Genomic DNA, 115,664 nt, shown 5'->3' with positions numbered 1-115,664 from the left:
TATTGCCATAATTTAGAAAGAACCTCTCAGATTTCACTGTTATGAAAGCATACCTGGAATTCTGAGCATCACTATCTAAAATCTCAAAAAGAAAAATGCTATGTACTAGGCCACTGTACATTTCCCCCGGCGTAGACTTGTGTTAACTCAACACACATTTATTGAACACTTAACTATGTTCCAGGCCTGGATACCCTGATATGAAACACAGAGCTTCTGGTTAAGCAGCTCCCAGCCCTCAGGGCAGAGACAAACATATACACACATGAACTGCCAGGTGACATGACCAAATAAGAGCACGGTGCTCCTAGAGTCCAGCGGATGAGGCAGCTAACTTCACCTGCCCCAGACCACTGGTGCTGAAGATGGCACTTACAGTCAATGCTGATTTCGTGGGGCATCTTAAAACTAGCTCAGCTCATGGATGCCTTCCGGTTACTTCTGAAATTAGAAAAGTAGTATAATTTGAACTCGTATTCAGACACAATCCACAAAAGTCCTAAAAGTACTTCAATCCCAAAGGAGAGGAGTAGATAAGAAAGAGGTTTGCTCTGGATTGACTTGGAAATATGTGGATTTGACCCCCAGTATCCTCTAGGGCGGGAGAAAGTAGAGCTCTGCCTCGCACAACACAACACACACACACACACACACACACACACACACACATCATGGGCATATATATTAGAGTTTGGAGAAGATACCTAGAAACAGAGAGAGAGTGACACCAAGCAACACAAACATCTTCAAATTGACTACTTAACACCCTGTTCAGGCTGTAGCGTTGCTTGGGCTTGGATACCCTGCGCTGGGCAGGGCTGTGTTACTGTGCAAATGCTACCCCACGTGGCTCGGGCTCCAAGGCCACAGGCATGGCTGCCCTGATCTCGGGTCCTGTCACCTTGCTCTGGGCGGTGCTCCACCCACCTCCAGCTTGAACGTCCACTGGCTCCCACACATGGGTATTTCTGATTATACAGTGATCCTCCACCTAATTTTACATTTGGATGCCAAACAGTAATCACCAACCTCACTCCCTGAAGCATTTGAATTATGTGTTATTGTTCTCCAATCCAATGAAGTTAAAGGTCTGTCTCCTCTCTGCTTGGAGCTGATAAGAGCACAGATCAAGTTGATACAGTTATTAAATTGAAAAGAAAACAACTGCTAGTCTGCTTTTATTCCATACTTAGAGAATCGTATATTCCAAGTGTTCGGGCAACAGCCACTAATTTCCTTCCCTCTGCTCGATCAGCAGGTGAGACATTTCATATATCTGAATTCAGTATGTGTGCTTGTGTCTTGGGGACCCCTAATATTATTCTTCTAGCATCTTAAGATGGCTAAACTTTTCTTATTTAGTCTTCAGACTTCCTTCTTATTTAGCACACCTTGTTAGTGCTCTATTTTATAGAATAGAAATGTTATTATTTATTGTTAGTTATAGGATGATCACTAACTTGAAAACACTTGTGGCAAGGGCTTATGTTTCACTTTTACCTCTACTCAGCGATGAGCTAGTTCTCATTTCTGAGAATTTGAACCCACCATAAGATCTGTCTTCTGATCTTTCAAGGACTCTTTAGAAATGTAAGGTTTAGGGTTTGATTGGTGTTATTTTTGCTTTAGTTTTACTATAAACATTCTTCAGCTCTTTCTCCTATGTACTTTCCCCAAGATGTCATATCACCCCTCTGACTTCAGTTATGGCCTCTACTGGGAAGACCCTGGCTCTGCTTGTAAACCCTTGTCTCATTCCTACTGTTCCTTCTCAATATCCATATGCCTCTCTATTGGCCTGATTTCTCAGGTCCTTTTAGATCTAAGTGACCGCCCATCCAAGAGGAATTAAAGTTTCCTCCACATTCTATGCACTACACTGTGGAATCATCCTGTGGTTAACAGTTACTCTTTGTCACTGTAACTGCAATTTGTTCAAGCTGACATGACAGCAGTCACACAACCAAGGTTATTGACAGTCTCGACAGGACGTGCAGACTGCAGAGGATCGTGAAATGTAATATGGGGAAATTTTTGGTGTTCTTATACAAAAATTTTTATAATTATGATAATTAAAGAATAATAGAGATAAATGATTGGCTTTGAAAAAGAATAAAATATCCTACTAGAAGCTCATGTTTATCTCTTCTAAAAATGTTTCCAAATTTTCAACAGACTACAGTTTTGCTCTTTCATATCCACTGACCTTGTCAAAATTATAGCATAACTGAGTGTGCTTTGTGATGGCTCCACCTACCACACTCTCAGAAGTGGTCCCTTCTCTACTTTCCACTCCCACTTCCTCTTCAAGGGCCTTAGATCATTAGATTCAGAAAACTGACCCAACCTCATTCTGCTCATGGCTAAAATAAAAGGCGCCTCAGTGCCCAATTGTGTCATTAAATATATAATGTTGCTAGTATATTCATAGCTGTCCAAAATACTATAGGGAATGAGATCTAGAAACCAAGCCGATGGGGGTAGATAAGCTTGTGCTTGGCCACTCAGCTGTCACTGCTTCTAGACCCTTCCGGTGGACAGAGCCAGAAAACTTATTTTTAAATTTCATGAGTTTACACTGATAACTTTAATATTAGCTTAGGAACACAGAGTTCTTCTCCTTTCCCCATTCCATATTTGTATATCTCTTTTTCACAGTGAGAACCCTGGTTCCCTACAACATCAGAATGAATATATCTACTCAGTTCCTCTATCCTCCAACCCCAGCAAAATAGTTTCAGAATCACTACATGAGTGATACCACCAGCAACAAGTTGGTCCTACTTTACTGCTAAGTAAAGTTCAAATTTTTTTTTTGCAATTTGCAATTATTTTGTGTTTACAATATAGCCTTAGTATTAAAGTTTATAGTCAGAGAACTGAGTTCCAAAGTGGCTGGAATTAAGTCTTCTTCTTCTGTGTGGTTATATATTAGAAGTACACAGGTTAATTTTTTTGTAGTCAATTTTAGTTTGATTTTTTAAATCCTTTCATTTAATTGTTTTCTTTTGAATATGTAAAACATACATAACTCAAGTCAAAATCATATAAAGAGGAATAGCTAGAGAGGTCTCATTCCTATCCGTTTGCCTCCACCTGCTTCCCACCAACCCTACATATAACTATCATCCCTGGTTTATGACTTATCCCTTCTGTAGTTTTTTTTGCAGTATGTGTATATATATATATATAATTATTCCTTTCTTCCAGAAAGGACAGCATGCTGTACATACTCTTTTGTACTTCTTTTTCATTTAAAATATATCCTGGAAGTCACTCTGCATGAGTTCAGAGGGCTCTTCCTCATTCTTGGTACTCCAGTATATAGATGTACTATACTTTATTCACCCAGTTTCTCATGAATGAGTATCAGGTTGTTCCCAATGTTTTGCTATTATAAATAATGCCACAATTATTAAAAACCTGTTCCTATGTTGTTTTGTCCTTGTAGAGGTGTCTGTTCAGAGCAAAGTCCTAGAAGTAGAATTGCCAGATCAAAGCGTAAATGCAGACACAGTTTGTTGGCTCCTTCTAAATTCCTTTTTTGGGGTACCGCCTTGTCCTCCGCCCCACCCCACTGGTCCCAGGAGTGTATGTGAGGCCTTTCTCCCCAGAGCTGCTGTAGGAGATGCTCTAACTTCTGGCCCACATTCCCCCGCTCCCCTGAGTCCTGCAGCTCTGATAGACAGTTTCCAGGTCACTGAGAGCTGCCCACTTCCAGCACCTGTGTCTCTCTCCTCTTCTCAGGGAGAAGCAGTTTACTAAACCCAGAGGGGAGGCCCGTTTCAATGTAAAAGCACAGAGGTTGAAAGAGAATGCTTTGTTTGAGGAACAGCTTGAAATTAACTGCTATGAATGTGACTGGAGTGTGTAATTTGGAAATTCATAAAGATCCATTGTGGACAAATTGTGAAGGACACCGTATGCCATTTGCAGAGCACAGACTCAAATGAGAGTGTCTGCTCTGTGTGGGACCTGTGTTCAGAGTCACATGGTCTAAATAAACTGCTTTCAATGCATTGTTATCTCTCTGAAATTGACTTTAGCAATGACTTTCTCTTCCTAAGAATCAAGCACATTCATATACTTTTTGTGCTCACCTATTTTCATTCAGAACCTATTCAGGTCAATCAATACTTATTGAAGAGTTTGTCCATATTTTCATGGATTGTTTTACTGTAGTAGCTTATACAAGATTTGACCGCAGCAGTTATTTATCCATTCAATAAATAATCATTCATTGCCTTTTTCATTTAAAACATTCTTGTCTTATTATAGTAATAATACATTTTCATATGAAATTTGTAAAATAAAGAGGTTCATGAATAAAAATATAAAATTGCCTTTAAGGCACCAACCCACATAACCACTGCCATTTACATTGTGGTATCATTTTCATTTATTTAATCTCCCAATAAAGTAATTCCCTAGTGACAGGAAAAATGGCACATTCATTAAAAAAAAAATTCCTCCTTTATCAAATGAAAGCATGCTCATATTGTAGAGAAGAAAGAAAATATCACTCCTGTTCTACCTCCTACTCTATTCTTTCTAAGCGTAAAGGAAGAAAATCAGACCCTTGCCACTGTTTTACAACCTGATGTGGCGTCTTCTTTCACCTGTTAGTATTACCTAAGCTCCTGGATGCTGCCTAGATAATTCCCCTGCTTTCCTTAAAGTTATGGGGGAAGAGGGAACTGCAATGTTTAGTATCTCCTATGCTACTTTATATCTATATCACAGTCTGTTTGAGGTGGGAAAATCACAGGCAGTGCATGAATTGTAACTATCAAAAACCCAAGTTAAATACCCTTTTTTTTCAAAATTTTTATATTATTTGTTTTTTTATACAGCAGGTTTTTATTAGTCATCAATTTTATACACATCAGTGTATACAGGTCAATCCCAATCGCCCAGTTCATCACACAACCACCACCCCCCCCCCGCTGCTTTCCCCCCTTGGTGTCCATACGTTTGTTCTATGTATCTGTGTCTCAATTTCTGCCCTGCAAACCGGTTCATCTGTACCATTTTTCTAGATTCCACATATATGCTTTAATATACGATATTTGTTTTTCTCTTTCTGACTTACTTCACTTTGTATGACAGTCCCTAGATCCATCCACGTCTCTACAAATGACCCGATTTTGTTCCTTTTTATGGCTGAGTAATATTCCATTGTATATACGTACCACATCTTCTTTATCCATTCGTCTGTCGATGGGCATTTAGGTTGCTTCCATGACCTGGCTATTGTAAATAGTGCTGCAATGAACACTGGGGTGCTTGTGTCTTTTTTTTTTTTTTTTTTTTTGCGGTACGCGGGCTTCTCACTGTTGTGGCCTCTCCCGTTGCGGAGCACAGGCTCTGGACGCGCAGGCTCAGCGGCCATGGGTCACAGGCCCAGCCGCTCCACGGCATGTGGGATCTTCCCAGACCGGGGCATGAACCTGCGTCCCCTGCATCGGCAGGCGGACTCTCAACCACTGCGCCACCAGGGAAGCCCATCTTTTTGAATTATGGTTTTCTCTGGGTAAATGCCCAGTAATGGGATTGCTAAGTCATATGGTAATTCTATTTTTAGTTTTTTAAGAAACCTCCATACTGTTCTCCATAGTGGCTGTATCAATTTACATTCCCACCAACAGTGCAAGAGGGCTCCCTTTTCTCCACACCCTCTCCAGCATTTGTTTGTAGATTTTGTGATGATGTCCATTCTAACTGGTGTGAGGTGGTACCTCATTGTAGTTTTGATTTGCATTTCTCTAATAATTAGTGATGTTGAGCAGCTTTTCATGTGCCTCTTGGCCATCTGTAGGTCTTCTTTGGAGAAATGTTTATTTAGGACTTCTGCCCATTTTTGCATTGGGTTGTTTGTTTCTTTAATATTGAGCTGCATGAGCTGTTTATATATTTTGGAAATTAATCCTTTCTCTGTTGATTCATTTCCAAATATTTTCTCCCATTCTGAGGGTTGCCTTTTCATCTTGCTTATGGTTTCCTTTGCTGTGCAAAAGCTTTTTAAGTTTCATTAGGTCCCATTTGTTTATTTTTGTTTTTATTTCCATTAGTCTAGGAGGTGGATCAAAAAAGATCTTGCTGTGATTTATGTCAAAGAGTGTCCTTCCTATGTTTTCCTCTAAGAGTTTTCTAGTGTCCAGTCTTACATTTAGGTCTCTAATCCATTGTGAGTTATTTTTGTGAATGGTGTTAGGGAGTGTTCTAACTTCATACTTTTCCATGTAGCTGTCCAGTTTTCCCAGCACTACTTCTTGAAGAGACTGTCTTTTCTCCATTGTATATCCTTGCCTCCTTTGTCATAGATTAGTTGACCATAGGTGCATGGGTTTATCTCTGGGCTTTCTATCCTGTGCCATTGATCTATATTTCTGTTTTTGTGCCAGTACCATATTGTCTTGATTACTGTAGCTTTGTAGTATAGTCTGAAGTCAGGGAGTCTGATTCCACCAGCTCTGCTTTTTTCCCTCAGGACTGCTTTGGCTATTTGGGGTCTTTTGTGTCTCCATACAAATTTTTAAGACTTTTTGTTTTAGTTCTGTAAAAAATGCCAATGGTAATTTGATAGGGATTGCATTGAATCTGTAGATTGCTTTGGATAATATATTCATTTTCACAATATTGATTCTTCCACTCATTTTGTATCATTTTTAATTTCTTTCATCAGTGTCTTATAGTTTTCTGCCTACAGGTTTTTGTCCCCCTAGGTAGGTTTATTCCTAGGTATTTTATTCTTTTTGTTGCAATGGTAAATGGCAGTGTTTCCTTAATTTCTTTTTCAGATTTTTCATCATTAGTGTATAGGAATGCAAGAGATTTCTGTTCATTAATTTGTATCCTGCAACTTTACCAAATTCATAGATTAGATCTAGGAGTTTTCTGGTGGCATCTTTAGGATTCTCTATGCATAGTAGCATGTCCTCTGCAAACAGTGACAATTTTGCTCTTCTCTTCCAAATTCTATTTCTTTTATTTCTTTTTCTTGTCTGATTGCCATGGCTAGGGCTTCCAAAACTATGTTGAATAATAGTGGTGCGAGTGGACACCCTTGTCTTGCTCCTGATCTTAGAGAAAATGCTTTCAGTTTTTCACCATTGAGAGTGATGTTTGCTGTGGGTTTGTCATATGTGACCTTTATTATGTTGAGGTAGCTTCCCTCTGTGCCCACTTTCTGGAGAGTTTTTTTTATCATAAATGGGTGTTGAGTTCTGTCAAAAGCTTTTTCTGCATCTATTGAGATGATCATATGGTTTTTCTTTCTCAATTTGTTAATATGGTGTATCACGTTGATTGATTTGCGTATATTGACGAATCCTTGCTTCCCTGGGATAAATCCCACTTGATCATGTTGTATGATCCGTTTAAGGTGCTGTTGGATTCTGTTTGCTAGTATTTTGTTGAGGATTTTTACATATATATTCATCAGTGATGTTGGTGTGTAATTTTCTTTTTTTGTAGTATCTTTTTCTGGTTTTGGTATCAGGGTGATGGTGGCCTCATGGAGTGAGTTTGGGACTGTTCCTTCCTCTGCAATTTTTTGGAAGACTTTGAGAAGGATGGGTTTTAGGTCTTCTCTAAATGTTTGATAGAATTCACCTGTGAAGTCATCTAGTCGTGGACATTTATTTGTTGGACAATTTTTAATCACAGTTTCAATTTCCTTACTTGTGATTGGTCTGTTCATGTTTTCTATTTCTTCCTGGTTCAGTCTTTGGAAGGCTATACCCTTCTAAGAATTTCTCCATTTCTTCCAGGTTGTCCATTTTATTGGCATAGAGTTGCTTGTAGTAGTCTCTTAGGATGCTTCCTATTTCTGCGGTGTCTGTTGTAACTTCTTTTTCATTTCTGATTTCATTGATTTGAGTCCTCTCCCTGTTTTTTTATGATGAGTCTGGCTAATGGTTTATCAATTTTGTTTATCTTCTCAAAGAACCAGATTTCAGTTTTATTCATCTTTGCTATTGTTTTTTTGTTTCTATTTCTTTTATTTCTGCTCTGATCTTCCTGATTTCCCTCCTTTTAGTAACTTTGGGTTTTGTTTGTTCTTCTTTCTCTGCTTCTTTTAGGTTTAAGGTTAGATTGTTTATTTGAGATGTTTGTTGTTTCTTGAGGTAGGATTGTATTGCTATAAACTTCCCTCTTAGAGCTGCTTTTGCTGCATCTGATAGGTTTTGGATTGTCGTGTTTTCATTGTCATTTGTCTCTAGGTATTTTTTGATTTCCTCTTTGATTTCTTCAGTGATCTCTTGGTTATTTAGTAACATATTGTTTATCCTCACTGTGTTTGTGTTTTTTACATTTTTTTCCCCTATAATTGATTTGTAATCTCATAGCGTTGTGGTCAGAAAAGATGCTTGATATGATTTTAATTTTCTTAAATTTACTGAGGCTTGATTTGTGACCCAAGATGTGATCTATCCTGTAGAATGTTCCGTGTGCACTTGAGAAGAAAGTGTAATCTGCTGTTTTTGGATGGAATGTCCTATAAATCTCAATGAAATCTATCTGGTCTATTGTGTCATTTAAAGCTTGTGTTTCCTTATTAATTTTCTGTTTGGATGATCTCTCCATTGGTGTAAGTGAATTGTTAAAGTCCCCCACTATTATTGTGTTACTGTCAATTTCCTCTTGTATAGCTGTTAGCAGTTGCCTTATGTATTGAGGTACTCTTATGTTGGGTGCATATATATTTATAATTGTTATATCTTCTTCTTGGATTGATCCCTTGATCGTTATGCAGTGTCCTTCCTTGTCTCTTGTAACATTCTTTATTTTAAAGTCTATTTTATCTGATATGAGTATTGCTACTCCAGCTTTCTTTTGATTTCCATTTGCATGGAACATCTTTTTCCATCCCCTCACTTTCAGTCTGTATGTGTCCCTAGGTCTGAAGTGGGTCTCTTGTAGACAGCATATATATGGGTTTTGTTTTTATATCCATTCAGCGAGCCTGTGTCTTTTGGTTGGAGCATTTAATCCATTCACATTTAAGGTAATTATCAATATGTATGTTCCTATGACCATTTTCTTAATTGTTTTGGGTTTCTTTTTGTAGGTCCTTTTCTTCTCTTGTGTTTCCCACTTAGAGAAGTTCCTTTAGCATTTGTTGTAGAGCTGGTTTGGTGATGCTGAATTCTCTTAGCTTTTGCTTGTCTGTAATGCTTTTGATTTCTGCATTGAATCTGAATGAGATCCTTGCTTGGTAGAGTAATCTTGGTTGTAGGTTATTCCCTTTCATCACTGTAAATATGTCCTGCCACTGCCTTCTGGCTTGTAGAGTTTCTGCTGAGAAATCAGCTGTTAACCTTATGGGAGTTCCCTTGTATGTTATTTGTCATTTTTCCCTTGCTGCTTTCAATAATTTCTCTTTGTCTTTAATTTTTGCCAATTTGATTAGTATGTGTCTTAGCGTGTGTCCTCTTGGGTTTATCCTGTATGGGACTCTCTGTGCTTCCTGTACTTGGGTGGCTATTTCCTTTCCCATGTTAGGAAACTTTTCAACTATAATCTCTTCAAATATTTTTCGAGTCCTTTTTCTCTCTCTCCTCCTTCTGGGACCCGTATAATGTGAATGTTGTTGCATTTAATGTTGTCCCAGAGGTCTCTTAGGCTGTCTTCATTTCTTTTCATTCTTTTTTCTTTAGTCTGTTCTGCCACAGTGAATTCCACCATTCTGTCTTCCAGGTCACTTATCCATTCTTCGGCCTCAGTTCTTCTGCTATTGATTCCTTCTAGTGTATTTTTCATTTCAGTCATTTTATTGTTCATCTCTGTTTGTTTGTTCTTCAATTCTTCTAGGTCTTTGTTAAACATTTCTTGCATCTTCTCAATCTTTCCCTCCATTCATTTTCCTAGGTCCTGGATCATCTTCACTCTCGTTATTCTGAATTCTTTTTCTGGAAGGTTGCCTGTCTCCACTTCGTTTAGTTGTTTTTCTGGGGTTTTATCTTGTTCCTTCATGTGGTACATAGCCCTCTGCCTTTTCATGTTGTCTCTCTTTCTGTGAATGTGGCTTTTGTTCCACAGGCTGCAGGATTGTAGTTTTTCATGCTTCTGCTGTCTGCCCTCTGGTGGATGAGGCTATCTAAGAGGTTTGTGCAAGCTTCCTGATGGGAGGGACTGGTGGTGGGTAGAGCTAGGTGTTTCTCTGCTGGGCAGAGCTCAGTAAAACTTTAATCCATTTGTGTGCTGATTGGTGGGGCTGGGTTCCCTCCCTGTTGGTTGTTTCTCCTGAGGCAACCCAGCACTGAAGCGTACAGACTGTTTTGGGGGCTAATGGTGGACTCTGGGAGGGCTCATGCCAAGGAGTACTTCCCAGAATTTCTGCTGCCACTGTCCTTGTCCTCACGGTGAGACACAGCCACCCCCTGCCTCTGCTGGAGACCCTCCAACACTAGCAGGTAGGTCTGGTTCTGTCTCCTATGGGGTCACTGCTCCTTCCCCTGGGTCCTAATGCATACACTACTTTGTGTGTGCCCTCCAGGAATGGAGTCTCTGTTTCCTGCAGTCCTGTCGAAGTCCTGCAATCAAATCCCGCTAGAGGGGCTTCCCTGGTGGAGCAGTGGTTGAGAGTCTGCCTGCTGATGCAAGGGACACGGGTTCGTGGCCCAGTCCAGGAAGATCCCACATGCTGCGGAACAGCTAGACCTGTGAGCCTTGGCCGCTGAGCCTGCATGTCCGGAGCCTGTGCTCTGCAACGGGAGAGGCTGCGACAGTGAGAGGCCCACGTACCGCAAAAAAAAAAAAAAAAAATCCCGCTAGCCTTCAAAGTTTTATTCTCTAGTACTTCCTCCTCCATTTTGCTGGACCCCCAGGTTGGGTAGCCTGACATGGGGCTCAGAACCTTCACTCCAGTGGGTGGACTTCTGTGGTATAAGTTTTCTCCAGTTTGTGAGTCACCCACTCAGCAGTTATGGGATTTGATTTTATTGTGATTGCACCCCTCCTGCCATCTGACTGTGACTTCTCCTTTGTCTTTGGATGTGGTGTATCTTCTTTGGTGAGTTCCAATGTCTTCCTGTTGATGATTGTTCAGCAGTTAGTTTTGATTCCAGTGCTTTTGCAAGAGGGAGTGAGAGCATGTCCTTCTACTCTGCCATCTTGAACCAATCTAATACCCTTCTTGATGACACCTAAAAGGTGAATGAGTCCCCAGTTCTGACTCTTCACAGAAGATTCCTGGCAGTGGGGCACCAAAGAACCATAAATGTTATGATATGTTATTGCCTTCTCTCTTTATTTTCATTGAAATTTCATTGAGATAATTGTAGATTCACATGCAATTGTAAGAAATAATACAGAGAGACTCCATATATTTTTACCCAGTTTCCCCCAACGGTAGCATCTTACAAAACAGAGTACAATATCACAGCCAGGGCATTGACATTGGTGCAATCCACCTACAGTATTCAGCTTTCCCCAGTTTTACTTGTACTCATTTGTGGGTGCATGTGTGTTTTAAGTTCTATTGTATTAAGCTGTATAAGATGCATAAGTATATCATGTTAATACAAGAATAATTGCATTAATTATATTAAGATCTCTACAGTGTTGTCCCCGGTGTAAATTTGCATATCTCCCACCACAGTCAAGATACAAAACAATTCCACCATCATGAGGATCCTTTGTGTTGCCTGTTATGACAAATGTTTCTTTCCCACATCACTCCCCATTTTTTAACCGCTGGCAACTTCTAATCTTTTCTAAAATTTCTAAATTTAAAAACTTTTGTCATTTCAAGAATGTTGTATAAATGGAATACATTCACTATGAAACCTTTCAGACTGGCTTTTTTTTTTTTTTTTTTTACTCAGCATGATTCCCTGCAGATTTATCCAAGTTTTTGCATGTATCAATAGTTTGATCTTTTTTATTGTTGAGTAGTATCCCATGGTAGAAATATACCAGACACCTAAGTCTTTTATTTTATTTGGAGTGATTATAAATGGTATTATGTTTTAAATTTTGGTTTCCCTATGATTATTATTAGTATATAGAAATGCATTTGAATTTGGGATGTTGATCTTGTATACTGCAAACTTATTGAACTCACTTATTAGTTCTAGAAGATTTTGTAAATTTCTTGAGTTTGCTACATAAACAATCATGACCTCTGCAGTTCGGAGTAGTTTTATGTCTTCCTTCCCGATCTGTATGCCTTTTATTTCTTTTTCTTGCTTTATTACAGTGGCTGGAACATCTAGTACTATGTTGTACAGCAATGGTTCAAGCAGACCTCCTTACTTTTTCCCCAGTCTTAAGAGGAGAGCATTCAGTCCTGGCTATGGGTTCTTTGCAGATGATCCTGATCAAGTTGAGGTAATTCCCCTCCATTTCTAACTCATGGCTTTTATTGTGAGTGGGTGTTACATTTTTTATCAAATTCTTTTTCTGTGTCAATCAATATGATCACATAATTTTTCTTCTTTAACTTGTTGATATATTGAATTACATTTATTTTTGATTCTCAAATGAGAAGTGACTTTGGACAGGTGAAGAAGGGAGTACACCATGTAAGACTTTGAAAATGAAGCCAAGGTGTTTAGATGTGAATCTATTGCACACCATTTTCCAAAGTATGTTCTGAGACTTATGCTAATAGAGGATACATATAGATGTAATTTCACAGTCAAACTAGTTTGAGAAACAGTGGTTTAAACTAAATTCAGTAGGCTTCTTCGTTCCTGATTTTCTCAGAACCTTTAATATGCTGCATTGAATGATATCTGTATTTCAAAAAAGGGAATGAAGAGTGTAAAGTTTCCAAATCCAGTTTATCCACAAAATCCACATTTTCCATAATGTCTGTGATAATTGGAAGATGCACTTTGGGAAACATTGCCATAGGAAATAATTTTTTCTAATGAAAATTTCTGACCTGGGGAGTACCATAGAAGAAAGGCAGTGTGCTGCGGTAGGTCTTACACATGGAACTTCAGGAAGGTTTCCTACCTGCTGAAAGCCCACTTCATTATCTGTTGAGTGGGGAAAAAGCCTGACTCCATGGGTGGGCAGTAGGATGTTGAGGTAAAGAGTGTGTGCTCTACAGTCAAACATCTGAGTCCAAATCCTGGTTTTGCTACCTAAAAGGTGTGGGGAACATTGGGTAAGTTACTTAATCACTCTGTGCCTGTTTACTCACATGTAATGTAAGAATAGTAACAATTCCTACTTTCTAAGATTTTTAAAAGGTTTAATGAATGAAACATGTAAAGCCTTAGAGAAGTGTCAGGCAACTGGTAACCACTTACTAGTCATTACCTGTGCTGTTTATAGTTGAAGGAGTAAGTGAGATGATCAGAAAAATGCCTATCAATTTTATTACTCTGAAAGTAGTTATTAGGAAAGTAGACCCAAGGGCAGTTGTAGGATGAGTTAGAAGCAGGTGAATCTATGCTCCCATGTTGGATGCTTTGAGGACTAGGCCAGTGAGAGTACAGATGTAGAGGTTGCTTTTTAAAATACTTTCTTTGACTGTGTAGTATTTGGTGATTGAATATGAGGGGTTGAAAAAGATGACCCAAAGGTGACAGCAGTGTTCAGCCTCGGCATTAGGGAAATGGATATTGTACCCCCCCATGAATGAAGTGTGTCCTGGATATTAACGTGTCAGCCAGATAATTTTAGCGTTCTCATTAAAAAATAATAGATATTTTAATTTCCGGTTTTAATAAATGCAGGAAAATAAAGAGTTTCAGCCTGTTTATGCTAAACTATGAAATTTGATCCATGTTGGTAAAGGAACAATTTGATTACATAGCTATACTACAAGGAAAATTATGCCTGTGATGCAACTTTGAACTTTGAGGACATCTCAGCTTTTTATTTAGGGCACTGAATTGGTGGAATGGTTCCTCAGAGTAAATTAAGAGAGAGAAAGGCATGCTGGTGCTCAGAATAGCAGAGAAAGAAGATTGAAATAAATGGGAAACGTGGTAAAATGACTGAAAATAAGCCAAATATATAAGATAAAGTTAGATCATAGTTATTGTTTATTGAACACCTGCTACATACTGGCCATCACTTTTGGATTGGGAATAGAGTTAGTTACAACTGCCGAGGTCTACCTGGGACTGTCCTGGTTTTAGCACTGAAATTCCATGTCCTGGGAAACTGCTTGGCCTCAGGCAAACCAGGACGGTGGGTCACACTCAGCACAGCAGTGAACAAGGCAGTCTTTGCACTCAAGGAACTCACATTCAAGTTGGGGGATCCAGAGACAGATGCAAAGCAGATAAAAATAAGACAAAAGGCACAGTTTTATATATAGTGCAGCGTCAGGTTAGAAGGAATGTAAACTATTGATATATTGGTTCATCTATTCATTTTGAAAAAGGAGCTGGCTCCTATATCTAGTGTGGGAAAGAGAAGGTCACCGCAGGTCATAATTTGACTTTCAGAAGGATCACTGCTTACCCCCTCAGAGTGGATACACATGAAGTGGGTAGGCTCCCATTGCCCTGAGGGAAGGGAATAGAAGGACTGTTTTTCTGTCTGACCCAGCTTGCCCTTCACAGGACCTGGTGGAAACTTTTCAAAAAGGCCACATGCACTGGGGAGAGGAGGATGGAGACTCTGGCCCTGCCTCCTTGAGAGCCAGCAGTGTTAGAAGCTTTATGATGGATAAGGGTAATCCTGATTGAGGGCTGGGTAGAAAAGACACCATAACCTCCCAAGGTGACCAGGAGCTGACCAGGAATGAAGATGGGCTGCACCCAGCACCAGGGCCCAGGCAGTCTTTGTTACTGCTGTATAAGTGGAGACCAGCTATCCTGATTTGTCCAGGACTGAAGGGTTTCAATGCTCATGGGATTTCAAACCCACAGCTAACTGAGGTGGCTTTTAAGATGACCTATTATCCAAACCAGGACACTTTTGAGAATGAAATGGGAGGCTATTAATAAACACATCAGTTCAACCAGGTGTATGTTGGAGCCATTCTGGGGGGCTCCAGAGAGAGATGGGACCCTATCTACATTAGACTACACTTATTCTGGATTCAAATTACAGGAAGATGTGGGGCCTTGTGTAGCTGAGGCAGCAAACCTTCCCTTATCTAGTTACCCTGCCATGGTGACAGGCTATGGGGACAATGACCTTGGTGTAATTGTTAACCAAACAGCTCAAATATAAGCTCCATTACTCGACTGCAGACAAAACTGTCCTCAGGGCACCAGCAAAGCAGAGGAACAACCATGACAACAAAAATAAAAGTTCAGAAATTTGTAATAACAGTATCTATCAAGGATCTAATTTAAGTATATATATGTTTTTTTAATTGAGGTGTAGGTGATGTACAATTTTACATAAGTTTCAGGTGTACAAGATAGTAATCCACAATTTTTAAAGACTATATTCCATTTACAGTTATTATAAAATATTGGCTATATTACCCATGTTGTGCAATGTATCGTTGTAGCTTATTTATTTTATACATACTAGTTTGTAACTCTTAATCCCCTACCCCTATCTTGCCCCTTCCTCCTTTCCTCTCCCCACTGATAGTCATTAGTTTGTTCTCTGTATCTGTGATTCTGTTTCTTTTTTGTTACATTCACTAGTTTGTTTTATTTTTTACATTCCACATATAAGTGATAATCATACAGTATTTGTCTTTCTCTGGCTTATTTCACTTAACATAATATCCTCCAAGTCCATCCATGTTGTTGCAAATGGAAATATTTCATTCCTTTTTATGGCTGAGTAGTATTCTAGTGTATTTATTTATACTACATCTTCTTTATCCATTCATCTTTTGATGGACACTTAGGTTGCTTCCATATGTTGGCAATTGTAAATAATGCTGCCATGAACACTGGAGTGCATGTATCTTTTTGAATGAAGGTTTGGGGTTTTTTTTTTTTTTTTTTTGAATACCAAGGAGTGGAATTGCTGGGTCATATAACAATTCTATTTTTAGTTTTTTGAGAAACCTCCATGCTGTTTTCCACAGTGGCTGCACCAATCTACATTCCCACCAACAGCATGCAAGGGTTCCCTTTTATCCACATTCTTGCCAACCTTTGTTATTTATGTCCTTTTGATGATTGCCATTCTGACAGGTGTGAGGTAATATCTCATTGTGGTTTTGATTTGCATTTCCCTGATGATTAGCAATGTTGAGCATCTTTTTATGTGCCTGTTGTCCATCTGTATATATTCTTTGGAAAAACATCTATTCAAGTCTTCTGCCCATTTTTAAAAATTCAGGTTGTTTTCTTGAGTTATATAAACTGTTTATATATGCTGGATATTAATCCCTTATTGGTCATATTATTAGCAAATATTTTCTCCTAGTCTGTAGATTGTCTTTTCTTTTTGTGGATGGTTTCCTTTGCTGTACAAAAGCTTTTAAGTCTAATTAGGTCCCATTTGTTTATTTTTGCTTTTATTTCCTGTGCTTTAGGAGACAGATCCCCAAAAATATTGCTACAATTTATATCAGAGAGTGTTCTACATATGTTTTCCTTTAGGAGTTCTATGGTTTCTGGTCTTATATTTAGGTCTTTAATCCATTTTGAGTTTATTTTTGTATATGGTGTTCTAATTTCATTCTTTTACATGTAGCTGTCCAGATTTCCCAGCACCACTTATTGAAGAGACTGTCTCTTCTTCATTGAATATTCTTGTCTCCTTTGTCATAGATTAAGTGACCATAAGTGCATGGGTTTATTTCTGGGCTCTCTATTCTGGTCCATTGAGCTATGTGTCTGTTTTTGTGCCAGTATCATACTGTTTTGATTACTGTAGCTTTAGTAGTATACTGTAGTATAGTCTGAAGTCAGGGAGTGTAATACCTCCAGCTCTATTCTTCTTTCTCAAGATTGTTTTGGCTATTTGGGGTCTTTTGTGTTTCTATACAAATTGTAAGATTATTTCTTCTTGTTCTGTGAAAAATATGCTTGGTGTTTTGATATGGATTGGATTGAATCTGTAGATTGCCTTGAATAGTATGGTCATTTTAACAATATTATTATTCCAATCCACAAACACGGTATACCTTTCTATCTGTTTGTGACATCTTCAGTTTCTTTCATCAGGGTCTTATCATTTTCTGAGTACAGATATTTTACCTCCTTAGGTAGGTTTATTCCTAGGTACTTTATTCTTTTCGATGTGATTGTAAATGGGTTTGTTTTCTTAATTTCTCTTTCTGATAGTTCATTATTAGTGTATAGAAATGCAACCTATTTCTGTATATTAATTTTGTATCTTAGCACATGTATATTTTGTGCTGTTTTGGAAAGTAAAAAAAATTCTTTAAAGTACCTGGGATGCAGCAGTATTGAGAGTATAAGAGGCCGAATAAAATATTCAGAGCTTTGTGTCTGAAATTCCCCATCTGAGTGGAGGGCACTTGGCTGGGATAACATGAGGGTGGGGTTTGCCAGCCTGGGTGCTCCACTGGGGCTGGCAGGGTCTTTGCTGTCATCAAAGTCCTGGGAGCTGGAGGCCCCACGGCTAGTCCAAGATGGATCAGGATTTGAACATAAGTCTCTTTGCAAAGCCCATACTCTTTTGTTTATAGGGGAGTAACTCTCACTCTCTCTCACTGACTAACCATAATGCAGAGGGAGTGTTATCACGTAGCAGCAGCACAGAGTAACGTGGGATGCAGAGGAGAAAGGAATGAGCTCTGTCAGGGGATGGCTGTGGAGAAGAGATAGTGAATATCTGCAAGTCCCCATCCATCCATGGACAGTGGCTGTCTGCTGCTTCCTGGGGTCTTTAGAACCAATTCCCAAAGAGGAACTTAGTACTTACCCAGGCCTGATACTCAGGTCAGGAGTCCTGAAAATGTGTGTGCAAGTATTTATTTCCTTGAAACCTTGAGACCATCAGGAGAGGGGAGGTTGATAAACAGAGGAGGAAGAAGAAGACAGTGGCCAGTGGAGTCCTGAGTGCTGCCTGCTGGGCCCAGCAATGCCACACCAGGTGAGGAGAGGGTGTGGGCTCCCACTCTGGGTAGAACTTTTCAGAATGGCTCATTTGCTGCCTTAGTTTTATGAGTGGACGTGTGTTGAAAAAAGTTCTTCACTTGGTATACTACAGACATTTTGCATGTCTAAATATAGATCTGCATAACCATTAAAGAGCCGCAGAGCATCCCAGCCTATGGACCTAGCACAATTAATTGAGCCAGGCCACTAGAGAAAGGCATGCAGATTGTTTCCAGTTTTCATTAATAGAAATAATGCTGTAATAAACATTTCCATTTTTAAACACATATCTTTGCTAAATTTATTGTTCTTTAGGATAACTATCTTGTGGTGACCTTGCTGGGTCAGAGGATACAATAAGTCATATCTTAACTCTTCTGCATAGACAATGTGTACCTGTGTGCATTTGCACTCACAGCATATGGCATTTGTGTTTCCATCTGCTCTTGTTAACAATGGTCACTATCATTCTTTTCATTTGTATATTTATATATGTGACATGCAAAAATTAATTTGTCATTTTTTTCATTTTTATTTATTCATTCATTTCATTTATTACAACTGGTGAGATTAAATAGCTTTTTACATTTTTCTATCTGTAGTTCTTCTCATGTGAATTGATGTTTAGCATCCATTGCCTGTTTTCTATTGGGACATTTGTGGGATTTCTTTTTGTCATTGATATTTAAGTACTTTGGACTTAGAAAATACTATACTTCTATGTCATCCCTCTCCTGATTGTCCTGCCTTTTGCTTTATTAGTGTGTGATATTTGCCACGCCAGACTTTTAAGTTTTTATGTAGGAAAAGCTATCACATTTTCCCTGGCTTTGGCATTTTATATGTGTAGATATATATATATATATATATATATATATATATACACACACACATATATATATATACATCTTAAAATGTGTACCTTAATATATTTATATATATACATATTCTATATGTATGTAATCTCAAAACCAAAAATCCATCTCTACCCTCAAGCTTATAAAACATATTCTCCCCTTTTTTAGAATATTTTTCTTTTTCGAATTATTAATACCTTTGAAATGTGTGCTGCTGTGACAGTTGAGTGTAGTGATCAGGGTCCTTAGTTGTAACTTTCCAGAGTACTTCTGTCTAAGGTGAGAAGGAAGCAACTTGAAGGGACAGGGGACGCGGAGCAGGTCACAGAACGAATGGGTGTGAGTTGGGGGGCACTGGCTCCGTGCCACTAGGCCGGCCACAGTTCCCCCAGGGCCACCCCCGCAGCCGGCACAGGCCCTGCCGCCACTCCACGGGGACACCCAGCTCCCCTGCTGCTGGCACAGCCTGTGTGCTGCTGTCTTGGGCATTGGTAGGGCTGCAGCCCTGCCGCCCTCTGGCCAGAATGGACCCTTGGGGCCCTGTTGATACCCTGCTTTGAATCCTCAAGCTTTGGATTTGGATTCCGATGGAATAAATGTGTTAGCAAGATTCTAGTTCCCCCACCCAGGCACTAGCTGTGCGGGCCCTCTGGTGGGCGTGGGGAGGTCCTGCTTTCCCGGGGGGTGGCAGACGTCCACGGGGTGAGGGATGGATGCCGACTGCAGCTTTTCCCGATAGCCAGTCACTTTCACTAACACCCTACAGTAGACAATGAGTTCTTTCCCTGCTGTGCTGAAATGTCACTGTTGTCATATGCTGAACATCGGTAATTCTTTTTTTTAAACCCTAATTAATTCTGGGTTTATGAAAAAGAAGCTGACTTGCAGAGCCACCATTCACTGTCTACTCATTTCTGAAAAAACGTTTTCCATGAGACCTAATTACACTTTATTTGATGCAACTTAATTACGGGAAAACATTTTACACGTATGTGAAACGTCTATGCAATCCTGACCGACTAGAACATTGGGTGACACAGGGGTTTAGATGTTAGTGTTGAAAAGATGGTAAACCATTCACATAAGACAAAGAAAGCCCTTTTAGTGAAGTAAGAGAGTATTTCCTGTCCCACAGTTGCTCAAAGCATCTTTTTCTCCTCCAGGAGGCCTCTTCCCTTTGCTTAGACATATTCTTGATATTCTTCCTCAGTGAGGTTGACTGACTTCTTGGGTGAGCCGAGCTTCCGCCACAGATCTGGTTACTTCTTTCACTAACTCACTCTTTAGCCAGAGGGAACTCTGATGAAAGAGTTCTGTATTGGTTTCCTGCATGGTTTGTTGCTTATTATTATTTCAAGCCTGATTGTATCAGAATGGCAATGCCTGTGCAGATATTCTTGCTGTTACGAAGGAACGTAGCAGATCCCCATCTGGTCCCAGCAGAGGTACATTTGTTTTGAAATCTTTGAAGGGATCCTGGTTTCCATTCAGAGCTGCTCTCTGGGCTGCATGAGATCAGTAAACCACCTTCATTTTTTAGGTAAGCAGCACCTTTAAGCCCAAACTATTAGGTGGGTCTGGAGTGAAGGAAGGGAGTGAGCAAAGATGTCAGATGTAAGACAGGAAAAAACAGCAAAGTTCAAGTGCATCTGGCCTCGTAAGTCGGTAAGAAGTTGGATATTCTTTTGAGGATGGGGAGGCCTTGAAGAGAGTGACACAAGTCAGGCAGGTGTTTTAGGAAGCTTCCTCTGTCCCACAATTAAGTGCCCAGAAGATATTTGTGTGATGCAAGGCACTTCAAGGTCTTTTGCATGCTTTCAGGCATACACAGTGTGCAGAAGAGGCCAGCCCGAATGTGTGACCTGTCGTTCAGTGTTTGGGGCAGGTTAGCCCCCAGCAAGTGGCTTCTCTTCTGTCAGATGCCAGCTTTTCTCCCCAGTATTTCCACGAATTGCATGAACTCAACTTCAGCCACAGCCCTTCATGGTGGTTTAACCTCCATTCCCTAGTACATCAAAAGGAAAAGTAAAACTAACTCTCCTGTCCTCTGGAACAACCTAGAAACTATTGCATGTCTGGGACAAAGAAGCTGATAGACTTGCGGGGACAGTTCTTAGGAAACCACCAACTTGTGTGCTTTTTGTGTCAGAGACTCAGAGAGTCAGAAAACAACACTGAAAAGAGTATCTAGGAGGTAGGATTCAAACGCCCTGAGATATGGGCAGAGATAAGCTTCCTGCACTTCAGAGACTTCTGACTCTGAAGTGCTTTGATTGGCAGGAAAGCAGATGGGGAAGAAAAGGCAAAGTAACCAATTTCAAGTTTTTTGTGTGTAGTTTCAGTTCAGAGTTAGAACATTCACAGTGAAAGTATATCCTTTCAGACTGTAGAAGCTTAGGTGGGGCAAAGAGAAGGACAGACGTATATCTGAGTTGGGAATGAGTCTGAGAAGCTAAAACGGTAAAGATGCTTCCAGAAGCAGGGACACTTCTTGACTGGTTTTAATCCTCCTTAGTGAAATATTAGTGATTTACTTCAGCTCCGACCTGAGGGAGCTCTGGTGGAGAGGGCATAGGACGAACGCCCCCAGCTGCTGCCAAGATGCAAACTAGGGGATGAGCACAGCCAGGGAGATGGCCTTGACCAAAAGGGGGTGAGGCCAAGAGGCCATGGTAAACAGGAAGCCCTTAACCAAGACACACACCGGGAAAGAAGAGTCAGAGCGAGCAGAGCGCTCACATCTCAAGGTTAGTAACCTTCTAGAAAAAAGACTGGATGTGACCAAGTTCACACTTTTAAAATTATTAGTGGGCAGGGAGTTCGGGCTGTGGATACAGGAGGATGACCAGTAGGGAAAGCAGGAGGAGAGCTGTGGGGAAAAGCTTTAATTAATTCACAGAATGGTTGATCTCTATGAACCTGTACGTTTACTGATGGGCATAGTGTAGTAAAAGGGTGTTGCATAAAGTCCTTTTTCTCAATCTGTTCCTGGGAAAGTCTGGTAGTTTGGGTCTTGAGAATAAGAAAATTTAGCTCTTTTACCAGTGTCGGGCTATCAGGCTTAAACTACCTTCCTTCAAGTAAGCCTGAGCAAGGACGAACTTCAATAATAAAGATTCGCTCTCCAGGTATAAATAACCCTAAGCAAGGGCTGGTGAACTTTTTCTGCAAAGGGCCAGAAAGCTCATACTTTTGACTCTGCAGGCCACATGGTCTCTGCTGCAGCTACTCATAGTGGCATGGAAACAGCCATAGACACGTAGACAGACAGGCATGTCTGAGTTCCAGCCAAACTATTTCCAGCAATGGGACAGTGGGCTGGCTTGTTCTGGAGGATCCCCCTGAGGCTGAACTAAAGTCTTTGCTTTGAATGGAAGTACGTTTTTATGGCCCCTCAGCAGCAGTGGAACCTGTCCTGGGGGCAGGTCTGTGACTCGCCACAGGCCCTGGTTGGAAAGATTCTCTTAAGAAGATGCTGTGAGGCAGGGAATGGAAACCTGGACCACCTGCACCCCCTGGAAGCAGGAGCCTCTGAGCAGCCCAGACCTCCCAGCCATGGGCACCATCAGGTCTGCCTCTAAAAACAAGGGAGGGGACTAAGGACCACACAGCTGTGACCCTTCCGGCCCAGCAGCTTGTCTCAGGGCTTAGCCCAGGTTTTCTCTTTCACAGGCCTCGGGTCCTCAGCATGTGGACAGTTGTCCAAGCTGGGGAGGAAAGATGTGGGAGCAGGAATGGGCTCCCAGACACAGCAGGAGTCTCAGCGCAGGCTGGGAAATGCTGGCTTGGGGAACCGAGGGGAGACTAGGATCCTCCCAGTTTCAGAAAGGGCACCGGCATCCGGGAAAGCAGAACATCTCACAGAGGGCAGAGCAGTGTGGCTGAGGAGGTGGAGAAGGTCTGTAAGGACAGCCAGGAGAGGAAGCAGCAGGTCTGAAGAGGGGCACCCAGCCCAGGCCACCTAGGGGCACCCAACCCAGATGAATGTGTGAGACGAAGTCACTTCTGAGGTTTGCTGAGACATTAACAGTAGAGAAATCCAGGAATATCTTGATTAATGCCATCCTTGAGGATGAAGCTCTTTTATACAGACAGCTCTCTTAGAAAACAAACCTTGAGCCAAAATCCCTTCATAAATCATGCAAGAAATGGCTGCCTACACAACAAAAATAGCTCCGGGCCAGTCTCTGTTTGCCTTTGGTTAGACATTGATAAATAGGGCTCATCCTTAGCAAAGTTGTAACAGCTGAACTTTACCTTCAGTTCCGTGTCTTTCTGCACCTTTCGTTCACATCCGAGACCTCTAGGTCCTTTGAGTTTAGACACATCAGAACGTAAGTACCCTTCTGCTTTCTTCATCCTTGAGCTACGCTGACTTCGGTGCCTTGCAAATGAAGGGGTTACTACTAGTTATTATCAATGAGCACTTTTTTTCCAGTAATCCTCCCACATTCCTGAGTCCTTACTCCCAGTGCCGGGGCAGGCATTCACTGAGGGTCTTTCTGTCTTTCTGACGTGAAATATAATTTCCTTGACTCTGATTGGATCTACTCAGTCCACGCTTGGCTTCTCCACCTCCGGCCCCCAAATTAGTCATAGTTGTCAGTGGAATGGCTCAGATTTGTCATGATATACCAGTGGTGTGGGAGACATGGATGCCCAAACCAAAACAGGTTTTTGTTAGGAGTGAGGAGAGGGAAATAATGGGTGATGCTCAGCTCTGTTTCTAAGAATTTAAATCAGATCACGTAATTCTGGTGCCTAAAAGCCTCCAACAGCTTCCCCTTGCTCTTAGCATTGTATCAGAAAATCTTCATCCTATCTGTCTACACAATCTAATCTCTTATCATTGTCTGTCCCCATCTCCTCTCAATGGCTCCAGCTATAATGATGTTTTAAAACAAGTTCCTCCTACAACTGTTATTGTTTATGCTATAGACACATGTCCCAGGAATCGTGCTTGGCACTGGAGTGACAGATGTAAGCAAGATGTCAAGTTTGGGGGCTTCCCTGGTGGCGCAGTGGTTGAGAGTCCGCCTGCTGATGCAGGGGACACGGGTTCGTGCCCCGGTCTGGGAGGATCCCACATGCCGCGGAGCGGCTGGGCCCGTGAGCCATGGCCGCTGAGCCTGTGCGTCCGGAGCCTGTGCTCCGCAACAGGAGAGACCCCAGCAGTGAGAGGCCCGTGTACGGCAGGAAAAAAAAAAAAAAAAAAAGTCAAGTTTGAACTCCCTTATGGATGTCATTCAAGACATTTTCAAACCAGACCCAATTTCATTTTTGTCCTTTCCCACCCACTAGACGGTAATCACATCATTTCCTGAAAATGCCCTGTGTTTTTGCACCTTTATCTCCTCTTCTTATTTCTCTACTTGGAAAGTCTCATTCAGGTTGGAAGGCCCAGGATGTGGTACACTTTTTTTGTTGTTGTTTTTTACAAAATCTTCCCCGAATCTGTTAGAATGAATTGTTCCTCTCTGGGATGTTGTAAAACTTGATCAAAGAAATGATCTAGTTTTATTATAATGAATTGCTCCTTTAATCTATCTGACCCAATACGTTATGCATGACTAGAGGGCAGAGACTGTGTCTTTCTCATGCTTGTGTCTCCAGGACCTAAGCAGGGTACCTGGTAGAGCTCAGTAAAATTTTCATCAAATTGCTTCATTAAATTACTTACAAGACAGAGATGAGAGTTACTTCATCTGACTATATCACAGAGCTATTATAGGCACAGATAATATAGATGTGAAAGGTTTTGGAAAATAGAATGCCCTGTAACCATAAGGCAGCATTATATGTTATTATATGGACACATTATAATTTTGTCCTGATTATCATTACATTTTTTATTTCATATTTGATTTTATGTTTCCTGAGAAAGTTCCCACATTAGATACTGATGTTAAGGAGAAGACACCTGCTGGTGAACTTTTAGATGGAATCACATAGGCTCAGAGTCAGCATTAGGCAAAGTTGTCTTTAGTGGTGCCTGCTCCCCCTTTTCTCAATTTTCACCCCCCTTTTATTTTGAACCTCTCATCAGGGGTCAAATGCATTCTTACATTGTTGCCTCTTGTTACAGAGGCAATAATATATTTTTATGCTGACATGGTTATACGTTCCCAGCAAGTTCTTAGGAAACTGAACTGTTATTTTATTAGAGAGGGAAGGGAGCAATGACGTACCTACTAAGATTATATAAGACAAAACCATGGGGGAAATTAGGTGAAGGGTACACAGATCCTCTCTGTACTATTTCTGCAAATTCCTGTGACTGTACACTTATTTCAAAATAAAAAGTTTAAAAAAATCAATGATAATGGTGGATTTGCATATTCCCTGAGCCACGACACTTTGGAATCTGGAGGGCCATCAGCGGTCCCTTCATCACCCCCGAAGCAAATGCCTGAGGTCAGCGAAGAGGCTGAGGGGACAGGAAGGCCATGCCCCGTGGGCCGTCCATGCGGTGGAGCAGCAGGCCCCTTCCTGTGCCCTGTAGACTCTGCCCCGATCTCACATTCTCAGTGCAGACTTCCCAGCCCTCCCATCCAGGGGGAAACACTACCACGCCATCCCGGTCCTGCTTTGTGTTTCTTCATGCACTTACCACCTAACTCTACTTTGTCCTTCTTTATTTTATTTTCTGCCTCCTCCCACTAGAATGTAAGTTCCATTACGGCAAGGATTTTTTTTTTTTTAATTTATTGCTGTATCCTCATCACCTAGAGCAGAGTTGGGCCCAGAGCACGCACTCAGAGAATGTTTGTTCAAATGAATGAATCTTTGTAGAAAATGAAAGCTTTAAAAGAAGCTATTTCCCCGAGAGAGAAGTAACTCAAATCTGCCCATCTTTGTACGAGAGCAAACCTGACTTTGAAGCTAAGACCTTTTTCCTGTGTTCATACTTCAGATAAAGAAGACACTGCTGATAGGATCTGAGAGGAAGGAAACAGTGCATCGTGCTGGGGCTCTCAATGTGACATTATAAATTGTCTTTCTGTGGACTGGCCTCCCAAACAGGTTCCAGAGATGGATTGCCTTACTTTCCTCTTGGCTATTCTTTATGTATACCAAGGTAAAGATAATGTCTCCATTTAAAGAATTTACTCCTTTTTTAGTCTTATAGTGTGACATGTTCAGAATTTATAATGCCCTTAGTTGGCTTAGGTAATTTCTTACTTGTTCAGAAAAACTACAAGTTGTAAATACCAATTATCAGCAGTGGAAACCTTTTTAGACTAAGGTAGAAACTGTTAGCCTTTACCATGATCTCACTTTACTATCTTGATAGGTCTAGAGTAAGCTTCAGATGTCTGTTTGGTGTTTCAATCATCATGTCTAATTGAATTCACATGATCACATGATGGTGTGTCTTTCAGCTCAATGTGAAGAGAGATTTTGGGACACAACTGTTAAACTTGCTAAGAATATGGCCCTAGAATGTGTGTATCCATCAAAGGACACTTTAACCCAGATGGAGTGGTTCAAGATCAAGACACTGGAGAGAGAGTCCATAGCCATTTTCAACCCTACTTACCGTGTGATCATAAGAGAGCCGTACGCTGATAGGGTTTACTTTTCAAATTCAACCATGGCCTCTAACGATATGACCTTGTCCTTCCATAATGCCTCTGAGGTGGACGTTGGCTTCTATTCCTGCTTTCTTCATACTTTCCCACATGGAACCTGGGAAAAGGTGATACAGGTGGTTCCATCAGGTAAGTGAAATTTTTATTTACCTTTTTACCCATCTACAATATTTGTTTCTGTAAAGACCAAGTAGAAACTGTGAAATGTTTTATCATATTTTTGTGCCATTTTCCAATTCCATTTCTAGGTTCTATATTATTGTTTCAAAGATATAATACAATTCCATTTTTCTTAATGTGCTATCATTTCTGAGTAGAAGAAGCATCTCATGAATTCGAATGTCATGGGAGAAAGCACAGGCTTTATCTTGTCTTAATGAGAACTTGAACCTAGATGAAGCTGATGTTGGCAATGTTTGGGTTCAGGGGTCAGACACCTCCTGTGACGTAGTCCCATTTCCTTTTGCTTCCAACCCTGCTTGTTCAGAGTCCTTTCTGTAACACCAAATCTGGGTTTATTAGTGAGTCCTAGGCAGAGTTCAAGCACTGGCTCTGTTTTTAGCTTCATCCAAGTTTCACTAGAGAAGATGCTTCAGAAATTGCAAGCTGTCATTTCAGAAAGAATCGAATGATCTCTTGAAGTATTTCCTGCCATGTCTACCAGTGATTGTGGTTTGATGCTTAGTTAGTCCTACAAGTAATAGCCACATGGATTGGGTGTGGTATGTTGGAAAAACTTGGGTTTTATAGCCTTTACTTCCTTTATAACCTTATATTAGCTGCTCAGTCCCTCTGAATCTCAAGTTCCTGAACAGTAAATTGAGTTAATAATACCATCCTCTTTGTTGAATGGTTTAGGGATCATATATGTAAGGAATTTGGCCCATGGTAGTCGGGGAATGGTAGGTATTATTATTACTGTCACTGTTATTATTTCCTAGGCTTTTGATACAAAATGACTAGTGATGAAATTTTTAGTTGTCACAGATAGATAGTCTAGGGAAGGAAATAATTTGGGACTGTGTGTTTCTTGTCTTGTGTCTCTCAAATTATATCCCAAATAGACCTCCAGCAGAGTACATCATATACCACCTGATATAGTGCTTTCTTTTTAAGAAATCCGTATTATAAAAGAACAATTTAAAGTGCTATATAAGGAATATCTAATGGTCAGGAAGTAAGAAAAATTCCCATGTGTAAGTTTTCCCTTTCTGTTTAGGTGTAGCTAAGCTCAATAATAATTCTGTGTATATGGGTGAGGCTTACACAGTGTCAATTAGCAAAATCTCTTTAGTTAAATACTTACTTATTACAGACTCCATTTTGCCACTCAAGATCTCATTTGCTGTTGTGTGCAGCCACCTGTTAAATGCTGTTTGCAAGTCTGCAGTGTAGAGTCCACTCTGATTAGCCATGCAAGTGACGGAGAGGATGGGAAGGGTCTTAGGGGTGAGCTGTTTGACACGTGGCCTGAGCCACCATGGCCAGAAATAGATGCCCTTCCCCACCCTGCCTCGTGTGGTGAGCTTTTGTAGTTTGGGTCCCAAATCAGGTTATTCTGATTTCTGTAAAGAACAACCAATTGAAAACAGGTACACCTGAAACTAACACAACCTTGTAAACCAACTATACTCCAATAAAATTAAAATATTAAAAAAACAAAAATGTCCATCAACAGAGGAATGGCTAAAGAAGATATTGTACATATATACATATATACACTAATATGTATAAGATAGATAACTAATAAGAACCTGCTGTATAGCACAAGGAACTCCACTGTACAGTAGAAACTAACAAAACATTTTAAAACAACTATACCCCAATAAAAAAAAAAAGAAGGAAAAAAGAAAACAGGTAGAATGGTGGTTACCAGGGTGGGGAGGTGGGGAATGGGGGAGCTAGATGTTGGTCAGAGTACAGAGTTGAAGTTATGCAGGATGAACAAGTCTAGAGACCCAATGTACAGCATGAAGACATTAATGATAGTTAATATCATTGTCTTGAACACTGGAAATTTGCTAAGAGAGTAGATTTCAGGTGCTCTTATCACCAAAAAATGGTAACTATATGGGGAGAAGATGTGTAAATTAGCTTGACTATAGTAATCATTCCACATATCATTTTGTTGTATATGCCCTAAACATATGCAATTTTTATTAAAAGCAAAACAAAACAAAAACAGGTAGCTTGACCTCTTGTGAAGGTTTAGGATAGAGGGTAGCACTAAATTATTGAGAACTAAATTATGGTTGCCACACCAAAGTAGGATTTTTAGCATCATGTATGAATGATTTTGGCAATATTTTCTTAATTTTATCCAGATTTATTTCTCCTGTTATTATTTTGAGGACAGGAAAAGGGAGATCTCTGCCTTATGGGGCTTTTTCAAAAACAGTGGTGAGATTTTCAGTCAGTCACCAAGAAAGGGGCGGCCAACTCTCCGTCTAGTTCAGGTTAGAATCTGATGGTATTCTTAAACATATTTTGCTGTTGTTTTTGATCATTTATATTTTTAAAGAATAGATTGCATTAACCAGCCAGCGAGAGTATTTCATCCACTTTTGAGATTTGGAGAGCTTCGTATTTTTTTAAAACTAAGAAAGATAGTGAATTTATTAAAATATAGTAGCTGTATTTACATTAAATATACTTAAATATACTTAACCTTAAATATACTAAATTAACCTTAGATATACTTAAATTCTTCCATGTGTGCTTTATTAACAACATATCAGGATCTACACATCTTACATGCTTGTATAACGTAAAGGGGGAGTTGATCTATTTAACAGTGAAAGATTGGACTTGGAACCCGGAAATCTTAATCTGTATAATAGATCGTTAAGATCGTCAAAGAGGTGAAGGAATTGAGCCACATGCTCTCTAAACATACTGATTTCTTCTGTTCACTGGAAGCTGATGATGTGTGAGAAACTTGATCAGTACCTTACCTAGGTCTCTCGTTTAACGCCCCCTGCACACTTGGTTGTGGACGTAACCTTGCTTTTCGAGTGAGGACACTGAAGGGAAGTAAGGTCTAGTAATCTGTTCAAGTTCTCAGACTTCGTTTGTGTCCATTGGATAGAGTTGCAATTACAGGATGGAAAGTGCCAGCTTGGGGGGCATAGGAGCAGGCGGGGGCCCTTGAATGCGGAGACATCCGTCATTGCTTGTCCTTTTGGCCTCCCTCCCCCTTGAGTTTTCAGCCCAGAGTTGAAGAGCACATTGGATGTCTTATTCTGGATAAACGATATTGTTAATGCAAAATTATGTTAAAACGTGTTACCTTCAGAACAGGCCTTTCTTAATCAGTAACTGATTTAGAGCATTTAGTGGCAAGAATGGCTGCATTTATTTCACTGCCTCATGGAAAAATACGCTGAGGCGACTTGAGAGGTGACATTTCAAAGGCAGCCCTTTCACGGCAGAGTTTGCGGTGGAAGTGGGCTTGTGGAGAAAATTACCGTAACCCATGTGTCTCTGGCTTTACTAGTCACTTAAGGCAAATGTGGTTATATTTATGGAAATGTCCCCCCAAATGTATGATGCACCCCCAAAACTCTGCTAGCTAACTCTGATTAGGTGCCTACTGTGTGTGAAGTAAATGCTTGTCCTCTCGTTTAATGCCTGTGAAACAGCAGGCGGGAGATTAGCGTGCTCACATTAGACAGCTGAGGAAACTGAAGTTCAGGGTCATTAACCAACTGAAGGCTGCTGAGCTGCTGAGCCGCAGCACCAGGATGAAACCAGCTGGCGTTTCCAAAGAGCCAGAAATGAGAGGGAGCGGAGCTTGACACCAGCAGAGTGAACGTGAACAATTAAAAAAAAAAAAAGGAAGTAGAGTTGCTGTACAATATTATATAAGTTACAGGTGTACAATGTGGCGAGTCACAATTTTTAAAGCTTATACTCCATTTATGGTCATTATTGAATATTGGCTATATTCCCCTGTGTTGTACAATATATCCTTGTAGCTTATTTAATACATAATAGTTTGTACCAGGAATTTTTTAGCATAGAGAGACTGGTGTGAGGGAAGAAGAGAAAAGGGCATCTCCGGGGGTACTGATGGTGTGGAGAAGGGATGAGGAAGTCTGGTTCACGCAGGGGACAGAGACTGGATGGTCTGCCTGGAGCACAGAGCTCCAGGAGGAGTAGGTCTCACCCGGGCTCCAGGGCCCCTCACTGCCTGAGAGGCAGCCTTGAGGGTGAGGAAGAAACTGTGACAGTGGGACCCTCTCTCTGCTCTTACAGCAGAGGTGCTCTGGGGCCCCAGGTAAGGTTTTATACAGTAGATCCTATGTTTAAAAAAGAAGCCGAAGCCCATGAGGCAGGAGAGTGTTGGAGAAGAACTTGGAAAGATGGGACGGCCCAATGTTGCTGAGCCTAATGGGGTTGGAACTTGACCCTGCAGTGTAGACTGTGGGAAGTCTCTGAATGTTTCCAGATGGAGACACATAATGACCACTTTTTTTCACCACCTAGAAGATTAAACTAGTTGCATCCTTATAGAAGGGGAAGAGTTGAAGGGGCAGGGTGAACAACTATTATTTTATGGATTGGAACGCTTATCCACTGCTAGTAGGAGTGTAAGTTGGTGGATCTACTGTACTATTGGTATTGGTAATATTCAGAGTTCTCCAGAGAAACAGAACCAATAGGATGTGTCTGTGTATAGAAAGACATTGATCATGAGGAATTGGCTCATGTGATCATGGGGACTGCAGTGTGGGCCATCAGGCTGGAGACCCAGGAAAACCAGTGATGGTGTAGATGCAGGCGGAAAGGAGGCCAGGGAGGCCAGTCTTTTCGTTGTATTCAGACCTTCAGGTGATTGGACGAGGCCCACCCACATTATGTAGGCCAGTCTGCTTACTCAAAATTCACCAATTTAAATGTTAATCTTATCCAAAACCACCCTCCAAATTCATACCTAAAATTAGCCATCACATCTATTTTGGAAAATGATATTGTGTTAGCTAGTTAAAGAACCCCATTCCTAAGACCTAATCATTCTTTCTATTGTATATTCTGGGGATTGCCCACATGTAGGAGAAATGCCTGAGGATGTTTAAGGCAGCAGATCACCATGATAGCCAACAAATGAATGACTGATCGGGAGGTTCATCAACAGGGATGAATTTTGGGAACATTGTGTGAAAGAAAAAAGCAAGTTTCAAAAAAACACACAGGGGATGATTCCTTTCCTTTAAAGTTTAGAGACATGCAACTAAACAATATGCTACTTATAGATACAAACGTATGGTAAAACTCTAAGGAAAGCAGATCTCCAAAGCACAGTCAGGAAGGAGATAGAACCAGGAAGGAATACAAGGGTCTTCCAAGTTCACAATCAGGTGTTTTTCTTATACAGGTGTTTTATTTCCCATCTGTCTTAAAAATGTTTTATGAAACTTCTCTCAAATCTATTGAATTTCTAATAAAAACAGTGAAGAAGGATACAATTGCAATTGTGAGCAGTTCACAGGTAATTATCTAAGTTAAGGGTAAGATCTTCATTCTGATTTGGCCTGGAGGTCTGGAAGAGGGAAAACAAGGATTCCAAATTTTTATGATTCAGGGACTGAAAAATGATGGTTTCACTTAAAAAGATGGAAAATTAAGAGACCGGTTTGGCTTGGAAGAGAGTAAATAAGTTCAGTTTCAGATGCATTGAGTTATAAGGTAGCCTTTGACCAGTTCACGGCTGAAATTATGGAATGACAAACCATAATGAAGTTCAGGATTGAAAATACCAATTTTGGAGTCATCTGGATGATCCCAGCACACGTGAAGAAGATGGTTAACTAAGAAAGTACTTGTACATGGGACAGAAGCTGAGGCCGTGGCATTGAAGGATGCTCACATCGAAGTGGGGGGACCATTCGTGTTAAAGACTGGAGAGGGCATAGCGAGGGGAGGGAGGGAAGAAGCGGGGCAGACTCGAGATGCAGGACAGACGCGTAACTGGTGTAGGAGCCAGATGGGTTTCCTCTTAGCTCATGTGTACAGGAGAGGGTTAGATGGTCCCCTCCACACATTCTGGTGCTCTGTGTTACTGTATCACATAGATTTCTCACTCTGTGATCTTCCACACTCCAACCCTCGCATCTCAACTTTGACACGGGATGTTCCTCACTGTCTCCTTTTTAAGGTTTCATTCTTTCCTGGGTGGGATGGGGCTCCCTGTGTGTCATCCATGCTCGGTCTTAGATGGGTCTTATCTCTATTCCCATCAACATCAGTATTTGCTTTTCTCTTGCCAGTTACTTTTTTTTTTTTTTTTGCGGTACGTGGGCCTCTCACTGCTGTGGCCTCTCCTGTTGCGGAGCACAGGCTCTGGACGCGCAGGCTCAGCAGCCATGGCTCACAGGCCCAGTCGCTCCGCGGCATGTGGGATCTTTCCGGACCGGGGCACGAACCCGCGTCCCCTGCATCGGCAGGCAGACTCTCAACCACTGCGCCACCAGAGAAACCCTACTTTTTTTTTTTTTCTAATGTTGGGGTGATCTCAGGATTTAAATTTTATTTAAATCTGGAAATGGGGGAGTGGCCCAGATCTGGCTGTAGAAATGGGTGTGCTGATTTGTGGGACCGAATTCACTTATCCATTAATTCATTCATCAAGTCTTATTGAGAACCTACTATATTCAAGATAATGTCTGTGGTGGGGAAGCTAGAAAGACATGATCTTAGCTCTAAAGAGAATGCAGAGCATTAGGGGAGATAAAAGTTGTATATCACAAATTATAACGTAAAGCAAAGAGTAAGTGCTATTGTAGTTCAGAGGATAGAATTTACTTTCAACCAGGAAACTGAGGATAGATTCCCTGAAAGGGGGGAATTTGAAGTTTACCTTGAAGGAGGTAAGTCATAATATTTGGACATGGAGTTGGGCGGAGTAGCATTCAGGAGAATTCCTTTAAATATTATCTAAAAAATAGATAACTTTGGCTCTGCTTTAACCTACTTTGCAAGCCAACACATAGGCTTGATCAACAATGAATGCAGTTTATTCTGGTTTAAAATTCATGGCTTGGTTTATTTCAATGTGTTGACTTAATGCTTCAAAAGGCATAGGAATCCAGATGTGTTATGCAATTATGTTTTGCAGCATATCTTGAGAATATTTTCATACTCTCATTTCAGCTTGTGTGTTATCTATTCCAAATTCAGAAGGAAAGAAGAAAACTGCATTACCTTATATATTAGTGAAAGGTGCAAAATGATGGAGGGGAAGCCTTTGTCTAAAAGCCTTCTTTGCCTGTCAGTGGAAATTCCAAAAAGGGCTAAGAGGCCATGGAAAAAGAGTCTTTCTTACTCTCCTGTTACATGGGTCACCAATACATACCAGCATGTTTCGTCCCTGCTGGATTCTTTCAGCTTTGCCTGTCAGATGCTTCTTTTTTGCTTTGGGGTTGGGTTTGTTTGTTTGTTTGTTTGTTTGTTTTTAAGTGAGGTAGAAGAATAAGAAAAAAATTCTTTCATATCTACTGTTTAAAGAATTAATAAATAATTATTAATAGATAACAATAGGTAATATTAATAAATAATAAACTCTCTTAAGGTCCATTCTTACAAGCTCAGAAATAAGTCATGAAAGTTTCCCCATCTATATAACTGTGTTATATACATACATATATGAGAATAAAAAAGGGTTCTGTGAAATGTTACATTTCAGCAGTTTTTCATTTAAGGAAGAGAAAAGATATTAAGTAGTATCAATAAGAAATAGCCAACTGATGAAAACAAAAACATTTTCAAGGCTGAGAAGTCTCACTCCTTAATGAAATAAAATAGTACATAGAGAAGGCAAATGGTGAAGAGCATTTTAAGATTCGTGGAAGGCAAGGTTATGGTCACTGCACTTCTCAAGGGTGAAATTTATGGGAATCTGAAAGTGGACTAGTTACCAGAACCCAGGCCAAGGTTGTTTTTATTGACTTGCTTTCCATTTGCTAAGCCAGGGAGGAGATGCTTGAGAGCACATATCACCATGAGATTCAGCGCTCAGGCTTTGGGGTAAAGCTCTGTAATCAAAAATCAAAAAGGGAGACAAAAAAAACAACTCTGAAACAAGGCAATACTGGATTTATATACAAAATTAGATTCAACAATTGAATGGCAGGTAAAGTTTAACGTACAGGAACAAATACACATTTGGGTTTGGTGAGAATAGTTTTTTCTGTTTGTCCACCTGAGGGCACAGGCCTATGTCCACTGTGCTACCTCCATGCCCTGCGAGGCCGCCCAGGCTTTCCCAATTCTCAGCTGGGTCAACATCCAGAAGAGAACATTTTCCCCAGACTTGTTGGGAAATCCACTCAGGCAGTCCAGAGCAGGGGAGGCACCTGGCTGTGATCTTTGCCTGTGGTTGTTTTGTTTACTTCCACAAGCCCTACCCTTCCTTGAGCAGCTATCGTTATTTCCAAGATGACCATAGCGTAAGGGTGGCTTTGGCTCGAGGATGAGCTACAGCTGAAGCAGGAGCACTGGCTCCCCTATGGCCCTTGGAGATGGTCTTCGTGCAGCGGAGACACACAGTTCTTGGGTTTTCCTCCTTCAACCCTCAGCGATCGAGACAACTTGCACCTCTTCTAGCACTTGTGACCACAACGCCCCTCTCCCCAGCACTCGGGTGGCTGCGAACTGCGGGCTCTGGAACACGCTTCCTCTGCAGAGTGGGTGCTGCTGGCATGTGGTGTGAGTGCAGGGTGGGGATTGTGGCTTTGTGAGTAAGAGCCCCTCAGGGTAATCGGAACCTGCGGGGCCCACGCACACTGAGACCCTCCCCTGGACCGTCTCGGCTTCTAGATTCTTTCTAAAAAATTCCTCTCATCAAAGGTTGAGAACAGCCCCGATGGAGGTGTGTTCACCGCATCTTCTCTCAGAAACTTCTCGTAGGATTAGGGGGAGGCGTCAGGGACCTTCAAAGAGACCTTACGGGGATGTGCATCCTGACAGATCACAGTCCTGACGGAGGGTAAAATGATAAAAAATTTTGTAAGATAAAAATGCTGGATTTGGGAAATTTAAAAACGAAGAAGTGAAAGGAAAATAAATAACTGAAGAAAGAAGGAAAAGGGTCAAGCTCTCAGGACCAGAAGCTTAGGGCTGTGCAGCCCGCTTTCTCTTTGAGCCGATGCTGTCCAGGGGCAGCTGGTTTAGCGTTTATAGAAAGAAGACTTGTCTCTAAGCTCTGCTCTTGGTTGCTGGTTTTTGTTTTTGTTTGGTTTTTATAGGGAGCGGAGGTTGCAAACAGGATAGCTTTTCTGTTCCTTTGGGAACATTTCTGAAGACATTTAAGATTTTGAAACCATTAAGAATTTTAAGACTATCAAGCCCATCCTTCAGGGATCAATGAGAAATTATTCCCCTACACACCATATCTTCTACTTACTCCACAATAGTTTTAATAACTCAGCTGATGGGGCTTCTGGCACTTCCCTTGAGAGATTACTCACAATCCAATAAATCTCAATGTGAGAAAAATTCCCCTGACTTAAGCTATTTAACCAACTTACATTAAAAAAAAAAAAAAGTCTTCTGCATAATCTGCCCAGAGAGAAAGACCCATGTTCCGTAGAAGATTGATATAGAAAGCTTTCTAAGGATGGAGATGCAAGATGCAATATTCACATTTAATAGCACTGTAAATAGCTATACACGTCATACCTGCTGGGTTTAGTAGGGCCAATAAGGGTGATGTCTGGGCATGACTTCTGTGAGCACTTGTGTGCATTTATTAATGCACATTTATGTGCATTTAACTAGCAGAATACTTAAGAAACTTAATATTCTCATTTCAGCAAATTACCTCTTAAGAACATATTTGTTCCATTTCTTGGCAGGCTACGTAAAATCCTATATGCTACCAACACTGACATTTCCAGAATAGCTTACTGAAGGTGTATGCATATGTTTAGGATAATTTCCTTCTTGACATATAAAGAACCCAAAACTTCAGAAAATTTTAGGTCATCCACCTAATTCATTCCACTAATGGAGAGAGTACATTTATTTCTCTTTACAAACTGGGTGCTACAATTGAGAGTGTGTATACCATTTTTCATTTGAGAAACAGCCAGGGAATTCAATACTTGTCTCTGAGGCAGAGCTCAGTAACATTAGTGTATGTCCCCAAATGAGACCATTTTGTGTCCCATTAGCTTGTGACACCACAATTCTCAAATTATGTCCCTGTTATCTTTTTTTTTTTTTTTTTTTTTTTTTAGTTTCTGCTTTATAACAAAGTGAATCAGTCATACATATACATCTCTTCCCCCATCCCTTCCCTCCTGTGTCTCCCTCCCTCCCACCCTCCCCATCCCACCCCTCCAGGGTCACAAAGCACCGAGCTGATCTCCCTGTGCTATGCGGCTGCTTCCCACTATCTATCTACCTTATGTTTGGTACTGTATATATGTCCATGCCTCTCTTTTGCTTTGTCACAGCTTACCCTTCCCCCTCCCCATATCCTCAAGTCCATTCTCAAGTAGGTCTGTGTCTTTATTCCCGTTTTACCCCTAGGTTCTTCATGACATTTTTTTTTCTTAAATTCCATATATATGTGTTAGCATACGGTATTTGTCTTTCTCTTTCTGAGTTACTTCACTCTGCATAACAGACTCTAGGTCTATCCACCTCATTACAAATAGCTCAGTTTCATTTCTTTTTATGGCTGAGTACTATTCCGTTGTATATATGTGCCACATCTTCTTTATCCATTCATCCAATGATGGACACTTAGGTTGTTTCCATCTCCGGGCTATTGTGAATAGAGCTGCAATGAACATTTTGGTACATGTCTCTTTTTGAATTATGGTTTTCTCAGGGTATATGCACAGTAGTGGGATTGCTGGGTCATATGGTAGTTCTATTTGTAGTTTTTTAAGGAACCTCCATACTGTTCTCCATAGTGGCTGTACCAATTCACATTCCCACCAGCAGTGCAAGAGTGTTCCCTTTTCTCCACACCCTCTCCAGCGTTTATTGTTTCTAGATTTCTTGATGATGGCCATTCTGACTGGTGTGAGATGATATCTCATTGTAGTTTTGATTTGCATTTCTCTAATGATTAATGATGTTGAGCATTCTTTCATGTGTTTGTTGGCAGTCTGTATATCTTCTTTGGAGAAATGCCTATTTAAGTCTTCTGCCCATTTTTGGATTGGGTTGTTTGTTTTTTTGCTATTGAGCTGCATGAGCTGCTTATAAATTTTGGAGATTAATCCTTTGTCAGTTGCTTCATTTGCAAATATTTTCTCCCATTCTGAGGGTTGTCTTTTGGTCTTGTTTATGGTTTCCTTTGCTCTGTAGAAGCTTTGAAGTTTCATTAGGTCCCATTTGTTTATCTTTGTTTTTATTTCCATTTCTCTAGGAGGTGGGTCCAAAAGGATCTTGCTGTGATTTATGTCATAGAGTGTTCTGCCTATGTTTTTCTCTAAGAGTTTGATAGTTTCTGGCCTTACATTTAGGTCTTTAATCCATTTTGAGCTTATTTTTGTGTATGGTGTTAGGGAATGATCTAAACTCATACTTTTACATGTCCCTGTCCAGTTTTCCCAGCACCACTTATTGAAGAGGCTGTCCTTTCTCCACTGTACATTCCTGCCTCCTTTATCAATGATAAGTTGACCATATGTGTGTGGGTTTATCTCTGGGCTTTCTATCCTGTTCCATTGATCTATCTTTCTGTTTTTGTGCCAGTACCACACTGCCTTGATTACTGTAGCTTTGTAGTATAGTCTGAAGTCAGGGAGCCTGATTCCTCCAGCTCCGTTTTTCGTTCTCAAGATTGCTTTGGCTATTCGGGGTCTTTTGTTTTTCTAAACAAATTTTGAAATTTTTTGTTCTAGTTCTGTGAAAAATGCCAGTGGTAGTTTGATAGGGATTGCATTGAATCTGTAGATTGCTTTCAGTAGTAGAGTCATTTTCACAATAGTGATTCTTCCAATCCAGGACCATGGTATATCTCTCCATCTATTTGTATCATCTTTAATTTCTTTCATCAGTGTCTTATAATTTTCTGCATACAGGTCTTTTGTCTCCTTAGGTAGGTTTATTCCTAGATATTTTATTCTTTTTGTTGCAATGGTAAATGGGAGTGTTTCCTTGATTTCACTTTCAGATTTTTCATCATTAGTGTACAGGAATGCCAGAGATTTCTGTGCATTAATTTTGTATCCTGCGACTTTACCAAATGCATTGATTAGCTCTAGTAGTTTTCTGGTAGCATTTTTAGGATTCTCTATGTAGAGTATCATGTCATCTGCAAACAGTGACAGCTTTACTTCTTCTTTTCCAATTTGGATTCCTTTTATTTCCTTTTCTTCTCTGATTGCTGTGGCTAAAACTTCCAAAACTATGTTGAATAAGAGTGATGAGAGTGGGCAGCCTTGTCTTGTTCCTGATCTTAGTGGAAATGGTTTCAGTTTTTCACCATTGAGGACGATGTTGGCTGTGGGTTTGTCATATATGGCCTTTATTATGTTGAGGAAAGTTCCCTCTATGCCTACTTTCTGCAGGGTTTTTATTATAAATGGGTGTTGAATTTTGTCGAAAGCTTTCTCTGCATCTATTGAGATGATCATATGGTTTTTCTTCTTCAATTTGTTAATATGGTGTATCACGTTGATTGATTTGCATATATTGAAAAATCCTTGCATTCCTGGAATAAACCCCACTTGATCATGGTGTATGATCCTTTTAATGTGCTGTTGGATTCTGTTTGCTAGTATTTTGGTGAGGATTTTTGCATCTATGTTCATCAGTGATATTGGCCTGTAGTTTTCTTTCTTTGTGACATCCTTGTCTGGTTTTGGTATCAATGTGATGGTGGCCTCGTAGAATGAGTTTGGGAGTGTTCCTCCCTCTGCTATATTTTGGAAGAGTTTGAGAAGGATAGGTGTTAGCTCTTCTCTAAATATTTGATAGAATTCGCCTGTGAAGCCATCTGGTCCTGGGCTTTTGTTTGTTGGAAGATTTTTAATCACAGTTTCAATTTCAGTGCTTGTGATTGGTCTATTCATATTTTCTATTTCTTCCTGATTCAGTCTTGGTAGGTTGTGCATTTCTAAGAATTTGTCCATTTCTTCCAGGTTGTCCATTTTAATGGCATAGAGTTTCTTGTAGTAATCTCTCATGATCTTTTGTATTTCTGCAGTGTCAGTTGTTACTTCTCCTTTTTCATTTCTAATTCTATTGATTTGAGTCTTCTCCCTTTTTTTCTTGATGAGTCTGGCTAATGGTTTATCAATTTTGTTTATCTTCTCAAAGAACCAGCTTTTAGTTTGGTTGATCTTTGCTATCGTTTCCTTCATTTCTTTTTCATTTATTTCTGATCTGATCTTTATGATTTCTTTCCTTCTGCTAACTTTGGGGTTGTTTTGTTCTTTTTTCTCTAATTGCTTTAGGTGCAGGGTCAGGTTGTTTACTCAAGATGTTTCCTGTTTCTTAAGGTGGGATTGTATTGCTATAAACTTCCCTCTTAGAACTGCTTTTGCTGTGTCCCATAGGTTTTGGGTCGTCGTGTCTCCATTGTCATTTGTTTCTAGGTATTTTTTTATTTCCTCTTTGATTTCTTCAGTGATCACTTCGTTATTGAGTAGTGTATTGTTTAGCCTCCATGTGTTTGTATTTTTTACAGATCTTTTACTGTAATTGATGTCTAGTCTCATAGCATTGTGGTCAGAAAAGATACTTGATACAATTTCAATTTTCTTAAATTTACCAAGGCTTGATTTGTGACCCAAGATATGATCTCTCCTGGAGAATGTTCCATGAGCACTTGAGAAAAATATGTATTCTGTTGTTTGTGGATGAAATGTCCTATAACTATCAATTAAGTCCATCTTGTTTAATGTATCATTTAAAGCTTGTGTTTCCTTATTTATTTTCATTTTGGATGATCTGTCCATTGGTGAAAGTGGGGTGTTAAAGTCACCTACTATGATTGTGTTACTGTCGATTTCCCCTTTTATGGCTGTTAGTATTTGCCTTATGTATTGAGGTGCTCCTATGTTGGGTGCATAAATATTTACAATTGTTATATCTTCTTCTTGGATCGATCCCTTTATCGTTATGTAGTGTCCTTCTTTGTCTCTTCTAATATTCTTTATTTTAAAGTCTATTTTGTCTGATATCAGAATTGCTACTCCAGCTTTCTTTTGATTTCCATTTGCATGGAATATCTTTTTCCATCCCCTTACTTTCAATCTGTATGTGTCTCTAGGTCTGAAGTGGGTCTCTTGTAGACAGCATATATATGGGTCTTGTTTTTGTATCCATTCAGCCAATCTGTGTCTTTTGGTGGGAGCATTTAGTCCATTTACATGTAAGGTAATTATCGATATGTATGTTCCTATTCCCATTTTCTTAATTGTTTTGGGTTCGTTATTGTAGGTCTTTTCCTTCTGTTGTGTTTCTTGCCTAGAGAAGTTCCTTTAGCATTTGTTGTAAAGCTGGTTTGGTGGTGCTGAACTCTCTCAGCTTTTGCTTGTCTGTAAACGTTTTAATTTCTCCATCAAATCTGAATGAGATTCTTGCTGGGTAGAGTAGTCTTGGTTGCAGGTTTTTCTCCTTCATCACTTTAATTATGTCCTGCCACTCCCTTCTGGGTTGTAGAATTTCTGCTGAGAGATCAGCTGTTAACCTGGTGGGGATTCCCTTGTGTGTTATTTGTTGTTTTTCCCTTGCTGCTTTTAATATGATTTCTTTGTGTTTAATTTTTGACAGTTTGATTAATATGTGTCTTGGCGTATTTCTCCTTGGATTTATTCTGTATGGGACTCTCTGTGCCTCCTGGACTTGATTAACTATTTCCTTTCCCATATTAGGGAAGTTTTCAACTATAATCTCTTCAAATATTTTCTCAGTCCCTTTCTTTTTCTCTTCTTCTTCTGGAACCCCTATAATTTGATTGTTGGTGTGTTTAATGTTGTCCCAGAGGTCTCTGGGACTGTCCTCTGTTCTTTTCATTCTTTTTTCTTTATTTTGCTCTGCATCAGTTATTTCCACTATTTTATCTTCCACCTCACTTATCCGTTTTTCTGCCTCAGTTATTCTGCTATTGATCCCATCTAGAGTATTTTTCATTTCATTTATTGTGTTTTTAATCGATGCTTGATTCCTCTTTAGTTCTTCTAGGTCCTTGTTAACTGTTTCTTGCATTTTGTCTATTGTATTTCCAAGATTTTGGATCTTGGAAATAGAATCTTGGATCATCTTTACTATCATTATTCTGAATTCTTTTTCAGGTAGACTGCCTATTTCCTCTTCATTTGTTAGGTCTGGTGGGTTTTTATCTTGCCCCTTCTCCTGCTGTGTGTTTTTCTGTCTTCTCATTTTGCTTATGTTACTGTGTTTGGGGTCTCCTTTTTGCAGGCTGCAGGTTCGTAGTTCCCGTTGTTTTTGGCGTCTGTCCCCAGTGGCTAAGGTTGCTTTAGTGGGTTGTGTAGGCTTCCTGGTGGAGGGGACTAGTGCCTGTGTTCTGGTGGATGAGGCTGGATCTTGTCTTTCTGGTGGGCAGGTCCACGTCTGGTGGTGTATTTTGGGGTGTCTGTGGACTTTTTATGATTTTAGGCAGCCTCTCTGCTAATGGGTTGCGTTGTGTTCCTATCTTGCTAGTTGTTTGGCATAGGGTGTCCAGCACTGTAGCTTGCTGGTCGTTGATTGAAGCTGAGTGCTGGTGTTGAGATGGAGATCTCTGGAAGATTTTCGCCGTTTGATATTATGTGGAGCTGGGAGGTCTCTTGTGGACCAGTGTCCTGAAGTTGGCTCTCCCACCTCAGAGGCACAGCACTGACTCCTGGCTCCTCAATTTGGGATGATTTGTTGTCTATTCATGTATTCCACAGATGCAGGGTACATCAAGTTGATTGTGGAGCTTTAATTCGCTGCTTCTGAGGCTGCTGGGAGAGATTTCCCTTTGTCTTCTTTGTTCTCACAGCTCCCGGGTCTCAGCTTTGGATTTGGCCCCGCCTCTCCGTGTAGGTCGCCGGAGGGCGTCTGTTCTTCGCTCAGACAGGACAGGGTTAAAGGAGCTGCCGCTTCGGGGCCTCTGGCTCACTCAGGCAGGGAGGGAGGGAGGGAGGGGCACGGAGTGCGGGTGGAGCCTGCAGCAGCAGAGGCCGGCGTGACGTTGCACCAGCCCGAGGCGCGCCGTGCGCTCTCCCAGGGAAGCCGTCCCTGGTTCCCGGGACCCCGGCAGTGACGGGCTGCACAGGCTCCCCGGAAGGGGGGCGTGGACAGTGACCTGCGCTCGCACACAGGCCTCGCGGCGGCGGCAGCAGCCCCAGCATCCCACGCTCGTCTCTGGGGTCCGCGCTTACAGACGCGGCTCGCGCCCGCCTCTGGAGCTCCTCCAAACATTGCTCCTAATCCCCTCTCCTTGCGCACCAGTCCCTGTTATCTTTTAAGAAGCATAGTTGCTCATTTAAATAAGTCAGTAAATATAAATAAAGAATATTTATTGAACATAGGACTTGTTACTTCTTCCTCTTATTTTCCTTAAATCCTACCAATGGTTCCTAAAAGAATGAACATTTAATAAGATGGAAACTTTTCCAATTACTGGTATTGTGTTTCTTTGAGCTGACAGTGTTTGAATTTTTATTCTTAACACAGTCTGACTATTATGTTTTCAGTGAAAATAGCAGAACTGAACCAAAGTATTATACCTTATTGTTCAAATGACACTTTGAGATGTTCTAGTCTTTTATTGGATGAATGTTGATAACAGTAATTTAAAGAATTGTAAGCCCTTTCTAAATACATTGAATAGACATTTACATGTCTATTTACAAACTACTCACAGTTTGCTGTGAGGAGAAGAAGAAATGAGTAAGAAGGTCACTGTTTTTGAGACGTTTATAATCTAAGAGGGGAGGTACGTACTATACATTATGTAAACAGGAGGACTGAGTAACCGTGCTGTACAGTGGAACTCAATAAGTAGCATAGAACAATGTCTGGGGAGTTGAGAGTGGCAGAGGTTACTTCCGGTTTGGGGGACCTTGAAAGGTGCCTGCACCAGGCTGGAAACCTAGGTAGGATTCCAGAAAAAAAATGCATCATGGAAAAAATCCCATGAAAGGGCAATGCTGTTTGCATTTGGGGCAAATGAAAAATACATTTGGTCACAAGCTTCGAGGAAGGGCAGTGGTGGAAGGTCTAGTTTTGAACTCCCTTGGTGGTTAGTAAAGTTTTCAAACAGCGGAAGTCACATGGGTCATGTTTGCAGCCATTATTTGGAGCCATTACTCTAGCAGCTGCGTGTGGGATGATTTAGAGGTGGGGAAAAAGAAAGATGGGAGACTAGGAAACAAGGGAGAGGGAGCCTGCAACCCTGTAATGCAGCAGGGGCACTGCCTCCAGGGCATGGCCCACCAATGCAATCTTCACAAAGTCTCTGCTTACCTTGCTAAATCACAGCCAAATGAAGCTTCCCCCTCCTCAAGGTCTTCCTTCCCATCCACTCCTAGCTTTCATTCAATAAACAGTTAATGAATGCTGGCTGTGTGCCAGGGGGCTGTGTGAGGTTGCGGGTACATAGACACATCCCAGTCTCTGATCTCAAGCTGAGGACTCATTTATAATGCCAGTCGATGTATGGGACAGGTTCTGGTTGCGATAGGATGGTGGTGGCAGCAGTATGTGTGCGTGCGCACCTATACGTGTGTGTTGGAAGAATGATTGTTTGGAGCGGGGGGAGTAATTACGGAAGCTTCAGAGAACAAAAGATGCTTGAGCTTACTCATAGAGGGAGATGCCAAACCTCCTGGGTTGAAGGATGATCATGCCATTAGCGGGATGGCATGCCTGCTAGAGGGAACTCATGCTAATGCTACAGAAGCAAAGTGAGTCTGATGTGCTTAGGAGCCAGCCTGCTGGGTAAAGCCCGAATGTAAATTAGTTTAAGTGGCTAGTGGTGCCAGGTGGCGAATCTGGAGGGTGGAGAGCAGAAAAGAACTTTGTTATGCTTTCTACAGGAGCTCCAGATTTTTGCTTGGGAGGGGTGGGTTCAGTTTTCGGAATACTCGACTTGGAATTGTGTTTGCGTAGCAAGGCCTTATTCTGACTTAGATCGCATTTTCTTTGCAGTGGGGTGGGAGATAATGTTCCCTCTAGTTCCATTTTGTGTCACAACTGTACACCATTCTAAGGTGATTTTACTTTATTTTAGACAATGGGAAGCCATTAAGAATTTGGATTAGGTGAATGTTTTGCAATTTAGAAAGAGCAGCCAGACAAGACTCTACAAGGGGATTAGAGGTGAGGGACAAGTGAGCGAAGTCCAGAGGCTGTTATGGGCTGAGGTGTGTCCTTCCAAAATTCATATATTGAAGTCCTAGCCCCCAGTACCTCAGAATGTGACTGTATTTGGAAATAGTCTTTAAAGATATAACTGAGTTAAGATGAGGTCATTAGAGTGGACCTTAATCCAATATGACTGGTGTCCTTATGAGAAGAGGACATAAGGACACAGACATACACAAAGGTAAGACCATGTGAAGACACCAGGAAGAGGTGGCCATCCAGAAGCCAAGGAGAGCGGCCTCAGAAGGAATCAACCCTGCTGACACCCTGACTGCAGACTTTCTGCCTCCAGAATTGTGAGAAAATAAATTTCTGTTGTTTAAGCCACCCAGTCTATGGTACTTTGCTATGCCAGCCCTAGCAAAGTAATACAAAGGCTGTAGTAGTGGGTCAGACAAGAGAGGCAAAAGAATTATACTGAGGCAGCACAGTGGAGATAAAGTAGAGAGGGGGTATATTCAAGATAGAGTCTCTTTCTAGTGTACTTTTCATTATTTTGATTTCTTCCCCTCCCACAGATTCAGAACTTATATAAAAAACCATTACAGCTGCCAGCACGTTGGCTCAGAAATTGCTGGAGCACTGCTCCCCCTGCCTTCCTGCTTTGTTGGGACTTTGTTCACAGCCACTCCTGGTTCTCCTTGTCTCTCTATCCTAATTTATTCTTTTCAATGCACACCCTCTCCTCTCCCCAGACTAGGTACACATAGTTGTTTTATCATCTATGTCTGACATTCTAATATCAAAAGGCTCATTTCTAATATCTGTTTTCCCCCTGCTGCTGACTCTTCCTCTTACTGCTTTATTTCCTTATGTTCTTAGCTATTTTTGACTGTATGCTGCACATCACCCTTCATAAAGCATTTCTGGTTGTTCTTTGAGGCCCAGAATAAATGGGTCTTCATTCACAGAGGCGTTGCCTTGGATTACTTTAAAAGGCTTTATGGAGCACCCCTGCTCTGGGAATTTACACTGTAAATTCACATGAGAACTGACTTGTGCTTACAGCTACTCAAGGATTTTCTTTCTTTCCATGGTCTCCTAGGGATGTGAATGAGGGCAGGTTTACTTCCATTTCATCCTTACCATGAAGGTGTACCCCCAGATGTCTCAACAGGAAGAGGGTCTTTTCCTCCATTACCTATCGTGGGGAGGCCCTGGGCCTTGACATCCGTGTCACTTGTGCTGTGTGAGGCTCAGAATCAGAGTTCAAGTTTGCTGAGATTGGCCAGGCGTGCTCAGGGCAAAAATGGCTTCCTTCCATGTTCTCACCTCCCTAGTTTGTCACTTTCTCTTAGATTTCTCCTGGTGACTCCTATGTTGTCTGAAATTTGATGCTTTTAAATTGCTTTTAAGATATTTTAAATTGTTTAACATACATATTTAGTTGTTTTTTTAACATCTTTATTGGAGTATAATTGCTTTACAAAGGTGTGTTAGTTTCTGCTGTACAACAAAGTGAATCAGCTATACATATACATATATCCCCATATCCCCTCCCTCTTGCATCTCCCTCCCACCCTCCCTATCCCACCCCTCTAGGTGGTCACAAAGCACCGAGCTGATCTCCCTGTGCTATGTGGCTGCTTCCCACTAGCTATCTATTTTATGTTTGGTAGTATATATGGCCATGCCACTCTCTCACTTCATCCCAGCATATTTAGTTTTTAATAGGAGGTTTAGTGCTAATAATGGAGCCTGGTATTTTACTAGAAATGCAAATATCTACATTTCTAAACAATAAATCCACCCCCGCACACAATCTGTTCTGCGCCCAGTCTCTCTCATTTGAGTCAATATCCCTGCTTCTCAAAACCATAGAAGTCATTCTTTATACCTTATTTTCTCTCATTCTTCCCATTTAAGTGGCTAGACTTTCAAAATAAATATCTCATCCATGTTATCTCAGCCTATATTGCAAAGCACTGTTGTTTCTTACCTCTATGTATTTTTTTTTTAAGTTTATTCATACTCTAGATGCTTTTACGTGAAAGTTTGATCTGAGTAACATAGCCCATCAACCACCCAGAAAGACAACATCTGTTGCCCCAGTTTTTGGACTCTGGACCTAGTAGGACTATGTTTCTAGTTGTCTGTGTTCTACGTGCCTATAAGGGGTACCTGATTTCCTTCATTGTCGATCATCCCCTGATAAGGCAGGCAGTCTGCTCAGCTTCCACATTTCTGGGAATGGGCTCCGACCGTGATTATACAGCAGGAGAGTTGAGAGAGAAGATTTCACTTTGTATTGGGTGTTGGTTGTGACGTAGAAGGAAGATTCAAGAGTGAGATCAGGTTTGTACCTGGGATCCCGGGCAGATGGTACTGTCGTTTCCTGAACTGGGGGGTATGAGGTGAGAGGAAAGTCCAGGGTGGGGCTGAGTGGTTTAGTTCAGGACACCCACATGGAGCTCTCTTATAGGCAGGAGGATTTTCGAGTCTGAGCCCAAGAGAGAAATTGGGGTGGAGTGTAAACGTGCAGTCGTGAGTGTGCACGAGTGTGCACGCAGAGCTTGGGCTGGTGATCTTTTGCATCAATAACTATGGCTTATTGAATGTTTATTATGTGGCAGCCTCTGGGCAGGGTCTTAAAGGCTTTACATGGATTCTTTTATTTATTCCTCGGAATACCCATATGAAGTAGTCTTATTAATACAGAATTTTGAAAATGCATTCACACAAAAAGTGAAGGACGAACCATGAGAGTGGAGGGAGAAAAAGAACTTAGCACATAAGGGTGACTTGGTAAAACAGTGTTTAGTGGACATGAAAAAACCAAGATGAAAGAGATGTTACTGGACCAGGAGAAGCCTCACTATCTAAACCAGCATTTGCAGGCCGGTTCTGGCCCCTAAGAACCACTCCATTTGACCAGCACATTTTCAGAAAATTGGAGACACTCATAAACATCTGGAAGGATGGTTGATATTGACATGACTTTTCTGTTTGGCAGCCTTTTCTAGGCTGAGTAGCAGCTGCTTTCTCGTGAATGATACATTCGTAAGTTCTCCACAGTTCCCACTATCCCCTCTCGTTCTACCTTCTGGCTTCTGTAATTTCTGTTATCTTCCTGGAACCTCTGGGAATCTGACATTTCAATCCTTATCTACTCAATTAAGCCTAAATCTTGAAAAGTGCTATTCAAGGCCTTCTAAGATTTGGTCCTTGTGTACATTCCTGCTCGTCCCTTTGTACACCCTTCTTTCAGCCAAAGTGGGTTAAGTTTTAATTCCCTAAGCATCCTTTGTATTTCTGAATTTCATGTCTTTATGCCTTTTCTTTCCCTTAAATATTCTTTCACTCCATATACTACTCACCCTTCAGGGCATGGCTAAAGAAACGTTGGCCCATCCCTAAAATGGAAAACAGTGTCTCCTTCTCCACTCCCCAGATGTTGTTTGTGACTACTTTTAGATTGACTATAGGCTGGGACTTCCCTGGTGGTGCAGTGGTTAAGAATCCGCCTGCCATTTCACAGGACACGGGTTCGAGCCCTGGTCCGGGAAGATCCCACATGCCATGGAGCAACTAAGCCCATGCGTCACAACTACTGAGGCTGTGCTCTAGAACCCGCGAGGCACAACTACTGGGCCCCCGTGCCCCAATTACTGAAGCCCGCGCACCCTAGAGCCCATGCTCTGCAACAGGAGAAGCCACTGCAATGAGAAGCCCACACACCGCAACTGAAGGGTGGCCCCCACTCGCCACAACTAGAGAAAGCCCGTGCGCAGCAACAAAGACCCAACACAGCCAAAAATAAAAATAAATAATTTTTTTAAAAAAGAAAAGAAACTTAAAAAAAATTGACTACATGTCATTTTCTTTGTATTCCACCTAGCGGGTACCATGCCAGTTTCTTCACTGCCTCCCCCATCAAAACCCTCAGAACCCTCCATTGAGGGCCATACCCCCTCCCCCTCCCCATGATCCCAACACACTTGGACACTGTGCTTTGCACTTAGGAGACATGACTCAACAAAACAGCAAAAAGGTGGGGGTGAAGGGAGGGGAGTGGATCTTCCATAGAAAATCGTCAGCATCAACCCCTGATCAGTACATGGGAAAGGTGTTTATTCCAAACACAATTAAGTGGAACAGAACAGCCTCTTCTGATACCTTCCAGGAAGTGTAAAGTACTTTCCTGGGTGGTAAACCGAGATTTATAGCACATTATATATAAAATATAGTTTGAAGTCTTTTTTGGTGTAGTTTTTTCCCCTAAATAATTTAATTATTTATACCTAACTTCATTCTAAAAGATAAGTAGAGGAGTTTTTTTTATACCCTAAATATATTCTTTCCATTGGGCATTTATTAAAATGTACCTAACCACTTTTCTGCATATTTCACAGGTTGCTGAGATACCTTGGTAATCCACCCCACTGGTCTGTTATTTCACCACACAGAATGGTTTAGTGTCATTTGCAAGGTTTTTCTATGGATGTCTATTAGCACATTATTTGTGAATATATTGTGAGTTTAGTACACCAAGTTCACAGAAGCATTGTTCATAACAGCCAAAAAGATGGAAGCAATGCAGGTCTCCACTGAGGGATGAATGGGTAAACAAAATGTGGTAAAGACACAATAAATACTATTCAGCCTTAAAAAAGGAAGGAAATTCTTACACATGATATATGGATGAACCTTGAGGACATGATTCTAAGTGAAATAAGCCAGTCACAAAAGGACAAATACTGCACGATTCCTCTTATATGAGGTCCCTAGAGCAGTCAAATTCGTAGAAACAGAAAGTAAAATGTTGGTTGTCTTGGGGTGAGGCCCAAGACAATGTTGGGTTGAGGCCAGGGGATGGAGGGTGTTTAATGGGTATAGTATAGAGTTTCAATTTTGCAAGATGAAAAGTTTTGAGGATTGGTTGCACAATGATGTGGCTGTACTAAAACTACAGAGCTGTACACTTAAAAATGGTGAAGGTGGGCTTCCCTGGTGGCGCAGTGGTTGGGAGTCCGCCTGCCGATGCAGGGGACACGGGTTCGTGCCCAAGTCTGGGAAGATCCCACATGCTGCGGAGCGGCTGGGCCCGTGAGCCATGGCCGCTGAGCCTGCACGTCCGGAGCCTGTGCTCCGCAACGGGAGAGGCCACAGCAGTGAGAGGCCCGCGTACGGAAAAAAAAAAAAAAATGGTGAAGATGGTCAATTGTATGTTACATAAATTCTTCCACAATTAAATATAAATATAGAAAAAATATATATTAAATATATAATAGTGAGCTTAGTTACAGGATTAATTCATGGGAGATTTACACTGTTAACAATTTTCTTTTCAGAGAAGTTCTTGCTATCTATTGTGTTGCTTTTTGTCTTCATGACACTGAGAACAAAAATGGATTTGTTGGCAGAGAACTTTGGGTTCAGGTTCTGCCCTTGTTCCTAGTAGTCTTGTGACATTTGGAAAGTTCCTTCATTTTTATCGAGCTTCAGTTTACTCATCTATAGAATGGGAATAATAATATACACTTTATGGGCAGGCTTGAGGATTAATGAGATAATGTATTCAAGACCCTATGAGGTCATAGCAGGTGCTGGGTACATGGTGGCTGCATTGGATTCCCTTTCCATGCTCCCTAAAAAATTGGATCTTCTTGTTCTGTGTCAAGAGTATTTCCACAGACACCAAGTAAGCAGTTACTAGTTGCCAGGCAGTCCTTCAGGAACCTGAGATATTATGATGAGTGAGAAGATAGAGCTCCTGCCCTCATCCCTGTTACATACTAGTAGGGGAGAGAAATAGGTGGTACTATATCACAGTATGATAGGTGCTCTGATGGGGATAAATGCCAAAGGGGGCTATCAGAGCCCTTAGGGTGACCCTTGTCTTTCCTTATTGTGCAAGTTGTGGGCAGGGTGTCTGACAACTAAAGGAGGGCTAAGAGTTGGCCAAAAAGGAGCCAAGTAGATGTATCCTCCACAGTAGGACCAGCACGTGCAGAGGTCCAGAGAACAAAGAGAGTGTGAGGTGCTTGAGGTGGGAGCCCATGAACCTGGAAGGTAAAATATGAGGTAGGGATGGGGACAGGTAAAAGGGAGAGGCAAGCAGGGGCCATACACTAAGTGGTTCTGTGTGCCATGCCAGGGACGGGGAGGTGATTGAAGGGTTTGGCCAGAGGAGAGATAGTAGACTGTGTCGTGGAGAGTAGTTTGCATGGGACCAAGACTGGAGGGAGCTTGGGCTGGAGGCTATTTCAGGAACACAGGCTGGAGGGGGTGGGACTGGACTAGAACAGGGCAATGGGGATGGAGAGCAGGAGACATGTTTGACAGATATTTAGAAGGTACAACTGACAGGATCCAGCCACTGATTGCGTGAGCGTGTAAGGGAAGAGAAATTCAGCATGTCACCGGGGCTCTGAACAGTGGGGAGAGTGGGATGGAGCCATCTTGGAAAGGGGAACGTGGCTTTGCAATATCTGTGAATAGAAGGTGGAGAAGGAAGTTCTGGAAATCTAAATAAGTGTATCCATTGGCTCTCCTTTTCCACATCACTGTCTACTTAGGAAATTCTAGGAGGTGAGTTGGGTGTTGTTTCTCTTTGCAGATACCATGATGCAGTGTCCTTTCTCGTTTATAGCTGGTTATGAACTAAGTGCTGTTCCAGCATATCCTCCCAGTTTTCTGGACAAGAGTGAGCCTCAGTGTAGTTAATTTTGTGACCTATCTAGAGCTCCCTTGTTGGATGGTGCCCACTGGAAAGATACTTGTTCTGAAGCATGGCCGCCATTCGTAAATATCAGATGCACATTTTGTCAAACAAGCCTTCATCGAGCATCTGCAGAGAAACTTGAGTGGAGTTTCCCTATTCCTGGGGAGGTCATTTTTGTCCAGTTCCTGAGTTAGGTCAAGTGCTCATAATTTCTTTAGAGTAACATGTTACCTCTCTGTTCTAATGGGAAAATTTGGAAATTCCCTAATAGCTTCCATAAAGATGGAATCAGATCAGATAATTCCTTAAGTGTCCTTATTGTCATTCTCTTTTTGTTCTCTGAAAAACTTGTTGGGGGTGCTATTTTCAAATGCTGTCAAGTTTCTCTCACTCACTTTCTCTCTGATGTATTTAAAAACTTTTTGGCATTTATTTTGCAGTCTTTTGCAGGATGTTTTTCAAATACCCTTTTGGCCTCATTTGTGCCTCTGGGCTTCGGCACTCTCTCAGTTGAATGATCTTTTGTTTTTTGGTGAGACCTTCATCCTACTGTGGCACTTTCGCTTTGCCAGTCTAACCATGAGTGGTTTTGTTTTAAACACCCAGACCTTTAGATCTGCAGCACTTACTTTCCCTGGACTTTCAAAAAAGTGTTTTTCAGTAGGTTTGGGGTTTCTTCTGGGATTTTTACTCTTTCAACTATATCTTTTATTTTTTTAACCAGAAAACATGCATTTTATTATCCTTTCTACCTGTCATTATACAAAATTTCCAATTTTATTTTTTTACTTTGATTTCTAGTTAGAATTGCCTTTAGTCATTTTGATCATGACAGGTGCTTCAAAGCACATAACATGTATCTATTCCATTTCACAATGTGATATAAATTTCAATGTATCTTTATTTCCTGTGGACTCACGGAACAGTTACATGTAAAACCAAAATGCAGGGGGTCAATAGTGTTTTCAGAGGGGGAATTCAATATAGAGTGTAGATAAATTTGAGTTCACCAGTTTAATTTTTCAGTCTGCTCCATTTTGCATAATATTTTCCTCAAAGTTTTATAATATTGGCTAGAAGGTCTAAAGAACAACCCAAGCTAGTGCCCACTTTGTAAAAATTTGAAGTTTCTATAGCACTTGTCTATTTAGACAGTTTCTGTGTATGCTGTCCTTTTATACATGATGCTGTATCTATCTTCTAGAAACATTTTCTTTTGTCCAAAGGCACAATACTCCATTAATTTTTATTGATTAACCTATTTCCACCCTGAATCAGATGTTTCACTTATATCAAGCTTGTCACTTTCTTGAAAGTTTCCCATTAACCCATTTAATTTTTTTAGGCCTCCAGGATACATGGAGATAAAGTGATGGATTCCTATTGGTCAGTTCCCAGATAAGAAGGATAGAGATTTCACTAGGGAACAGCACATTTTAAGAAAGGCCAGAGCTGATGGGGCAAGGCAGAGATAAAGGAGAACATGTTGGCAGTTGCTGCTAAGAGACTTGAAAAATCAAGTGTTTGGTGGGGTTCGAATCAGTCAAAGCCGAGGTCCTCCTGTATCTACCAGCCCCTCATCCTCCAATCTTGTCTTCCTGCAACTTGACCCAGCCTCTCCGACATTATGCTGTATTTTGCCATTTTGTTACCATATTTCTGCTTCAAAACTACTCTCAATGCCTCTAACTTAAAACTGCTTGGAGGTGGAGGTGGAGCTGGGGGACGGGGCCGAGAGGGGCTCCCTTCCCAGGCTTTGGTTTTCAGCACTGCGTGTCCTCAGTTTGGCCTGGGTCTGAGTTTTCTGACTTTATGAGATTAGTGCAGAGAAGAGTGTGAGGTTCTATTGAAGTCTAACATTTCTATGTTGGGTCTTGGGCTCTTCAACACCAATTGTTCCTTTGACCCTAGTCTATGTTTAGTGTAAAAACATGATAGACACTCAGCAAACACGCAAGGCCTTGCATCTTGACAATGAAATGATTTCTCAATGAAATGATCCTTATTAGACCTCTATTAATATTTGAAAAAGACTATCCTTTTTAGTTAGGACAAATGTTAAATTTTGCAATATATTTGCAGCATCTCCAATGTTTTTATTAAAAACCTTCTGAATGTTTACTTTTCCAGCTTCGTATACACCTTAGTGCTTCATTTAATAAATGATAACTTGTTATTTTTCATGGGGAATTTCTTATGTTTGATGGACCTGGTAATGATGGGTAATAAAAACAGTAAGGGTTCTTAGTACTCTCTTAAGTGTAGTCATCCAAAGACGGAAATAGGATCTTGTTTTCAATTTACACACACACACACACACACACACACACCACCCAAACCAAACCAAAACCAAAAACCTGAAGGAAAGAAGTCTCTAGGGTAATAAGAATAAAGAACATCATGGAGACAAATTATTCCAAATGGCACTGGGTACAATTTAGAGTGTGCAGGACATCTAATGTTTGTGTCCTTCACTTTGATGTACAGTTATATTGCCTAATGAGCAGACGGGTCATGTGAGGTCATATTCAAAGATAAGGTAAAGTGAGGAAGACCTCATGAGTCTCCCCACCAGGCACACATTGACCTTGATGTTTTCACAGGGGCTCAGCCTGGAGGGCGGGGTCACTGGCGTATTAAGGAGATTGGGTGGGTCGGTGAAAAGGCTAGTGCCCTCTGGTCTCACTGGACCAGAGTGGCTGAGGCCACTCTTGCCCTGGAGGTGCTCACAGTCTAGTGCACAAGAAGGTGTGTTAATTTCTGACGGCAATGTCTAGACGGGAGAGATACCAAGGTGAAAACTACCTGTGCAGTGAAGGCGGAGAAGGCTTTACAGAAGATCACCTTGGAAGAGGTATTCAGGAGGGTTCCAGCGGACAGAGCAGCCTGCACAAGGTCGCGGGGGAGTGGCTGAGAGCGTGGGCACATGAGGCCTCGAGTGGCATGGTGAGCACGGAGATTACAGCCGCAGGTGGACTTTGATGACGAGGCGATGAGGGCAGAAGAGGGACGACAGACTCCGCTGGCCCAGGGGGGCTGAAACTGTGGGTTCGTGTGGAGGAGATGGTCGCGATCAGACTGACAATCGGGAAAGACTGCGCTCTCGGGAGAAAGATGCATGTACGCCTCCATAGCCTCCGCGTGAAAAGCAAATGCATCTGAAGATGACGGTGACTGAAGATAGGAGGAGGGCACGTACAGCTGATTTACACTGTGCACGGGGGTTGACGTTTTTATTTAAAAGAGCTCCAGAATCAGTAGTTTGTATAGGTCAAAGGGGGAGCTACAGGACTCCCCTGGCGGTCCAGTGGTTAGGACTCAGTGCCTCCACTGCAGGGGGCACGGGTTCAATTCCTGGTGGGAGAACTAAAATCCCACAGGCCGCACAGCCTGGCCAAAAAGAAAAAAAAAAGTAGGAGCTATGATGTGCTGTAAGATACACACCTACTATTCTGGTCCATAATGAGCCTTTGGTTCTTTCTGTTAAGAAATTGAATCACGTTTCAGATTCAAATACTGACTGTAGCTTCAAATACTGACTGTAGCCACGACTTTGTTACCATACCTTTAAAATGAGAAGGATAATAATAGTACCTTTAAAATGTAGGGTGGCTTTGAGATTCAATGAAACACTCCCCAGAAAGTGTCACGTCTCAGGTCAAATTGTAAGTACTGAGTACATGTTAAATATTATTATCATTAATTAGCCAAAATTACCACATCAAAAAGAATGCACCAAAGTTGTTTTCTTTTGAAGAAGAGTTATGAGTAGTGCTGTGTAGAGTGAGAGATACAGAGAACATATGTGCATGAAAGTAAAAGAGAGAAGGGTCAAGATTTTTCAAATAATATAATAAAAAAAGAAAGGGATGCATTCGTAGGGCATGCATAAGGGCTGATATAGTACATGCTGCACGGGGCATTCTTTTATCTCCTATCTGAATTGACATTTGAAAGTAACTGGGGTGTGTTTTCTGTGGGAAATTCCTGTGTTTCAAAACACATGAAGTGAGGGTTCATAAATATGAAGGACAAAGAGACTAGGCGACCTTTAATCAGAACCAGCGGAGGGAGAGCAATAAGCTCATTTGCTGTATGTTTCCTGAGGTAAGGGAGACAGTTAAGGTCATATTCCATGTTTGCCAGTTTGGGGTTTGAGTCTATGAGGAAAGAGTGAGAACAGAGCAGCTGAAGGTGAGGGGATAGTTCCTGGGCCTCAGGGTAACTAGTTGGATCTTTTTTTTGAAAGAACTTCATTTTTAAAATCCTCACGCAGTGTCTGCTACTACTCTGCAAATTACACATCTTGTTACTAGTACTTACCTATCAGTCATGATAAAACAGTTCTTTGTTGTTAGACTTGATGGTCCTGCCTTGCATTGTTCAGCAAAATAAGATAAACATATGCTTTGCAGAATGCCATTTACTTCACACAGAGATAATATGCTTTGTTTCTTCACCATCTATTTATTCTTAAAATTTAACCTTCTTGCCTTCAGTTCTTTCAAAAAGTAGAGTCATGACTTTTCTTTTGCTACCAGACATTGGTTGAAGGGTTTTATCTACCTTCCAAATGACCCTTTCAATTATTGTGGTGAAAATGAAATGTTTTTTCCTATGTGATAAAATTTCCTGGTTCATGGCTTCTTTTGAAATATTTTAGATATTCTACTTTAATCATATAAAAGGTCAAGTTTTTTTTCTTCTGTGTTTGAAAAACTTTCCCCAGCAGCTTTTCTGGAATGTTTGAATTACTCAAGTTTCTCCAGTATTCTTTCTCACCTTGAGCATCATGGAAGCAGAGAGGCCACAGCCAGTGTTGGGTCATCCCTGAGAAATGAAGCAGCAGATTGGCTGAGATAATATCCAGTACTCATTTGGTGCAGTGGTCGCAGCCTCTCCCGTCAAAACATTTACTATGTAAAGTTTCAACCTTTCTGTGTGTTTGACATTTCTCTTCCCATTGCGCTTTTCTCTCGTTCCGGCTGCCAGATCTTCCTGGAGCTACATGATTCCCAAGTCCTCCTCCATCTTTCCATTTCTAGGCCCTGGACAGGCTCTCCACCACCTCCTGCCCCCTCTGATGGCTTCCTGTGTCCAGAGAACAGCGTCCAGCTCACTCTTCTGCAGTATCACTACTTTGCCCCAAACATTCCATCTACAAAATTCAGCGTAAGCACACATCCAACATTCCAGGCCACTTTCAAGGTTTGAATCCAGGGCCTCCCGGCAATTATCAAGCTCTTTTGCTCCTTTTCAGAGTGAATCCAAACTACTCTTTTTTTTTTTTCTTTCACTAAACCTTCCCCCTGTGATCTCAAAACATAGTGAGCAATGGATGAATTATTACACTGGAGCCTCAGTCTTGGATAATTTTCAGTGACTTTTTTTTTTTTTTTTTTGCCAACAAGCTGTATAAGGAATCAAAGATATGTTTATACGCAAAACTCAGGGCTTACCTGATGTTCTGAATGATGATAGAGAGGTAAAAGCAACAATTTGGGGAAGTGTACTCAAGCTATCAAGACAAAATTGGGTGAGAAAACATGTAAGTCCTTCTGTTTTATTTTTAAAAGCCAACAGCTACAGCAGAAGCATATCTTAGAAGCAGCACTGTGAATAGAGAGATAAATATAGGTTAAACTATGGGCATAAGTTGAGGGAGGGTGGTCTAATCTAGCGAGAGGAGGAGGAGTGATACAGAAAAGCTTAACGGAAGGCTCCACACCTGACTCCCAAGGCGGAGGCACAGGCAGGGCAGGAGGGGAAGGAAGCATGGAGCTGAGGGAGGGACTGACCTCGTGTTGGGGGGTGGGGATGGGAGGACCCAGAGCGAGCTCAGGGACAGGTGGGCAGTGGACCAAAGTTGAAGGTTGGCAAAACCAGGCCCATAAAGACTTTGGGGATGCATTCAAGACTTTTAAACTGGGATCTACGGGGCCAGCTTTGTGTTTTACCAAGGTTGCTCTGACTCTATGATAAGGGATGGATGGATAGGAGTGGGCATGAATGGGGAGAGTTAGTATCAGGCTATTGCTGCAACCCAGGGCAGTGGGGACGATAAGAACATGCAAGACTGGGATGCAGGGAAGGGGCAGACTGAAGGCTGTTAGGGAGCATGAGTGACTGAACTTGCAGGTGAGTTAGATGAGAGGAGTAGGCGGGGGATATTAAGGCTGGCTTCTACTCAGGTAACATGGCATGTGGTGATGCATGTACTGAGACAGAGACCATCAGGAGGATACCATGTCACAAAGGTTCAGAAGTTATGTGCAGGAAGTAGGACTGCTCTTTTAACATCTCTTAAAGCAAAACTGAGACTATAATGAATGGTCATTAGGTACACATATTGAGTATAAAACTCTTCCCTGGTGTTCTCTTATACACAGATGGCATACACAAGGTTCATGCCCTTAGGAGGTTTATACTTCCGTTGATGAACCATTTATTCATTACGGAAGATGAAGCTAGAGCTCTAGTTCCCTGGGAATGACTCATTATGAAATATTATTTTGTGGTTTGACTTTTATCTAAAAGTCAAGAAAATATACTTTTTGTCTTATGCAATGAATCAAACATATGATGACTGTTTCTGGTTGAGATGATAAATGCTTCAAGTCATAGCTTTCTGGAAAACATTTTATTTCACACAGATTAGTCTGACAACCTAATTTTTTACCTTCTATTTTTAATTTTTTCAGAAGATATATTTCATTTTCAGAGTTGAAATAATATTTGGGGAGAGGGCAAGTGGAGATGGTCAATGCCGTACTAAATTATTCCCTAGGGCTAGCATATTCTTAAATTCTATTATTCAAAATTGGTTTTGGTTTACTTATCATATATGATTTTATAAGTAACTATGCACTAAATTAATCTTTTCCTGAAATCTGCAGCGAGGTTTTTGGTTTTATTTGTGGTGTATCGCAAATAGCTCACAGATCATCGTCTTGGTGATTATTTCTAGTTGCTTAAGCCACCAGCAATTTATTTATATGCACCACTTAGATGCCTAATTTAGGCCCATGAGTAAATTATTTTTGAGGCTGAATACTACTGAATCTACTGACAGGCAAAAAAGATGCTTTATTCTCCTATCTGTTACTCTACATGGTATACCTGTGAAATGAAATAACATGACTGTGATAAACCTCACCTTGATTGCAACACATTAGGGTATATTAGTAATCACCACTACTGGCTCTGACACATCCTGTGATTAGACTCAGACCCCCCGATTTTACAGCTTTTTGTTTTGTTTTTAAAAGGCAAACCCGTAAATGTGATAAATGTAATTCCAAGATAATGGAGTTAGGAAGCCATCACTGAAGGCAATTTTAGAGGAAAATGGAAAGTGTAAAATGATGACTTTAAAATCTTTAAAATTACGGAAGTAGAAACTAAATTGCAGACTTTGGAGGGAAGTGTGTACTGTGTGGGGAAAATGGAAGTCACCCCTAACTTAGAGGAAGAGTTTACAGCAAGATAGAAAAGCCAGGGAGATGGCAAACGTGGGGTTCAGATATAACCATTTCAATTAGTTTCTGCTTTTAAAAAGTGACACGTAGCAATAGGACATTCACATTCATAAGAGGCATATTTATATGAGCTCTTTATGACCTTGTTTCAAACAATGTGTTTGACAACTAATGGTAATCTGAAAAAGAATTCTGTTTTTTTTTTTTCTAGTTCATCTTTGCTTCCAGTGTTTATAAGTTTAATGTGGCTTTTAGATGAATTCTAGTAAGTGGAGAGCCACAGCACAACAGAAGGCACCCAGGGTCTTTGGTTAGTGACATTAACAGTGGATTCACTTATTAGACTGAAAAATACATCACACAGGCTCTTTGGTCACTTACTAACATGGCTATATGTGTCTATATATTTCCACTTATTCTACTAATAAATTAAAGCAAGTAGCAGTGATTCTAAGCCCTATTAGAGCCAATCTTCTCTTTCATAATCAATACTTTATAAATCCCTTTAACTATTTTGAAATCATATCACAGATAATAAAACCTACCTACACATACAATTTCAAAAGAATAAACATAATGCTTTAAGTATAATTTCAAGGAGAAGTAACAAGAAATTAATTTATTATGTCTACATTTAAACATGTAAGTGTTCAGGCTTTATTATGTGAAAAGACAAAAAGTGGTCAAATGTGTCCACTCCATCTAGAATCACTGTGAACCATGACTACACATGCCGTTGAAGATGCAATTACCCTGAGTGGTATTGTCACCAATGATGCTGTTTTCAAAATGAACAGCTCCTGGTGACATTTTGATACTTCAAGGTGAAATCCTCCCCCATTTAAACTGACCAGGAATAGAATTCCTAAAAAAAGTCAGGATATGCTAAAAGAGTTCAGAAATATTTTGTGGGCTTTTTCTTGTATGAATTTACTTTTCAGATGAGTCAGGACCTCTTGCATTATTAATTGTAATTCCTTTGAAGGTTGTTAGGTTTTGCCTCAGAACTCAAAAAACATTGTATTAAATATACTAAGTCCTCAATTGATGGTTATTTGTGTGTTAGTTACTTTAGAGCGTGAACATTCCTATTTTATTGGGAGTAACAATGACAGCTGAACGCAACTGAAATGGTTTTGGTTGTCATTCTCAATTAGAAGAAGGGCCAAAAGTGTGTTCTGTCTTGCCCTTCCTTCTTTTTCCAATTTCTTTGAGTAGAAATATTTTTCTAAAAGAGCAATGTATAGGACCTGGAAAAATATTGGACTCTACAGCTCTTCAACGAGAAAATTGGAGACTGAAAGAGCCATTGCAAGGAATTGCCAACCACATGTTCAAAGCAAAATTGGAAAAGAAATATTTTGCCCTGGGTCCATGGACACGGTGAATATATTGATATAGGATGTACCTTGTGAGTTTCATTTCTTGTAGTGGTAATGAACTTGAACTAAGCTCCACTGGTTCTTCCTCTCATTGCCAATGGCACTAATATGAGGTGGTCGGAAACAGTTCAGGAAGATCTCATCAGACTCCTCGGAAGGCTCAGCAATGCAGTTGCTCTCAAGACTTCTTAGCCCGTGCTCACCTAACACACTAAGGGCCAGAGAGCTGTTTGAAATGTGTTGTATGGAATGTTTTTGTGGAAAGGTAGGATTTCAGAGCCAGAAAAATTCTACTTCCTGATATATTTACAAACCCAACTCTTGGACAGCATTATAAATAATAGATGCTTTTGATCATTGCTCTGAAATAACGCTAAGAAAATATGATCACCATAAGACAGCTTTCCAAATTTTGGAAATGTCTCTAATAACAGTGATGTATTTTCCCCAACTTACTTTGTTTTCGGAAGCTTCATTATGAACGCTAGGGATTGTAGAGAAGGCCTGGAATACCAGTCTTTTCCTCGCACACTTTGATAAGAAGCATCTTCTCTCCTTCCCTCTCCTTCCTACGGGAGGTCTATAACCCTCAGTTCACTTAGCCTGTCTGAGGTTTCTCCTGTGTCCCTGGGGCCGGTTCTTTGTTCAATGACAAGCATTTGACTAGGACACCTGAGCCGTGGGAGAAGCATTCTCTATCCACAGTGCCTCCTTCTGCCTCTGAGACCTGAGCTGGCAAAGGGACCATAACCACAGAGCAAGACAGGTAGAGGTTTACCAGTTTAGCTCTAAGGTGATCTTTTTTTTTTGAATATTTACACTTTAATGCATAAGCATAGATTAATGAAATTCTGAATTTGCTTCTGGCAGTTTTCCATTTTAGAAAATAAAAAAATTTTTGTTTGTTTTCCAGTTGTGGCCAAGCTAGTCCTTCTTCCACTTTGAGAAATGAGAAACTTAAATGGCAAAATAATCTTATCTGTGATCTATGACAATATCAAATCCTTTACACATATTTATCTCAATTAAGGACTTGTTTTGTGGTCAAAACTCTGCCACTCTACTTTCTAAAATGTCCTTATGTTCCTTTTTCTTTCTGTGATATCCTTGATATTCTCCATATCTCTCTCTCTCTCTCATTTCTCCACTGCTTTTGAAAAGGTCATGAGGTGGAGGCAGGGAAGATGACTCTATGGATCCAGGTAAGATGTTAGTGGTGAAGCTGGGCCAATCTTAAAGGCACATCTTCAGAGACAGCATGTACCACCTGCTGTGTGAGGGGCCTTTGCCCATCAGATGTGATCTTTTCTACTGCTTCTCTTAAGAAGCAGAGTGTCACTGAAGCCTGGGAGTACCTTACTCTAGTTATAAGAAGCCAGTGAATGTGACTCTTTGTTGAGATTGGTTTCTGAGATGCTCTCCATCTCCTAGCTTCTTCTTGTGCTCTATGTGGTGACTTGGAAATATATTGCATTTATTACGAGTGATAAGTTCAAATCCTGCCTCTTTCCCTTACTTCTTTGGCCTTAGTTTCATCATCTATAAGATGATGCTAATAATAAGGTATGTATATACCTTATTGGATTATTGTAAACACTAAAATGAAATACTATATGAAAAGCATTTAGCATAGTGACAAGCAAATAAGAGGTACTCTAGAAAGTATGGCTATTATTATTATTATTAGCTCAGATCCAGAGATTACATTATTATCATCCTTCTTGACAGGGATCAGGAAACATAGCTGACAAGCTCAGCAAATCAGGGTGACAGTTGTAGCTCCAGTGGGGAGGATTTTTTATCCCAAATTTTAAACAATTTTATACTCTAGGTATCTCAGTTTCAAATTTTATAGAGTTTTATTTACCCTTTCTCCAGACTAAGAAAGAAAGAGACATGTGGATAGAAACAAAGAAAAAGTATAGAATGGGCACCGTTTTAAAAGTAGGCAGTTATGTCACGTCATGGTAACACCTCTTATTTTTTGGGGTCTGCTAGGTTTGCACAATATCCTTCCCATAGCAGGGCTTGGCCATTTTATGTTGAAACAAAGAAGCTCAAAAAACACTTTGAATAAGTATAAGGAAATGAAGAATTTACTGCATTCAACTGAACAAAAACTTAAGAAGTTCACAGCTAAGAAATATGATTAAGAGATATCTTAATTAATATACTGGGCAAAAATTATTTGTTCAGTATATTCCTGAATAATTTCTATTTTATTTTGAGAAAGGAATAAAAGACACAGGATATTTAAAATGTATGCCAAAGTAGTTGCCTCTTTATCTTGATCTAGTGATTTGGAAATAAATGAAAAACCAGACTGAACAGGATGAGGAGTAGGTGAGGAAGGCGTGAAGAGCAGATGCCCAGGAGGAGATGGATCTGAGGCTCGTGGCTGCACTTCGAGTGGCAGCGGGTGATTTCCCAAACCTGGGTGGATGTCCTCATCTATGATATTGGAGACACAGTGACTTGAAGGAATAGCTGTGATCATGACTGGTGGGCTGACAGCTTCGCCTCTCTCTACAAGCACTGATTTTAAGGCTGTCCTGGCACTGGGTTGGGACAGACACTTATTTAGGGGTTATTTCCAATTTGTTTTGGTCCCAGCTTCCAAAAAGGGCAGGCTCTAGCACATGGTGAGCTAATTGGATTCTAATAACTCATGATTTTAGTTGGATAAATGTCAGTATTTGGGCGAAAGATACTGGAGCTCAGCTGATTTCACTAATCTGCTCTGTCCTGCGGAGCCCAAACCTATCTCACTGAAGCTCTCTCTCTGAATTTTGACATTTATTACTTACTTTAAAAAATAGGACTAGCCCATCCTTCTCAATGTGGTCATGTCTCAGAAGAAACAGAGAAATTTGTATTCTTAGTTAACAAAATGTTGGGCAGTTTTATTTTTTTAATTTTTATTTTTTATCGGGGTATAGTTGATTTACAATGTTGTGTTAGTTTCAGGTGTACAGCAAAGTGATTCAGTTATACATACACATATATCCATTCTCTTTCAGATTCTTTCCCCATTTAGGTTATTACAGAATATTGAGTAGAGTTCCCTGTGCTATACAATAGGTCCTTTTAATATAACGTTGCTTTGTGTATACCAGCTTCCTGTGCTGACTCACTTCACCAACACCCAGTTTATTCCTGTCTGTGGGTCCACCCGTATCTTGTCATCATCCCTCTTTCTGAACGCCCTGAAGTGCAGCCCCAGCGCTCCCGCTGTATTTACTCAGTTCTCCTTGTGTTACTCTAGATGATACTGGAAAAATAGTCCTCTGCTCCACCATCAGTCTTGTCTCCCTTTCCTCTTCTAGGTTCCCAAATCCCACCCCTCTCTTTCTAATAAACTTTGATTTTGGAGTATTTTGGGGTTTACAGGAAAGTTGCAAAATAGTCCAGAGAGTTCCCATGTGCTCCTTACCCAGTTTCTCCTTGCTAACATCTCACATTACTGTGATATATTTGTTAAAAGAAAGAAAATGAAATTAGTCTATTACTGTTAACAACGCTCCAGATTTTACTGGGGTTTCCTCACTTTCACATCAAAGTCCTCCTCCTGTTCCAGGGTCCAATCCAGGGCACCATACTGCATTTAGCCATCACGTCTCCCCAGCCTACTCTGCTCTATGGCAATTTCTGTCTCTCCTTGGTTTTCATGACCTTGACAGTCTTGAGGAGTACTAGCCACGTATCCTGAAGAGTGTCCCCCATTTGGGCTTTGATGTTTTTCTCATAATTATCCTGGGATTTTTGGATTTTGGAAAGAATACACAGAGGTGAGGTGCCCTTCACATCAGGTCATATCAGGGGTATCTGATATCCACACACCACTGGGAATGTTACCCCCATCCCTTGGCTAAGGTGTGTTTGCCGGGTTTCTCCACCAAAAAGTTACTCTTCTCCCTTTCTATGTTATAGTCTTTGGACATGAGTCACCAAGTTTAGCCCACCTTCAAAAGGGCTCCCCTTCCTTTGAAAATAATTCCTTATACAACTCACCAAAATGATCAAAACAATATTTACAGAGGTTTTAGAGCATGAAAAATAAATGAGAGCTCAAGATCCCATTCTCCTGTTTCATCTTTCCATTTCCTGTTCAATTCTTATTCATTGGCACACATATTTTATAATTTTCAGCAAAGTGCAGATGGCATTAATACATTTTTTCTCTTTACATTATATCATAAACATTCCAACATGGATGCGCTGACATCTTTATTTTTTATAACCCACTTAGCCTTATTATGTTGCTGGATATTTAGACTATTTCCAATATCCACTATTTTTTTTAACATCTTTATTGGAGTATAATTGCCTTACAATGTTGTGTTAATTTCTGCTGTATAACAAAGTGAATCAGCTACCCGTATACATATATCTCCACCCTCTTGCATCTCCCTCCCACCCTCCCTATCCCACCCCTCTAGGTGGTCATAAAGCACCGAGCTGATCTCCCCGTGCAATGCAGCTGTTTCCCACTAGCTATCTATTTTACATTTGGTAGTGTATATATGTCCATGCCACTCCCTCACTTCGTCCCAGATTCTCCTTCCCCGTGCCCATGTCCTCAAGTCCATTCTCTACGACTGCGTCTTTATTTCTGTTGTGCCTCTAGGTTCATCAGAACGATTTTTTTTTGATTCCATATATATGTGTTAGCATACGGTATTTGTTTTCCTCCTTCTGACCTACTTCACTATGTATGACAGACTCTAGGTCCATCCACCTCACTACAAATAACTCAATTTTGTTTCTTTTTATGGCTGAGTAATATTTCATTGTATATATGTGCCACATCTTCTTTATCCGTTCATCTGTCGATGGACACTTAGGTTGTTTCCATGTCCTGGCTATTGTAAATAGAACTGCAATGAACACTGTGGTACATGAGTCTTTTTCAATTACAGTTTTCTCAGGGTATATTCCCAGTAGTGGGATTGCTGGGTCGTATTTAGTTTTTTAAGGAACTTCCATACTGTTCTTCATAGTGGCTGTATCAATTTACATTCCCACCAACAGTGCAAGAGTGTTCCCTTTTCTCCACACCCTCTCCAGCATTTATTGTTTGTAGATTTTTTGATGATGGCCATTCTGACTGGTGTGAGGTGATACCTCATTGTCGTTTTGATTTTCATTTCTCCAGTGATTAGTGATGTTGAGCATTCTTTCATGTATTTGTTGGCAATCTGTATATCTTCTTTGGAGAAATGTCTATTTAGGTCTTCTGCCCATTTTTGGATTGGGTTGTTTTCTTTTTTTTTTTTTTTTTTTTTTTTTTTTTGCGGTATGCGGGCCTCTCACTGTTGTGGCCTCTCCCATTGCTGAGCACAGGCTCTGGACACGCAGGCTCAGCAGCCATGGCTCACGGGCCCAGCCGTTCCGTGTCATGTGGGATCTTCCCGGACCGGGGCATGAACCCGTGTCCCCTGCATCGGCAGGCGGACTCTCAACCACTGCGCCACCAGGGAAGCCCATTGCCTCCCATTTGTAATCTGTCTCCCTGCTTACGTCTCCACCCACCCCTTCCCTGCACTCACAGGTACTCCCTCTCTGCTACCCTTTGCCCCCCCGGGAGCATCATGGCCTGTGCCAGGCTGGCTCCTACCTCTTCTCAGTGTCCTTTGCTACAGCCTGTCTGTTCCAGGCCACTCACCTGCGGGAACCTGCCTCCTTTCCTTCCACTCAGAAAGCAATCTAATGGACGATTTCACACCAGTGTGTTGGCGCCTGCCAAGAGCTGCGGTTGTTATGTGCATTTTAACAAGGACAAGTAAAGAAACTGATTTCTAATTATAGGGTTTAAGTCATCGTAAAATAAGATATTTAGAAAGAAGGGCTTCCTGGGAGCCTATTTTGCGTCTGTGCAGTCTAGTCCAGTTGCAGGGTGGAGAGGAAAACTCTGAGTATCACATGTAGACCCTTCCCAGAGATGAGGGCCAGGGCGGCTCCATAAACCCCTGCCCGGGGGTCGGGGGGGACTCCCTTCTGTGCTTTCAGCCAGCTGGGAGACTCACCTCTGATGGCTGCTCTGAGGATTAAATGTGTGAGCACGTCATGCATTTAGTGCGGGCACATAATAAGGACTCATTCAAGGTTTATTATTTTGCTTTTAAAATATGTTAAAAATGTTTAAAGTATCTGAGACCAAATGCTTCAATGTAGTCTAGACAATTCACTAACGTGACATATTCTCTAGTAGGGGATGATTAGGGTTAGTGTTAATCTCTGATTCTTTTTCTGTGAAACTCTGCCATGCAGAAACTCTACATTAGATTTCCAAATCTGGGAGGTCAGTTGCTAACATTTTAGCAGAAAACAAGCCAATGCTCCTGGGCAATATTGTTATCTATTGGTTTTATGAGACCTTAGAACTAGACCATTTAAAATTCTTATGTCCCGTGAGTCATTTCTTTTTGTAGTCGGGAGAAATTGCAGAGTTGCCCAAAAGTTAAACTTTTTCAACAAACCTTGTGCTACTGACTGGTATAAAAAGCATCATTCTCATTGTACCATGACAGAGAGATTGCAGTGTTGTTCTTTCAACAATTAAAACCCATGAGGGTTAATTGGGAGATTGGGATTGACATATACACACTATTATATATAAACTAGATAACTAAGAACCTACTGTATAGCTCAGGGAATTCTACTAAGTGTTCTGTAATGGCCTCTGTGGGAAAAGACTCTAAAAAAAAATAAAGAGTGGACATATGTATATGTATAACTGTTTCACTTTGCTATATACCTGAAACAACACATTGCAAGTCAACTATATTCCAATTTAAAAAAAAAGAAAAAAAACATGAGGAAAGTTTACAGTGTGAGAAGGCACGGGTGCTCTATTTCTGTTCTGCTTGAAGCTGCTCGACACCTCAGTTCTGTGTCACTCTGTGCCTGTCGCAGGTGGAGCTGGGGGGAGGCAGAGTCATACGCGGCAATTCAGCCTTCGAGTCTGTGCTCTTCCTTCCACCCGCAGCTTCCTCCCTACGCTGCCTGTGCCCTTTGAGCCCCACAAGGGCCACTGCTCTTCTTTCTCAACCTTGCTGCCTGCTTGTGATCAGGAATTTGTGTTTCTATTTCTTTTGCTTGCCTTTTTTCCCTTTAATGAATTGATTTAGTATTGAGGTATAATGGACATATAGCATTGTTAACTTCAGGTGTACAGCATAATGATTTGATATTTGTATACATTGCAAAATGGTCACCACTGTAAATCTAGTTCACATCCGTCACCCTATGTATATAGATATAGAATATTAAATTTTCTTGTGCTGAGAAATTTTAAGATCTACTCTCTTAGCAATTGCTTGCTATTTTTGAGAGCTTCATCTCAGGTCACTTTAGAATACTTCCACAGTCCCATGCAGCCAACATTTTATTTTGCATTTGTAGAGAACACTTTATATTAACGAGTTTTTAGGAAAGTTCTCAACTGAGCACATACTTAGTCTAGGCACAGCTGGGAGTATGCAAAGCTCCTGCTCTGATCACTTCTCATTAGCTGGTGTAAAAGCAGTGCTCCTGCAGAAAGCTTCAGGCAACTCTGGCTGTTTAATTTTTAGCCTGTTTTAAACATCAGAAGTAGAAGGTATTGTCTCAGGCTTTACCCTGGGGAGAGATCTCACTGAGCAGGGGCTATTGACTTGGCCTTCCTCAGGAGAGCAGGTGGGATGACCAGGGATGGTGAGTGGAGTGGGGCGGAGCAGTGGAGTCCTGGGGGAGCGACGGCATTTTAAAAGACCAGCAAAGAAAGAGGGACCCCTAAAGGAGACCGGGGCAGGTCAGGAGGGACAGGGGACAAGCAGGAAGGTGCAGTGTCACAGAAGCCAAGGCATTGCCAGGAGGGCAAGGATCCAGTACCGAATGTCAAGCACGTTGGTGACGTCTGCAGTGCTGGATTTGGTGGAAATGGTGCTCATTGCACTGAAGCTCACGTAAGAATTGATTAGGCACGTTCAGAGGAGCAAGAGGTTCCCTGCAGAATTATGAACGGATGGGGAAGAAGAGAGAGCCAGCGCCTGAAGTTGGTTTGCAGGCCTGGGAGAGATCCTATTCAGTGCTGAGGCGTTTTGAGTCTTCCGTACCCCCAGGGACTGCTTGCCAGGGTGTCATCGGACATATTTCTCTGCTCTTCGTACTTCTGCAGATTGGTCATTAGATTTTGAGGCTTGATCAGAGTCAGGTTTGATGATTTGGGCAAGGCTACTACTTCCAAGGTGGTGTTGTGGAGACATGAGTGCCTTTTTTTTGTGAATTTGCTGGCATTGATGATTGTTGCCCGGAAACATTAATTCGTTTAGGCATTACAAATGTGATTCTAAATACATTTCTTAATATTATCAATGGATACACATTGCATATTGTCTGCCAAGTGAAACTGCAAATTAATTTTTTATTAGAAAAATAGTGATTGATGTTTTACTATATAGAGCCAATGACCAGTGAGGACTATGAAGGAGGAAGGGTGAGCAGCTGGGATGTGACGGTGGCTGGGGCAGTGGCGTGATGCACAGGGTACCCAGGAATGTTTGTAGTAACCAGGGACTGAATGGTGCTTGGAGAAGGTGATGAAGCACTGAAATAATTTTCAAAAATGATCTATTATCTTGCCAGAAAAATCACATTCAAAGTACAGAGGATTTCATCATGTTATTCTATAACAAAATATCATGTGAAAACAACACACAGACAAACCTATTAGAATGGCCAAAATCCAGAACACTGACAACACCCAATGCTGCTGAGAAAGGGGAGCGACAGGAATCCTCATTCATTGCTGGTGGGAATGCAAAGTGGCGCAGCCACTTTGGAAGACAGTTTGTCAGTTCCTTACACAACTAAACAACCTCTTGCCATTCAATCCAACAATCATGCTTCTTGGCATTTGCCCAAAGGAATTGAAAACTTATATCCACATGAAAACCTGCACATGGTTGTTTATAGCAGCTTTATTCGTAAGTTCCCAAACTTGGAAGCAACTAAGATGTCCTTCAGTAGGTGAATGGTACTGTGGTACATCCAGACGATGAAATATTATTTAGTGCTAAAAAGAAACAAGCTATCAAACATGCAAACACAGGGGAATCTTAAATCTATATTACTAAGTGAAAGAAGACAATATGAAAAGGCTGCATACTGTATGATTCCAACTATATGACACTCTGGAAAAGGTAAAACTATGGAGGCAATAAAAAAATCAGTGGTTGCCAGGGATTGAGCGGAGGGGAGGATGATTAGGCAGGGCCCAGAGGATTTTAGGGTAGGGAAACTCCTCTGTATGACATTGTAGTGATGGATACATGTCATTGTACATCTGTCCAAACTCATAGAATGTACAACACCAAGAGTAAACCCTAAGGTAAATTATGAATTTTGTGTGGTTATTATGTGTTAGTTCACCCTTGGTAAAAAATGTATCATTTTGGCGTATTGATAACGGGAGAGGCTGTGTGTGTGTGTGTGCATGCGTGTGTGCGTAAGGGCAGGGACGTATTAAGTAAATTTCTGTACCTTCCTCTCAGCTTTGTTGTAAAACCCAAAACTGTTCTAAAAAATAGTCTTTCAAACAAAACACAACACAGACTCTTTTATGTGTATGCTGCGAATTAATATATAACTAAATAGAAATATAAAATTAACTGGTTTTTATTATGTTTGTTTCTATTTTTACAATTAAATCCTAATCAAACTTTTCCTTCCTTATTAACGATGACATTTTGATCCCTATTTTAAGTAGATTCCCTTTCCAATTCCAAGCACCTCCAGATGCCAGGTCTTCTTGTGACGTGGGGTCTCTCTGGTTGTTGTTTTCGGGGTCATTTCATGTCACTTTACACGTGCCCAGCAGGGGGATCAGGTGGCCTGAGCATCAACAAGCATGCAAGGCGAGGCAGGTTCTGCAGACCTCAGCTGGGTCTGGATTTTCCTCTGACACCAGTCAGCTATTCTGTTCATCAGGAGAGGTTAAGTGGGGTTACTCTGTGCTTCTCAACCACCTGCCCCTGGGGCAGGGCCTGTGGCCTTCAGGTCCAGTCTTCGTCTATTGACAGGTGGCTCGGGTCCTTACACAGAGCCTGTGCTGTGAAAGCCTCCCTGTACCTGCTCCCCAAGGGACAGCTCCACCTGAGACCCCCGAGCAAGACCCACAGAGGAAAACCAAACCAAACAAAACGAAACAGGTGCGTTGGCCCTGAAGACAGACAGCAAAACTGTGGCAAGGGCAAGCCTGCCTCTTATTTTCCAGGGTCCAGCATGGCTCACAGAAAATTTTGTTTCTCCTTCTTGTTAAAATTTTGTTTATGTTCTTTCATTTTCCCAACACAGTGTCCCGTATCTGACTTAGCCTTTTATTTATATTGTCCCACAGTTTCCTTCTCTTTTCTCATACCTTCCTTTCCCTGTATGAATTTTAATTTCTCATTCGTTTCCTTTAAGCTTTTATTTTCTTACTTTTTCCATTTCTTATGAGTGTTCTCCCTTTTCTTCTTTTTTTGCCCTGGTCTTGTCTCACCTTACTTAGAGATGAAATGTTTTCTGTGTGCTTGTTATGTGGGTGAAGTGTTAACTTTGGTAAATAGCTGTATGGTTTCAGGTTGTCAGCCGGAGGGCTGTGGTTTCTCTTTCCAACATTTTGTCACATGGAACCACTTGCTGAAGAAAGGAAGCTAGTTTTTGGTAGATATGAGACTCATAGACACAATATTGTAGTTTAACACAGATAGCACATCTTATCGTATTTGAAAATAATTTTCTTTTTTTCAAGGGTGGTTTCCCTGCTCTTCTCCTCTTCTCTCCTGTCCTCTCTTCTCTACTCTTTTTTTTTCTTTTTTTTTTTGAAGTATAGTTTACAAGCAACATTATATTAGTTTCAGGTGTACGACATAGTGGTTCAACATTTATATTCATTATGAATTGATCACTATGATAAGTCTAGTTCATCTGTCACCATACAAAATTAATACAATATTATTATTATTATTTTTTTGACCGCACCACATGGCTTGCAGGGATCTTAGTTCCCAACCAGGGATTAAACCTGGACCCACGGCAGTGAAAGTGCTGCGTCCTAACCCCTGGACCGCCAGGGAATTCCCAGTACAGTATTATTAACTATAGTCCCCATGCTGTACATTACATCCCCGATATTTATTTTATAACTGGAAATTTGTATTTCTTAATCCCTTTCACCTATTTCACCTAACCTCCCATTCCCTTCCCCACTGGTAACCGCCAGTTTGTTCTCTGTATCTATAAGTCTGCTTCTGTTTTGTTTGTTTCTTCATTTGTTTTATTTTTTTAGATTACTCATACAAATGAAATCATATGGTATTTATCTTTCTCTATCTGAGTTATTTCACTTAGCATAATACCCTCTAGGTCCATCCATGATGTTTCAAAAAGCAAGATTTCATTATCTTTTAATGGCTGAGTAATAGTCCATTGTGTATATATATACCACATCTTCTTTATCCATTCATCTGTTGACGGACACTTAGGTTGCTTCCATATCTTGGCCATTGTAAATAATGCTGCAGTGAATATAGGGGTGCATGTATCTTTTCAATTAGTGTTTTCATTTTCTTTAGATAAATATCCAAAAATGAAATTGCTGGGTCATATTGTAGTTACATTTTTAATTTTTTGAGGAACCTCCATACTGTTTTCCACAGTGGCTGCACCAATTTATTATGTTCCCACCAATAGTGCACCAGGGTTCCCTTCTCTCCTCGTCCTCGCCAGTACTTGTTATGTCTTGTCTTTTTGATAATAGCCGTTCTGACAAGTGTGAGGTGGTATCTTATTGTGGTTTTGATTTGCATTTCCCTGATGATTAGTGATGTTGAGCATCTTTTCATGTGTCTGTTGGCCATCTGTGTATGTCTTCTTCAGAAAAATGTCTATTCAGGTCCTCTGCCCATTTTTTAATTGAGTTATTTGCTTTTGTGAAATTGAGTTGTGTGAGTTCTTTAAATATTTTGGATATCAACCCCTTATCAGGTATATCACTTGCAAATATCTTCTCCCACTCAGTGGTTGCCTTTTTGTTTTGTTGATGGCTCCCTTTGCTGTGCAAAAGCTTTTTAGTTTAATATGGTCCCATTGTTTATATTTGCTTTTGTTGCCCTTCTTTGCTTTTTTAATTGGAAGACAAGAAAGTGGCTCCCAGACAAGTCCTGAGCAAATTTGTGACCAGGTAGAGGCTGTGACAGAAGCTCTCACCTTCCTGCATTTCTTATCTGGAGTCTGTGTGCTTTGTGACACTGTTACTCTTCTTTTTACTTGAACAATAGGTCAGAATTCCTTGTTGGCAACTGTGAAGCTATCAAATTAAAAACGTGGTAATAACTACTAAATAGATAGACATGTTACCATTCTGGGCTATTGTAATTTTGAAAAATAATTCCTGAAGTTTATTCTCTAGATCAAGTTCTTAAACTGCTTGCTCTCAGGATCCCTTTAAACTCTTAAAATTTTTTTTATTGTGGTAAGACCATTTAATATGTGATCTAAATTCTTAACAGTTTTTTTTAGTATACAAGCAGTATTGTTACCTACATGCACTATGTTGTACAGCACGTCTTGAGAGCTTATGTATCTTGCACAACTGAAATTTAATACCCATTGATTAGCAACTCCTCATTTCTTCCTTCTCCCAGACCCTGGAAACCACTGATCTATTCTTTGCTTCTATGACTTGACTATTTTAGATACTTCATATAAGTGAAATCATGCAGTATTTGTCCTTCCGTGATGGGCTTATTTCACTTAGCATAGAGTCCTCCAGGTTCATCCCTGTTGTCTCATATTGCACAGTTTTCTTCTCTTTAAGGCTGAATAATATCTCATTGTATGTATATTCCACATTTCCTTTATCCACTTATCCATCGATGGACATTTAGGTTGCTTCCATGTCTTGGCTGTTTGAATAGTGCTGCAATGAATATAGGAGTGCTGCTTCTGGATGAATACCCATAAGTGGTATTGCTGAATCACATGGTAGTCCTATTTTTAATTTTTTAAAGTAACCTCCATACTGTTTTCCATAGAGGCTGTACCATTTTACATTCCTACCAACAATATACAAAATTTCCAATTTCTCCACATCTTCACCAACAACTAATTTCTTTCTTCCTTCCTCTCCCTCCCCTCTCTCCTTCCATTCCTTCCTTCCTTCCTTTTATATTAGTCATCCTAACAGGTGTAAGGTGATATCTCATTGTGGTTTTGGTTTGCCTTTCCCCAGTGATTAGTGACATTGAGCATCTTTTCATGTATCTGTTGACCATTTATATGTCTTATTATGTAAATCAAGTATTTAGTCCATTTTTTAAATTGGGCAATTAGGTTATTTTGCTGTTGAGCTATAGGCATTCTTTATATATTTTGGAAATTAACCCTTATCAGATATAAGGTTTACAAATATTTCTCCTGCTCTTTAGGTGTTTTTTTCTCTCTGTTGATTTTTTCCTTTGCAGTTCAGAAGCCTTTTAGTTTGATGTAGTCCCACTGGCCTATTTTTGCTCTATTGCCTGTGCTTTTGGTGTCATATCCAGGAGATCATTGCCAAGGCCAATGACATAATATGTTTTCTTCAGGAGTTCTGGAGTATCAGGTCCTACGTTTAAGTCTTTAATCCATTTTGAGTTGATTTTTATGTATGGTATAAGTGTTTGAGTCGCCAGCGCAGCATTACCACAGAACAGTACTGTGAAATTCAGCCTCTTGATATGATCACTACCAAGAAAAGCTCCAGGAGTTTCAGTTATGTTTCTTATTATATGGTTAACAGAGTAAAACTTGAAGGAACATGTGTAAACAGTCATATCCTCTTTTCTATTTATGTTCTAGCCTCTTTCAAAAGCCTTTTTCTTACATAAAATGTGGTATAAAGATATTTACAATTAGTGAAACTATGTAAAATAACATCACCAATCATTTTTTAAAATTAATTTATTTGTTTTTTAACATCTTTATTGGAGTATAATTGCTTTACAATGGTGTGTTACTTTCTGCTTTATAACAAAGTGAATCAGCTATACATATACATATATCCCCATATCTCCTCCCTCTTGCTTCTCCCTCCCACCCTCCCTATCCCACCCCTCTAGGTGGTCACAAAGCACTGAGCTGATCTCCCTGTGCTATGTGGCTACCTCCTACTAGCTATCTGTTTTACATTTGGTAGTATATATAAGTCCATGCCACTATCTCACTTCGTCCCAGCTAACCCTTCCCCCTCCCTGTGTCCTCAAGTCCATTCTCTGTGTCTGCATCTTTATTCCTGTCCTGCCCCTAGGTTCTTCAGAACGTTTTTTTTTTTGGTTTGTTTTTTTGTTTTTAGATTCCATATATATGTGTTAGCATATGGTATTTGTTTTTGTCTTTCTGACTTACTTCACTCTGTATGAAAGACTCTATCCATCCACCTCACTACAAATAACTCAATTTCGTTTCTTTTTATGGCTGAGTAATATTCCATTGTATATATGTGCCACATCTTCCTTATCCACTGATCTGTCGATGGACACTTAGGTTGCTTCCATGCCCTGGCTATTGTAAATAGAGCTGCAATGTACATTATGGTACATGACTCTTTTTAAATTATGGTTTTCTCAGGGTATATGTCCGGGAGTGATATTGCTGGGTTGTAGGGTAGTTCTTTTTTTAGTTTGTTAAGGAACCTCCATACTGTTCTCCATAGTGGATGTATCAATTTACATTCCCACCAACAGTGAAAGAGGGTTCCCTTTTCTCCACACACTCCACACACATTTATTGTTTGTAGATTTTTTGATGATGGCCATTCTGACTGCTGTGAGGTGATACCTCATTGTAGTTTTGATTTACATTTCTCTAATGATTAGTGATGTTCAGAATCCTTTCATGTGTTTGTTGGCAATCTGTATATCTTCTTTGGAGAAATGGCTATTTAGGTCTTCTGCTCATTTTTGGATAGGCTTCTCTTTTTTATTGATATTGAGCTGTATGAGCTGCTTGTAAATTTTGGAGATTAATCCTTTGTCAGTTGCTTCATTTGCAAATATTTTCTCCCATTCTGAAGGTTGTCTTTTCATCTTGTTTATGTTTTCCTTTGCTGTGCGAAAGCTTTTAAGTTTCATTAGGTCCCATTTGTTTATTTTTGTTTTTATTTCCATTTCTCTAGGAGGTGGGTCAAAAGGATCTTGCTGTGATTTATGTCATAGAGTGTTCTGCCTATGTTTTCCTCTAAGACTTTTCTAGTGTCTGGCCTTACATTTAGGTCTTTAATCCATTTTGAGTTTATTTTTGTCTATGGTGTTAGGGAGTATTCTAATTTCATTCTTTTTACACGTAGCTGTCCAGTTTTTCCAGCACCACTTATTGAAGAGGCTGTTTTTCTCCATTGTATATTCTTGCCTCCTTTATCAAAAATAAGTTGACCATACATGCTTGGTTTATCTCTGGGCTTTCTATCCTGTTCCATTGATCTATATTTCTGTTTTTGTGCCAGTACCATACTGTCTTGATTACTGTAGCTTTGTTGTATAGTGTGAAGTCCAAGAGCCTGATTCCTCCAGCTCCGTTTTTCTTTCTCCAGATTGCTATGGCTATTCGGGGTCTTTTGTGTTTCCATACAAATTGTGAACTTTTTTCTTCCAGTTCTGTGAAAAAAGCCATTGATAGTTTGATAGGGATTGAATTGAATCTGTAGATTGCTTAGGGTAGTATAGTCATTTTCACAATGTTGATTCTTCCAATCCAAGAACCTGGTGTATCTCTCCATCTGTTTCTATCATCTTTACTTTCTTTCATCAGTGTCTTATAGTTTTCTGCATACAGGTCTTTTGTCTCCTTAGGTAGGTTTATTCCTAGGTATTTTATTCTTCTTGTTGCAGTGGTAAATGGGAGTGTTTCCTTGATTTATCTTTCAGATTTTTCATCATTAGTGTATAGGAATGCAAGAGACTTCTGTGCCTTAATTTTGTATCCTGCTACTTTGCCAAATTCATTGATTACTTCTAATAGTTTTCTGGTAGCATCTTTAGGATTCTCTATATATAGTATCATGTCATCTGTAAACAGCAACAGCTTAACTTCTTTTTTTCCGATTTGGATTCCTTTTATTTCTTTTTCTTCTGTGATTTCCGTGGCTAGGACTTCCAAAGCTATGTTGAATAAGAGTGATGAGAGTGGACATCCTTGTCTTGTTCCTGAACTTAGAACAATGCTTTCAGTTTTTTACCATTGAGAATGATGTTTGCTGTGTGTTTTTCGTATATGGCCTTTATTATGTTGAAATAGGTTCCCTCTATGCCCACTTTCTAGAGAGTTTTTATCATAAATGGGTGTTGTATTTTGTCAAAAGCTTTTTCTGCATCTACTGAGATGATCGTATGGTTTTTATTCTTCAGTTTGTTAATATGGTGTATCACATTGATTGATTTGCGTATATTGAAGAAACCTTGTATCTCCGGGATAAATCACACTTGATCACGGTGTATGATCCTTTTAATGTGTTGTTGGATTCTGTTTGCCACTATTTTGTTGAGGAATTTTGCACCTATATTCATCAGTGATATTGGTCTGTAATTTTCTCTTTTTGTAGTATCTTTGTCTGGTTTTGGTATCAGGGTGATGGTGGCCTCATAGAATGAGTTTGGGAGTGTTCCTTCCTCTGCAATTTTTTGGAAGCGTTTGAGAAGGATGGGTGTTAACTCTTCTCTAAATGTTTGATAGAATTCACCTGTGAAGCCATCTGGTCCTGGATTTTGTTTCTTGGACGATTTTTAATTACATTTTCAATTTCATTACTTGTGATTGGTGTGTTCGTATTTTCTCTTTCTTCCTGGTTTAGTCTTGGAGGGTTATACCTTTCTAAGAACTTGTCCATTTCTTCCAGGTTGTCCATTTTATTGCCATAGGCTTGCTTGTAGTACTCTCTTAAGATGGTTCATATTTCTGCGGTGTCTGTTGTAACTTCTCCTTTCTCATTTCTAATTTTATTTTATTTTATTGTTTTTTTTGTTTTTTTTTCCGGTACGCGGGCCTCTCACTGCTGTGGCCTCTCCCGTTGCAGAGCACAGGCTCCGGATGCACAGGCTCAGCGGCCATGGCTCACGGGCCCAGCCGCTCCACGGCATGTGGGACCTTCCCGTACCGGGGCACGAACCCGCGTCCCCTGCATCGGCAGGCGGACTCTCAACCACTGCGCCACCAGGGAAGCCTTCTAATTTTATTGATTTGAGTCCTCTCCCTCTTTTTCTTGATGAGTCTGGCTAATGGTTTATCAACTTTTTTTATGTTCTCAAAGAACCAGCTTTTAGTTTTATTGATCTTTGCTGTTGTTTTCTTTGTTTCTATTTCATTTATTTCTGCTCTGATCTTTATGATTTCTTTCCTTCTGCTATCTTTGGGTTTTGTTTGTTCTTCTTTCTCTAGTTCCTTTAGATGTAACCTTAGATTGTTTATTTGAGATTTTTCTTTTTTCTTGAGGTAGGCTTGTATAGCCATAAACTTCCCTCTTAGAACTGCTTTTGCTGCATCCCAAAAGTTTTGGATCATTGTGTTTTCATTGTCATTTGTTTCTAGGTGTTTTTTGACTTCCTCTTTGATTTCTTCAGTGATCTCTTGGTTATTTAGTAATGTATTGTTTGGCCTTCATGTGTTTGTGTTTTTTACATTTTTTTTCCCTGTAATTGATTTCTAATCTCATAGCGTTGTGGTTAGAAAAGATGCTTGATATGATTTCAATTTTCTTAAATTTACTGAGGCTTGATTTGTGACCCAAGATGTGATCTATCCTGTAAAATGTTCCGTGCACAGTTGAGAAGAAAGTGTAATCTGCTGTTTTTGGATCGAATGTCCTATAAATATCAATGAAATCTATCTGGTCTGTTGTGTCATTTAAAGCTTGTGTTTCCTTATTAATTTTCTGTTTGGATGATCTCTCCATAGGTGTAAGTGAATTGTTAAAGTCCCCCACTATTTTTGTGTTACTGTCAATTTCCTCTTGTATAGCTGTTAGCAGTTGCCTTATGTATTGAGGTGCTCCTATGTTGGGTGCATGTATATTTATAATTGTTATATCTTCTTCTTGGATTGATCCCTTGATCACTATGTAGTGTGCTTCCTTGTCTCTTGTAACATTCTTTATTTTAAAGTCTGTTTTATCTGATATGAGTATTGCTAGTCCAGCTTTCTTTCTTTCTTTTTTTTTTTTTTTTTTGCGGTACACAGGCCTCTCACTGTTGTGGCCTCTCCCGTTGCAGAGCACAGGCTCTGGACGCACAGGCTCAGCGGCCATGGCTCACAGGCCTACCCGCCCCACGGCATGTGGGATCTTCCCAGACTGGGGCATGAACCTGTGTCCCCTGCATTGGCAGGCGGGCTCTCAACCACTGCGCCATCAGGGAAGCCCTCCAGCTTTCTTTTGATTTCCATTTGTGTGGAATATCATCTTCCATCCCCTCACTTTCAGTCTGTATGTGTCCCTAGGTCTGAAGTGGGTCTCTTGTAGACAGCATATATATGGATCTTTTTTTATATCCGTTCAGCCAGTCTATGTCTTTTGGTTGGAGCATTTAATCCATTTACATTTAAGGTAATTATCAATATGTATATTCCTATTACCATTTTCTTAGTGGTTTTGGGTTTGTTATTGTAGGTCTTTTCCTTCTCTTGTATTTCCTGCCTAGAGAAGTTCCTTTAATATTTGTTGTAAAGCTGGTTTGGTGATGCTGAATTCTCTTAGCTTTTGCTTGTCTGTAAAGGTTTTAATTTCTCTGTCATATCTGAATGAGATCCTTGCTGGGTAGAGTAATCTTGGTTGTAGGATTTTCCCCTTCATCACTTTAAATATGTCCTGCCACTCCCTTCTGGCCTGTAGAGTTTCTGCTGAAAGATCAGCTGTTAACCTTTTGGGGATTCCCTTGTGTGTTATTTGTTGTTTTTCCCTTGCTGCTTTTAATAATTTTTCTTTATATTTAATTTTTGACAGTTTGATTAATATGTGTCTTGTGTGTTTCTCCTTGCATTTATCCTGTATGGGACTCCCTGTGCTTCCTGGACTTGATTAACTATTTCCTTTCCCATATTAGGGAAGCTTTCAACTATAATCTCTTCAAATATTTTCTCAGTCCCTTTCTTCTTCTCTTCTTCTTCTGGGTCCCCTTTAAATCAAATGTTGGTGCGTTTAATATTGTCCCAGAGGTCTCTGAGACTGTCCTCAATTCTTTTCATTCTTTTTTCTTTATTCTGTTCTGCAGTAGTTATTTTCACTATTTTATCTTCCAGGTCATTTTTCTGTTCTTCTCTGTCAGTTATTCTGCTATTGATCCCTTCTAGAGAGTTTTTAATTTCATTTATTGTGCTGTTCATCACTGTTTGTTTGCTCTTTGGTTCTTCTAGGTCCTTGTTAAACCTTTCTTGTATTTTCTCCATTCTATTTCCAAGATTTTGGATCATCTTTACTATCATTACTCAGAATTCTTTTTCAGGTAGACTGCCTATTTTCTCTTCATTTGTTTGGTGTGGTGGGTTTTTACCTTGCTCCTTCATCTGCTGTGTGTTTCTCAGTCTTCTCATTTTGCTTAAGTTACTGTGTTTGGGGTCCCCTTTTCGTAGGCTGGAGGTTCATAGTTCCCGTTGTTTTTGGTGTCTGCCCCCAGTGGCTAAGGTTGGTTCAGTGGGTTGTGTAGGCTTCCTGGTGGAGGGGACTAGTGCCTATTTTCTGGTGGATGAGGCTGGATCTTGTCTTTCTGGTGGGCAGGACCATGTCTGGTGGTGTGTTTTGGAGTGTCTGTGACCTTGTTATGATATTAGGCAGCCTCTCTGATAATGGGTGGGATTGTGTTCCTGTCTTGCTGGTTGTTTGGTTAGGGTGTCCAGCACTGTAGGTTGCTGGTTGTTGAGTAGAGCTGGGTCTTATCATTGAGACGGAGATCTCTGGGAGAGCTTTCGCTGTTTGATGTTATGTGGAGCCAGGAGGTCTCTGGTGGACCAATGTCCTGAACTTGGCTCTCCCACCTCAGAGGCACAGGCCTGACACCTGGGCAGAGCACCAAGACCCTGTCAGCCACCAGCCTCAGAGAAAAGGGAGAAAAGAAAGAAAGAAAGGAAGGAAGGAAGGAAAGAAGGAAGGAAGGGAGAAAGGAAGGGAGGAAGGAAGAAAGAAAAAAATAAAATAAAATGAAGTTATTAAAATAAAAAATAATTATTAAAAAGTAATTAATAAAAGAAAGTAAAAGAGAGCAACGAAACCAAAAAACAATTCTACCAATGATAACAAGCACTAAAAACTATACTAAACAAACAAACAAACAAAAAATGGACAGACAGAATCCTAGGACAAATGGTAAAAACAAAGCTATACCAACAAAAGCACAAAGAAGCATACATATACACACTCACAAAAACAGAAGGAAAAAAATATATCTATATATTTTTAAAAAAGGAGGAAGAGAGCAACCAAATCAACAAACAAATCTACCAATTATAATAGGCTCTAAATACTAAGCTAAGATAAACATAAAACCAGAAACAAGTTAGATGCAGAAAGCAAACCCTAAGTCTACATTTGCTCTCAAAGTCCACCGCCTCAATTTTGGGATGATTTGTTATCTATTCAGGTGTTCCATAGATGCAGGGTACATCAAGTTGATTGTGGAGATTTAATCTGCTGCTCCTGAGGCTGCTGGGAGATATTTCCCTTTCTCTTCTTTGTTCACACAGCTCCCAGGGTTCAGCTTTGATTTGGCCCCGCCTCTGCGTGTAGGTCACCTGAGGGCATCTGTTCTTTGCTCAGACAGGACAGGGTTAAAATAGCAGCTGATTAGGGGGCTCTGGCTCACTCAGGCCAGAGGGAGGGAGGGGCTCGCTCGTTGCGTGTTCTCCTGGGGAAGTTGTCCCTGGATCACGGGACCCTGGCGGCGGTAGGCTGCACAGGCTCCCGGGAGGGGAGATGTAGATAGTGACCTGGGCTGGCACAGAGGCCTCTTGGTGGCGGCAGCAGCAGCCTTAGCGTCTCATGCCCGTTTCTGGGGTCCGCACTGATAGCCGTGGCTTGCGCCCGTCTCTGGAGCTCATTTAGGCAGTGCTCTGAATCCCGTCTCCTCGCGCACGCCAAAATAATGGTCTCCTACCTCTTAGGCAAGTCCAGACCTTTTCCCGGACTCCCTCCCGGCCAGCCGTGGCGCACTAACCACTTCAGGCTGTGTTCACACCGCCAACCCCAGTCCTCTCCCTGCGCTCCAAACTCAGAAGCCCGAGCCTCAGCTCCCAGCCCCCGCCCACCCCGGCGGGTGAGCAGACAAGCCTCTCGGGGTGGTGAGTGCTGGTCGGCACGGATCCTCTGTGGGGAATCTCTCCGCTTTGCCCTCCGCACCCCTGTGGCTGTGCTCTCCTCCTCTACTCCGAAGCTTTCCCCCTCCGCCACCTGCAGTCTCCGCCTGCGAAGGGGCTTGTAGTGTGTGGAAACCTTTCCTCCTTCACGGCTCACTCCCACTGGTGCAGGTCCCGTCCCTATCCTTTTGTCTCTGTTTATTCTTTTTCTTTTGCCCTACCCAGGTACTTTGGGAGTCTCTTGCCTTTTGGGGGGTCTGAGGTCTTCTGCCAGCGTCCAGTAGGTGTTCTGTAGGAGTTGTTCCACGTGCAGATGTATTTGTGATGTATTTGTGGGGAGGAAGGTGATCTCCGCGTCTTACTCTTTCTCCATCTTGAAGGTCTCCTCTCCATCACCAATCAGCGCCCAGAACTTTCTGGGTGCTTCCGCCTTAGCATCCAAGAGTTCGAGGACTGAAGTATAATCATTTGCTTCTTCTTTTCAGACGGTTTTGAGACAGCTGTGCCATCAAATAGCCAGACAGTCTCAGAACCTGGAAAAAATGTCACACTCACCTGCCAGCCTCAAATGAAATGGCTGTTAGAAGAAGTTACATGGGAAAAGATCCAGCCCCATCAGATTGACCTCTTAACTAACTGCAACTTGTCACAAGCAAGAAGTTACACTTCAAAGTACCCAAGACAGATACTGAGCAACTGCACCCAGGGAATGAGGAGGGCCTTCATCACCATGCCCCACATTATGGCCTCTGACTCAGGACTCTACCGCTGTGGCTTCAAAGCCAGCACAGGAGAAACTGAAACCTTCGTGATGAGACTGATCGTAACCGATGGTGAGTAGGTGACAGATGCCTTAATGTGTCAAAAATGGAAAAAGCCAGCCACTGTGGATTGGTTTCTTTTGTCTTTTTCATGACTTTATTATTCAAAATATCTTTAATGATTGAATTTGGTAAGTTGTCAGTTATCGCATGTTAGTGTTTATCTTGCTAATCCATCAATCACAGATTTAACAGATTTAATGTTTCCCATTTTTTTGATCTGCCACTTTCCTAAAATTAAAAAAAAAGATTCAGTCAGTCTGAAAAATACATGGTATCAACAGCCTATAAGTTTCAGCTGTATAATTTCTTTTCTTTTCAGCTGTATAATTTTTAATTTTCCAATTACTTTAAAACTTTTTGATGGTGGTAACTAGGTTTTATAATCCTTGTGTATCCTCAGCAATAATAAGGTGTTAGATTGGTATTTGCTGAGTCAGTGTTGAGTAAAGTGTAATAAATGTTTAATAATGTGGTTGCTACTTTGCCAGATCAGAGCTTTGGTTCCCTCAGTTTTTTTCAGAGCTGGGAGCAGGAATAGACTGGCCTTGAAGCTTCGAAACTGACCTTCAGGGCCTCTCACCTGAGCTGGCTCCTTCCAAGGCCTGGTACTTATTTTGTATTAGTTATTTGTCTCCTGTGTCACGATGAAGCCCTAAATTGTGTAAGCTTCAGGCGCCACAAAACCTGTGTGAGTGTAAGGAAAAGCGGTATTTCACCGACTGATGGGCAGATACAGAGAGGCCTGTGTAGACCCGCATTCCAGTTGAGTGGGAGGAAGTCTGTCTCAGACTGCCAGCTCTGCTTCCAGGCAAGTTTTCTCACTGCAGAGGGACCTGTCAGAGAAAATAATTTCTATTTACTGATGACAGAAATTTCATTTCACTTTATTCTCACCCTCTTCTTCCCTCCGTCTTCCTTCCTCCCATCCTCCCATGCATCTGCCCATCCATCCGTCTTTCTTTTTTTTTTTTTTATTTTTTTTATTTTTTATTTTTTGCTTTATCACAAATTTAATCAGTTATATGTATACATATGTTCCCATATCCCCTCCCTTTTTTTTTTTTTTTTTTTTTTTTTTTTTGTATGCGGGCCTCTCACTGCTGTGGCCTCTCCCGTTGCGGAGCACAGGCTCCGGACGCACAGGCCCAGCGGCCATGGCTCACGGGCCCAGCCACTCCGCGGCACGTGGGATCCTCCCGGACCGGGGCACGAACCCACGTCCCCTGCATCGGCAGGCGGACTCTCAACCACTGCGCCACCAGGGAAGCCCTCCCCTCCCTTTTGCGTCTCCCTCCCACCCTCCCTATCCCACCCCTCCAGGCGGTCACAAAGCACCGAGCTGATCTCCCTGTGCTATGCGGCTGCTTCCCACTAGCTATCTACCTTACGTTTGGTAGTGTATATATGTCCATGCCGCTCTTTCACTTTGTCACAGCTTACCCTTCCCCCTCCCCATATCCTCAAGTCCATTCTCTAGTAGGTCTGTGTCTTTATTCCTGTCTTACCCCTATGTTCTTCATGACCTTTTTTTTTCTTAAATTCCATATATATGTGTCAGCATACAGTATTTGTCTTTCTCTTTCTGACTTACTTCACTCTGTATGACAGACTCTAGGTCCATCCACCTCATTACAAATAGTTCAATTTCATTTCTTTTTATGGCTGAGTAATATTCCATTGTATGTATGTGCCACATCTTCTTTACCCATTCATCCAATGATGGACACTTAGGTTGTTTCCATCTCCGGGCTATTGTAAATAGGGCTGCTATGAACATTTTGGTACATGTCTCTTTTTGAATTATGGTTTTCTCAGGGTATATGCCCAGTAGTGGGATTGCAGGGTCATATGGTAGTTCTATTTGTAGTTTTTTAAGGAACCTCCATACTGTTCTCCATAGTGGCTGTACCAATTCACATTCCCACCAGCAGTGCAAGAGTGTTCCCTTTTTTCCACACCCTCTCCAGCATTTATTGTTTCTAGATTTTTTGATGATGGCCATTCTGACTGGTGTGAGATGATATCTCATTGTAGTTTTGATTTGCATTTCTCTAATTAGTAAAGATGTTGAGCATCCTTTCATGTGTTTGTTGGCAGTCTGTATATCTTCTGTGGAGAAATGTCTATTTAGGTCTTCTGCCCATTTTTGGATTGGGTTGTTTGTTTTTTTGTTATTGAGCTGCATGAGCTGCTTATAAATTTTGGAGATTAATCCTTTGTCAGTTGCTTCATTTGCAAATATTTTCTCCCATTCTGAGGGTTGTCTTTTGGTCTTGTTTATGGTTTCCTTTGCTCTGCAGAAGCTTTGAAGTTTCATTAGGTCCCATTTGTTTATCTTTGTTTTTATTTCCATTTCTCTAGGAGGTGGGTCCAAAAGGATCTTGCTGTGATTTATGTCATAGAGTGTTCTGCCTATGTTGTCCTCTAAGAGTTTGATAGTGTCTGGCCTTACATTTAGGTCTTTAATCCATTTTGAGCTTACTTTTGTGTATGGTGTTAGGGAGTGATCGAATCTCATACTTTTACATGTCCCTGTCCAGTTTTCCCAACACCACTTATTGAAGAGACTGTCCTTTCTCCACTGTACATTCCTGCCTCCTTTATCAAAGATAAGGTGACCATATGTCCGTGGGTTTATCTCTGGGCTTTCTATCCTGTTCCATTGATCTATCTTTCTGTTTCTGTGCCAGTACCATACTGTCTTGATTACTGCAGCTTTGTAGTATAGTCTGAAGTCAGGGAGCCTGATTCCTCCAGCTCCATTTTTCGTTCTCAAGATTGCTTTGGCTATTCGGGGTCTTTTGTGTTTCCATACAAATTGTGAAATTTTTTGTTCTAGTTCTGTGAAAAATGCCAGTGGTATTTTGATAGGGATTGCATTGAATCTGTAGATTGCTTTGGGTAGTAGAGTCATTTTCACAATGTTGATTCTTCCAATCCAAGAACATGGTACATCTCTCCATCTATTTGTATCATCTTTAATTTCTTTCATCAGTGTCTTATAATTTTCTGCATACAGGTCTTTTGTCTCCTTAGGTAGGTTTATTCCTAGATATTTTATTCTTTTTGTTGCAATGGTAAATGGGAGTGTTTCCTTGATTTCACTTTCAGATTTTTCATCATTAGTATATAGGAATGCCAGAGATTTCTGTGCATTAATTTTGTATCCTGCAACTTTACCAAATTCATTGATTAGCTCTAGTAGTTTTCTGGTAGCATCTTTAGGATTCTCTATGTATAGTATCATGTCATCTGCAAACAGTGACAGCTTTACTTCTTCTTTTCCAATTTGGATTCCTTTTATTTGCTTTTCTTCTCTGATTGCTGTGGCTAAAACTTCCAAAACTATGTTGAATAAGAGTGGTGAGAGTGGGCAACCTTGTCTTGTTCCTGATCTTAGTGGAAATGGTTTCAGTTTTTCACCATTGAGGACGATGCTGGCTGTGGGTTTGTCATATATGGCCTTTATTATGTTGAGGAAAGTTCCCTCTATGCCTACTTTCTGCAGGGTTTTTATCATGAATGGGTGTTGAATTTTGTCGAAAGCTTTCTCTGCATCTATTGAGATGATCATATGGTTTTTCTCCTTCAGTTTGTTAATATGGTGTATCACGTTGATTGATTTGCGTATATTGAAGAATCCTTGCATTCCTGGGATAAACCCCACTTGATCATGGTGTATGATCCTTTTAATGTGCTGTTGGATTCTGTTTGCTAGTATTTTGTTGAGGATTTTTGCATCTATGTTCATCAGTGATATTGGCCTGTAGTTTTCTTTCTTTGTGACATCCTTGTCTGGTTTTGGTATCAAGGTGATGGTGGCCTCGTAGAATGAGTTTGGGAGTGTTCCTCCCTCTGCTATATTTTGGAAGAGTTTGAGAAGGATAGGCGTTAGCTCTTCTCTAAATGCTTGATAGAATTCGCCTGTGAAGCCATCTGGTCCTGGGCTTTTGTTTGTTGGAAGATTTTTTATCACAGTTTCAATTTCAGTGCTTGTGATTGGTCTGTTCATATGTTCTATTTCTTCCTGATTCAGTCTTGGCAGGTTGTGCATTTCTAAGAATTTGTCCATTTCTTCCAGGTTGTCCATTTTATTGGCATAGAGTTGCTTATAGTAATCTCTCACGATCTTTTGTATTTCTGCAGTGTCAGTTGTTACTTCTCCTTTTTCATTTCTAATTCTATTGATTTGAGTCTTCTCCCTTTTTTTCTTGATGCGTCTGGCTAATGGTTTATCAATTTTGTTTATCTTCTCAAAGAACCAGCTTTTAGTTTTATTGATCTTTGCTATTGTTTCCTTCATTTCTTTTTCATTTATTTCTGATCTGATTTTTATGATTTCTTTCCTTCTGCTAACTTTGGGATGTTTTTGTTCTTCTTTCTCTAATTGCTTTAGGTGCAAGGTTAGGTTGTTTAGTCGAGATATTTCCTGTTTCTTAAGGTGGGATTGTATTGCTATAAACTTCCCTCTTAGAACTGCTTTTGCTGCATCCCATAGGTTTTGGGTCGTCGTGTCTCCATTGTCATTTGTTTCTAGGTATTTTTTTATTTCCTCTTTGATTTCTTCAGTGATCACTTCGTTATTAAGTAATGTATTGTTTAGCCTCCATGTGTTTGTATTTTTTATAGCTCTTTTCCTGTAATTGATATCTAGTCTCATAGCATTGTGGTCGGAAAAGATACTTGATACAATTTCAATTTTCTTAAATTTACCAAGGCTTGATTTGTGACCCAAGATATGATCTATCCTGGAGAATGTTCCATGAGCACTTGAGAAAAATGTGTATTCTGTTGTTTTTGGATGGAATGTCCTATAAATATCAATTAAGTCCATCTTGTTTAATTTATCATTTAAAGCTTGTGTTTCCTTATTTATTTTCATTTTGGATGATCTGTCCATTGGTGAAAGTGGGGTGTTAAAGTCCCCTACTATGATTGTGTTACTGTCGATTTCTCCTTTTATGGCTGTTAGTGTTTGCCTTATGTATTGAGGTGCTCCTATGTTGGGTGCATAAATATTTACAATTGTTATATCTTCTTCTTGGATCGATCCCTTGATCATTATGTAGTGTCCTTCTTTGTCTCTTCTAGTAGTCTTTATTTTAAAGTCTATTTTGTCTGATATGAGAATTGCTACTCCAGCTTTCTTTTGGTTTCCATTTGCATGGAATATCTTTTTCCATCCCCTTACTTTCAGTCTGTATGTGTCTCTAGGTCTGAAGTGGGTCTCTTGTAGACAGCATATATATGGGTCTTGTTTTTGTATCCATTCAGCCAATCTGTGTCTTTTGGTGGGAGCGTTTAGTCCATTTACATTTAAGGTAATTATCGATATGTATGTTCCTATTCCCATTTTCTTAATTGTTTTGGGTTCGTTATTGTAGGTCTTTTCCTTCTGTTGTGTTTCTTGCCTAGAGAAGTTCCTTTAGCATTTGTTGTAAAGCTGGTTTGGTGGTGCTGAACTCTCTCAGCTTTTGCTTGTCTGTAAAGGTTTTAATTTCTCCATCAAATCTGACTGAGATCCTTGCTGGGTAGAGTAATCTTGGTTGCAGGTTTCTCTCCTTCATCACTTTAATTATGTCCTGCCACTCCCTTCTGGCTTGTAGAGTTTCTGCTGAGAGATCAGCTGTTATCCTGATGGGGATTCCCTTGTGTGTTATTTGTTGTTTTTGCCTTGCTGCTTTTAATATGATTTCTTTGTGTTTAATTTTTGACAGTTTGATTAATATGTGTCTTGGCGTATTTCTCCTTGGATTTATTCTGTATGGGACTCTCTGTGCTTCTTGGACTTGATTAACTATTTCCTTTCCCATATTAGGGAAGTTTTCAACTATAATCTCTTCAAATATTTTCTCAGTCCCTTTCTTTTTCTCTTCTTCTTCTGGAACCCCTATAATTCGAATGTTGGTGCGTTTAATGTTGTCCCAGAGGTCTCTGATATTGTCCTCTGTTCTTTTCATTCTTTTCTCTTTATTTTGCTCTGCATTAGTTATTTCCACTATTTTATCTTCCACCTCACTTATCCGTTCTTCTGCCTCAGTTATTCTGCTATTGATCCCATCTAGAGTATTTTTCATTTCATTTATTGTGTTTTTAATCGATGCTTGATTCATCTTTAGTTCTACTAGGTCCTTGTTAACTGTTTCTTGCATTTTGTCTATTCTATTTCCAAGATTTTGGATCATCTTTACTATCATTATTCTGAATTCTTTTTCAGATAGACTGCCTATTACCTCTTCATTTGTTAGGTCTGGTGGGTTTTTATCTTGCTCCTTCTCCTGCTGTGTGTTTTTCTGTCTTCTCATTTTGCTTATGTTACTGTGTTTGGGGTCTCCTTTTTGCCGGCTGCAGGTTCGTAGTTCCTGTTGTTTTTGGTGTCTGTCCCCAGTGGCTAAGGTTGGTTTAGTGGGTTGTGTAGGTTTCCTGGTCGAGGGGACTAGTGCCTGTGTTCTGGTGGATGAGGCTGGATCTTGTCTTTCTGGTGGGCAGGTCCACGTCTGGTGGTGTGTTTTGGGGTGTCTGCAGACTTTTTATGATTTTAGGCCACCTCTCTGCTAATGGGTGGCGTTGTGTTCCTGTCTTGCTAGTTGTTTGGCATAGGGTGTCCAGCACTGTAGCTTGCTGGTCGTTGAGTGAAGCTGGGTGCTGGTGTTGAGATGGAGATCTCTGGAAGATTTTCGCCGTTTGATATTATGTGGAGCTGGGAGGTCTCTTGTGGACCAGTGTCCTGAAGTTGGCTCTCCCACCTCAGAGGCACAGTACTGACTCCTGGCTCCTCAATTTGGGATGATTTGTTGTCTATTCATGTATTCCACAGATGCAGGGTACATCAAGTTGATTGTGGAGCTTTAATCCGCTGCTTCTGAGGCTGCTGGGAGAGGTTTCCCTTTCTCTTCTTTGTTCTCACAGCTCCCGGGTCTCAGCTTTGGATTTGGCCCCGCCTCTGCGTGTAGGTCGCCGGAGGGCGTCTGTTCTTCGCTCAGACAGGAAAGGGTTAAAGGAGCAGCCTCTTCGGGAACTCTGGCTCACTCAGGCCGGGCGGGAGGGAGGGGCACGGAGTGCGGGGCGAGCCTGCAGCGGCAGAGGTCGGCGCGACGCTGCACCAGCCCGAGGCGCGCCGTGCGCTCCCCCAGGGAAGCCGCCCCTGGATCCCGGGACCCCGGCAGTGGCGGGCCGCCCAGGCTCCCGGAAGGGCGGCGCGGACAGCGACCCGCGCTCGCACACGGGCCCCCCGGCGGCGGCAGCAGCAGCCCCAGCGTCCCACGCCCGCCACTGGGCTCCGCGCCCCCAGCCGCGACTCGCGCCCGTCTGTGGAGCCCCCCCAAGCAGCGCTCTCAATCCCCTCCCCCCGCGCAGCAGGAAACCAAGAGGGAAGAACAAGTCTCTTGCCTCTTCGGCAGCTCCAGAGTTCCCCCGGACTCCCTCCCGGCCAGCTGTGGCACACCAGCCCCCTTCAGGCTGAGTTCTCGCCGCCAGCCCCAGTCCTCCCCCTGCGCTCCGACCGAAGCCCGAGCCTCAGCCTCCAGCGCCGCCCGCCCCGGCGGGCGAGCAGACAAGCCTCTCGGGCTGGTGAGTGCCGCTCGGCACCGATCCTCCGTGCGGGAATCTCTCCGCTTTGCCCTACCCAGGTATGTGGGGAGTTTCTTGCCTTTTGGGAGGTCTGGGGTCTTCTGCCAGCGTTCAGTAGGTGTTCTGTAGGAGTTGTTCCACGTGTAGCTGTATTTCTGGTGTATCCGTGAGGAGGAAGGTGATCTCCGCGTCTTACTCTTCCGCCATCTTACCCGGAAGTCCCTCCATCCGTCTTTCTTTCTGCCTTTCTTCCATATGCTTCTAGCCAACTCATGTGCCTTGGCCTGTGTGTAGACTTTTAGAGCCAAGGCTTCCTAGGATGTGGCTGCCCGTTCATAGACTCTGCTTATAGTGCAGGCTGAGATTCCCTCCTGCATCAGGAAGGAAGAAGAGGAGGTTTTGTATGTAGAGCAGCCTCCACTGCTGCCGCTGTAGGAGCTGTGTGTGCTAAGGAAGCCCTTTGCCAGAGGTTAGCAGCTTTTGTACACAGTCACCTTGCACAGCATCAAAGCTTTCTCTACTCCTCTTAATGACAGAGGGAGCTTAGAACTTGATGAAAAAGAGGGTTGATAGAATATTTGGGGAGAAATATTGAGGTTCTTCATGTTGACTCCATTCCTTCAGAGACATCGAGAAAATATTTCTCACCTTAAAAAAAATACTCTTGCATTATAGAAGTGTTCTTAAAACCTGGACAGAAAAAAAGAAAGAATAAAGGTAGTCGCTAATCTTCTCTCAGAGACCAAGGCAAGAAAAAGTTCTATTCAGAAAATGTCATAAAGAACCATTTTCAAACACTTCTGAAATAAAATCTTGTCCATTATATGTTGAAAAACTTATTAAAAACACCATAAATCATAGAGAAAATGGATTCTTGGAGGTATAATTATTTAACTCTTACTAATTAATAAAAATGTCTTTCAGTTACCCAAACATGGCTAAGTTCCTTGCACAAAGCTGTTTCTTTTCTTTGTACATAAGCTATAAACAGTGTCGAAAATGAAGGTGACAGTGTAATGGTCAGCATTGTTAGTGTTGAAGTGTTTTGAATTCTTGAAAAATGGCTTTTTGACATTCAACTGACAGGTTGAAAGAATATCAACTCGGCCCATTAGTAAAAAGTTATATTTGATAGAAGATGATACCTGTTTACTGTATGTTTTGGTTTAATTCCTTTTTGTTGTTGTTGTTGTTTTGTTTTGTTTTTTGTTTTGTTTTTTGTGGTACGCGGGCCTCTCACTGCTGTGGCCTCTCCCGTCGCGGAGCACAGGCTCCGGACGCGCAGGATCAGCGGCCACGGCTCACAGGCCCAGCCGCTCCGCGGCATGTGGGATCTTCCCGGACCGGGGCACGAACCCGCGTCTCCTGCATCGGCAGGCGGACTCTCAACCACTGCGCCACCAGGGAAACCCTAATTGCTTTTAAAAATAATTATAAGTAAAGATTGAAGATAAAAAATCAGATGGAAAGCAAAAATACGCACACACGCGCGCGCACACACACACACACACACGTTCTTCCCCTGATTTTGCCTGCCTGTGTTCATCTTCAGACAAGTACCAGGTACTGAGAGGCCACTGAAAAGATGATACGATGTCAACCAATACATCGTATATCCAGGCCTTGACTTACTTTGAACAGAGGGAGAAAGTGGCAGAAGCATGAGTTGAACCCAAATTGACTTTCTTTGCTGAATGAAAAGAAATACTTGACTCCCCCTGTTTGCACTCAAGACCTGGGAAGTAGTGTAAAATGCTTCCAGACTGAGTTTTCTGAATTTGAAGCTTGTCTAGACCACAGGGGCCAGGAACAGGGGAAAAATGCATGCATACTGACAGTGACCAAAATTACTTTTGGCCCTTAATATCCTCTGGATTTTCATTAGTTATGAGAAAAGTATTTTAAGTTCTACCAAAATAATTTGTGAAGTCTTTTAATATTAATTTAACGATGTGCAAACTACAATTGTTTCAACTGAGCTTATTAATTATAAAAATAATGAGGATCAGAGAAATGAAATCAGACCCTCAGAAAGTTTCTGGAAAAGACTAGTTTTTAACTATATTAAGAAGTATAGTTACTCATGTCTTTCCCCAATCATCTTCCACCAACGAGGCCACTCATCTGAACCATCAAGTTTCATATAAAGCTTTGATGATCAGAGCAGAACAAAGAGACAAAACAGAGTCCGGGGATGTACACAGTATGCACGGGGTGGGGCGGGGGAGTTGTGCGTGGGTGATTACACTCAAATGACTAGGTTGGTACAGAGGTTCTGAGTTATGGGTTAATATAGAAGGAGGTAGGCTCAATTAATTGATAACTTGGTGAAATACTAGATCTCATGTAAGAGCAATGAAAGCCACTATCAATTCTTGATCAAAGATGGCACAAAGTAGTATTTAAGGAAGTGTAAGTCAAATCGTAGAAAAAGAGAAATTTGAGGCAGAGGAAATTAGCTAAGAGTCAGTTGCAATAATCAGTACATGAATGACTGAGCTCTCAAACTAGGCTACCACTGTCACATACTGGGTCTTTGGGACACAAAAAAGGAGCCCACTTCAGGTAGACAAATTACAAATGGCAGATAAATTAGAAAAAAGGTGCCCCTTCCTCCACACTGATGAAGACCCAAGCTGATGCACAGGCTTGCTGATGGGCCACAGGTCCCCTACCCACTTGGCGGGGCACACAGGTGGCCTGGAGAAGGGGTAGGTGTTGTTGGTCAGATTGGAACGTCAGCTTGTGCTTGTCACCAGTGCCACGTTCCTACTTTCTCCTATTCCCAACCAATTTACTAATTTTCACCGCAGTTACCTCCCTTCCTTTAGGGTTTCAGTCTGATCTTACCATCTTCACGATCTTTTCACATTAGCTCAAACTGCTTCCCTGACATTGAACCATCAAGCATCTTGAATTTCTCAAACTTTTATAACTAGGAAACTGATACCCTTGAGTCATTTAATAACTGTGTCTATTTGCAATGGTCCCGACTCTTATATAAGAAATTACTTGAGATTAAGGATTATGACATCTCTGCTTAGAGCTGTCAACGTATCTTTCCAGAACATGCTTAATAAGTGTTCTTGACCGATTCTGTGAACGTTAATATTTCTGTATGTTCTCGTAGGGACTGTGTCCATTTTATTTCCCAGTTTTCTAGCTGGATTATTTCTAGATTTTCTTCATCAACACAACATTTGAGGTTTAGTGATTGCTGATCAAAGAAACCTGAACTCTCAGAAGATCCACTGCAATGTTTGGGGAGAAAATTTTCATGAACTTTGTTCACATATATATCTTTCAAAAAGGTGATTTCCTTTTTTTAGTTCTCTTGTTTTGCATATTCTATATAAATGGTGTATAATGGCTAGTCAATAAACGTGGAGGATGGAAATTATAAATGGAGATTGAAGAAGTTTTCACTAGGAAGTCATGGGGCCACAGCCAAGAGAATCTTCCCATATCTTTCTTCCGTGAGGTATGGGGTCGACCAAGGGGTAGCATAGAGGAATAGATGCTATAGGTTCTAAATCTTGCCTGTGATGGCTTGGTGGAGATTACTGTCTCTGGACTCTGTGCTCCTGAGTGAGACCATGAGAATATTACAGAGGAGAAATAAACTTCATTTCTTTCTTTGGCCTTAGTTTCTGCTAAAATTCACTCATTTTTCTCCCAGGTGATTTGGATTCCTAAACAGTTTGAAGTTGTAGACAAAATGTATCTTTTTAGGGATTTATTAATCCAGAACCTTCTGTCCCACTCCTCTGAATTTATAATAGATGCAACTATTGTAGGCATGGCAGTTTTCTGAGCTGGTATGTGCTGGGCTGCCAGATACGTCCATTTCCGTGACCCGGTGTGATGAACCTCAGCCTTTTATCATCTCTTCCTACATAGAAAATAATGTCCATGACAGTTAATTTATATGATAGAACCATAGGGCCAGAATCCCAGAGCACTGGTGTCATTGCCTGGAGGCTCAAATAGCCTCTACCAATACAGATCAAGTACAATTTTTAGCCCAATTTAGTTATGTTATTAAAATTCTGGATGATAACTGGGTATCCAGTTGAAACATACTGTTTCCAGCATCACAAGTGAGTTGATTACTCAATCAGGGCCTATTATGTCGTTGTAGCTTTACAGTTGCCTCTGCCCACATCAGTTCTTTTATGAGACATCTAATTAAAAAAAAAAAAAAGCAACCAGTCAGTCATTCAGTTTGTTTTGTGAGCCCACATGTTGATTTATTCATCTTTCCTAAGGCACACAATCCTGGAATGTTTGCCTGCAGTCATTGTTTATACGTACCATATTTGTGTAGATAAACAAGGTATTGGATTGACAAGTTATTAACAGAGAGAAGGAAATGTTGAAAATCTAATGTTAAGTGGATTTGATGGTGCTCTTACATAAGGAACATTGATGAATGTGTATTGTTATCACTACTGTAAACAAAGTAAGTTGGTGGTATTAGAAAGCAGCTAATCCTAGGAACTGCTTTTCTTTAAGTGGATCCTTATCCTCAGCCTGAATTTCAAGTAATTTTCATGACACTTTCCTCTCCGTAGGAACTTAGAGTACAGGTAGGAATTCAAATTCAGAAAAATGTACTGATTTTCTTCCCACTTAAAATCCATGACCACACTTGTGTGAGAGACCTGCCTAATGACTCCCAAGGCAAAATAGCCATTTGGACTCCTTTGTCGTGTGTGTGCTTTTTTTATTTTAAAGCATCTGGGAATTGTTAACAGCTTGTAATTGTCTCTTAGAGCCTTATTAGAAACTGAACGTAGATGACTGTGTGAAGTTTTCCCCAAAGGCAAGTAGAAAATTACTTAAAATTTTAAAAAAAATTAGTTCTTCATATAAGATTAATGGCATTTCATTCTTAATAGCAATTCTAGTTTTAAGTATTGCAATTCAATTAGTCAGACAACTACTTCCAACTTCAACTGAGGTATTTCAAACATGTACTGACCTGACCCTTGACAAATATTCAAAGGTGACCTAGTAGGTTTGCAGAGGGCTATGTTATTTAAAAGAACAAGAAATGAAGAATAAACACAGATCTGTCATTTGTAGAGATACATCTTTGAACCCCCATTTTTATCTTAAAGTTATTTACACTGAAACGATTCAGGGGTTTTTAAGAGTTATTTATTTAACAGAGGAGTATGCTTGGATAATTTAATAAAAGAAATATTTTGTAATTCTCATTGGTCACTCTAAACTTCATTTCCAGAGTTAATTTGATGCATTTCACTTTGCCTAAAACTCAAAAATAACTATGATGTTCATAATCTTTTAAGTATAAGAGTAGTGTTTTATTTAATTAACCCACAGGAAGAGATTCTTCCTTTCACGGATGTAAAGTTGAACTGTTTAAAGCTCTCCACTGCACTGGTGGAGGAGTGAGAAATGGCTTTAGCTAAGGTGACTAGTGAGTGAAATGAAAAATCCTTATCAACACAGTGATGGACACGGGCAAGTAAAGAGTAAATATTGAGATGAGAAACTACGTTAACAAAGGGTGGGATATTTTCTGTGGCTTCAAATCAAAGAAGCTCAAGGGCATGATGGATGTGCAAATGACCCCCAAATTGGGGCCACATAAGAGGTGAGTTTACAAATATAAAAAAATACAGGGCTTCCCTGGTGGCGCAGTGGTTGAGAGTCCGCCTGCCGATGCAGGGGACGCGGGTTCGTGCCCCGGTCCGGGAAGATCCCACATGCCACGGAGCGGCTGGGCCCGTGAGCCATGGCCATTGAGCCTGCGCGTCCGGAGCCTGTGCTCCGCAACGGGAGAGGCCACAACAGTGAGAGGCCTGTGTACCACACACACAAAAAAAAAAAAAAAAAAAAAAAAAAAAAAAAATACAGGCTTGCAAAGTATAACCATTATTCTGATTTTTTCATGTTTTATATAGAGCACTGAGATAAATTCTTCACTCTTTTAATTTGTATGTGTATATACAGAAATGTTGTGAATTAAGATAACTGTGAATATTGTTAGGTGGAACAATCTGCCATATGGTAAACATTCAATAAATACATGTGCTTGTGTGGGCAACTTTACACTCACAAGAAACACACAAAACCCAAATACTTTAATCAAAACAGGTTGTTTTGCTTTTATGCTGGCTACTGTCTTCTCTTCCTGGTCTAATAAGTAAAGATATCAGCTTTGAAATCCAATCATGCAATTCCTTTTTTTAAATCACTGGCTATTTTAAAAATGGAGAGATCACATGGATAATTAAACCCTAGAGCATAAAGCTTCAGATTTTGCAATTATTACCAGAGCACTTATTCCTTTAGCCAGGCATTAGCTTTCACATGTTTTGTAGAGCATTTAGTAAACAGTTTTTTAATTAAAATGTCTTAAGTTGGATAGAATATGTGGAGGTACATACTCAGCCCAAAGCTTGGTGTCTGTTTCATATTCTGAAAATATCTGGATGACATTTATAGCACATTTATATATAGGCCTTTATAAATGCCATATAGTTTGAAGTCTAAAGTTTTCTAAGGACCCAAGGGAAAAGTTATAAATAGCAGTTATAAGAACTAAATGTCACAGGGCTTTGTCTTGGCCACTATATGACAAACTCACACATTATGCTTATGTTTGTGCCAGTCACTCTAAGAATCTACTGGCAATTACTCATTTAGTTGTCACTACAGCTCTATTATTATCTACATCTTATGGATGAGGAAAGTGAGGCATGGAGAGGTTAAGTGAGGCATGAAGCCTTATCCAAGACTTCACGGCTAGTAGGGAGAGGGGCTGGGATTCAAAGCCATGCAGACGGGCTTCAGGGTTCTTTTTTCTTAACTGTGGCACTATCTTGCTTCTCCAAGTGGAAGGAAAAAATCATTACTGCCGTCAAGAGCAGCATCACAAGGGAAGCTGGCTACTGTGGAGTTCCACAGCCTTGCGTCCATTCTTTTAGGAGGTTCGTAGGTGCAATGGGTTACCTACCGGACCAGCACATAGAGTATCTGTAGGCAAAGGAGCGGGAGTTTGATCGCCCGCTAGTTTCTTCCAGCTCCACCTGCTCAGGTCGCCCCAGGTGCTGTGTCTGTGGGTTCCCCGCTGACTCGTCCCCTTTTCTGGGGTTTGCAGGTATCCTGAAGTCATGTGAGGGAGGGTGTTCACACAGTTACATGAGGGACAAGCAAAACCAGGTAGTAGTTGTCAGGGTCTGGAGGGGAGTGCGGGTTGCTGATGAAGGCACGTCCACACCAGGAACAGGCTAGGGCAGCTTTAGGAGTAGCCTCCAGGCAAAGGTGAATTAAGGGCCTTGCTGGAGAGAACTGGTGAGAGCTCAGCTCTCACGTGACTCATTGGCTTTGCGAACACCTGCCACCAAGGTCTTCACCAGACCCGCCCAGCAGAACCTCCCTGTGGGCAAGCTTGCTCCCTTGAGCGACTGCCCTGGAACCAGCTCAGAGTTCCCGAACGTGGCCTCCTTCCGCCTTAAGTCCCTCCTCTTTCCTCTTGAATCCTGCTCTCTCTCCAGTTCTCGAGGTTGACTAATGACCATTGGACCCAGAGCTGCAGTTATTAGCCATCAGAGTAAGGAGAGCAAGGACTTAGCCTTCACAATCTCCCACGAAAAAACAGAAGTCTATTTTCTATATTAAATATCCTGAAGAGTTATATTCTCTCACATGTATGGACCTTTATCTTGAACAGCTAAATAAATAAATAATTTAAATGGTATGTTATGCCTACTTATGTTTTATTGCATGGGTAAAATGTTCATCTTGATTTTAGTGGAGCATTTGAAAAATTTCCTATTATATCCTCATGGATAAGCATGATAGTGACACAGTAATGTAGAGTTACACTTGGTTAAACAACAGTAATAACAACAATGTTTTGGGGAATTAGAATTGGAAACAAAATCTCCTCCCTACCCAGAAAACTGCTCCACCAAGGAAGAAGGGAAAGAAAACAATTTTACTGTTGAATAAGCATGAAACTAGAATTGTGATACGCATCACAGGCAGTCCACTAAGAGACTGCAAAGACAGAAGGAAATCTTAACCTTTTGTAAAGCCTGGCAGATACAACCCATTATATGCATGTTCTCAAGGTAAACGGTAACTAGTCCTCAAGTAGGAGGACTTGATAGCCATCATTTGTCACACACAGCTCATCCTAAATCCACCTGGTATGATCATCTATGTTAGCTAATTGGCTTTATCCAAAGGAAAAATGAGCTTCTTACATCTTTACACCAGGAGGTAGTTTTGTACCTCGGAGCAAGGTGCCCTTGGAAGTTAGGCTTCTACCTTCCCACAGAATTGGAATATATGGGCTCTCCCTTCTTTGATGATTACATTCCAAAGATATGGCTTTGATTTATTACAGAAAAAGGATACAAAGCAAAATCAGCAAAGGGAAAAGATGCATGGGGCAAAGTCAGAAGGACTAATTCCCAGAAGGGAAGCAGGTGTTTAGCATAAACCACATTGTTTGTATCAACAGTTTAGCCTCAATAAACCACCCTAACAGTTAAGAAATGGTGAGAACACTCCCCAATTCCAAGTTCGCACACACTAGCCAAGGACCAACCTTGCAAGCAGGCCTTTCTAAGGCCAGCAGTCTTTGGGCTGCTACATTAATTCTTTTCTGCACACTAATTCACCACAGAAGTGAGCAGGAAGTGTGCAGGTCTTGACTTTCTGACTTGTAATGCGTAAATACAATCTCCTTTCATAAATAATATCTGTTTATGAAAATGGAGAAATATTTTAAGAAATATAACGTAAGACTAAGGAATACTTGGGTAGAAAGGTGAGGCATCTAATATGATGGAGTCAGCCTTGAAAATTTTCTCAACAAATTACCAAATCAGAACGTTCACCATCCCTGTGCCGCATATGCTGACTTGGGTGCCCTTCCCGTACTTCAGTCGCTGTAGAGCACTATGGCCCAGAGTACAGCCAGTGCACATAGTGACACCAGAAAATGTAGCTACTGCAGTCAGCCTAGTCAGTAGTAGACTTTACAGCCTATCTTAGACTATGTGTTTCCCAACTGACGTAAAGTTTTAAAGTGTTTAAGTCACTTGGGAAACTATTTTCCATCAAGAGAGGCAAAACCATTGCAGCAAAACGTGTACATAAGATTAGAAACTCGCTTCCTCATTGGCTTGCTCTGTAATTACAGGACAATTATTTAGATTCTGTGCACCTTATGTTTCTCAGTTAAAATCTAATAATTTATTTATTTTTATTTTTATTTTTTTTAAAATTATTTTATTTATTTATTTTTGGCTGCATTGGGTCTTCATTGCTGCGTGCGGGCTTTCTCTAGTTGCGGCGAGCGGGGGCTACTCTTAGTTGCAGTGCACGGGCTTCTCATTGCAGTGGCTTCTTTTGTTGTGGAGCATGGGCTCTAGGTGCACGGGCTTCAGTAGTTGCAGCACGTGGGCTCAGTAGTTGTGGCACGTGGACTCTAGAGCACAGGCTCAGTAATTGCTGGGCACGGGCTTAGTTGCTCCGTGGCATGTGGGATCTTCCTGGGCCAGGGCTCGAACCCATGTCCCCTGCATTGGCAGGCGGATTCTTAACCACTGCGCCACCAGGGAAGCCTATTTTTTTAATTTTATTGAAGTATAGTTGATTTACAATATTGTGTTAGTTTCTGCTGTACAGCAAAGTGATTCAGTTATACCTGTATATATATACTTTTTTATATTCCTTTCCATTATGGTTTATTACAGAATATTGAATAGAGTTCCCTGTGCTATACAGTAGGACCTTGTTGTTTATCAATTCTGTACATAATAGCTTGCATCTGCTGACCCCAAACTCCCAACCCACCCCTCCCCCACCCCCCTCCCCCTTGGCAACCAGAAGTCTCTTCTCTATATCTGTGAATCTGTTTCTGTTTCATAGATAAGTTCATTTGTGTCATATTTTAGATTCCACATATACAATAATACTTTCATTTTGAGGAGGAATAGTTACTATTCACTCAGAAGAAAAATTAGAGGTTGATGTCATGGCCCTTTAATTCTCTGAAAATAATTTATTCCCTAGGACCTTCTTGCTATAAAACAGGGAAAGGTTTCTGAACTACAAAGAGTATAAAATCGGTCTGCACAAAGAAAGTTGACCTTTGAAAACTTGGAATCATATTACCATGCCTGTATTTCAGGCATACAGGAACGTTCAACAGACTTCAGACCACCATTTTTTCCAGTGGTCCTCCAAAGCTACAACCATTTTATACATGTTTATCAACACCACTTCTACCTTTCCCCAGGAAGGTGAATCTAGTTACAGGAACAAGCATCCTCTGTTATACATGACTAGTGCAACATGGAATGTCAACGTGAAAAGAATAGAAATTAGTCGTTTAAATCTAATTTTGAATGTGTGTGGACAAAACATAAGTTCACTCTTAATAGCTTACATTATGTGGTGCTTAAATATGTAAATATGTAAATAAAGCCCCCCTACATGTTTTATCTAGAGCCACCCCCATGGCCACCCTTGGATTGATTGCATCATCATTTTGCAGTTGCCAAAAAAGTGTCCAGAAGATCAAGTGATCTTACGCCGGGGTCTTCCAGGGAAAATAATTAGAAGATAGGACTTAGAACCAAAGGCTTCCCTCCTCCATCTATTTTTTCAGCAAATCAGTGTCTAATGTGGGACGAAGATTGGATATTTGCATTGTACAGTGAGTCAAAAATTGGAATCAACCTGATAGTGCTGAGTCTGTCAACTAACACACATCTATCCTGTGGTAACATACACAGTGTGTATCCCATCTGTACATAGAGTGAAATCAAATATTTCTCTTCTTTTTAATGAGGTAAGACAGCAGGAATAACTTTTACTGGTATCTACCATGACCTGCCCAGGGCTGGGTAGAGGGTCAGGATCTCTTGAGTTTTTCTCAGCATGTTTTTTGGTCCAGATATTTAGGTTCTAAGTTGCTTGGTTTCCCCAGTCCCTAACCCCACCCCAGACTCTAATAAAAGATAAATAGTAAACATCAGTGCCTGCTCTTACCCGCCTGGCTCTGAGGCAAGGACCTGGCAGCATTTATATCCCAAGCCTTTCTAAGGGTTTATAACTCAGCTGTAAATACTTGGCATTGGCAGAAACGTGGCCTGGAGGTTTGCAGTCCTCGAGTAAGTTACTCATTTATATATCTCACTGACGTGCTTTAGATTGTTTTAACTGTATTTACCTTTCTTTCCTTTTTTTAATAAATTTATTTATTTTATGTATTTATTTTTGGCTGCATTTGGTCTTCGTTGCTGCACGCAGGCTTTCTCTAGTTGCAGCGAGCGGGGGCTACTCTTCATTGCAGTGTGTGGGCTTCTCATTGCGGTGGCTTCTCTTGTTGTGGAGCACGGGCTCTAGGCGCACGGGCTCCAGTAGTTGTGGCACGTGGGCTTAGTAGTTGTGGCTCGCGGGCTCTAGAGCACAGGCTCAGTAGTTGTGCATGGGCTTTGTTGCTTCATGGCATGTGGGATCTTCCCAGACCAGGGCTCGAACCCGTGTCCCCTGCATTGGCAGGTGGATGCTTAACCACTGCGCCACCAGGGGAGTCCTATTTATCTTTCTTGATGGGAGGGAAAATAATGGCTTTATGGTTCAAGACACTTTTGTCCTCTTATGAATCAACACCGCATTGGGATGAAGGTTGAAAAAAAAAATCAGCAAAAAAGTGGCTGCCTAGAAGAGACCGTAATTCTTTCTTTAGGAGAGGGGCTTGAGGGCTGATGTTTCTCAAGCTAAGATCTGTTAGCAGAATTTAGGAAAAAGTGAACGTTGGGAACTGTTAACTCCCTAAAGCACCCACACCCATTTGCTTTTCCATTTTCTTTTGGTTTTAGCCTCACAGGACCCAGCAAGTTGGGTGCTTACGCCAGCCTGGTCCAAGTACTGCTGGTTCACAATAACGCAGCAGAGGGGTGGGAAGCTGAGAAGGAGGTAACAAGTAGGATTGGCTATAGGCTGGGATACTCTGGATTGTAAGTGAATCTCTACCAGGCTTCCATGCTTTTTGTTGGTGCCCACCATTTCATCTCTAATGCCAGGTACACAGTCTGCCTTGAAACACTATGTGTTAAAAGATGAGCGAAGAAGATGGATCTGAGTCCAGCAGGTCACCCATTGCTAGAAGAGGTTAAAAAGAGGCAACATATTTCACATTAAGCAATGCATCTGAAGTTCAGATTTTGGCTTTATAAGTGAGCAGTGTGAAACAAATGAAGATACTTTTCAGTGGTTTCTACTTAAATCATATAATTGAGAGCTTAGCAAAGAATGCCATCTTAATTCTTAAGGATTCTGAGTACACTTCTGCAAAGACGCTCTCTATATCCTGCACTTTAAATATAACCACAAAAATTGGCAGAGTATTCTGCTTTAAGCATGCAGACCTTTAAATTTTTGTACTATTTTTTCTGATTATTAAAAGCAATACATCATTTAATACATCTGGAAGATAGCAAGAAGCTTAAAGAAACCATTGCTTTTAATTCTATTCCCTGAAGATCATCACTTTAAAATTTTGGCATGTTGCTGCCTGGCAGGCATTTTCTCCTAAGTTCTATACTTGACTGAGATATCATAGCATGCGCAACTGTGAATTCTGGCTTTGAAATTTTACTTAACTTTCTATCTAGAGTCAGCAGTTTTCCATTTCATTGGGATTCTTTACACCCATGATCCTAATGTCTATAGCTGTGATTCTCTAGGAGGTGGCCTCAGACCAGCATCACACAGGAGCTGCAAATTCTGGGACCCACACAAACCTCCTGAGTCAGAAATTCTGAGGGGGGAGCTCAGCCATCTGTGGTTTAATGAGCCTCCCCCCACCCCCCTGCCCTGTGATTCTAATTACATTTGAGACCCTCAGCTGTGTAGTCTTACTTTAGAGTGCTGCTGGGAAATAAGGATTTTCTTTTTGCTGTTATAAATGTTCCACAAAACTCTTTGTTCACATTTCTGAGCATTTCTTTAGGAAAAAAGTAACTAATCAAATGTGCAAGAAGCTCGTGGAAGGGTCTGATGCACAGAGAGCGATTTCTTCCCAGAGGCAGGTTGCGGCAGATTTCTCTCCCCCAATGGAGCCAGAGGTAGTCCATCTTGCCACCTTCTTCCTTTCATGCAAACTTGCCTTTAAGCACTTTTGGTTAATAAGTTGTTTTTATCTTTCTTATTGTCTTAACATAGGTTTTTCTTGATAGCAATGTGTGTTAAGGATACTAATTTTTTGCCTTTACATGTTGTTTGTGTTTATTTTGACCTACAGATATTTTTCATTTTGACCCAGTCAGTCCCCTATGTATTTGCTTATCTGTATAAATTGGAAAGTCGTTTCTCATTACAGAGATTAAATAATACTCACTTATAGTTTCTTCTCATGTTTACATTTAAACATTTAGATCTCTGTAGTCCACCCAGATTGGCTTTTTTTTTTTTTTTTACTGTAATTAAGATCTAAATAGTATTTCAAAAAGCAGGTAAATAATTTTCCCAAAATACTGTCAATGAATTTTTTGATCATAACTTTCATTTTTTTTCCACCATGCCTATTTAATTTAACCTTAGCATCTGCCGTATTCAAATTATGTCAGCATAGCAACTGCGGTCCTTTTATAGGCCTGTGTTATAATGCAAATACTTTCAGGTATTTTGTTTGCTTTTAATAATGTACCAAGAGCTTAAAATCATTAATTTCTTATTTGACGGGGAAAAAATATCCTTGTTCTTTTTGCAGTGGTGGTTCAGTGTATTTGTTGTTGTTTTTGTTCAATGTATTTTTGTTCTGAATAAATTTCTCTTTCCTTCTCCCCATCGTATTTGGACAAAACCCTATCTTAGACACTACATACAAGGTCTTTAAAAGTGTTCATATATTTTTTCTATCTTTATTCACCTTACAGGTTAAAAAATTTAAAACATAAAAATAATGTTTATTTTTTGACTTAGTTTCTTTTTGCAGTAAAGCTTGCAAAAGAATGAGTGGAGTAGACTTTGAGCTCTTATCATGAAAAAAATCTCAGCTATAGTGGGTCAAGAAGGAAGAAATCATCTGAGTGAAGGATTGGGAAGAATGCTGTGAAAAGTATGGTTTACAGGTTGCTGTGGGATTCCAGATAGCCTGGGAGTCAGGGTACAAGTGTTCGAGCTTTTATTTCAAGAAAGAGGGAAGCTGTGCTGTTCTCTGCCATAGCTGCCCCTTTTCTACAAATTTCCTGGAAAATTTGCTGCCTAAAGATATAGAGATGGCCATAAAGATGGCGCCTCGGTTTCAATTCAATCCTGTTTCCATCAACAACACATACTGACGAGTTTCTTCTTGTAAGGAGCTCTGTGGGTGGCGGTGGGTGAGGTGTGCTGTGGGCAGGAGGACATTTGAAAGATGAAATGGTCTCTGACCTCATGGGATCTGGCTCCAGAGGTGAGCAAATATTTGAATATTGCCTTATTAGCCTCTTATCACAACTCTGTGATGTAATTAGAAGTGTTGGCATCACTTGACAGTTGAAGGAAGGCTGGCAGAGAAGGTTAGGAATTTGCTGGAGGTCAGACAGCTAAACAGTGAAAGAATCAGGATGAGAATTTCAGATTCCCTGACCATTGCTCTTTCCAGTTAATCGCTGAGTTGGAAAAGTAACATGCTTTTCCTGATTTTTTTTATCATTAACCGTAATTGAGTAGACAATATTTCTTGAACAAAATTCCACTTATAAACATCAAAGTTACATACTGTTGTGTCTTGGATGTACTTAATGCAATGGAACTAAGAAGTAATCTTCATTTATATGCTATTTTGATGTGGTTTTTTTTTCTACAAAAGATTTCGTGTATGTGATCAGGAGCTCATTAGAATGAAGTGATATCTGTCTTGAATGCTTTCTATTCTTGGTCTCATTAAGGTGTCAAACACACCATTAGATCAAGGAACTAGTGAAAATCTGTGAGGAGTCAGAAATATTTAGGAGACTGAAAGAAAAGTCTTTTTCCCCTATCTCATCCTATTTTTTATTGGAATCTTTGTTTTACACTGTTACCCTATGATGATTAATATACCCTTTCCTAATTTTCCCACTTCCCTTTCTTTTCTGGCTTTAGCTGAATTCCTAATTCCTCCTATAATTTTGCTTCCTTCTAGGTAAAACCAATAACCAATCCATCCTCTTCATGGCTGCAGGGACAGCTTTGTTGTTGCTGTTGATTATCCTAATTACCACTGTCATCGCCATTCCTTATAAGAGGTGAGTATTGCAGCTCCTCCTGGATCTGGTTTTCCCTGAGTAATTCTGATGCTGGAGTTTCTCTATTAATAACCCAGTAGTTGGTCAAGCTGTCTTATGACTCAGGTACTGAGTCCATGTACTTTGAGCGCTGCTCTTGTACGTAGCGGAGAAGGAGTTCAAGTTGGAGGAGGAGGCTAGAGTGACTCATTTCGGAATTAGTAGGAGTGGGGAGTGCGCCCCTGCATTAACACAGCCAGCCGCCTGGAGCCTCTGCTCTGTCTGCTACCCCGTCTCTCCTCTCCTCCTGCAAAGGAAAACAGCTGTCAGGTGAGGGGGAGGTATGTGTGTGTGACAGAGAGAGAGATGGATTCTGAGAGGAGATCAGGGTTGAACAGTAATAATGCCTTCATTTATTCATTCATTAAATATTTATTGTGACAGTGGTGACTGAGATATAGTGGCATGCATATTCTAATAAGCAAACAACGTGATTTTAAATGGTTATATATTCTCTGAAACAATCAGTGTAGGTGCCTTTATTACAAATTATTGAGAAGAAAGGAGTTGGGAGGGGCTGCCCTAGAGAGAGCAGGTGGCCATTTGGCCTCTTCTAAAGTTTCCTACTTTTTACTGCCTGTGGCACACCTGGCAATTTTCTAGGATGTTCCTGGTTAACTCTTCCCTTCTTAGCTGCCCCATGTTCATCAACTCACCAGTCTAGGTATTTGTTGCAGTCTTAGTTGTAGTCATATTGGGTTGGAATCATTCCTTATACTTGTGATCCAACTAAAGTATTAAATTCTTAAGGAAAGAAGGAACCAAACTTTTGATGTCTACATTTTGAATGTCCGACACATTGTAGGCACTTACTATATGTTTGTTGAGTGAAGGAATACAGCCATCTCCGCTCTTCTCCCTCAGTAATGTTGCCACTGACGCATGCGTGCGCGCACACACACACACACAGTCCTGCGTGCTTATTGATAGGGTTTCCCATCGGTTTCTCCATCTCGTCGCCATATCCCCAAACTCCACCTCTTTGAAGGCTCTCCTCACTGCTCGCCTGACTTCCGTGGTACTCTCTTTCTTTTTAACCCATCTGTTATTTTCCTGGTTCCTCTCCTAAAAGCTAGACTGGCCACGTCGTCTCCCTGTTTAAGACCTGTTTATTGTCTTTCCACTGGCACCAGAATAATGCTAAGCTCATTAACCTTGTGGCACAGGTGCCCTTTGTTCTGACCCCAGCCCAATTAATCTGACCCCAATCTAATATTCATTCATATTTTCTACTTTACTTACTCCCCTGATATTGACAAATTGTATTGAAACTACAACTTTTATTCTGTGAACACGCCTGACTCTTCCCATTTGTTATGCCACCAAAATGCTGATTTCCCCCATATTTGGCCTTCGAATGATCTGGTCCTGCAGACCTTTCAAGGTGTGGGATGCGTGTCCCCTCTGCGAGGGCTGTCCTGCTTCTCCCTCCCTACAAGTAGACATGATGTCACCATCCAGAATCATGTTGCCCTTCGTAACCACCACACCTCGCAGCCCGCTTTGTAGTTTAATCATTTCCATGCTTGTCTTCCCTTCTATTCATAATGGCAGGGGTTATGTTTTACTCATTTTTTAGTGTTTGATAGCATTTAGCGCTAATCTTTCCAAATAATGGATGGTCCATAAGCATTTGTCTAATTAAATTGAAACATGAAACCGTCGTCCTTCCTTTCTCTCCATCATGGGCTGCCCTCCAGTCTTTCCCTGGTCAGAAATTAGCAAATTGAGGTAAGGAACCCAGGATGTTAGTGACACTGAGGATGTCTCTACTGCTTCACCTTGGTTGATTAAAAAATGCACCGAGGGCAGATACGACAGGAGGAGCACATGGGAACTCAGGGAATATGGCTAGGAGAGAGTGAGTGACAGGACAGACCTCGAGAGGGTCACAGATATTGGACAGAAAGGATTTAGCTTCATGAAAATGCATCAATTTTACATGAATAGCTAAATTGAACTGTAGAATATCTTGTCCCACTTGGTTAAATGTGATAAAAAGAAGATCAGTGGACTTGAATGCATAACCATGGCCGAACACCGCACAGCAAAAAGCACTTGTTCTTTCTACCTTGTCATTGGTATTGATTTGTGGTCGTTACTTAGAATGGAAACGTCTTGAAAAATGACCCAAGGGACTAAACAATGACCTTCTGAACTCTGTCTTAGCAACTTTTAAAATAATCCTGCGGGAGCGCAGGAGCTCGGACCCGAGGCCGCCGCCGGGCCCCCCACCCCGCCCGCCATGCCCGCGCCCCGCGCCCCGCGCTCTCGCGGCCGGCGCGCCCGCGCCTGGAAAGGCCGCACTCACGCACCCGGGGAAGGCGATCCTGGCAGGCGGCCTGGCGGGTGGCATCGAAATCTGCATCACCTTCCCCACCGAGTATGTGAAGACGCAGCTACAGCTGGACGAGCGCTCGCACCCGCCGCGCTACCGGGGCATCAGGGACTGCGGGCGGCAGACGGTCCGCAACCATGGCGTCCTGGACCTGTACCGCGGCCTCAGCTCCCTCCTCTACGGCTCCATTCCGAAGGCGGCCGTCAGGTTCGGGATGTTCGAGTTTCTCAGCAACCACATGCGGGACGCCCAGGGACGGCTGGACAGCACGCGCGGGCTGCTGTGCGGCCTGGGCGCTGGTGTGGCCGAGGCCGTGGTGGTCATGTGCCCCATGGAGACCATCAAGGTGAAGTTCATCCATGACCAGACCTCCCCCAGCCCCAAATACAGAGGATTCTTCCACGGGGTCAGGGAGATCGTGCGGGAACAAGGGCTGAAGGGAACGTACCAGGGCCTCACGGCCACCGTGCTGAAGCAGGGATCCAACCAGGCCATTCGCTTCTTCGTCATGACCTCCTTGCGCAACTGGTACCGAGGGGACAACCCCAACAAGCCCATGAACCCGCTCATCACTGGTGTGTTTGGAGCCATCGCGGGCGCAGCCAGTGTCTTCGGGAACACTCCTCTGGACGTGATCAAGACCCGGATGCAGGTTCTACAAGGGCACCGTCCCACGCCTGGGCCGGGTGTGCCTGGACGTGGCCATCGTGTTCGTCATCTACGACGAGGTGGTGAAGCTGCTCAACAAAGTGTGGAAGACGGACTGAGCCCCGGGGTCTGCGCATGGGCTGCCCCCAGCGCCCCCTTCTCACAATTCCAGTGCAGTCGTGCCAAAAGGCCCCCTTCCCCTTCCCCCGTACAGTCCATGGCCCAGGGCTGTCCCCTGTGGCCGTCAAGTCCATGTGTCCCCTGTGGTCTGTATGACACCACCATGGTGTCCATGTGTTCAGCTGAGACCGGGTGTTCCTCTGGCCTGTGAATCTGTGCCCACTTGTCCACGTGCTTACTCGTATGCCTGTGTTTCATGTTTCGTGTCCTGTGACCCTGTGCCCCACTTCCCGGGGTGCCTGTGTGGCCTGGGTCACGGCCCTGTAGCCATGGCCTGGTCCCAGCCCGGTGCCTTCCACCCTGGGCAGCAGGGGCATCACCCCGGCCTACCACAGCTGCCTCCGGGCCTCAGCCTGGCCTCAGTGCATTCCAGGGGCTGCGTACCCCCCGCTTCTCCCGCCACTGGCCTTAACCAGCCCTTGGGCCCTCCCTCCGCCCAGGACAGGGTGGCACCTGCCACTCTCAGGACCACCCTTCCAAGGCAGAATAAACTGGATCCTGTTGCAGCCTCCAGGAAAAAAAAAAAAAAAAATCCTGCTGCTTCAGCTTCAGATGTGCTGACCTGGAGAGAAGCCAAAATACATCACAGGGTGCCTGAAGGAAACTGAATTCTTCCTTCACGCCCAGCACTGGGGAGCCTGTGAGCACGAGGCATTTGGAGCACAGTTGGTGTCATTTCCAGTTAGAGACCAGAATAGTGACAATATTCAGTGAGCATGGCTAGGGGAAGGCATAGCACCAGTAAGCGTGACAGGAGCCGAGATACAGTCTAGAGATTGACACCTGAGTCTGTAGGAAGAAATTTAATATTTAGTGAGCAAATGTTAGGCACTTTCTTTTACCTTTGTTGTCAGCTTCGAGGTTCACAGCAAATAGGGTGTCTTGGTTTACCTGGGACTTTCCCGGTTTCAGCACTGATCATTCCTCATCCCAGGGAAACTCCTTAGAATCAAGCAAGCCAGAACGGGAATATGTTTATTGTCTTTATTCTACAGGCGAGAGCACTGACCTTTAGAGATGCAAATAACTAGTCAATTGCAGAGCACAAGTTAGACGCAGATCATCCAGCTCTAAACTTCATGTTCTCGTTGTATGATAAATAAGTGCTAGGGATGCAGTCTACGACGTGGTAAATATAATTAACACGGCTCTACATTATGTATGTCTGTTGTTAAGAGAGCAAATTCTAAGTGTTCTCATCACAAGGAAAATGTTTTTTCTATTTCTTTACTTTTGTGTCTATATGAGATGGTGGATGTTCACCAAACTTATTGTGGAAATTGTTTCATCATGTATGTAAGTCAGATTATTATGCTGTACACCTTAAACTTACACAGTGCTGTATTGTATCAATTGTATCTCAATAAAACTGGAGAAAAATATCATCTTCTCTTTTCCTCATCACATTGTATATGCTAAGCTTATGTTAAAAGTATATTTGTTGGGGTGGGATAGGGAGCGGGGGAGGGAGATGCAAGAGGGAGGAGATATGGGGATTATATGTATACATATAGCTGATTCACTTTGTTATAAAGCAGAAACTAACACACCATTATAAAGGAATTATACTCCAATAAAGATGTTAAAAAATAGATTTGTTTATATATATAACACACACACACACACACACACACACATATATATATATATATATATATATATATATATATATATTTGGACCTACTTGGGAAAGTTAACTCTATATTAATATATAACAAACCTTGTGAAGGATAATTTCACAAAGGATCAAAGGTCATAGATCTTTGTCTGTTTCCTCACTTGTGAAAAGAGGATAATAATAGTGTCTGTATCATAGATTTCTTATGAGGAATAAATAATTTATATAAAAGATCTTAGAAATATGACTTGCACATAGTAAATTTACACATAAAGTAAGTAAATAATTTGTTTAAATACCACTTAATAAGTAAATAAATAAATGCACATAGTCTGTGATTCTGTTGACATGGTAGGAGGATTTCATAGCAACTAGAAGAGACCATCAGAGTCAACACTGATTATCTGAACAACCTTTCCTTGGAGAGACTATCTTGCCAGGTTTTCAAAATTTCTGTGAAGTAATTATAACCTCATCTTTTTTTTTTTCTGCTTTATAACAAATTTAATCAGTTATACATATACATATGTTCCCATGGATCCTCCCTTTTGCATCTCCCTCCCACCCTCCCTATCCCACCCCTCCAGGCGGTCACAAAGCACCAAGATGATCTCCCTGTGCTATGCGGCTGCTTCCCACTAGCTATCTACCTTACGTTTGGTAGTGTATATATGTCCATGCCGCTCTTTCGCTTTGTCACAGCTTACCCTTCCCCCTCCCCATATCCTCAAGTCCATTCTCTAGTAGGTCTGTGTCTTTATTCCTGTCTTACCCCTATGTTCTTCATGACATTTTTTTTCTTAAATTCCATATATATGTGTCAGCATACAGTATTTGTCTTTCTCTTTCTGACTTACTTCACTCTGTATGACAGACTCTAGGTCCATCCACCTCATTACAAATAGCTCAATTTCACTTCTTTTTATGGCTGAGTAATATTCCATTGTATATATGTGCCACATCTTCTTTATCCATTCATCCGATGATGGACACTTAGGTTGTTTCCATCTCTGGGCTATTGTAAATAGGGCTGCTATGAACATTTTGGTACATGACTCTTTTTGAATTATGGTTTTCTCAGGGTATATGCCCAGTAGTGGGATTGCTGGGTCCTATGGTAGTTCTATTTGTAGTTTTTTAAGGAACCTCCATACCGTTCTCCATAGTGGCTGTACCAATTCACATTCCCACCAGCAGTGCAAGGGTGTTCCCTTTTTTCCACACCCTCTCCAGCATTTATTGTTTCTAGATTTTTTGATGATGGCCATTCTGACTGGTGTGAGATATATCTCATTGTAGTTTTGACTTGCATTTCTCTAATGAGTAAAGATGTATAACCTCATCTTTAAACAAAACTCTACACTTTTGTATCTGACCTGTCCCCTCTGTGGTTCAATAAGAATCTTTTCTGTAGGGGGATGAAAAGAAATAGTCACCATCTCCCCATGAGAACAGTTTCCATACACCTGGATATAGTTATTTCATCTTTGCATTCAATTATGTTACTCTCTTCTCTTGTATTTTCTTTTCAAAGATTCCTCCTGAAGTTAGGCTTTTATAAGTTTTGTTGAAACTGTGGAGAGTTTATGGAATAGTATGGTTTTGGATGGCCCATTTTCAGCTGCAGCAATGTGACTGTAGAAGCAGTGAGCCTGGTAGTCAGGAAGGAGGGCTGTGAATTCAAATCCTGATTCTACGGATAACCCACCATGGGATTTGGGGAAAATTACTCTTCCTCACAGTGCATCAGTTCCCCAGTTCATTAAATAGAGAGTTTTTGATGAAATCTGAATAAAATAATCCATACAGGTGGTTTAGTAAAACAGCTGGAAGATTCCATAAAGCTTAGTTATATTGTCATTGTCATCCAAGAAGTTGCACTGTTGGCATTTAAAAGGAAGTTTTAATTGTGGGAAATCTCTAAGTCATTTATGTATCATTAATAACCCACTCTACACCATTCTTTAGTAAACTCACTGAGATTAATTACTAAGGAAATGGCTGCATATCCATTTAGTTGCCTTCACCATCTGTGAGCACATTGGAGAAGGTACGAAAAATGAAAAAATTTAGGACAACGGAATTTTGGGTCAGTATGTATAAAACCGCTGTGGACAGCTGCTTTAACATAATTACTAAGGGCATGTGGGCTGCGGGCACAGGTGAGGTATTATAGAGCATCTGAAATAATGCTGGTGCTGGAGTGTCATTCTTATTACCTCTCTTGTACGTGTTTTTCCAGAAGGAGGAGGAGACAGAAAAGAGGCCTATTTAAAGAGTACTGGGACACACACAATAGGGTAAGTTTTCTCAGAATTGTCATTCCCCGCCCCCCTCCACATTTTGTGCATCATAAATGTAAAGTCAGTCCATTTTGCAGTTAGCAATCTTCTTTTTTATTCTCCTTTCAATAACCTAACCAATGCAGTTGCCTGTTGTTCCAGTATCAGCTATTTGATGAAATGGTTATTTTCTGAACTAGTCTCCTATTATTAATACCTTTTGAAACTGTTTGTTTTACATTCACATAAATAAAGGAGCAATTACACTAGATAATAATAATCAACATTGCACATTACCAAAAGCTGTATTAGTTTCCTAGGGCTGCAGCAACAAAATTACCACAAAGAGGGTGACTAGAAACAACAGAAATCTAGTCTCTCACAGTTCTGGAGGGTTGGAATCCAAAATCAAGGTCTCAGGATCAGTTCCCTCTTGGGACGAGACTCTGTTCTGTGCTTCTCTCCTGGCTTCTGGTGGTTGTTGGCATTCCTTGGCTTCTAGACACATCACTCCAGTCTCTTCCTCTGTCTTCACATGGCGTTCTTCCGTGTGTGTGTGTGTGTGTGTGTTTGTGTGTATCTCTTCTCCTTTTATAAGGGAACCAGTCATATTGGACTAAGACCCCACCTTACTTCAGTATGACCTCATCTTAACTAATTACATCTGCAGCAACCCTATTTCCAAATAAGGTCACATTAATGAAGGTCTGGGAAGGACAAAAATTTAGGGGGGATGATATCTGACCCAGTACAGGACATGATAATATTTTTATGTTGTGAGGTTACTGTGAGGATTAAATTAAATTAAACTGAAAGCATAGCAAGCACATAGAAAGATGCAATGCAGGATATTCATTATTGTTACAATGTTTGGATTAATTTATTAATTAATGGATGTTCAGATTATAAAGCTAAAGACCTTTTTATTGGGCTGCAAGAATCGAGTGAACTTGGCATTGTCCTCCTTTTTTTTTTTTTTTTTTTTGCGGTACGCGGGCCTCTCACTGCTGTGGCCTCTCCCACTGCGGAACACAGGCTCCGGACACGCAGGCTCAGCGGCCATGGCTCACAGGCCCAGCCGCTCCGTGGCATGTGGGATCTTCCCGGACCGGGGCACGAACCCGTGTCCCCTGCATTGGCAGGCAGACTCTCAACCACTGCGCCACTAGGGAAGCCCTGTCCTTATTCTACGTGCCCCTGCCCCCTAATGTTTAATTGACAGAGGAGAAATTTCCTTCTGGGTTTGAAGATAAGAGGGACGCTTATTTTCGTGCTTATTGTCTCCACTATAGGTCAGATAGTCTCTTTAACACATACTATTGTGTTTACAAAATTTTACAATAAAACGTTTCCCTGACTGTTATCTAAAATTACATCCATATCTCTTCAATTTAATTATTTGCCATTGAATGCTACATGGCCAAAACCTCAAGTACTAAAAAGTTTCTGACAATCCAGTGTGTGTGCTTCAAACTTCTTAATAATCTATCAGTTTAACTTTCTTCTTTCTGTTAGGTAGTTACTTTTTTGCAAAACAAAAAAAATTTTTTTCCAAATATCTCATCGTTTGCTTTTGGGCACCAAGTGTGAAGGCTGGAGAAGTCTGGCCTTGTCTGACCTGCCGTGCCTGCACGCAAGGAAACCGTGTTCTGTCACATACAATTTCCGGATCCCTTCTCTGTCCTTAGCTGTTGTCCATTCAAGCCAATCCAAAGCCACATTTATTGCTGTGAATTTCAGAGGAGGAAAGGTGCTTTGCAACTTCCTCACTAGTTATTCAACTCTTCCAGGCTTTTGCAGAATAATGATAATTTGGATGGTGATTAGAAAGTTAGACAGTAAGCTGGTCTGTGAAGTTAGACCTACTTGATTCTTTCAGGGTTTTTTTTTAGACAAACTACGTAGGAAACAATAGCACTTGGATTTTGCTTTTACTTTCTCCTGGCAAACACCGAAACCACACTAAATTTTCAGACTACTCACCAAAAGACCCCTCTCTCTCCCTCTCTTCTCCTCCCTTCAATTCTGCCCCACCCCCGCTCTCTCTCCCCCTCTGTCACTTATGCTTACGTATTTTCTCTCACACACATACATACAGGTGGTCAAAGTGACCCAATTAAGGTAGAGAAGATTAATGATAGTATAACATCATCTTGAAAGTGAATCTCCATTTATTTTTGTAATTTTAAAAAAATTTATTTATTTTATTTTATTGTTTATTTTTGGCTGTGTTGGTTCTTCGTTGTGGGCTTTCTCTAGTTGCGGCGAGCGGGGGCCATTCTTCATTGTGGTGTGCGGGCTTCTCATTGTGGTGGCTTCTCTTGTTGCAGAGAACGGGCTCTAGGCATGCGGGCTTCAGTAGCTGTGGCACGCGGGCTCAGTAGTTGTGGCTCGCGGGCTGTAGAGCGCAGGCTCAGTAGTTGTGGCGCACAGGCTTAGTTGCTCCGCGGCATGTGGGATCTTCCCGGACCAGGGCTCAAACCTGTTTCCCCTCCATTGGCAGGTGGATTCTTAACCACTGTGCCACCAGGGGAGTCCCTGTAATTTTTAAATTGTGTTCAGTTGCTTATTTTTAAGCCAGCATACTGTGTACTTTAAAAGTATTTATTTTTCCATTCAACAGAAATTAATGATTATCCACTATGGGAAAATACTGTACTAGACTTTCCATATAAAAAATGCAAATAATGGTTCTCTTCGCAATAGCCTAACATCAGGAGAGGGAGTTTTACATTTAAACAGGTAATTTATATCACAATATATCAAGTGATAATCAAGGCTAGGTCTCTGTTGTATCTCACTCACCACCCTGCCAGTCAAGAATGTAATTTCTCACAGAAGTTCCATACAGTAAAGAGAATGTTTTATGAAATTAACTGTAATAGAAATTTGACCTATTTCATGGTTGAACTAAGGAGAGATTTATGTTTTGAGTGTCTTTATTAAGTGCTGAAATGCAGTGAATTATTAACATCCTTTGTGTTTGTCTTTCTAGGCAACCAACAACTACAGAAGTCCTGTCCCTGCCAATCAACCTTCAGATGGCGCAGGAGAGGATATTTATGTCAACTACCCAACCTTTTCTCGTAGACCAAAGACTAGAGTCTAAGCTTTTCCCTTAATCTGAGCATATTAATGATGACTATTATGCACATAGATCTTTATACAATTTCTTCCCACTATTTAGTGTCTACCTTGGATACTAGTTGACCAAATTTATTTCATTTGACAGGAAAAATACTGCCTTAACTAGAGAGCATTCTTAACAGAAATGTTTTAGAAAACCTGACTCTAATTAGCTTACACATAAAAGGAA

At 41.1% G+C, this 115,664-nt stretch overlaps 2 protein-coding genes across 2 annotated transcripts; both read left to right on the top strand.

Moving 5' to 3' along the window:
* Positions 1-25,831: 25,831 nt before the first annotated feature.
* On the top strand, positions 25,832-115,457 carry CD226 (CD226 molecule; the record flags this gene model as incomplete). The annotated part of the gene is made up of 6 exons (XM_079717153.1): positions 25,832-25,892; positions 26,197-26,535; positions 82,067-82,414; positions 105,141-105,243; positions 112,309-112,366; positions 115,344-115,457. The coding sequence occupies exons 1-6, from the start codon at positions 25,847-25,849 to the stop codon at positions 115,455-115,457; spliced, it is 1,008 nt and encodes a 335-aa protein (XP_079573279.1). The 5' UTR covers positions 25,832-25,846.
* On the top strand, positions 107,528-108,526 carry LOC307061830 (tricarboxylate transport protein, mitochondrial-like; the record flags this gene model as incomplete). The annotated part of the gene is given in 3 exon segments (XM_079717152.1): positions 107,528-107,547; positions 107,549-108,271; positions 108,273-108,526. Coding segments are annotated over 3 exon segments (858 nt in total). The 3' UTR covers positions 108,388-108,526.
* Positions 115,458-115,664: the final 207 nt, after the last annotated feature.

This window comes from Hyperoodon ampullatus, assembly GCF_949752795.1.
Source record: "Hyperoodon ampullatus genome assembly, chromosome: 13".
NCBI classification, from domain to species: domain Eukaryota; kingdom Metazoa; phylum Chordata; class Mammalia; order Artiodactyla; family Ziphiidae; genus Hyperoodon; species Hyperoodon ampullatus.
The sequence above is the reverse complement of the archived record's forward strand: the minus strand, read 5'-3'. Positions and strand labels throughout refer to the sequence as shown.